At 38.5% G+C, this 126,537-nt stretch overlaps 2 protein-coding genes, 1 long non-coding RNA gene and 1 pseudogene across 3 annotated transcripts; 3 read left to right on the forward strand and 1 right to left on the reverse strand.

Annotated features, from left to right (window-relative positions):
- Positions 1-44,689: 44,689 nt before the first annotated feature.
- On the reverse strand, positions 44,690-45,478 carry LOC149184149 (uncharacterized). Its single transcript, XM_089415240.1, has one exon. The coding sequence runs from the start codon at positions 45,476-45,478 to the stop codon at positions 44,690-44,692; it is 789 nt and encodes a 262-aa protein (XP_089271366.1).
- A 19,287-nt stretch (positions 45,479-64,765) lies between these two features.
- LOC149184150 (DEAD-box ATP-dependent RNA helicase 15 pseudogene) lies at positions 64,766-76,820 on the forward strand (annotated as a pseudogene).
- A 9,548-nt stretch (positions 76,821-86,368) lies between these two features.
- LOC149184151 (uncharacterized) lies at positions 86,369-88,553 on the forward strand. The gene is made up of 3 exons (XR_016257753.1): positions 86,369-86,558; positions 86,732-86,814; positions 87,924-88,553. It is a non-coding gene; the product is annotated as an uncharacterized LOC149184151 (long non-coding RNA).
- A 5,250-nt stretch (positions 88,554-93,803) lies between these two features.
- Positions 93,804-120,044, forward strand: LOC149184152 (altered inheritance of mitochondria protein 32-like). Its single transcript, XM_089415241.1, has 5 exons — positions 93,804-93,942; positions 118,420-118,505; positions 119,112-119,417; positions 119,631-119,714; positions 119,855-120,044. The coding sequence occupies exons 2-5, from the start codon at positions 118,492-118,494 to the stop codon at positions 120,042-120,044; spliced, it is 594 nt and encodes a 197-aa protein (XP_089271367.1). The 5' UTR covers positions 93,804-93,942; positions 118,420-118,491.
- The last annotated feature ends 6,493 nt before the right edge of the window (positions 120,045-126,537 follow it).

Consider the following 126,537-nt stretch of genomic DNA (forward strand, 5'->3'; position numbering starts at 1 on the left):
CAGACTCCTTTTATTTTTGCAATTCTGCTGTTTGAGGGTGCTCAGTGGGAAGCAATTTCAGTCTTTTCTTCAATGCAGCGATATCATCCTCTTTCTTTTTCATAAGGGCCCTCACACCCTTAGGATCCTTAGGATCATGTCCTAAGTCCACAATGATGTCCTCCAGTGTTTTAATCCCGTTGTCTTTGGCCGTGGAGGAAATTCTCTCCAAATCTAGCTGAGTGTTGGTGTTTTTCAGCGATTCTTTCAATTCATGGGCCATTGTGGCCCTGTCTACCAGTGTGGCATAGACCATTTCCCCCGTTTTCTTATGCAGCTCTATCTGATCCATGGGGTGAATGTCTTTTGCCATAACTTCTAGCTTTGTTTTTACAAAATCTGCAGCTGAGTGAGGCTGCGGTACCTTGGGTTTGAAATGGCTGAGGATTATCTTTTCCTCTTGGATATCATATACTGACATCAGCCTCTCTTGTTTAGTTGGTGTTGCTTTGAGGAATTGTTTGTATACCTCCACTCTCAACAGCTCATTTTGTGCCTTTATCTCTTTGAAGGAAGCCTTGGTGCTGGAAGGCTTCTTGCTCTGCTGAGTGGAGGAGGACACCTCCATGCCAAGCTGTACTCCTTGCTCTTGTTGAAAAGAGCTTGTGGCTGTCTGCTGACTGTCTCCTCTTTCTTTCCTTGGGCTCTCAAGGATTTCCTCGCTAGTTTCTTCTATGACCGGAGAATCAACCCTTTGTCTTTTGGCTTCGGGTTGGTGAGAGGACCCACTAGCAGGTGTGGACTCTTCTCGGTCCCGTTTCTTGCCCCTTTCCTCATGTGCAGGGGTCTGCAAGGTAGGCACTGTTGGTGCCTCTGTTTGTGGTGGAGGGGTTTGCTCTTGCTGCTACCCAATTGAGGAGGCAGGCTTTTCTTTCACTACTTCTTCTTCAGCACCCATTATTCCCTTGCCCTTTTCTGTGCCTAATGCTGATGTAGATGGCCCCTGGGTGACTGGTGTCGTTGCAGCAGTGGAGGTATCTTCTCCAATTGGATGCGGCTGCTTGAAAATTACCTGCTGCACAGAATCTAAGTCAAGAGTTTTTTCCAAATCCTTGACATTTCTTTCCATTATTTCTTCTTGAGTTAGTTCCTCAATTAATGTGCCTTGCAACCATTCTTGTTGGTTGGCATACTACTCAATTTGTGGAATTTTACAGTGCTTATACCCTAGCAGCCTGTACTTGACTCTTCTAGCACTGATGAAGCCTTCAGGGTCATAAGGGACCCACCAAAAGCTTCTTGATAGCTTGTATTTATCTTTGAGAATTTGATCAGCCTCTTGCCAACCCTCTTTCTTATTCATGATAAAGGGGCCCAGGTGGTCTTTGAACTTGAGATGGGCTTTCTTCTTGGCACTATGAAAGTGGGTGATGTCAGAGTTAATAAGCTGCCTATAGTACTCCAAGGCAAACAGTCTCATTGGCACATATCTTGGGAGCCTATATGGACAGAGCTCACAGCCATAGATTCTGATGACTGTATGGTTTTGGTATAGGTACCAATCACCTATTTTATAGTTCTTGGACAACTGCAGAGTTTTCTGGATTTCAAATGACAGTCTGGGAGGAGGGGATCTCATCAATAGGCAAGAGACCGGGTAGACAAATTGGTCAATAAATTCACAGTATGAATATGGTGAATCTTGGACTTGGTGGAAAACTGATGACCAAAAGATGACAAACCTCCTTTCTCCCCTAGAATCTAGCTTCTTGATAGGGCATTGAAAGGCCTCGGACTGATAATACATGAACAAGTGGTAGATATATGATGAATATTTGAACACACCCTCCCTATCCACTTTCAAGAGTTGGTCATGTATTTTGTTAGCTATAAACTTGGCAAAGTTATATTTGTAGGCGGGAGGTTGGCCTGGGCTGTAAGCAGCTAATAACACCAGCACTGTCTCATCAACGTGCTCACTGGTTTTGTAGCCCAACACATAGGAAATCATGTCAACCAGGAGTTGGCCTACATCAGTGAAATGGACATGCAAGAAAGGAGGTGGCCCTGTAGGCTGGTGGTCAGCTCTCATAAATGTCTTGGTGACCTTCTCAATGTCAGCAGTGGAAAGTTTGGCGCCTGCATCCAGTAGATAGTTCATGGAGAAGGGAAACAGCAGTTGAGTCTGCTTGAAGTTGAGCATTTGGTTGATGGAGTCAGGATTGATGTGGAAGAGTATGCTCCCAGATGGAGACTTGACAGTTCTCTGAGTTGGATCATAATTCTCAGCACATAAGCGGATGATTTCTGGAAAAATGTTAACAGATGGGAGCAAATAGTAAGGCAGATTGGATTCCCATATTCCATATGTGTCATTGTTGCTTAGATAGCTGTCTCTCAATTGGCGAAAGGTCTGTAAATGGTTCCTATCACCCACAAGGTCTTGGATGAGGTAATCTCTGTCAGCCAGAGGCATGGCTTCAAGCTCCTTGTTTGGTGGATTTATGGGAGCAACACTAAGAGATGATGGTGCAGCCATTGTATAGCCTTCAGGTGTTATCTTTAGAATGCAGCTTCTGAGTGCAACAGTGTGAATATAATAGCTTGTAAGGCTTTTAGAAGTAAGGTGGCAGACTGAATGTAGATGAGGCCAGATATATCTTTAAAAAGGAGCAACTTGGATGAGTAGACTTGACTCTGATTTGCTCTGGTGAATTCACAGGAATTATGGGCAGTGAGGGCAAATTGGAGAGGGGAGCAGGATTATAGTCTGGTGGAAAATATAGTCTTTCAATCATACATTCGGCAAAAGGGAACAATGTCAGGCGAGCGTGAGAGTTTAGCTTGTGTTTAAGCCTAAAACAACTGTGCAATGTTGAAAACTTGACAACAAGGTGCCTTAGATCTTTGAAGGTTACTCCTTAACAGGTGAACATTATTAATTTAGGAGTTCTTTAGGCAATTTAGTAGCAAATTCGCAGAGCATGGGAAGAACACGGCAAACGGGCAGGTTTCGGCAAATACCTGGTTTGGCCAATGCCGAGGGTCGTTGAATTGATGAACAGATGAAGAATGCTGTTGAACTCGTGAGTGGCAGCGTCCGCAGCTTTTGAATTCAAAATCTGGGGGCAATTTTGGCGTAAACGGGCAAAACAGCTCCCTCTCCTTTCCAACGAAAATGACCAAAAACGGTCGATTTCCGTGCTTATAACGATAAATTTGGTGCATATGACTTTTTGGCACTTTTCCGCGATGACGTCAGCATGACGTCATCAGCGGGCCCCAGGTACGGATGGTGACGTGGATGCTGAGTTGGATGCCAGCGTGGCGGGACACGGTGGAGGCATGCGGAGGTGGCAAGACGGCATGGAGGGCGACGTGGCGCAGTGGCGGGGGCCTTGGACATGACGTCACCGTGACATGGGGCTGACGCGACAGGGGTGGCGGATTGTGGGAGGGCGGTTTCCGGTTTCCCCGCACCGCCTTTGGGGAAAGGTGGTATTGGGGAGAGGGGCTCCGAACAACCCCAGTGGCCGCCGCGTGTCCTGCGTACGGGAGCAAAACCACCCGCTCCCCGGACGCTAAACCACGGCACATCCACCGCCCAGATTACCCGCCCACCTTTGGATTGGGGGCGGCGGAAGATCAACGGCTGGCGGGTGCCCCAACCCGGTGTGCAAGTTTGGGTTGGGACCCGCCTGGTAATTAAATAACATTTAAGTGCTACGGGTTCAAAAACTTTGGTTTTGGAGGGTTTAATGGGTTTTAAATGGATAAGGGTTAATATGACGGGGTTCAACAAACATTTAAACATTGGGTTTGACCGCGGGGGGTGGGTTTTCAAAGGTTTTTCGGGTGAATAGTGGGTAAGGATTTAGTTGTAGGCTATTAATCTAACCAGGGGTTAGATTAATTCCAAAGTAAGGGTTGACTAGAGTCCCTGATGGACTAATGTCTCCCATGAGAATGCTACTTAGCTATAATGCTAAAAGGGGGGGAATATTTACATATTTTTTTTTTGGGTTTTTTGCATAGAATGCTATAATAGTAGGGGGAGGGGGACACTTAGGGAGCTATATAGTAAGTTTAGAAATTAATATGGATTTGGGATGTGAAAGAGGAACTGAAAGCTAAGTTTAATGAGTAAACTTAGATTTAGAAGCAGATGAGAGTGAAGAATGATTTTACACAAGAAATGTGGCTTCTTTTCGGAGAAGGAGGTCACAACTTGACATGAAATTCACAAATGAGAAATGTAAGGAGGACTGTTTAGGCAGATCCTACAGTCCTCAAGGGGATGTTAGTAAGAAAACTTTTGAAGGGAATGAGGGAAGTTAGTGATGGTTTGGTAGTTTGCCAACTAGGCCATTGCTCTTGCCTTTCTCCTATTGGTGAGATCAGATATGATTTTCATATATAATGTGTTTAGATCTTGTTTTCTATAACCTTCAACTGCCTACCCTGCCTAATATGCCTAACATTCTTTCTTCTTTTAGATGGGTGCACTTAGCCTTGCAAACCCTGATAATCCTCTTTTCTTTTTGCTGCCCTCCTATCTAAGTCTACCCTTATGTCTTCCAAGGGCCCAGATGAAGCAGTTGGGCTCCTTCCCTTCTCTATCCACCTAGTCATCTGCCAAGCTTGAACTGTTTGAGCAGGTACTTCCTCTCTAGTCTAGAACAGGCAATTTAAAACATGGTATGGCCCAGCTTGAACTGTTGGACCACCCATCAAGAAAGCAGTGGCATTTTAGCGTAGCCACTTTCATGGTCTTTACTTGGGGTTCATTTCATTTATTTTTCGTTTTGACGAGTTCATTTTCTTGCCTTTTGATTATTCTTTTAAGGCATACCCTCTTTACATTTTTTAACTGTCTGTTTCTTTCACAAAAATGGAACCTTAGTACCATGGAAGATGAACATTTTTGGCACTTCCACTGTCAATCATGAAAAATGAAAACCTATTGGTATAGGAGGCTAACAGTGGCTCCACTTGGGGATGGCTTTTCCAGATGAAAAGCCAAGAACAGCAGGTCAGATTGCCTTATTTCTCCATTCTTGCTGCAGTCTGAATTTTCCTGTTGTTGGAGACTATTGATCTGGATCTTAGATACTTGTATGAAGTACCCACTGAGCTGATTTGCTGTGAAATTACAGCTCTGTTTTTTACCTGTTTCTCTGAGTTTCTCCTCATCACCTTGATAGTTCCCAAGTGTTTTTTCCTTGCTTTCCAATGATAGGATCAAAACATATTCCAAAAAATGGTGCAGTACCCTGATCTTTCTCAAAATCTGCTCCACTTGGTGCTTTATTTATCTGCTGTAAATGAAAATACTGGAAATACAAATATTTATGTACAATACATGACTATGCAGTGTTTGATCAAAGGGGGTCAAAATAATGCTTGAGCATCCTCCCATTGACTGGGCCTTCCTCAATGTTTGAGCCATCCAAACTCTTTAGAAAATAGGTGTTATTACCTTGTACAACATAAATGACATAAGGCCCCTTCCATAAGAAATCAAATTTACCATGTTTCCCTTTGTCCTCCCTCCTGGAATCCCATCTCAGTACTTTGTTTCCTAAAAAGAAGTCTTCAGCTTTGGTTCTTTTGTCAAATATTCTTTTGAGCTTTTCTTGCAGTACTTGGGTTCTTTGATAGACTTCCTCTCTCGTTTGTTGTAGGTGAACTGTCTGATTGATCCTTCTTTGAATGTCATTGGGCTCAGCTTGTATTTCTTGCAGCAACTTGATTACAGGAATGCCTAAAGATGAAGGAAACCTTGCTTCCATTCCATAAACTAGTTCATATGGACTTGTGCCAATGGATCTCTTGGTGGTCAGTCTGTCTGCCCACAGTGCATTCATCAACTTCTTATGCCAATTCTTTTTATTTTCCTGCAAAACTTTCTTGATGATGTTGATGAGGCTTTTATTAGAAGACTCAGCTAGGCCATTACCTTGAGGATAATAGGCAGTGGAATGACCTAAGGTCATATGATATTTGTGACAAAAGTTGATCATTTTTTTGGATTTGAAAGCAGTAGCATTGTCTGTAATAATTTTATCTGGACAACCAAACCTGGACAAGATGTTGGTTTCTATAAATTGTATAATAATGGAGTCATTGGCTTGCCTACAAGGGATGGCTTCTATCCATTTGGTAAAATAGTCTGTAGCAGTCAGAATCCACCTATGCTGGCTAGAGGATGGAGGGTGAATTTCACCAATAAAGTCTAAACCCCATTGCTGGAATGGTCTCTCAGTTGAAACTAGTTTGAGTGGTAAAGGCAGCAGCTTTCTCTTGCCCTAAAAAATTTGGCATTTGTGACAAGACATTACAAATTTCTTTACATCAGTAAACAAGGAGGGCCAATAAAATCCAGCCCTTAGGATTTTATCAGTTGTGGATTTCCAGTATAAATGTCCTCCACAGTCACCTGCATGAAATTCTTTGAGAACATTGTCAGTCTCATCCATCGTTAAGCAATTGAGTAAGATCCCTTCATGATTTCTCCAAAACAAAAAATTGTCAATAATACAAAATTTTGATGCTTTCATTTTCAAGAACCTTTTCTTAGTTCTGGACAACCCTGGAGGAGCTTGCAGGTGTAACAATACAAAACATATATCAGTATACCAGGGGGATTGCATAAAGGCTTGGTTGATCTGTGGAGTCGCCATCTCCTGTTCATTGTCCAGTTCATTAATGTCAAGGGCTTGGAAATTGGTTTCAGCCATCAGCTTGGCTAGACCTTGTCCTTTTATCAGTTTGGTAGGCTTGATTTCCATGTCATACTCTAAGGTTTTGGCAATCCATTTACCCCTCCTACCTTCAATTCCTTCTTGGGTCAAAATGTCCTTCACTGCTGCATTTGGGACATAGGAAATGATGTGGGAGTAGAGGATATAGATTCTAAAGTCTTTGATTGCTTTTACCAATGCATAGGCTTGTTTTTCCATAATCTGATATTTCAAAGGGGCATCTCTAAGAGCTCTGCTAAAGAATGCAATAGGTTTTTCACAGCCTTGGTCATCTTTTTGTAGCAGAACAACAGCAATTGTATGCTCAGATGCAAAAGAAAAAATGATGAAATCTTTATCAAATCTAGGGCTTGTTAGGACTGGTGTGTTTGTCAATGCTCTTTTAATATCCTCAAAGGCTTGTCTAGCTTCCATGGTCCATTTGACCTTGGAGTCCTTCTTCAGCATGTTGTTTAACAGTCTTGTGAGCTCAGCCAAATTGGGAATGAACCTTCTCAAGAAGTTGATTTTTCCTAGAAAGCTTTGTAGTTCTTTGATGTTTCTTGGATGTGGTACTTGTAGGATAGCTTGAATTCTGTCTGGGTCAATCCTAATACCATCTTTTGAGATTATATGCCCCAGGAGTTTACCTTCCTCTAGCCCAAACAGTGATTTCTTTGGGTTCAAAGATATGCCATATTTTCTACAAATTGTGAAAACCTGCCTCAAGTGTTCTAAGTGTTCTTGGTCTGATTTTGAGAAGGCAGTAAGATCATCCAGGTAGACCACTAGAAAATCACGAATTTCCTTGGCGAAGGCTATATCCATTTCTCTTTGGAAGGTGGCCCCTGCATTCTTAAGCCCAAAAGGCATTTTGACATATTTGAAACTTCCCCAAGGTGTTGTGAAGGCAGTTTTGTCTTGATCATCCGGGTGCACTAGAATCTGATTGAATCCTGAGAAACCATCTAATAATGAGATCCTAGAGGCTCCCACTACCCTTTGCAGGATATGATCCATTTTTGGTAAGGGGTAATGGTCTTTGAGAGAGACTTTGTTCAAATTTCTTAGGTCAACACACAGTCTGATTTCTCCTGTCTTTTTCCTAGTAGGCACTAGGTTTGAAATCCATTCTGAGAATCTGATTGGAGCAATGATTCCTGCTTGATACATACGTTTCACCTCTTTTTCAATGAGGGGAAGGAGGACCGGATTGACTCTCCTAAGCTTCTGTTTGAAAGGCTTTTGGTTTTCTTTTAAAGGTATAGTATGCTGGATGACTGAGGTATCATAAGATTTGAGGTCCTCATAGCTCCAGGCAAAGACATCTTGGAATTCTTTAAACAACTCAATGTATTTCAATTTCTGATCAGGTGGTAATGCTTTAGATAATTTTATCATTTTGGGATTTTCTGTAGTTCCAATGTTACAATCTTCGATTTCAGCATTCAGTGGTTGCATTTTTGGTTTTCTTGAGATATCATTTGAATCAAACAGATCCTCCAAAGGGGTTAAACCTGTGGGCAGAAAATTATCTTTTAGCTCAATTACCTCTGCTTCTGTTTCAGCCAGTTCATCTCCATCTAGCTGTTTCAACTCCTGTATAGTTTCCTTGTTAAAGGTGGTAGGATGCAAAACTAGATTAGCTGTTTCAGCTGATATTTTCTGTGTAATTGTGTATGCCTGTGGTTGATCATCTCTAGTGATTGAGTCAATGTTAATGCCAGAGAATTCCTCTTTTAGCGTGAGGAAGTTGTTTATCTGAGTGTCACTCTCAAAGACTTGCCAGTTTTTTATGTTGTCCGGAACTGCAGGTCTATGTTTGATTTCAGCAGTAAAAGTATGATTGGGTTTAAAAGGCAGTGTTATGAAACCAGCTCAAGAAAAGATAGAAAAGATAGATCAACTCCTTAGAATTCAGCCTCTTCGAGGGGGCAACCTCCTTTACATTACATAAATGAACAATTCTTGGATGATACAAATGACAAAACCTCCTTTCTATATAGGAGTCTAAGGAGTCACAATATAATCCAGCCGACCTAACAATAATAATATAAAGCCACAAAAATAACAATAGAGGGATTCTATGGGGCACAGAAATAACAATATGGGGGTAATAGGGGCACAACAATATAAATAAGGGGTATAACTACAATAGTAATGGGGTAATCACTAGTATTATAGGGACCCAACATGCCCCTCTCCTTCAAAAAAGTGTTGTCCTCAACGCTTGAGTAGTTCTGGATACTTCTGCATAAAATTCTCATCCTCCCATGTGGAATCTTCAGCGGATAAGTTCTTCCACTTGATAAGATACTCTGAAATTGATCGATTTCGTAGCTGTCGAGTTCTTGTTTCTGTGACTGCTTTCGGTTCCAATATAATTTTTCCTTCCTCGTCAAGTTCTGGCAATATTGTTTGAATTGGGAGCTTGTCACCTATAACCTTCTTTAAACATGAAACATGGAAAACTGGGTGCAATCGAGAAGCTGCAGGAAGCTCCAATTTGTATGCCATAGTACCAATCTTTTGCAACACCTTGTACGGACCATAATACTTTGGTGATAATTTATTATCCTTCTTAGCTTGCTTTAGGGACATTTGCTTATATGGTTGTAGCCGTAGGAATACCCAATCACCTACATCAAAACTTCTTTCACTGCGATGTTGATCTGCCTGTTGTTTCATTCTATTTTGTGCCAACACGAGGTTATCCTTTAAGAGTTGGAGGACTTGTTGTTGATGTTCGATGTGATGTTCCACTGCCTGAACCTTAGAATTTTCTCTTAAATATGATGTGATGGATGGTGGTTGATACCCATAAAGTGCCATAAATGGGGTCATTTTTGTTGCTGTATGGAAGGAAGTGTTATACCACCATTCAGCCAGAGGCAACCATTTGACCCATTGTGTCTGTTTATCAGATACAAAGCAACGAAGATATCCTTCCAAACATTTGTTTACTATCTCAGTTTGCCCATCAGATTGAGGATGATAAGATGAGCTATGAGCTAACTGAGTACCAAGACAAGAAAATAATTCTGTCCAAAAATTTCCAGTGAAAATGGGATCTCTGTCACTTACAATAATCTTTGGGTTTCCATGTAGCTTTTGAACTGTTTCCATAAATGCAGTAGAAACTGTACTGGCTTTAAATGGATGTGATAATGCACAAAAGTGTGCATACTTGGTAAGTCTGTCAACTACCACCATGATGACACTCTTTCCCTCAGACTTGGGTAAACCTGTGATAAAATCCATTGAAACCTCCTCCCAACGTTGGCTTGGAATGGATAAAGGTTGTAATAGACCCGTGTCTTAATTGTTTCAACTTTATTTTGTTGGCAAACCAAACATTCCGCCACAAACTTTTGAATATCTGATTTAAGGCCATCCCAAAAAAATTCCTTCTTAACCCTGTGGTAAGTTTTTAAAAATCCTGAGTGCCCTCCTAAGGGAGAAGTGTGCAATTCCATAAGAATCTTTTGTTTTAGCTGGGAATTCTTACAGAGGTATAAGCGATCTTTGTACCATAACGAATCATTTTGCCAGCTAAATGTATCAGAAGTACTGGAATCTTGTTGTAGCTTTCGAATAAGTGCCCACACTTCTTCGTCATTCTTCCATTCCTCCCTTGCTTCGTTTATCCAATCTGGTTGGATAATAGAAATGGCACACAACAATGCTTCCACATCCTCATCCTTTCTTGAGAGTGCATCTGCCACCACATTTTGCTTCCCTTTTTTGTAGATGATTTCAAAGTCATAACCCAACATCTTTGTGACCCACTTTTGTTGCTCTTCAGAGGATAATCTTTGTTCTAAAAAGTATTTAAGGCTATCATGATCCGTTTTTACCTTGAAGTGTCTTCCCATTAGGTAGGGTCGCCATTTCTTAAGTGCATGGAGTATTGCCAACATTTCCTTCTCATAAATAGCTTTGCTTAAAAACTTTCCCTTGATTGGACGACTTTCAAAAGCAATGGGTCTTTCATCTTGCATTAGAACAGCACCAATTCCATTTCCTGAAGCATCACATTCCACAATAAAGGTTTTTGTGAAGTCCGGTGTAGCTAAGACCGGTGCTTGGCACATTGCCTCTTTAAGATGTTCAAAGGCCTTTGTTGCTTCCGGAGTCCATGAAAATGAATCTTTCTTCAATAATGTTGTTAGAGGTGCTGCTATTCTCCCATAATTCTTAACAAACTTGCGATAATACCCTGTCAACCCAAGAAATCCTCGCAGATGCTTTATGGATGTGGGGATTTTCCATTCCTTAATGGCTTTAATTTTGCTAGGGTCTACCTTAACTCCTTCATGAGATACAATATGACCCAAATATTCCACCTCCTGGACTCCAAAGAAACATTTGGATCTTTTTGCATATAATTGTTTCTCCTCCAATAGTTGTAGCACCCTGTCAACATGTTCAACATGATCCTTCCAAGACTTGCTGTAGATTAGTATATCATCAAAAAATACTAACACAAATTTTCTAAGGAATGGTTTGAAAATTGAATTCATCAAACCTTGAAATGTTGAAGGTGCATTGGTAAGGCCAAAAGGCATGACCAAAAATTCATAATGACCCTCATGAGTTCTAAATGCCGTTTTCGGAATGTCTTCAATCTTCATTCTGATTTGATGATATCCCGAACGAAGATCCAACTTGGTGAAGTAAATTGATCCATGCAATTCATCCAGTAATTCATCAATGACAGGAATGGGGAACTTATCTTTAATAGTGAGCTTGTTGAGCTCCCTATAATCCGGACACATGCGCCATGATCCATCCTTCTTGTGCACCAATACTACTGGAGCTGAGAAAGAACTTTGACTCGGTTGAATTATACCAGCCTCTAGCATTTCTGCAACCATACGTTCAATTTCACTTTTTTGGACATAGGGATATCTGTACGGCCTGATGTTTGGAGGAACACTTCCTGGAATCAGATGAATAGCATGATCATGATCACGCATAGGTGGGAGACCTTTGGGAGTCTCAAATACCTTGGAATGATTGTCCAGGACTTTTTGGAGATCTGGAGAAATAGATGATTCCAATGTGGAAACATCTAGCGAACATAATTGTGCAATTACACCTCTTTGCTCCTTTTTTAGAAGCTTTGTCATGCCATTAGAGCTGATTATCTTTCCTGGTTTCCCTGCAATACCCCTTAATTCAACTTCCTTTCCTTCCGTAGAAAATTTGATGAAAAGTTCTTGAAAATTAAAAGCTATTGTACCCAAGGATTGTAGCCATTGGACTCCTAGTACAACATCAGCACCTCCCATTGGAATGGAAAGCATTGGGCTAGTCAATACATATTCTCCCATGGATAGCTTGATATTATGGCACTTTCCAGAGCAATTTATTGTTCCTCCATTTGCAATCATCACTTGACACTCTGGTGCTGGATATAGGAAGCAATTCAATTCTTTTGCTACCCTACAATGAATAAAATTGTGGGTGCTTCCTGAATCAATCAACACTATTACCTTTTTCTTCTTGATTTGTCCTTCTATCTTGATGGTTTGAGGAGTGGTAATTCCCGCCAATGCATTACAAGATATGGTCGGATTTATTTGTTCTTCATCTAGGCTTTGTTCCTGGAGTATATCTTCTTCTTTTGACCTTTCTTGCTCCTTTTCTTCTTCCTCTTCACAATCTATGTAGAATAATTTCTTCTCAGCACACTTATGACCTTTAGTGTATTTGCTATCACAACTGTAACAAAGCCCTTTTGCTCTTTTTTCTTCCAATTGTTGTGGTGTCAACCTTATAGGTTGTGGAAGACTAGGGGCAACAACACTTCCGTCTTTATAGTTGTGAGTGGTATGCTTCCTGGTTGCCATAATTTTGCTTTCCATTTTTCTTGCTAACCTGAATGCCTTCTCTAATGAATCAGGTTCCCAAAGGCGAACATCATGTTGGATATTATCCTTTAAAGACCCTATGAACACATCAATCCTATGCTCCTCTGGAATATCTTTTACCCTTATGTTCAATTTTTGGAACTCCTCAATGTGCTCCATTATTGAACCCTTTTGTTTGAGACTTATCAATTGGCTAAAAAAAGTGTTGCTTTTTGTATCTTCATAATGTGCTATCAATTCTTCCGTAAAAATTGCCCAAGTGATAAATTGTTTACGAGAGCAAAGCCATTGATACCATACAAACTGATTTGGTTCCAAATATACAGTTGCCATACGTACCTTTTGTGTGTTTTGCACATTATTGAGATCGAAGAATTGCTCCATCTGTAATATCCATGTGGCGGGATCCTTGCCATCAAACTTCCTCATATCGATTTTTGGAATATGGTGATTCTTCGATCCAACATTAGAGTCTATGGAATCATGATTAACATTTCTTTTGTTCTCATCATGAGTTTCCTTTACTACCTTTTCACCATTAGTGACCCTTTCTTGTAGCAACTTCTTCAATTCTTCCATGTCTGTCTTCATATCTATCTTCAAATCTACCATGTCTCTCTTCAAATCTGTCTTCGAATCATCCATCTTAGCTTCCATGCCCTTTATCTTAGATTCCACGCCATTTATCTTAGATTCCATGCCATTTATCTTAGCTTCTGTTAGCTTTTGTGAGCGTGACATTTGTTGCACTTGTTCTTGTAATTTTGATATATCATGTAGCATTTCTTCCTCTTCTTCATGAGTCATGCTAGAGCTTTCAGGTTCCTTACTAGGTGTTTGCATTTTCTTTCCTCGGGGCATCAGTTACCGATAATAATGCTTTACTATGCCCTTTGAATTCCGTTAAACCAAGCTTACACAAAAATTAAAAAAAAAAACTACACACCTTTTTTCACTTTATAGAAGCCTGATATTGAATCTGATGTATCTCTGTAATTTCGGATCATCCAGTTCTGAAATTGCTACCTGTAGTAGCCTTCTGCTTCCTCTTTCCAATGCCACAAGTCTGAGCCAAATTGGATTCTCCAAGGAAGAGTTATGTGAAATCTCCCACAGTGACTTGTTTTTAGACTGGTTCAGTAGAGCGAACTTGTACGACGTGCCACGAGTCACTGTTTCAACCTTTGAATCTGAAACACACACAAGAAACTACAGTCCGTCCTCTTTCTGTACCTTCTTACGAAATTTCAATCCGATCCCCAGAGAGAAAGTTATGACGATTTTCCCCAGGTCACCTGTTTTGAATGTAATTCAGGAGTCTGCAAAAAGACCAACTTCCTCAGATCATATCTCCGCAAATATCGCGCGAAAAGCTCTGAAATTCGGACCCAAGGTTCAGCGTAATTTCTTCTCAAATGGGTTTTTTTTTCGACTTCTGAAACGTCACAGAAAAAAAAGTTATAGCGAAAATGCCACGATGACCTGTTTGGAGCAGCGAAACCCTAGAATCCAAAGCTCTGATACCAAATGTTATGAAACCAGCTCAAGAAAAGATAGAAAAGATAGATCAACGCCTTAGAATTCAGCCTCTTCGAGGGGGCAACCTCCTTTACATTACATAAATGAACAATTCTTGGATGATACAAATGACAAAACCTCCTTTCTATATAGGAGTCTAAGGAGTCACAATATAATCCAGCCGACCTAACAATAATAATATAAAGCCACAAAAATAACAATAGAGGGATTCTATGGGGCACAGAAATAACAATATGGGGGTAATAGGGGCACAACGATATAAATAAGGGGTATAACTACAATAGTAATGGGGTAATCACTAGTATTATAGGGACCCAACAGGCAGCTTGCAAGTGCTGGCAAAGGTTGCCAAGCTATGAGCATGTAGATTGAGTTCTCTAGAAATTTTAGTCAACTGTGATTGTGAGAAGGTATCAAGTACCCGTATAGCTGCTCCTTTATAAGCTCTTAACCTTAGATCATTCGTGATAAAGTTTCCTTTCATCTGTTGTATGATCAGATCTGAATCTCCTAAGATTGAAACTTTGGTTGCACCCAAATTTTTTATGAGTTTCAGACCTAACAAAAGGGCCTCATATTCAGCCATATTGTTTGTGCATCGAAAGTTTAACCTGTATGCATGACCCTCAGCCTGGTCATTGTGCATATTGTGGATCCAGACTCCTGCCCCAGCTCCTAACTTGTTTACAGAACCATCAAATTCTAGGTACCATAAGGTTTCATGATCAAGATTTGGATTGAGATCTTTAGAAAGTTGGATCATGGGCAGGTTGGTTTCTTGCAAGTCACTTGATACATCATGTTCCTTTGTTTTATCAGCTATACCCACAGTCCTTTGGTCTTTGGAAGCACATTGCTCATCCAACTCCTCTGTCTCTGCTGCCATTAATAGTTGAGAATAAGCTTTGTTGCAGATGTCGGCATTGTAGAGAATAAATGAATCCATGTCAGAGTGTATTGAATAGATTGGGAAGTTTTGGGGCTTCTCTTGACTGCTTACCACATATTTCATTAATGTTTCGCGATATAATCTCTTTGGCTGTCCAAAGACTGAAATGGTTGCATAAGACATATCTAATTGCAATGATCCTTGGAGTTTGGCCCCCCAGGATCTGGACAAGAGCATACCATACTTAGGAGGTATGTCAGCTACTACTACATCCATCAAAATTGTTTTGGTTAGGTACTGGACCAGGGAGACACATAAGTCTTTAATCAATCCTAAGCACCTGACTTGGCTTGAATCAAAAGAGAATAGATCTTTATAAGGTCTTGTGATGTCTAAGTCGAGTTTTTCCATTACAGATTTGGGCATTAAGTTGTGTGAGGCCCCGGAATCAAACATTGCATTATGTAGGACCTTATCATGAATGTTTAAACTGACATAGAAGGGTGGAACCCCTCCATTTTCTGTTTTTCCATTAACCTCAGGGCCAAACAATAACTCTGGTTGATCATCTAGGACATTCACAGCATCTTTATTGTCTGATACTTGGAGTGACTTGTTAATCTATTGTCTATATACTTGATGTTTGGCCAATTCTGAAAGACGGACTGATATCTTCAGCTTACTTATTTATGTTTCCAAGTTAAAAGGCTTTTCTATTTGAATCTTGGCATTAAGTGCAGCAGATTTTTCCCTTTCAGCTGGGTTGTCAGTGGTCTTTTGTTCATAGTTGGCTTGATTTTGAATGAAACTGGTACCATGTTTGTTTCCTGGGGTGGTATCTGCCCTTGCCTTTGAAGGATGGGGTGGAGCTGGCTGGTTTTCAGAGGGCTGTTGTTCTGAGATATCCTCCACAGTGACTTCTGTGGTATGTGGGTTTGAGCTGCCAGCTGATTCTGGAAGAACAGTCTTGTCATTGGTCTTTTTTGGCTGCTTACTGTCCCTTGGTTTAAGAGGTTCAGGTACATCTATAGTTCTACTCCTTAGTTTATACTGTTTATGTACCTCATAGACTGTTGCATCATAACCTTCTCTAAAATCAAATGATTCTCCTGACTTAATGTGAAATTGATTGTCATTATAAACCTCCTGATCTTCTTGTGTTAAAAAGACCTGATGTTCACTGTCTAAACCCATTAGGTTGATGTGAGGCTCCTCAGTTGGTTCATTAGATGTTGAAGCCTCAGCATAATTTTCTTGGAAAGGAGGTCTAATGTGCTGATCAGGATCAGTCCTCCCAACATTAGGATTTTGATTTTTTCTAAAATTTGGGTTTCTAACATTGCTTGGTTGACCTTCCCATGATGATTTTCTTTCTATGGTTTCCACCCTGTCCCCAAGTTTGTCCATACCTTTGATGATTGCATCCAGCTTTTGCTCAAATGATGAGGGTTCTTCCTTAAAAGTGGTTCTTCTTTCAGTTCTTGCTCGGTTTCTTTTAGCAATCAGATTTGCCTCTACACTTACAACTATGTTTTGCATGTCTGCCAGGGTTGCAGGGGCTCTTTCCCTTAATTGATATGCCATATCAGCATCAAACCCATCCGGAAATTTGATTAAAGCTAGATCAGGTGGAGGTCTAAGATTTTGAGGAATGGCATTATAGACAGTGTTGAATCTAGTGCAATAGTCCAAGACAGTTTCTTGTGGGCCTCTCCTTATGGTGTCATATTCAGATAGAATGTGTAGAGTGTTAGCGTTTGAAATTTCACCTCAGGCTGAGAAAGGCAAATCTCAAAGCTACATCAAACCATTTAGCCTCGTAGCTAGCCCTATGGGGCAGGAGAAGGCTCTCTCTGGTCTCTCTCGGAAAATCTTCAATTAGGGAGTTGACCAACAAGGTAACACTGCTATTAGGCTAGTAAACTAATCAGAAAGATTGATTTTGGGGTTTTTGGGTTTTTGGTGGCAAATTGAGGAGAGGGCAATTTTGGCTGCGGGGATGGGACACAGTTTCTGCAGAGGAGTCTTTGGGGCGAGGTAGGAGACCGTGCTGATGCCTATGACTGAAATGAATGGTCAAGAGTGAAAGAGAGAAAGCTAAAGAGAGCAAACAATGAATTTGAATTCTCTTTAGACAGTAGAAAACATCAAAATTAAACAAACTTAAAAGCAGAGCATGGCAAGCATGAATTCTTACTTTATCACCTCATTTGTTTAATATGCAGAAGTATAGAAGGAAAATGAAACACATAACAAAGCTTAAAATGACTGAAGAAACACACCATCAACACATGAGTCCACAAGAATCCCAAAGATGACTGCAAAACACTGGTCTTCCTTGCCAAATATTGCAGAGATACAAGAGATAATACAATGAGCTGCTGCTCCCTCAAGAGTCCAACCATGAAAATGAGCAAAAGAGTGCATAATATAGATGATCTAACCTCTTTCCCCACCTCTAGGGGTCGAGCTCCCCTTCCTAGGAGCTGTTTGAACAACCTCTAAACTAAGCACTACAAAATAGGCAGTCAAAACAACTTGCCTCTAAAAACTTGGAAACCAGTTCATACAGTCAATTTTCCCCTTTTACATGAGAGAAACTTCTAGAAGAGTAAAACAAAGGTAAAAGTATCCAAAAAGTGCCACAAGTACAGTCAAAAGGACCACCATCGACCTCAGAAAGTCAAACTGGAGCTAAACTGCAAATTCTGGGCTGAACTGGTCAAATCTGACACAAATTCCTCAACGGGTCGCGCACATCATCCTCAACGGGTCGTGCACTTTGGAGCCCTGTTTGGAGGCCTTCCCAGTGTCAGAATGAGGTGCAGGATAGCTCGTTGGAAATGTCTCTGAGTCTACTTTCCATGAAAACCGGAATGTTTGGATTTGGAGGTGATTTACCCAGTCAAAAGTCAATTCTCCCAAGACTGCTTTTGCAGCTCAAAAAAGGGGCAGAAAGTCAAAATTTGGCTGTATTTTGACCTTTTGGAGGCCCAAAACTCCATGAAAACTCAAATCCATCCATAGGAATGTGTAAATTTGCATGAAAAATCTAGCAATGTTGAGTTTTTGCAAAACGGAGCTACGATGAGAAAGGGTCTCACCGGGGTGAGACCCGTTGAGAAGCCAAAACCTGTAAATTTCCCAAAAATGCCAAAAATGAGCCAAAACTTCCAAAAAAATTTGTGCTTGGTGCTGTGAAGAGGCTAGTGGGTGTCGTGATCCTTGAGGGATGCCTCAGCCAAGATACAGAGGGGTTTTGTCTTCTTCTTCCGCCTAAGAGCCTCGGACAACCTCCTTTGGAACATTTTCATTTTTGCCTTGCAAACATGCATCCTTGCCCAATAACATATGATGACCGCCCATTCCACTCTTATGAGGCCTCCTCTGTTCCTCAATCTCTGTAGATGATGAATGGTCATCACTTTGCTCATAAGTTTCGGTATCTGACATGGTTTTGGAGCAAAGTGGACAAACTGAAGGACAAATTGAACTGCTACCTCTGCCTGCAAAAGTACTGAACTCTATGCTGTTTCAAGGGGAAAAAACATGAGGGGAATGTTAGGGGAGGGAACTTCTTAACAAGGAATGGGAAAATATGAAAATAAAAGGGAATTGCAAGGGAAACTTTACAAATTGTCATGCATATAGGAACATATTTTAACATTGGGAAATCATTTGCAAAGAACATCTCATATGGGACAAAAACATGTATGATAATGAACATGGAAGGGGCATACATGTATCAATAGGGACATAGGGACACCATACACCAAATTTACTTATAGGAATTCATGTATGTCATAAGGCAGATTTTTGTTTTTAAGGAGTACATGTACATTGTTTTAACATAGAGGGAAGGTTTTCATGTACAAGGGGATGTCAAGGGTATGTAGGGGTTATGTACATGACTCTAGATATACAGCAACATTTATCTTCACATGACTCTTTTCTTTATTTGCAAATGTATCTTTTCTTTTTGTTCTATTTTTGCATGTGTATGGTAGAGGGAATTAGGGTTTTGTGTGCTTGGGAGAGGGGTAGGGTTTATAGCTTAGGGATGGGGGAAAAAGTCAACATTTTATGTACAAATAATATGGGACAGAGATGAAAGCATGACTGTGAATGAAAGAGGAAAAGAGGGAAGGGACCAAGTGGGACAAAATCACTTGAAACAGTCACAAAATCCTCAGCCAATTGAACAAATTTGAAGTGGAATGAAGGAATTTGATTGAAGTTTGATGGCAGATAGTTGAACGGATCGCGCAGGCTCCCCAACGTGTCGTGCGCAGCCCAACGGGTCGCGCCCGTTATAATTTTACACTGCCGGGGTGCGCTGGACGGGTCGCGCACCTGTAAACTGCCCGAAACCGTTGCAATTTCGCCTCCTTCGCCTATCACTCTCTCACAATCTCTCTTGCAAGATTGAAATGCACAACGAGAGTGAAAGGAGGGAATATTACCTTTTATAATCTCATTTGAAAAAATTTCATCCATAAACCCACTTTATAAAGTCTATTTTGACATTTTTTTAAAACACTGATTTTCTTGGTTTCCTTTATCCTGAAGTTGACTTTTTGAGTGCTTTGACCTGATTCTTTTTGCAGGTAGATCATCTGAAGGACTGTGGCAAGGGGACCAGGGTTGTTGCTGCCTTTTTGAAAACTTTTTTTGGAAATTTATTCTTTTTTTTACAAAATTTATCATGACCTTGGCTTTAAAAACAGAGTTTTTAAATCCAAGGTTAGAAATGAACTGTACATGATGAAAATATCAAAGAAACATGTTTACCATCCTCCCTCTGGCTTGCTGGTCACTCAAGGACTTTCAGAGACATAACCTTGCAGAGACAAATGACCAAAACCCTAGACCTAGAATTTTGACACTAAGACCAAACAAGAGCAGCTTGAAAAACTCAATGACTAATAGGACCTGATCCAGCAAAGCCAAGAGGGGTGTGAATAGACCAGCTCCTCCATCAGGGTTATGGCATGCCTAACGGGATGCAAATTTGACACTGATGAGACACCTACTAATGCAAATGCAAAGAGCTTTGATCACTGATGGAGGGCTTTCAAGACCGACACTAACATTGGCTCCAATGGGGATGGTAGCTCCTTGGAGGTACCAAGAACCTCAGACCTCTAGGAGAGCAGACCAGTGCCTTACAATCATTGGGCAATGGAGTCATTATTTTCGGCAAACGACACAATACTTTGACTCATTTATTGACTGAAACTTGACTGAAAACTTGACTCAAACTGACTCGATGACAAATTGAAATAATGGAAAAACTTGCTCAACAAACCAAACACAAATGACTCATGACTTGACTTAAAACAAGACTTACAAAGCTTATGAAGGGCAGCAGTCCATCAAGATTTGAAATCATGATGACAACCACCTGTGTTTCTTACGAGACAATATACATCAAACTATATCAAAATGCCAATGCAACCAATCAAGCAGATGCCTTCTTGATTGATTCTCCTGATCAGATCTTCTGGTCAACAATGAATACTGGTAACTGGGCATCCAAAAACATAGCTGACCATGATCTCCTTCATCACTAAACACTGCAATAAACACTATCACTACTGGCTGCAACAAACTTGCTAGAGGATCGTGAAAAACATGAAGATTTGCCACTGCCACCTCCTGCTGAAAGAACAAGGTATCCTTTGCTTCAAATTCTGATCTGCCTTCATCATGTGCTTCGGAAAGAGTATGTTCTTGAATGAAGATGTCATCTTGCTTTTCATGAACTGACTGTATTACCTCCTCATGCAGGCTCTGTTCTGATGGCATGAGAACATTTGGATCAAAAGCTTTGTCTATGGTCTCAACAACAAAACCCTCCTTTTCAGAAAAGGAAGAAGGTTCGCCATCATCTTCTTGACCATGTGCACACTGCATTTCTACATTAACTTGAGCTGGAACAAGACCTCTCAAAAGTAGATCTATCTCATCTTCAGATAGAGGAGATAATACCTTTTGTTTTCTTCTGTTGAAACAGTAATTATCTTGTTGTTCATGAACATCTGAATCCAAAACTCTATCTATGATCTCAACAACAGAGCTCTCTTTGATGGGTTGCATGCTGCTGTCTTCTGTGGGCAGATCTGAAACAAGCTCTTCTTTTTCATCATCTTCCACCATATGACCATCTTCAGCTTGCTGATCTTGATTCTGCTGCAAAATTTCCTGATCATCTTGATGGGTATCCACTAGATTCTCTTCATGTTGCTGAATTGGATGTTCATACAATGCTTCCATGATCTCTTCATCCATGAAATTATCATCTTCATAAAACTTCTCAAGGCTTTCAATAAAACTATAAGTATGCTTGCAACAGTCTTGAACCAAATTTAATGATGGATAAGATGCCTTATATCGTTCAATGAACATAGCATGAAAATCCTTTAAACAATAAATACAAGCAGGCGACAAACCTTCATACCATGATTGGGCTTTACCTTCCAAAGTGGCCAAGACTATCTTCATCAAGCAATCTTCAGGAAAATCGACCTTCAACTTGCGAATATGCATGTGAAATCTAACTAGATGTAAAGCAGCATCCTTCTTACCATCATCATATGTAGGCAGATTCCTTGACCAATCTACCTTCGGAATTTTATTCGGAAAACCTGGAATGTGATCTCGGCTCAAGGGAGCATATCTTCTTGTGATCCGATCCATCTTGAAAATCTCAAAGCTACTGATCTCTCTGCAGTGAAGTCACCATGAAGCATAGGTTGCTGGATTCTTCAGTGAAAGGAGTCGCCAAGTGAATGATTTCAGCCTTGTCAGTGTTTGATCGTTGTCCACTATCAACAATCAGATCTGAATGTGATACATGTACTGGGGTAAAATGCAAATGAAGTGATGTATTCACAAGCTCACGGAGATTGACTGAAGCAGTGTTTATCTACTAACGCTGATGTAAAACAAGAGCTTTTTCGAAGGCTACCTGGCGTAACTTCAGGCTTCGTCTAAGACTTATGAAATAACACGTTAATGAGCAAAGGTTTAGATGTTCTCCCTAGTATGGTCGCCAGTATGTTAGCGTTTGAAATTTCACCTCAGGCTGAGAAAGGCAAATCTCAAAGCTACATCAAACCATTTAGCCTCGTAGCTAGCCCTACGGGGCAGGAGAAGGCTCTCTCCGGTCTCTCTCGGAAAATCTTCAATTAGGGAGATGACCAACAAGGTAACACTGATATTAGGCTAGTAAACTGATCAGAAAGATTGATTTTGGGGTTTTTGGGTTTTTGGTGGCAAATTGAGGAGAGGGCAATTTTGGCTGCGGGGATGGGACACAGTTTCTGCAGGGGAGTCTTTGGGGCGAGGTAGGAGACCGTGCTGATGTCTTTGACTGAAATGAATGGTCAGGAGTGAAAGAGAGAAAGCTAAAGAGAGCAAACAATGAATTTGAATTCTCTTTAGACAGTAGAAAACATCAAAATTAAACAAACTTAAAAGCAGAGCATGGCAAGCATGAATTCTTACTTTATCACTTCATTTGTTTAATATGCAGAAGTATAGAAGGAAAATGAAACACATAACAAAGCTTACAATGACTGAAGATACACACCATCAACACATGAGTCCACAAGAATCCCAAAGATGACTGCAAAACCCTGGTCTTCCTTGCCAAAAATTGCAGAGATACAAGAGATAATACAATGAGCTACTGCTCTCTCAAGAGTCCAACCATTAAAATGAGCAAAAGAGTGCATAATATAGATGATCTAACCTCTTTCCCCACCTCTAGGGGTCGAGCTCCCCTTCCTAGGAGCTGTTTGAACAACCTCTAAACTAAGCACTAAAAAATAGGCAGTCAAAACAACTTGCCTCTAAAAACTTGGAAACCAGTTCATACAGTCAATTTTACCCTTTTACATGAGAGAAACTTCTAGAAGGGTAAAACAAAGGTAAAAGTATCCAAAAAGTGCCACAAGTATATTCAAAAGGACCACCATCGACCTCAGAAAGTCAAACTAGAGCTAAACTGCAAATTCTGGGCTGAACTGGTCAAATCTAACACAAATTCCTCAACGGGTCGCGCACATCATCCTCAATGGGTCGCGCACTTTGGAGCCCTGTTTGGAGGCCTTCCCGGTGTCAGAATGAGGTGCAGGATAGCTCGTTGGAAAGGACTCTCAGTCTACTTTCCAACCCAACTGGAATTTTTGTATTTGGAGGTCATTTGCCCAGTAAAAAGTCAATTCGCCCAAGACTACTTCTGCAGCTCAAAAAGGGGCAGAAAGTCAAAATTTAGTTGTATTTTGACCTTTTGGAGGCCCAAAACTCCATGAAAACTCAAATCCATCCATAGGCATGTGTAACTTTGCATGAAAAATCTAGCAATGTTGAGTTTTCGCAAAACGGAGCTACGATGACAAAGGGTCTCACCGGGGTGAGACCCGTTGAGAAGCCAAAACCTGTAAATTTCCCAAAAATGCCAAAAATGAGCCAAAACTTCCAAAAATTTTGTGCTTGGTGCTGTGAAGAGGCTAGTGGGTGTCGTGATCCTTGAGGGATGCCTCAGCCAAGATACGGAGGGGGTTGATCTTCTTCTTCCGCCTAAGAGCCTCGGACAACCTCCTTTGGAACATTTTCATTTTTGCCTTGCAAACATGCATCCTCGCCCAATAACCTATGATGACCGCCCTTTCCACTCTTATGAGGCTTCCTCTGTTCCTCAATCTCTGTAGATGATGAATGGTCATCACTTTTCTCATAAGTTTCGGTATCTGACATGGTTTTGGAGCAAAGTGGACAAACTGAAGGACAAATTGAACTGCTGCCTCTGCCTGCAAAAGTACTGAACTCTATGCTGTTTCAAGGGGAAAAAACATGAGGGGAATGTTAGGGGAGGGAACTTCTTAACAAGGAATGGGAATATATGAAAATAACAGGGAATTTCAAGGGAAACTTTACAAATTGTCATGCATATAGGAACACATTTTAACATTGGGAAATCATTTGCAAAGAACATCTCATATGGGACAAAAACATGTATGATAATGAACATGGAAGGGGCATACATGTATCAATAGGGACATAGGGACACCATACACCAAATTTACTTATAGGAATTCATGTGTGTCATAAGGCAGATTTTTGTTTTTAAGGAGTACATGTACATTGTTTTAACATAGAGGGAAGGTTTTCATGTACAAGGGGATGTCAAGGGTATGTAGGGGTTATGTACATGACTCTAGATATACAGCAACATTTATCTTCACATGACTCTTTCCTTTATTTGCAAATGTATCTTTTCTTTTTGTTCTATTTTTGCATGTGTATGGTAGAGGGAATTAGGGTTTTGTGTGCTTGGGAGAGGGGTAGGGTTTATAGCTTAGGGATGGGGAAAAAGTCAACATTTTATGTACAAATAATATGGGACAGAGATGAAAGCATGACTATGAATGAAAGAGGAAAAGAGGGAAGGGACCAAGTGGAACAAAATCACTTGAAACAGTCACAAAATCCTCAGCCGATTAAACAAATTTGAAGTGGAATGAAGGAATTTGATTGAAGTTTGATGGCAGACAGTTGAACGGGTCACGCAGGCTCCCCAACGGGTCGCGCGCAGCCCAACGGGTCGCGCCCGTTATAATTTTACACTGCCGGGGTGCGCTGGACGGGTCGTGCACCTGTAAACTGCCCGAAACCGTTGCAATTTCGCCTCCTTCGCCTATCACTCTCTCACAATCTCTCTTGCAAGCTTGAAATGCACAATGAGAGTGAAAGGAGGGAATATTACCTTTTATAATCTCATTTGAAAAAATTTCATCCATAAACCCACTTTATAAAGTCTATTTTGACATTTTTTTAAAACACTGATTTTCTTGGTTTCCTTTATCCTGAAGTTGACTTTTTGAGTGCTTTGACCTGATTCTTTTTGCAGGTAGATCATCTGAAGGACTGTGGCAAGGGGACCAGGGTTGTTGCTACCTTTTTGAAAACATTTTTTGGAAATTTATTATTTTTTTTACAAAATTTATCATGACCTTGGCTTTAAAAACAGAGTTTTTAAATCCAAGGTTAGAAATGAACTGTACATGATGAAAATATCAAAGAAACATGTTTACCATCCTCCCTCTGGCTTGTTGGTCACTCAAGGACTTTCAGAGACATGACCTTGCAGAGACAAATGACCAAAACCCTAGACCTAGAATTTTGACACTAAGACCAAACAAGAGCAGCTTGAAAAACTCAATGACTAATAGGACCTGATCCAGCAAAGCCAAGAGGGGTGTGAATAGACCAGCTCCTCCATCAGGGTTATGGCATGCCTAACGGGATGCAAATTTGACACTGATGAGACACCTACTAATGCAAATGCAAAGAGCTATGATCACTGATGGAGGGCTTTCAAGACCGACACTAACATAGAGGATCCTTTTTATTTTCCCATATGTTCAGGAAGGACTGATAAAGAGCGCCTGAGTCAGGTATAGAATTTGCAGCAAGTGCTCTGAACCAAGTTCTTACTTCACCTGTTAAAATTTGTACAAAAATTTTCATTCTCACATCATCATCATCTATCTCATAATTTTCAAAGTAATCTTTTATTTTCTTGGTATGCTGCAAGGCAGTGTATGTATTGGTTCCATCAAAATAGGTGATCTTACTTTGGTAGTCCTGAGGCATAGCCCCATGATTACCAGGTAGCTGAAGGGGGGCATAACGATTAGCCATATTTGCAGGGATCAACGGGACAACAGGTAGAAGGGGAACAACTGGGACAACAATAGCAGTTTGTGTATTAAGTGGAGGTGTGAATAGTGTATTTTGGGAAGTGGATGAGGAAGAGGGGGAAGACTGGGTTATATGGGGATGAACTGATGGTTTGACCGGTGTTGGGATATAACTCTGTTGAACTGCCTCAGGGCTGGACACAGCAGATTCTTCTGGTTCTTTTTGGTTCCTAAGAGTCTTGGGAATCAAATTAGGATTGTCGAAAACAGGTGGAGGATTTGGGTCAGGGTTTGACCTGGTATGCCTAGTTCTCTTTTTAGGAGCCAGCTTCTGAACTTGTTTTTGGTATTTTTGAGAATATTTTTAGAATTGTTAAGGAACTGCTCAAGTTTTTGGAACCACTATCTAAAGCAGACAGCAGTTGAAAAATTCGTTCTGTCCCCAGTGGAGTCGCCAATTATGTTAACACTCAGGTTGTTCCCTTTGACTCCTAAGGGAATACGGCCGAGGTAACCACTAACCAATCTTTGGGTTACAGGTCCTAGCCTACTTGTAACCAGAGAGGGCTCTCTCTTTATGATCTAACTTTGTTTATATGATGTTTTAGGCTAGCTATGATGCACAAGGTTTTGTTTGAATTTGCTGGATGATGATTTCAGTCAGAACTAATATATTTTGCAGGGTGATCTAGGCCATTGGGCATGGAGTCAGTGATGTTTGATTGCTCGAGATGTCTGTGTTGAAACAACAGTCATGCTACAGAGCCAAATAAGTGTCTAGGGAACAATTCTTTAAATCTGTTTTTGGATGGGATGGAATCAGGGCGTGAAAGGCAACTAAGGATCTTTCAGTAAGCTGATATGGGGAATAGTGGGAACATTACTTAGGAGCATTGAAGAATTCCTGTATAACATTCATATTTATAGAACTGATAAAAACATGAGCAATTAAGAATTCATGTCCATGATTAATTCTGAAGAAGACATTTTCAAAAACAGAGATTGAGCACAAGGTGTAATCAAACATTTCCTGTACTCTTCTTTTTCTCTATTGATAGACTGGTGAAACATGCATATGATTCAAACAAACATAAGAAGATAAAACATAGTTTAAGAAAACTTATTGTTCCATTAGACAGCACAGGAATTCTGTAACAGCACGCAGAGCATCATTGAGACATCAAGCATTCAGGAGATAATGAGCTTTTCCAGCCTTTTGTATTAGACCTTCTGAAAATATACAATATATTGTCTTAGAGAGAAAATCACCAACCCCAAATACATTGCCAGGGGAGGTATATATACAAAATTTAGATCAGAAAATATCTAGTTGGTGAATTAATGGCTCATAAATACTGTGCCAACTCCTGGAGAATTGCAGCTGAGAGAATAAATGCTGTAATAACTGCTTAGTGTATTAGTTGTCCAAAACTGTCAGAGAATTTTGACTTTGTGACCCATTGAGTCGGCTGGAGCCGTATTGCCCAAAATCTGCGCATTTCCTTTGTCTTGGCTTGCTGTCGTGGCATTTACGCTGAGTCATCTTTTTTGGCCGCTTTGCATGCTGTCCTGATTCTGTTCTTTGACTTTGGTTGAGCTGAAGCTGACTAGGACTGACTAAACTGAGATTACTGAGGCAAAATTTGCAGCATTGCCTGCCACCAATCTTCCTTGGGCAGTTGGTGTCTTCGTATTTTTATCAAGGTTTCATCTGCCTCTGTATACCTATAAAAATTTGGTGGGACCTCAAATAAGTGATTAATCTCATGCTCAATGTAAAATAGATTTTCAAGCTTGTCATAGAGGCTCTGCCCTGTTGGAGGTCCTGTTTCTTCAGAAGTACTGGCGGATGCTGTGATCTGATTTTCAATAAAATTTGTCATCCTGGTAGCATATTGCTCACGGGGGAGCAGTCTTCCCGTGCTGGTCAGTAGGCTGGGCAATCCCTTGTCTTGCAGTGCTCCCATTTTGAGCTTGTATTCATCCACCTCAGCCTGCATTTCATGACATTTTCTCTCTACAGTTTGTACAAAATTTCTGAGGGTCAGCACCTTTTTAGCTGTGAGGACAGCATCTGTTCTGTTGATGATGTTCAGGGCTGCCAGCTCCTCCTTGGTCTGATTGTTAAGGAAATTTATCATCCTGTTGGCCTGCTCAGGCCTGTTCCCTAGTGCTGTTCTGGCTTTCTGGCTCTCAATTTGTGCTTGGCCAATTAATTCCATCTGTTCATGCACTGTTTTGATTGACTTCCATTGTCTGGTAAGGGAGTGGTCAATCCGGGCCCACAAAATCCTTTTTATTTCTGCCAGAGTATTTTCAAGTTTCAGTTCTTTCTCTAAGGCCTTTATTTTGTCTTTGAGGGCCTTAATCTCTCTGGTCTGCTCTGCTACAGTCATCTTTGATTTGTCATACTTAGCTTCCAGCTCTGCCAATTTCTCCTTGGCTTGTTTGATCTCGGTCGCCTGAAGCTCCAGCTCTTTGATAACTTTTGTCAATTCATCCATGTTTAAGCTGGACTCAGGAGCTGTTGTTGTTGCTGCTGCCGCCTCTGTCGTTGCTGTAGCCGTTGCAGGGGTTACTGCTGCCTCTGTAGTTGTGGCAGTGGTTGAGGTAGTCTGAGGAGGTTGGGAGGTTGATTCTCCCTATTTGTCTAGCAGTGCCCCTTCTAGCTCCTTCTCCAGATCAATAACTCTTTGATTCAGCTGCATTATTAGGTCCAATTGATCTTCAGACTCCTTTTCTTTTTGCAATTCTGCTGTTTGAGGGTGCTCAGTGGGAAGCAATTTCAGTCTTTTCTTCAATGCAGCGATATCATCCTCTTTCTTTTTCATAAGGGCCCTCACACCCTTAGGATCCTTAGGATCATGTCCTAAGTCCACAATGATGTCCTCCAGTGTTTTGATCCTATTGTCTTTGGCCGTGGAGGACATTCTCTCCAAATCTAGCTGAGTGTTGGTGTTTTTCAGCGATTCTTTCAATTCATGGGCCATTGTGGCCCTGTCTACCAGTGTGGCATAGACCATTTCCCCCATTTGCTTATGCAGCTCTATCTGATCCATGGGGTGAATGTCTTTTGCCATAACTTCTAGCTTTGTTTTTAAAAAATCTGCAGCTGAGTGAGGCTGCGTACCTTGGGTTTGAAATGGCTGAGGATTATCTTTTCCTCTTGGATATCATATACTGACATCAGCCTCTCTTGTTTAGTTGGTGTTGCCTTGAGGAATTGTTTGTATACCTCCACTCTCAACAGCTCATTTTGTGCCTTTATCTCTTTGAAGGAAGCCTTGGTGCTGGAAGGCTTCTTGCTCTGCTGAGTGGAGGAGGACACCTCCATGCCAAGCTGTACTCCTTGCTCTTGTTGAAAAGAGCTTGTGGCTGTCTGCTGACTGTCTCCTCTTTCTTTCCTTGGGCTCTCAAGGATTTCCTCGCTGATTTCTTCTATGACCGGAGAATCAACCCTTTGTCTTTTGGCTTCGGGTTGGTGAGAGGATCCACTAGCAGGTGTGGACTCTTCTCGGTCCCGTTTCTTGCCCCTTTCCTCATGTGCAGGGGTCTGCAAGGCAGGCACTGTTGGTGCCTCTGTTTGTGGTGGAGGGGTTTGCTCTTGCTGCTGCCCAATTGAGGAGGCAGGCTTTTCTTTCACTACTTCTTCTTCAGCACCCATTATTCCCTTGCCCTTTTCTGTGCCTGATGCTGATGTAGATGGCCCCTGGGTGACTGGTGTCGTTGCAGCAGTGGAGGTACCTTCTCCAATTGGATGCGGCTGCTTGAAAATTACCTGCTGCACAGAATCTAAGTCAAGAGTTTTTTCCAAATCCTTGACATTTATTTCCATTATTTCTTCTTGAGTTAGTTCCTCAATTAATGTGCCTTGCAACCATTCTTGTTGGTTGGCATACTTCTCAATTTGTGGAATTTTACAGTGCTTATACCCTAGCAGCCTGTACTTGACTCTTCTAGCACTGATGAAGCCTTCAGGGTCATAAGGGACCCACCAGAAGCTTCTTGATAGCTTGTATTTATCTTTGAGAATTTGATCAGCCTCTTGCCAACCCTCTTTCTTATTCATGATAAAGGGGCCCAGGTGGTATTTGAACTTGAGATGGGCTTTCTTCTTGGCACTATGAAAGTGGGTGAGGTCAAAGTTAATAAGCTGCCTATAGTACTCCAGGGCAAACAGTCTCATTGGTACATATCTTGGGAGCCTATATGGACAGACCTCACAGCCATAGATTCTGATGACTGTATGATTTTGGTATAGGTACCAATCACCTATTTTATAGTTCTTGGACAACTGCAAAGTTTTCTGGATTTCAAATGACAGTCTCGGAGGAGGGAATCTCATCAATAGGCAAGAGACCGGGTAGACAAATTGGTCAATAAATTCACAGTATGAATATGGTGAATCTTGGACTTGGTGGAAAACTGATGACCAGAAGATGACAGACCTCCTTTCTCCCCTAGAATCCAGCTTCTTGATAGGGCATTGAAAGGCCTCGGACTGATAATACATGAACAAGTGGTAGATATATGATGAATATTTGAACACACCCTCCCTATCCACTTTCAAGAGTTGGTCATGTATTTTGTTAGCTATAAACTTGGAAAAGTTATATTTGTAGGCGGGAGGTTGGCCTGGGCTGTAAGCAGCTAATAACACCAGCACTGTCTCATCAACGTGCTCACTGGTTTTGTAGCCCAACACATAGGAAATCATGTCAACCAGGAGTTGGCCTACATCAGTGAAATGGACATGCAAGAAAGGAGGTGGCCCTGTAGGCTGGCGGTCAGCTCTCATAAATGTCTTGGTGACCTTCTCAATGTCAGTAGTGGAAATTTTGGCGCCTGCATCCAGTAGATAGTTCATGGAGAAGGGAAACAGTAGCTGAGTCTGCTTGAAGTTGAGCATTTGGTTGATGGAGTCAGGATTGATGTGGAAGAGTATGCTCCCAGATGGAGACTTGATAGTTCTTTGAGTTGGATCATAATTCTCAGCACATAAGCGGATGATTTCTGGAAAAATGTTAACAGATGGGAGGAAATAGTAAGGCAGATTGGATTCCCATATCCCATATGTGTCATTGTTGCTTAGATAGTTGTCTCTCAATTGGCGGAAGGTCTGTAAATGGTTCCTGTCACCCACAAGGTCTTGGATGAGGTAATCTCTGTTAGCCAGAGGCATGGCTTCAAGCTCCTTGCTTGGTGGATTTATGGGAGCAACACTGAAAGCTGATGGTTCAGCCATTGTATAGCCTTCAGGTGTTATCTTTAGAATGCAGCTTCTGAGTGTAACAGTGTGAATATAATAGCTTGTAAGGCTTTTAGAAGTCAGGTGGCAGACTGAATGCAGATGAGGCCAGATATATCTTTAAAAAGGAGCAACTTGGATGAGTAGACTTGACTCTGATTTGCTCTGGTGAATTCACAGGAATTATGGGCAGTGAGGGAAAATTAGAGAGGGGAGCAGGATTATAGTCTGGTGAAAAATATAGTCTTTCAATCATACATTCGGCAAAAGGGAACAATGTCGAGCGAGCGTGAGAGTTTAGCTTGTGTTTAAGCCTAAAACAACTGTGCAATGTTGAAAACTTGACAACAGGGTGCCTTAGATCTTTGAAGGTTACTCCTTAACAGGTGAACATTATTAATTTAGGAGTTCTTTAGGCAATTTAGTAGCAAATTCGCTGAGCATGGGAAGAACACGGCAAACGGGCAGGTTTAGGCAAATACCTGGTTTGGCCAATGCCGAGGGTCGTTGAATTGATGAACAGACGAAGAATGCTATTGAACTGGTGAGTGGCAACGTCCGCAGCGTTTGAATTCGAAATCTGGGGGCAATTTTGGCGTAAACGGGCAAAATAGCTCCCTCTCCTTTCCAACGAAAATGACCAAAAATGGTCGATTTCCGTGCTTATAACGATAAATTTGGCGCTTTTATGCAATGACGTCAGCATGACGTCATTAGCGGGCCCCGGGTATGGATGGTGACGTGGATGCTGAGTTGGATGCCAGCGTGGCGGGACACGGTGGAGGCATGCGGAGGTGGCAAGACGGCGTGGAGGGCGACGTGGCGCGGTGGCGGGGGCCTTGGACATGACGTCACCGTGACATGGGGCTGAGGGGCTCCGAACAACCCCAGTGGCCGCCGCGTGTCCTGCGTACGGGAGCAAAACCACCCGCTCCCCGGACGCTAAACCACGGCACATCCACCGCCCAGATTACCTGCCCACCTTTGGATTGGGGGCGGCGGAAGATCAACGGCTGGCGGGTGCCCCGACCCGGCGTGCAAGTTTGGGTTGGGACCCGCCTGATAATTAAATAACATTTAAATGCTGCGGGTTCAAAAACTTTGGTTTTGGAGGGTTTAATGGGTTTTAAATGGATAAGGGTTAATACGACGGGGTTCAACAAACATTTAAACATTGGGTTTGACCGTGGGGGGTGGGTTTTCAAAGGTTTTTCGGGTGAATAGTGGGTAAGGATTTAGTTGTAGCCTATTAATCTAACCAGGGGTTAGATTAATTCCCAAGTAAGGGTTGACTAGAGTCCCTGATGGACTAATATCTCCCATGAGAATGCTACTTAGCTATAATGCTAAAAGGGGGGGAATATTTACATATTTTTTGGGTTTTTTGCATAGAATGCTATAATAGTAGGGGGAGGGGGGCACTTAGGGAGCTATATAGTAAGTTTAGAAATTAATATGGATTTGGGATGTGAAAGAGGAACTGAAAGCTAAGTTTAATGAGTAAACTTAGATTTAGAAACAGATGAGAGTGAAGAATGATTTTACACAAGAAATGTGGCTTCTTTTCGAAGAAGGAGGTCACAACTTGACCTGAAATTCACAAATGAGAAATGTAAGGAGGACTGTTTAGGCAGATCCTACAGTCCTCAAGGGGATGTTAGTAAGAAAACTTTTGAAGGGAATGAGGGAAGTTAGTGATGGTTTGGTAGTTTGCCAACTAGGCCATTGCTCTTGCCTTTCTCCTATTGGTGAGATCAGATATGATTTTCATATATCATGTGTTTAGATCTTGTTTTCTGCAACCTTCAACTGCCTACCCTGCCTAATATGCCTAACATTCTTTCTTCTTTTAGATGGGTGCAGTTAGCCTGCAAACCCTGATAATCCTCTTTTCGTTTTGCTGCCCTCCTATCTAAGTCTACCCTTATGTCTTCCAAGGGCCCAGATTAAGCAGTTGGGCTCCTTCCTTTCTCTATCCACCTAGTCATCTGCCAAGCTTGAACTGTTTGAGCAGGTACTTCCTCTCTAGTCTAGAACAGGCAATTTAAAACATGGTATGGCCCAGCTTGAACTGTTGGACCACCCATCAAGAAAGCAGTGGCATTTTAGCTTAGCCACTTTCATGGTCTTTATTTGGGGTTCATTTCATTTATTTTTCCTTTTGACCAGTTCATTTTCTTGCCTTTTGATTATTCTTTTAAGGCATACCCTCTTTACATTTTTTAACTGTCTGTTTCTTTCAAAAAAATGGAACCTTAGTACCATGGAAGATGAACATTTTTGGCACTTCCACTATCAATCATGAAAAATGAAAAACTTTTGGTATAGGAGGCTAACAGTAGGTGTCATTAAACACCGAGGACGGTGTTCCCCCGAGGGGGAGGGTTCTGTAACAATGTTGGTTAAAAATTAATGTAAAAGTATATAAGACCAAGATGATGGGACACATATTCCAAGCTGAATGGTGGGGAAAACATCCTAGTGGGTGTTCATTCAATTTATTATGGCTAAGGAAATTGGCAAAGGAAATGGATAAGGATTTGGAGAGGCAAAATGGCATTTTGGCACATTTATTTATGAAAATAATAGAAATTAGGAGAAAAGGGAGGTGAAAGGTCACAGGTTGCATCTGAGGAGGAAATTGAAGGAAAAGAACAGAAAGTGAAGAAAATAAAGGCCACATTGATAAAAAGGCTTTTGAGGATCAGTGAGCAAGCTTGGTCAGTTAAATTTTGGAGCTCTTTCTCTCTCTTTATTCTCTCTCTCTCTCGTACTCTTGGACACTTAAAGTTTTCTTGGAGCACTCACGGAGGGTATAGTGAACATGGATTTTTGGAGCAAGAAGGCAAAGGAAGAGCAGGAAAGCGCAAGAGGACATCAAGATCGGCAGCTACAACGGGTTTGCTTGCAGGTACCAAGTTGCATGTATGTTTTCCTCACTAGTTTTGGCATGCATGGCACATGCATGTGGTTTCTTGGCTATGAGTTGTCATTGGCACAGAGGATTCCCTGGATTGATAGTTTTTTTGCCTAGCCTTGCCATTTCCTAGATAACCATGGTGTTGTGGGTTCATTTCTTTGTTTTTCTTGTTGGTTCTCATGTTTCCTTTAGCTTGGGTTGAGTTATTAGTTCCTGGAGCCTTGGTTGGAAAAATGCTCTAGAAGTCCTTTAACAACTTGTGTTGAGTTACTAGTCCTGGAAGCCTTCGTTGGAAAAATGCTTTGGAAGCCCTGTAATAGCTTGGGTTGAGTTACTAGTCCTGGAAGCCTTGGTTGGACAAATGCTCTAGAAGCCCTTGGTGGGTTGAGTTACTAGTCCTAGAATTCTTGGTTGGACAAACGCTCTGGAATCCTAACGACAGTTGTGGGTTGAGTTACTAGTCCTGGAATCCTTAGTTGGACAAATGCTCTGGAAGGTTGGCGGTAGCTGTGGGTTGAGTTACTAGTCCTAGAAGCCAGTTTGGAACAAACGCTATGGAGCCTTGTAAGGCTTGGGTAGAGACCAATCTGATGATGGTTTTCTGATGTCCAACCGTGAGGTGGAATCACTGTTTGATGGGTTGAGGTGGTTTGGCCTCCGGAAGCCCTAGATGGTTTTGGGTTGATGTGTTTTACGAGATCCCACATTCATGATTGGAATATGGCACGGGGGTGAATGGTTGAAGAGAGATTTTGGCTGTCATTCTACGGTCAAGTGGAACGTGGTAGTCCCATACCAGGTTGGCTTTTGCATCATTAATATGAGGCTATTTCTCCTTGTTATCTCATGAGAAATATATTGGTTTATATGTGGATTATAGGGCTAATGCATCCTTGGTATTTCTGTTGTTCTTATGTTGGTTATGATCATGTATTATGACAGTGGCTATGTATGGGTCCCTTCATGTTTTTACTTGTATATGAATGAACAATGTATCTATGGCCTAATGGATGAAACAACAGCTAAAGTGACAAGGAAACAGTGCCTCATAGTGAATCTCAGATAAGTATGAGACCCTTATGCCCATAACTGTTATTTACACCTGTAGATTACATATTCGTGATATGTTTGACGAAATGCCTATCATGGCTAGTATGGGTCCAGTGAAGATCTTAATCAAGTAATTGCATTAGTACTATTATTTCCATGTTATCTTATTGTTCTAAAGGTGTCATTTAATTCTGGGTAGTGACCTGGGCTCTGGGCCTGAAAATGTGGCTTAAATCTGAGGGATGTTGGCACAAAACTTAGTAAAATAGTCCCTAGACGCTGGCTTGCAAGCCTGTGAGAGTGTCCAGAGGTCCCTGGATGCTAGCATGTCCATAGCATCAGAGCGTCCAGAGGTCAAGTGGTCCAAAAGCTCAATGGGACCCATGGGATGGTTAGCAAAAAGGTTGGATTGGTTCTTGAGGGTTCCAATCCTGATGTTGTATGTATGTATGGTGTGTTTTCGTCAGTTGCACTTCCTTCACATGACTTAGGAGGTCGAATCATATCATAGTGGCCTCTCATTGCATGTTTACCCCAACTTACTGTTTTCTTTGGTAGATGTGAGAGGAGAGTGTTACAGAGTTTATACAGGCATATAATGATGTGTTCCAAGAACCTAGAGAGTTACCATACAGGAGTTAATTGGAGCACGAGATCCAGCTATTGTTGGACCCCCCATTGCTAAACATTGGGTTGTATAGGTAGTATGTCATCGAAGTAAGTGAGGTAAAGAAAAAATTGTAGTAACTACTTGTACAAGGTGTCATTTGACCAAGTACATCACCATGTTCATCACCCATTCTAATTATGAAAAATAAGGATGGGACTTGGCAGATGTGTATTGATTACAGGGCGTTGAACAAAATCACACTTAAGAACGAGTACCCCCTAGCCAAGATATATGATCTGTTGGATCAATATTAGCAAGGAAAATACTTCACTGAGCTAGACTTAAAGTTTAGATCTCACCAATTTCGAGTCAAAGAAGAAGATACCTAGAAAACCACCTTCAAAACTAGGTAAGGTTTGCATGAGTGGTTAGTAATTCCATTTTTCCTATGCAATGAACCAACTACATTTATGTTCATGTAGTTGACAGGTTCAGATAGGTGTGTGTTTTGATGCCCTTTGAAAAGACCATCAATGGGAAAAAAGCAACAAACTTGCTCTCTGGACAAGTTTGGGTGCACTTTGGGATACCTAGGAGTATTATTTTACACGGGGACAAGAGATTTCTTAGTGCATTTTGGACTACATTATGGGAGAAGATGGACAAGAAGTTGAAGAGGTCTACAACATTCCATCCTCAGACGGACGAGAAAACAAAAGTAATCAACAGGACTTTGGTACAACTTTTGAGGGGCTATAATTAGAAGCACTTGAAGACCTAGGATGAAAATAGGCATGTGTACAACACTCTTCTAACATAACAATTCACACTTCTACTGGTAAGTCCCTATTTCAAACTTGTTTTAGATATTTTTTACCTTCACCTTTGGATATTACATATGAGCAACAAGGAGGAGTGAGGGAGGATCTTATAGGGGATTCCTTGAGGGTTGAAAATTTTGTTGAGAATATCAGGCATATCCATATACAAGTATAAGAGACATTGCAAAAGTCATAGGAAAAATACAAGGCCAGAGATGATCAACACAAAAGAGAGTAGTCATTCAAAGTGGGAGACATAGTATGGTTACAATTGAACCAGGAGAGGCTACAAGGTCCTAGCTACAAAATCAAGGCTTTACGATATGGTCCTTTTGAGATACTGGAACAGGTGGGAGACAATGCCTATAGACTCAATCTACCCCCATAAATGTGCATTTACTCAGTTGTGAATGTGGATAATTTGAAGCTCTATGAGCCTTCCATGTTGGATCAAGAAGAAGAACATGTCCTACATTCAGTGGATGATTTGACACCAGATGCTCAAGTAGAGTTGACATAAGATATTATTTTGCAAAAGATATCTAGAACTATAAGATAGGGCAGCATGAGATTTGGCATATTGGGTTGAAAGGAAAACTTGCAAGCAAATCTAAATGGTATACTCGAGAAAAGGTGGAGGAAAAATTTATTCACCTCAATCAATAGAAGCTTTTAGGGTCCAAAAGCCTCCCAAAATGGGGAGGTGTGATCCAGATTGGATCATTATATTGTTTTTCATCCATGTTGATGCTTTTAGAGTGGAAAAAGTGGAGGAATCAACTCATAGGATGATTTTTATCAATGAGACCCAGTTTGGAAAATCAAGGTCTCGAACCTTTCAAGAGCATTTTGAGGCATCAAACAACATTTTTGGGGGTAAAATTTTGTTGCTTTAGTGTAGCACCTTTTTATCATATTCTATGTAATAACCCTTGGTTGATTTTCCATGTAAATAAAACAAGACCAAGGTCATGGGACAAGCATTCCAAGATGAATGGTGGGAAAACACTATAGTGCGCATCATTTGTTTATTAATGGCTATAGAAATTAGCAAAGGCATTAGCAAAGGCAAAGAGACAATAAATGACAATTAATAAAGGAAAATAGGAGAAAAGGAAGGTGAAGAGACACAAATATGCATGCAAGGGAAATTAGAGAGAAAATGAAGGAAAATAGGAAAGGAAGAGTCTAGACATTAATGATAAAAAGGCATTAAAGAAATAGTTCACAACATTTGATCAGTTTTCAAATTTTCTCAGTTGTAGCTTTGGCTTAGCTTTTGGGGATCAACTCTTCCACACTCTTGCATACTCAGAGCATGCTTGGAGCATTCTAGCATTCTCTTGGACTTGGAGAGGACAAGCAATCAAACAAATAAAATCATGGGAAGTGAAAGGAAAGGTTTGATCAATAGCTACAACTGGTGGATATGCAGGTTGCATGTGTGGTTTCCTTACTGAGTTTTGGATGCATGGTACATGCATGTGGTTCTATGGTTATGTTGATGTCATTTTCATGGGATTTGCATGGATTGACAGTGGTTTCATCCTTGCCTTGTCATTTCCTAGATAATCGTGATGTAGTGGGTTCTCTGTTTGGATTTTGGATTGGTTCTCAAGTTCCGTAGTGGTTGTGGGTTGGGAGAGAATCTTTGGAGCCCTGGAACAACTTGGAGTCCCTAAAGGTTGTGGGTTGAGATGGTAGTTCTTTGTAGCCTTGTAACAACTTGGATTCCCTGGAGGTTTTGGGTTAAGATAGTAATCCCTAGGGCCCTAGATAGCTCGAGAAGAGAGCAATCTGGTTGGTATTTGTGATTTATGGACTGGTTGGGTGAAATCATTGTGATTGAGGGTTGAGGTGGTGTGGCCTCTGGAAGCCCTGATTAGTTTTATTTTGGTTGAACCCATATGATCCCACATTCATACTTGGAATATGGCATAGGTGTGATTGGATGAAAGAGAGATTTGGTTCAACCCAATCTATGATTGGGTGGTACGTGGAAGTCCCTGACTTGGTTGACATCTGCATATGTCAATATGAGTTATTTTCTTGTTGTGATCTATGAACACATGTATTGGTTATTATGTTGATCTTATGGTTGATTTGTCATGGATTCTATTCTGGTTATATGTTGGTTATATGCATGGTTATGTGATGTGCTCTTATTATGGATCTTGTTCATGATTGGATAAGTTATTGAATGGTTAATGTATGCATGGGCTAACAAGTCTTGATGCAGCTAGCTTGAGAGGGCTTTGAGCCTTCTTGGTGATTCTTTGTTGAAATTCATAAGTTTATGATCAAATATGCATTCATGACTTGTAACTACTATGTTTACCATATGTTTGACGAAATGTTCTCATATATTTGGGACGTTTCAAGCAAGATATAGTCTTAGTATTCATTATACATACTTGTTATCATCTAAGGTTTGATTCTGGAAAGTCCTCGAGAGTTTTGGGCAGTGGCTTGTAGGCTAGCCTTAACAAAGTGGTGCAGATCTGGAAATCAGACCCTCTGAATTGGAAAGTTGCGGTAATAACCACATGGAGCAAGGCTCATGCATGCGGTTGGAGCCTTTCAAGCGCATGCACAATGTGCAATGCCTGCATTTGGGATGTCAACCCTGAGAAATGAAAGTTCCAGCTCAGGGATTGATCATAGAGGTGGTTTTTAGACACCTGGGTGATCTTGTCTCCCTAAGGGGTGTCAATATGTTTCCAATTATTAGGCCCCACTTCTATAACTGGAACTTGGAGGTCACGTCCAATCATAGTGACACTCAACTCATGTTTACCCTAGGAGTGTTTGTAAAAGTAGGTAAATGTGGGATGAGGTATTACATTCTATACATAAAGACCTTTCCAAGGGTGTAAAAATTCCCTCAATCAGTGTATGTATGCAAAATTTATGCCACTTAGAAGTTGACCTTCCTGTTTTCACTACCATAATTCGTTAGAATGACATGTCATCCCCCATTATTCATGGAAAATGGGCTAGCCACGTGATTATGATGAAGAAGACTATAGAAGAGTCCATATTGTAACTTTGGTTAAGAGTTGAGAAAGTCAAACCTAACCACTAATAGGCTATTAGACTATGTTATAACTGAGCCACTAGGAGGAAAAATGGTTCCATTCTTTCCAAGTGCATTTGTTCCATATATGAGCAAAAATATCTAAGAGGGATAGGAGATAGAGCACATAGAGAGGAATTGTGCGTTGTAGTAGCCCACATGCCATACTTACTTGTAGTCACAATCATTTTCCATTTAGAGAAAGAGAGTAGAGTGACCATACCTTCCAACTGGTTTTTCTCCCAAAAGGGTTTCCTAGGTCATATCTTCTGTCAAATTGTGGTTTATGAATTTTTATGTTGTTTTTTTTTTTTTTTTAACAAGAATGGTTATGGTGTTTCATTATTTGCTTGGCCAATGGCCAAAAATTTGGTTACAAAATGAGGAGCACTTTCCAGCATGCCGTTCTGCCAGGAGGGGATTGGCTTTTGCTCTTATCCTCTTCCTCTTTTTACAATTTTCAAAATAGACTTTGAATGCTAATTGTCCTAGATGAAAAATGCAGACAAACTGATTTAATAGTAAACAATGAAACATATCTTTTCATGGAATAGGAGTCCACAGAACATCCTTGTTTCTGAGAACGGTTCCAGCTTCTAGATGGACTGCAATATTTGCTTGGGTGTCTGTTGCTTTTTTATTTGCTCTTAGAACATGAAAATATGACAAGCGAAGCGATTTTGAAATTCTTTTGATTCTGGAAAGAAGCCTGGCTAGATGCAGATCGGAAGGGTTGGAGTTGGTCACCACAGCTCTTATAATAACTTGGGAGTCTCCGAGAATGTTTTCTTCCCGAATTCCCAGCTCCTTGAGGAAGATTACCCCTTGCAAGAGGGCAAGAGCCTCGGCTTGCATGCTTGATGTATGTCCAAGCCCCCAGGCAAAGTTATGAGAAGAAATGTTGTCCGGCATGATAATGTGACCACCCACCCCAGCTTTCCCTGGATTCCCTTTAGATGCTCCGTAAAAAAAAGAGATGGAATTAATTGCTTGGACAACCATTCCTGGAATTCGATCTCATTTTTCCTGATTTGCCAAACTTCAAGTTCTGGAGGTGGGCTTCTTGGTTTATGGAAGCTAATCTTGAAGGCCGTTCCCAGCTCTCTGTCATGTTGACTGAGGTTTGAATCGTCATCTATGCCTTCCAACCACTCACTTAATTGGCACTTCACTGAATTAGCTACTATTCTGTGATCATGAGCTTTGTCTCGAAAAATCCTCCTGTTCCTTTCTAACCAAACCTGCCAACTAGTGAATTTTGGCAAAGCACTCCATGCTGCTCTGATCTTTTTGTTCTTTGGTTGAACACCTAGGTATCTGGCCATCCAACCTGCAAACAGCTCTTGAACTGAAGTGGGGAAATTGAGTTCGAGATTCCAATTGTCCAGCAGATCCTGCCAGACAGATTTTGTGAAATTACATTCGATCATTATATGGAGAGCGGTTTCAGAATTTGACTTACAAAGAACACATCTGGATGGTCCCTTAAATCCTCTGTTTTGAAGTCTGTCCTCGGTAAGAATTTTTTGATGGCTAAGAATCCAGCAAAAATGATCGATTTTTGGAATAGACGGAAAGTTCCATATCCCTGCCCAGGGAGGTGGGTTGGGAGGGACGTTTGGGCACTCTAAGAACTTAAGTAACCCTGTTTGACTGTATAACCAGAGCAACTGTTTTCCCAGCCTCTTGCGTCCTTTCTTTTGGCGTGGAGGGGAGCCAATCCATGGAGATGGGCTTTGAGAGCCGTCCATTCATTTTCCAGATCGTTGGGCACTGGTAACCGGTTTCAGCCCGTCCAGTAATTCTCTGTCCAATCCGACAGATCCCACAACGTATGTATGTGCGCTGCCTCCATCCAATTTCTGAGCGCTATGAAATTTCCCGCGTCTTCCAAAGGGGGTCGATTCATGATTTTGTCCTTCCAAACCTGAATTTTCTTACCGTTACCAGGAACCTAATGGGCATAATTGTTTATCATCGGCGCGATTTTGTTAAGGAGAATGTTGAAGTCCATTTTGGGTGAGTCTTTGGGGTGGTCTAAACACCAGAGCCTTGGGCCTCTAAAGTACTTCTTCCATAGCGCAATCTGAGCCCAGCTAGGATTAGGAGCGATTATTTTCCATGCTAGTTTGGCTCCCATAGCAAGATTTTTGGCATTCAGATCTTTGAGATTTAATCCTCCTTCGAGGTATGGTTTTGTGACTATTTCCCAACTGATTAGAGAGAATTTTTTGTCATTGTGCTTGCCTCCTTTCCAAAAAAAGCTCCTGATTAATTCATCCATCCTTTTTATAGTTCCCACTGGTGCCAGAAGGACCGCAAATCTGAAGATCGGAAGGCTGTTGACAACTGCTTTGACGAGCACAGCTTTGCCAGCGATGTTAAACCAAGAGGAACCCCAGGAATGCATCTTTGATTTGAATTTATCTATGAGAGAAGTCAAGTCTTTGCTTGCCACTCTCTTGTTGAAGACTGGCAGCCTAAGATACTTGAAAGAGGACCAACTAATGGAGGCAGAAAATCCCAAACATCTAGCTGTGGAGGATGCAGTGGAAGCAGGAGTATTCCAACAAAAAATCTGACATTTCCCCTTGTTTAGCTCACTGCCTGAGATTTTGCAGAAGTCATCCAAAACTGCTTTGAAGTTGATAGCTGATTGAGGAGTTGCAGCTCCTAGAAGAAGGGTATCGTCAGCGAAAAGTGCATGATTGATGCACTTCACCCCTCCTGCAATGCACAACCCGTTGATAGCATGATCTTGCTGCTTTTTATTCAGATAGAAACTAAGAACAGAGGCTTGAATGACGAAAAGGAGAGGTGAAAGAGGGCACCCCTGCCTCAGTCCTCTAGAGGCTTTGAAAAATTCAGCGGCCCTTCCATTCACTAGAGGAGCAATCCAGGGCTCCGTAATACAGGCTTTTATCCACTTTATAAAGCCTTGCCCGAATCCCATTTTAAGCATTACATCAAACAAAAATTTATGATTAACACGATCAAAGGCATTCGATAGGTCGAGTTTGATGACCATACCTCTTTCCTTACGATGCTGGCTGGAATGGATTGCCTCCTGGACCAGCACGAAATTGTCCACTAGCTGTCTGCCTTTGATGAATCCCCCTTGATTGTCCGGAATGATTTTGGGGAGGAATCTTTTCAGCCTGTTTGCTATCACTTTGGTGATCACTTTGTACCCGATGTTGCATAGTGAAATTGGGCGGAATCTGCTGAAGGTGTTTGCCCCTTTTTCCTTAGGGATAAGGGCTAGAAATGCCGAATTTGTGCAGCCTCCAATCTTCTGACAGTTCTGTGATTTCTGGATCATTTTGAGGAATTCCTTCTCAATAATCTGCCAACAAGTTTGTAAGAATCTTGGGGTGAAACTGTCCGGGCCCGGGGCTTTATCCGGGTCCATGGCGAATAGAGCCTCCTTGACTTCTTTAAGCGTGATTATGCTTTCTAGAGCCTGATTGATTTTGGATGAGATGATCTTAGGAACAGCATCTAAGAGGCTGAGATTTTGGTCTGCTTTGATGTCTTCTCTGTACAGATTCTCGAAATGCTCAGAGGCTGCTTTTTTTATGCTAGCAAAGTCCCTTAAAACATTGCTTTCTTCTTTTATTTCTTTAATAGAGTTCCGACCTTTCCTAGCTTGAGCTTGCTTGTGAAAAAAGGAGGTATTCCTGTCTCCGGCTTTAAGCCAAAGACTTCTAGATTTGAGTCTCCAGTACTCTTCTTCGGCCAGGCATGCTTTGTGGAAGTTTTGCTGAAGCTTGGCCTCCTTTTCCAGATCTTCATTTGAAATATCAGCTGTTTCAAATTGAAGGTGATGCCGTTCCAGATCTGATTGAGTTTTTTTCCTTTCCTCAGCTGGGTTGGGCAAGGTCCTGGCCCATTTTTTTAGCATGGCTTTCACTCTTCTGAGTTTTTCTTCCCACACAAAGAAGGCAGAGCCCTTGACTGGGTTTTTCCAGCAGTCTCTGACCTTATCCATGAAGTCTGCCTCCTTGATCCAGAGAGAGCAGAATCTGAATGGAATAGGCCCCAGATCCTGAGAAGTCAGCAATTCCAGACTGATAGGCTTGTGGTCTGATGTACTGCTGTGCAGGATGCGCGATCTAGCTTCTAACCCAATGAGTAGGAAGGAACTTTGAACCAAGAAGCGGTCCAATCTTGCCGCTATATGTCCTGGCCCAGCCCTTTTGTTTGACCATGTGAACTTGCCAATGGTAGGCTTGATATCGATCAGATCCCAGTCTTGCATGAGATCCTCTACTGTTTCTCTTGCTGGGTCTCTGACAATACTGCCTCCTCTCTTTTCTGATGGCAGGAGGGTGAGGTTGAAATCTCCTGCAATGATGATGTTCTCCAAGTCTTCCCGGTCTGCCAAATTTTTGATGGAGTCCCAACATAATTTCTTTTCACCTGCATTATTTGGAGCATATACATTGACTAGACTCATAATTGCTTTAGATTCTAAGTGTTGCAACTTTAACAATATCCAATGAGTATTTAGGGTTTTAGAGATGAGGGAGAACTTATGTGGATTCCAGAGCGACCCAAGTCCTCCTGAAGCTCCCCGAGCCGAAGTTGCATGCGCACCATCTTTTTTCCAAAACTTTCTACTTGCTTGGAGGAAGGATGATTCCTCCATCTTAGTCTCCTAGATGAGGAGGATGTCCGGGGATTCCTGCCTTATCAAACTTCTCATCACCTCTTCCTTGGCTTTGGATCCCATACCCCTACAGTTCCAGGAGACAATCTTCATTACTTATTTTTGTTGTGGGGAGCTCCTTTGGAGCTCTGGATTGGGGCCTTCTTCGTCTTCGGAGTTTTTGCGAGGAGTTTCTCTAGCGTAGGCTGGCTACCCTGGAGCTTGTCTTTGTATGTTTTTTGTTCCCTTTTTTCTTTGGTTGACATTCGACCTCTTGTAGATCTTCTGGGGGTGGATTGCGATTCCCCTATTTCCCCTTCTTCCTCCGACTCATCGGATTCTTGGGTTTCCTCCTTGTCTTCAGATGTCTTTCCTTTGGGAATCTCTGGCTCACTTTTAGATTTGGTCGGGGAGACTTCTTTCGGGGTTTCTGTATCCTAGGAAATTATGGTTTCTGATCCCAGGATCTCATATCTATTTCCTTGACTTTCCATGGGCATCTTCTGAGCAGGCGTTGTTTGGGGTGTTCTGGTGCTAGCATTTGCGGCCTTCCTGGAGGTAGTTCTGGATCTCTTCGCCTAATTCCATCCTTCCTCTTTCCCTTTATCTTCAGCCCCTTTGGACGGGCAGTCTCTAGCGAAATGTCCATAGACTTGGCACTTCCGACATTTGAACGGCAGCTGCTCATAGTCTAGTTTTTGAATATGTGTCCACGGGCCCACCCTTATTTTGATAGCTTCAGGAAGACCAACCTCCAGATCCACCTCCACGCAAATTCTGGTGCAGTCATACTGGTCTCTATTGTTGGCCCTGTCAATGAATTTCCCGAGGGTGTTCCCGATGTGCTTCAGGGAATCCCAGTTCCAGCAATGGACCGGAAGATTGGGGAGTCTTACCCATACTGGGACTGCTGAAGGCACGTCCATTGCCGGGTCGAAATCTGGCGTCCATTTGTTCAGGTACAGCCCTTGAGGCCCCATGAAATAGGGTCCATTTCTGAATATGAGATCCTTGTCTTCTTTTTCTGAGAATTCAAAAAGAAAGTATCCTCTTCCGAGAAAGTAAGATGTTACCTTGCCCTGGATCAACGGAGCCCAGTTTCTGGAGACCCAGTTCTCTGTTGATTTAGGAGAGGGCCAGAGACCTGTAAACTGACCCACTAAGGCACGTTCCGACAGCGAAAGGGCTACTTGGATTGGACCTTCGGGCGGAAGGGCGATCTCAGGGATATCATCGAGTCTTTTGACGAACTTAGCGGCTTCCACTGCTTTCTTCTTGGGGAGCGAGGCCAACAAGGATCTGAAGGCCTCAGCTGCAGAGGATGGAGGAGGGGAGGAAGATCCCGGGGGAGGGTCCGGATCTTCCATGAAGATCCAGCTCTAACCGCAGCTGGAAAAAGAGGGAGAAGGGCGGGCAAACGCAGGGCGAAAGGAGCACCCACGCTCAGCAACCAAGGAAGGGACGAGGCCACAGGGCGGATCCGCAGGAGCGGACCACGCGGAACAGAGCCGAGCGCAGCAGCTCAGGCTTCCCGTCGCGCAGCGTTCAGTTCGCTCAGTCCAGCCCATGAATTTTTATGTTGTTATTCTATATTTTTTTCATAATTTTAATTTGCATGCATATGCAACTAGTAATAATATATACATTTAAGCCCTGAGGGTTAGCTTAGTTGGTCAAGTCCCTGTTGTTAAAGCGCCCTTGCTACTGAGAGGTCGCGGGTTCAATTATCTCGACACTCACGGGGTCTGGCTCAGTGGTTGAGCCGATAGTAAGTTATCCTTTCAAGTAGATTTACATGGTACAAATATTTAGTGGACATTGTGGTCACCGATCTCCAGGGACTGTGAACCAAACAAACAAACAAAAAATTAATAATAATAATAATAAATAAATAAAATTACAGATCTATAAATTTAAAGAGAAATAAAACCTTAATAGTGTAGATTTCATATTTTTAAATATAGTTTTATGAGATCTGTTGCGATGAACTGTCCAGTGGAATATCCACAACAATTTATGGATAAATCAAGGTGGATAAGTAGGAGAAAGAAATGAGTTATCATAGGCAGTAAGTGGAAAAGCTTCCAAGAATGACGAGTAGCCTGAATTTAAGCTTAAATGATACAAATGTCCGAACCAGAATGAGCCCATTGAGTTGGGAAAGCATATTGTAATGTGAGATTATATCATTAATTAGTAGTTCATGTATTGTAGGTTTTGCTATATATTGGGGCTCTATTGGTTGGTGCCCCCATCCCTCCCGGCCATCCCCTCTCCTCGCGGGATGTGAGAATAATGGTCCTCTTGAGAGGCCAGTTTGAATAGAAAAAAATAAACTGAAAAACTAAAGTAAATGACTAATATAATTCATGATGTGTCTATTGCGACCCATACACAAATTTTGATCTAATACAAAAATTCTCATTACCATGAAAAAAAACATTATACACCAAAGCTTCCCAAAACAAGCTACATAGTAGCAAGTACCTACCACCTAGTTTAAATATAACTAAATTAAAGTAACAAAACTATGAAGATTTGGCAAAATGGAAGCCCATACAAGTGCATGCATAAACATGAAACCAAAACTAGAGGAAGAAGAGGTAAAATTAGAAAACAAGAGATTAGAAAAAAAGGGAGCTATAATTAATTATACAGAGTCTAAATCTACAATAATGTCCTATATTCTGTATAAGATTATAAATAAATATTTAGGAATATTATTTTATAACTTTAAAAAGCATCCTTTAGAAGTCATGGTCAATAAAAAAAAATTGTCATTTAATGACCAAAATAAGTCATGAACGACAATTTCACTATCAAATTCTACCCTTCATGGAGATTTTAATTTGACTTATGAAATGGACAATATCTATCCACCATGTAAAGCTTTTACTCATAAAGTTAAATAGTTTTACATTCAATTTGAACTCTTTTTGAATGAATGGTTATAGAACAAGTTATGCAATTTGTAAATTTTAAAGATTTTGATAGCAATTTGTTAATTATTTTCCCTTTATAAATATGCCCTATTTTATGAATTTTATTTTAAATACAAATTTTTGATTTTTTTCATAATATTTAAATTAACTAACACAAATAAAGTTTGTTCAAAGTTGGACTATACTAAAGTGCTTTGTTTATTATTATCTTAAGGTTTTATATTGCTATGATCCCACATAGATGAAGCATTTCACATAGATGAAGACTCATAAATGAATTTTAATGTTATTGTCCATTTTTATCCATGTTATGTTTTACACATGGTTTGTCTGCAACCTTTATTTTAATATCAATTTTTTTTTTCTAAATTTGGGATTGTGACTATTGTCCAACATACTCATCATATTTCATATATATTTATTTATTTTAACAAATTTCGTGAATTGAAAAGTTTAATATAGGGAGATGTGTAATTTAGTGCATGATCAATATGAAATTGATGCGTGTTACTCTTAAAATAAAGTAAACCCATTTTCTAAATAGAAAAGAAATGTTAAAATAAAAAATAACCTATTTTTTAAATGGACAAGCAATGTTAACTAATTCATGTGGATACCAACTTCATATATATATATCTATATATAGAAAAAATGTTAAAATAAAATATTTTAAAGTTGTATATAATAAAATATTCAGTGGTTTATACTTAAAATTATATTAATAACAAAATTATATTAATGTTAAAATGTCTAGATATACATGTTATGTAAATATTTTAATGTCAACTATGTATATATTATATATTGTTTTTAAAAAATATGTATATATCATAATAATAATAATAATAATAATCATTTTTAAGGTCACAGCCAAGCCAGACACCAAATTGGTGTATGAGACCCCCTTGTTTGTGGGACAAAGGACCCACCTCCCCGCAGCGATTTGACTGCTAAGTCTACGAAGGCATACATACTCTACCCCCCTCTAGTTTTGAACCTGTGACCTCTTAGGAGGAAACACATGCTCTTAACCATTAGGCCCACTCAAGCTGTATAAAGCTATTGAAAAAAATAACTTTTTATGGTTAAAACTTTTGAAATGGTATGGGTATTTTACAATTCAGTGATTTTTTAGGTATATGTTTTTATCAAAATCCAACAAAAAAAATTTGGACTTACAAGTTTAAGTTGCACTCTATATAGCATTCAAAAATACAATTTAAACAAAGAAAAATTAAACATTGTATTTTGCACTCTAAAAGAAGTTTTCACCTAAAGAAATTTGATCCCTCTTGACTTCTGTTAGATCCAAACTTAGATGGATCTAGGTTGGTTTTAGTCAAAAGAAAACTAATAACAGATAAACGAAAAACTAAATATATAAGTATAATAATATCATATCAAATAACAAAACAATATAAAGTCAAAAACTAATATAAATCAATAAACAAACTTATTACTATATTTTGCAAAAAAAAATAATAATAATTATGTCGTAAGGCGTTCCTTTGGGAAAAATTGTTGTCTTGGCTATGCTCCGCTTAATTTGATGTTAGACGATTCAAATGCCTTCAACCATTGGATCCACCACCTATCTGACTAACTAATTAACTAACTAAAAATTGTATTGGCATCTCCCTCTCAAATCTCTCTTTCGGCGTCATAGCTCAACTGGGCACACGTATATCAATGCACGAGCGAGAGAATAGTTAATAACGATCAGCCAATTAACACTGAAAGCAACAAGACTGTTGTTTATTACAAATCAGTTGCAATTTACATAAGAGTATCGGTCTATATTTGGTAGTGTGTGTTATTACAAGTTTCAATCGCCAAAATTTCGTGGGTGTCTGTGTCCTACCAAAGAAGAAGAGGAGTGTTTCGAGGTCATAATTTGTTTCCCTCCTCCCTTCCTGGAGTTCAAGTTCATGCTCTTGGGTGTGGTATATTTTGATCTATCTCTATAAGGGGAAATCATGGATTTATCAAATTCGGCATCCACATCCAATGCTCAAACGCAACACGACATTGACAATTGGATCTCCAATAAGTTATTTTTCCTCGCATACGATGACTGAGGGGAATCATAGCCTCTTAGTATTGAAACCCTCGTTCATTGATTCCACAATTAGAACATAATTCGAATTGCAGATTAGAGTGTGGATCCATCGTGATTGCACGACAAGGGGTTCTGGTGGGGAAATTGAATATGTGAAAGGGGATTCTAAGCATCCGCCTTGGTTCCTTCTGTTTTAAGTAGATTGTATACTAGTAACATGTGGTTGCAATTATGAAATTATCGCTACAATATAAATTCACAGTTGTATCCCAACGTTTGCCATATTGCATGTCAATAAGAAATTTCTGGTGTTTTTATTTCGTCATAAATGATTTATTTTAGAGATCTTCATCAATCCAATTTTAAATTAAAGGTTTGCATTCAATTATTGCTATCTGAAGAGATTGCAATCAAAAAATTTGAAAGACAAATCTCAACATGAGGATGTTTCAAGAAGAGAAGAAAAGATACTTGTTATAACACATAGAAACCAAGTTTGAAAGTTAAATTCAAATTCGTTGATATGAACCTCCGAAGTGAATCCAGTCCAAATTTAAATTTAACGTGATTATTCAATAATTGTTATATTAAGGGAATTGTTATCTCAAGGGATTATAGATAAAACTCAACAAGAGGATGTTTCAAGAGGTCTAAAAAATACCTGTTAAAACCAGTTCGAATTTGAATTCATATGGAAAAAAATTCCAATAAAAAGTAAGTTTGTTTTTTTTTGTTTTTTTGTTTTTTTTTTTCTTCGGAAAGAAAAAATTTCATGATTTATATTAAGAGAATATAAAAGTCGTGATATATAGGAGGACAAAATGCCTTACGCGTAGATGTTCAGAAATCAGATAGTGTCATAGGATCATAGGATCAAAACCGCATAAATGACTAAAAAATCAAAGCATTAAGCGCATAGCGCCACATGATCTCCAGGGGAGAAATCCCGCAAAAGCATGATAAAAACAGATCTGGATACAACAAAATACATATGATGCCAAGACAGAAATTAATCCACAGAAGGCATATAGTCCAAAATTTTGATCAAGATTGATCCCCTTGTTCAATACTAAATGATAGCCATTAAATGTGTATTCATATTTTTAAATTTAAACATTTTTATTATTTGGTGCAGTTTTTTATTAATTGGCTAAGTAATTTCTAATTCATCGAATTTACAAGGAAGAATAGCTTGAAGAATGGCTCACATATAATATATTATTTTACAACCATTGACTCACTTGATACAATGGGGTTTATCTCCTTCCTAACTAACTTATATAAGTTATGCATTGGGATTTTTATTATTGAGTGTTGCTTATTCTAATATATCTTTGTTATATATATATATATATATATAATCAACATTGTTTTAGATTTAATATTTTTATAAAAATTCAATATCATGACTTTTTTTTTATTACAAAGATAGAATGCAATTAAACTTCCCAATCCAATCATCCAACTAAGTATCTTACCAACTTTCCAATCAACCCACTAAACATCATTACCAACTTCCCTTGTTTTAGTTTAAATTGCAAAGTTTTCCATCAAACAAAACTAGTAGTTGTTGCCAAATTTATCCTTATCCTCATTGTTACTAAAATCTTCACCTTATGATTTAGTTATTATCATATGTTGGCGACTATGATGGGGTTGTTCACGTGGAAATTCATACAGTACAGGAACAAAGGCAAACTCAAAGTAGCAATATATTGTCTGCGTATGGCCAAAAGAAGCGTGGAAACCCTTAAATTATGGAAGCTCTATTTGTTGCCCTTCTTCCCAATTGCCCCATTCCCCGTACCTCGCTCAATTTGCACACAAAAATGCCTATTTAATAATTTCTCATGATGTCACCGTTAAGTGAAGTTGAAGTTCTCTACATGGGATATTTGGTCTCTATAAGGCTCTTAACACAAAACACAAAAGCTATATACGTAATATGTGCACATAATATAGAAGCAAAGATTCTGAGGATAGGTATCCCTAGATGTTCTTTTACTAGAATTTGGAACTACTAATGAAACAAGAATACTGAAAACACTACCAAATTTGGAAATAAGAACTCACTGCAATCACTACATTATACATTCTTAACATAACATTCCAATTTGAATTCACATGGCAAAAAATTCCAATGAAAAGTTAGCTAGCATACATCTTAAATTTATTGATTCCGTTGTTCAATACTACTAAATGTTGGCCATTAAATTTGTATTCAGATTTTGATTGATTGATTGACTAGGCAAACTTCTAAATCATCAAATTTTCTAGGGCATGGAAAACACTAGACAGCTAGAAAAAGGGCTCACATATAATTTATTATTTTATTGTCACTAACTCACTTGATACAATGTGGTTGATCTCCTTCCTAACTAATTTATTTAAGTCATCATTGCCTTGGGATTTTTAATTATTTAGTGTTAATTATTCTAATATATCTTTGTTATTTTAATTATTTACAATAATAAGATATAAATAATATATATATATATATATATATATATATATATATATATATAAAATCAACATTGTTTTAGTTTTAAGATTTTTATAAAAAATCAATATATCATGCTTTTTATTTATTTATTAAAAAATTATAATTCAATTAAACTCCCCCATCCAATCAACCAACTAAGCATCTTGCCAACTTTTCAATCTAACCAACTAAACATCTTTAAATTGAGAAAAAATATATATCTATATGTGAAGTTGCTAAAAATTCTTTGTATACCTATTGGTTTCAAATAAAAATTCGTTATTTTATTGATATAAATAAAAAGCAAGGACAAAGTATACTTCAAAGTCATCAAACTTCCTGCTCAAAATTTCTGTTTTATAAATCTTGTTTTATCCATGGAAATTCAAGAATGTTGCCATTTATCCTTTCTAAATGGTATTCTTCTGCGTAGTAATCTTGTCTCTTACCTAAGTTGCATTCTTTGGGAAATGTACATAGCTCCAAAATTCAAAACAACCAGTATTCAAATAAAATGAATAAATAAGCATAAAACCCTTAAATTTATTTTCCCGTGTCTTTGCTACTCTTCCCTAGTGTGCCCAAAACGTGGAATAATTAGGTTGCATGAGAAGACATGCGTTGATCCATATTTTTTTCCAGCCAAGACGTGAAAGGCACTGTGAAGAAACATGTTGTCAATGGCTTGACACTTGGTGGATTTTTTGTGATTTGGTGAACTAAAATTGTCAATGCTTACAACATTCCTCTGCTATTATATTTATTAGTGGTTAATTCTATTTGCGTTTAACTTGTGTTATATAAAAGTGATTGATTATTTTTCAAGAAACAATGCTATCTTGCAGAAGTCATTATATGTTGTTGATTCACTTTTTAATGGTGGATTATGGGAATCATTAAAATTTTGAAACCTCTCTCGTACATATTTGCAAAGATGCTCCATGGAGGTTTGGATACCATTTTGTTGTAATCTTTAACATAACATCATGCTTTGTTTTTGTTTCCATGGCCAATTAAATATTGATAATGAATATGTCAATCATAAAATTTTAATATTGTTTTAGTGTAAATTGGTCCATTGTACATTGTACGGTGTTGAGTAGTTTGGTTGTTGATCATATATCAGAATTAAATAAATTGATTAGTTATTTGTAGGGTAGGTAAGTACATTGAAACATGTTCTGACACTATGGTTGTAATGTGCATTTTTCAAAACTTGAGAAAGAGTACCAAAAAAAATTGGACAGCCTAATGCTGATGAAACTACTTTGAAGATTTTTACTTAGGAAATTTGGGAATACCTTATAAAATCAATAATATACAATACGACACATGGATGCCCTATTGAAAATCTTTGAATCAATAATTTAATGGAAAACGTTCTCCTAAGTTATTATGCCCAACTAACAAGCTTACGAAGCTCACAGCACAAGTCGAAGAGTACACAAATTTAATCATGGAAGAGTTGGGTACAGACCATATGGACTATATTGAGGTCATCTTTGCTCCCTGCAAAATTTAAATTTCAAACAAATTTATCTATTTTTGTTTTTTTCTTGCAGACAACTTTGTATCTATAATTTCTACTCAATTTTATCAAGAAACTGAAAATATTGTGTATAAAACTCTGGTGAATCTAACCGAGGCTTTAAATTTCATATTACCTTTCAACTAAGTCAACTAAAAGCTCTTCTGCAAGGCTTGACTTATGGTAAAGATGGCCATCCAAGCTATAATCAAAGCTTAAGACAATAGATATTACCAGTTCCAATCAAGAAGAATCCCATAAAGAGAACAATCCAAAATGTGAAATATCTATTGGACAAAAAATGGCATAGGGCCTAGGTTATTGTCATATGACTGGTGACTATGTTGGGGTTGTTCACGTGGAAATTCATACAATATTGTTTTAATATAAATTGGTCCATCACACGGTGTTGAGTAGCTTGGTCGTTGATCATATATCAGAATGAAAGAAATTGATTAGTTATTTGCAAGCTAGGTAAGTACACTGAAACATGTACTCACATTGTGGTTGTATTGTGCATTTGTCATGACTTGAGAAAGAGTACCAAAAAAATTTGGAAAGGCTGGCATTGATGAAACATCCTTTTTTTACATTAAATAATTTCACTCAAGAAATTTGGGAATATCTTATAAAATTAGCAATATACACTATGACACATGGATGGCTTACTAAAAATCTCTGAATCAATAATTCAATGGAAACCGATCTCCTAGGTTATTATGCCCAAATAGCAAGCTTACGAAGCTCATAGAATAAGTTGAAGAGAACACAAAATTAATCATGGAAGAGTTGGGTCCATACCATATGGGCTACATTGAGGTCATCTTTGCTCCTTGGAAAATTTCATTTTCAAACGTTTTTTTCATAGATGACTTCATATCTATAATTTCTACTCAATTTTATCAAGAAACTAAAAGTCTTGTTTTTTAAAACTCTGATGAATCTGACCGAGGCTTTAAATTTCATATTGCTTTTCAATTAAGTCAACTAAAATATCTTTTGCAAGGCTTGACTTATGGTAAGGAAGGCCATCCAAACTATAGTCAAAGTTCAAGCCAATAGATATTATCGGTTCCAATAAGGAAGAATCCCATACAAAGAGCAATCCAAAACGTGAGATATCTATTGGACAAAAATTGGCATAGGGCCTAGGTTATTGTCATATGGCTAGCAACTATGCTGGGGTTATTCACATGCAAATTCATACAATACAGGAACATAGGCATATTCAGAGTAGCGAGATAATGTTTGTGTATGGCTAAAGGAAGTGTGAAAACCCTTAAATTGTGAAATCTTTATTGGTTGTCCTTCTTCCCAATTTTCCCATTCCCCATACCTCACTCAATTTGCACATAGAAATGGCTATTCAATAATTTCTCATGATGCCATTGTTAAGTTAAGTTGAAGTTCTCTACAAGGGATGTTTGGTCTCTATTGGGCTCTTAACACATAACACAAAAGCTATATACATAATCCATGCACATAACATAGAAGGAAAGATTCTCAAGCTATGTATCCCTAGGCGTTCTTTTACTAGAGTTTGGAACTACTAATGAAAGGAGAGTATTGAAAACAATACATAATTTGTAAATAAGAACTCACTACAATCACCATAGCATATATTCTTAAAAAGACATTTCACTCTAATGCTAAACATTTATATTCAAGAGCTTGTGAGTGTCTCAAGTTTGCGCTTCTAATTCTAACTAGTAAGTTATTCTTGAATTCTATTGTCAAAACACATCGTGAAGGTGCCAATAACAAATTACCACCAGTGCTCTGTTTCAACCAAATCAATTCTATTGTGAGCACAATTTGTGAATTGGCCAATAAAAAATTACCATCAGTTCTCTGTTTTAGCGAAATCAATTTTTTGCTTGGAGGCCAAATATTTAGAATGTACTAAATGAATGACGTGTTATAATAATCTAATTATGAGTGATTCCAAAGAAATTGAATTTTGTTGTACAAATCACAGAATCACAATGCATAAAGCAAGTTTTTTTTGTATAGAGTTCTCTAAAGAGCTTGAGGACAATTTTTAGTGACTGCAAGTAAAAGTCATTTTGGATGACAAGTTTTTCATATTCTTATTTCTAGTGATGCATTTCAGCAATTTCACCTAAGCCTCTCTACATTTCAACAATTTCACATTGGCCTATCTAAACCTCCACCATGAAGAAATTTTTTTAGTTGCAAATCTGTGGCCACTAAAATAGCAATAATATAAAAATTCACTAGGTATTCTATGTGATAATATAACATCTTCATCTCTAAAATATATATGACCTTCACCATGAAAAAATACAATGAAAGTTTTTAGCTAGATGATGTTGACAATATATGTTATGCAATGGTGTTATGCTTCATGTTAATGCAAACCATCGGAAGTCACATGTTTACCTTGTCATCAATTATGTACAAATAATTTAAAATTCAATATGTTCATAGTGCATTACAAATAATTTAAAAGTCAATATGTTCATAGTGCATTACCATAATCATAAAAATATATAAATAGGAAATTAACTCTAAACCATTTGTTTAAGAAGAGAAGAAGCTAACTCATAAATGAGAATGGAAAATAAATAGAAAGGACTATAAAAGGACTTGAGTCCCCTTGGCATCCTCACTACAAATAGCATCGCTCTCCAATTTGCGATAAGGATATTGTTTGATTCTTACTCATAATTTTGTATCATATGCAATATTTTTTAATTTACGCCTTAGTATCACAAAAGGAGAAAAATGGGCATAAATCAATACTATTGTTAGAAGATAGGATAGCATGCACTCATGTAATAAAAAAGGAAAGAGAAAAAATAGAGCTAGCTGTTGTGAAATGGATATTCCAACTCTAATTAATTCTTATGAGATCTTTCAGTAGTTTAGCAAAAAATGCAAGATAAAAGAAAGAACATGAATAAGAATCAATGGGATGGAAAATATGAGTTGTTGTTGAGAATGAACAAAGAATGATAAATGATGCTTTATACATAACTTCCACACCATGAGTTACCTATGAGCATTCTGAATATGGTTAGTTTTGGGAAGTGTAGTCCATTAAAATTGAATAGTATAGGCCAATCAATACTCATCAAACATAGTATTTAACTACTCTCCTCTCCTTGACAACCTCATATTGACCATGTTTAGGCTAGTCAATGCTCACCATATGCAAAAGAATTATTGGTAAGTTTTCTCTTCATCTTGGCAAACTCACATTTTGACAAACTACTGGATAGTCATTGCTCACTATACACATAAGAAGTCTTCACAAGAACTCTCCTAGTATGCCAATGACCATTTGTATTTTTTTTATATTGCAAGTGTCCTAATCCTCATCTGAACTAAATGCTCGTAGATTCTAAATTTATTTTGACCTCATATTTTCATTTGATGTGAAATACAACTTCCAACAATATTGATACTCTGGAGTGTAGGTGTGGTTAAACACTTTATAAGATAAGGGGAATAGATTTATCATGGAAGATTATGTCAATCAATCCATTCAATTATTATTTATAGGATCTTTTGTTCATAAAAATAGTCTCATATACAGGTTATCCATGTAATTGCTATTATTTATGCCAACATGTTATGGAATATTATTTTAAGGTTTATTGTTTTTAATTTTAAAAAAAGATTGAGGGAAACAAGTCTTCATTTATGTAAGAATTACTATTTATATTGCATAACATATCATATCTCTCTTTATCTATGCTCTTTTTCCACATGCTACTGACTTACGACATTTCCTTTGCAACATTTGTCGCAATTGCTAGTTTGTATATCTAACTAAATATTTAATACTATTTACATTAAAATATGCACTTTAAGATCCTCTAAAATCCACTTTAAAGCTTTGTATCTTAAATTACATACAAAAAATTACATTACATGTCAAATTTAATTCTATGCTCTTTATATTCTAGTGTACTCTCCAACATATCACATAATCAAATATTTATTATTGAACAATATATATCTACAAAAAATAATTATCAATTTAAAAAATAATTTAAAATAATATAAACTATTTTTTATTTACTCCATTTTTCAATTTTTCAAAATTTTAAAAGTCAAATCTAATTTGATACTTTATATCTCAGAATGTACAATACTGTTACTCCTCGAATAAATGCTTTGTAACACAATGTTCATTCTATACAGAGTGAATACATTTCTCAAGTTCAAAAAATATTAAAATAATCCAAATCTAACTCAAAATTTATGAATATGTCAAGCTATCTTTGGTATACACCATTCATAGTCAACGAGTTGCTTGTTTACACGTTTACAAAAATCGCAGTAACAAGGACACTACAAAAAGATTTGTTGCGTGAGGATTTCATTTTGCATGTCCTAGACCAGTCAAGAAGACACGAACTAATGCTTCTGAGCATCGCTTCTCCATCTCTGTTGGTTCTAGCGTGGAGATACGGGAGGAGCAGAGCTTAGAGGAAAGTTTTATATAATGTTATTTTTCAAACCATTTGGGTTCATTGTACATAGAAATTAATGATATAGTACACTAAAGTCAATTTTTGCCATCATTATACAAAAAAAAGTAAGACATTTTAACCAATAATATTTGAGATAACTGAAAATAAATCATATTTAAAAATAATAAATTCTATTTCATAATATTAAATTTTGAATAGATTTTAAATTTGTTTAGTCAAAGAAAAACTAATAACAAGTCAATGAAAAACCAAATATATTATATCTTAACGACAAATATAATAACTTTTTTTATTAAAAAAAACTTTTCATCCCTTAACTAAAATCTCAAATATATTTTTTCTATAAAACCAAGATTTAAAAATAAAAATATTATAAAATCTCAATCACAACCAACCAAATAAAAAACTATCTGCCGCCCAACATTACTTGAGTGCCAAGCAACATCTGTATCACAAGTAGGTTAGGCTTTCTACTCTTTATTTTCCACAAACTCTATCAATCACCATCTATATTATTATAATCCATGGATCTTGGAGCTGTTCTCACCCTAATGCATGACTCGACCATGTAGTTTGCATTTTTTATTATTAAATATTGAAGTAATACTTCACGAAGTTTACCTTGTAATAAATATGCAAAGTAGTAATATTGACTTTCAAATGTAGTGATTGATACTTATAAAGCTTTATTTATATATATTGAAAGCCTAGTGTCATTTTCTTTTGATTTTGGTGTGTTAAATAATATATTTTTTCAAGTATTTTAGAATAGTTATGAAATATAGGAAGATATAGTTGAATGTGTAAAATATATATGATTATATCTTATTTTATTTTAAAGTGAGAAAATCTATTATAGTTTAGTTGTCAAACTAGTAGTGAAGACAATTGTTTTTAGTTGTAATTCGTGAATGCAAGCTAACTTATTACCATTATTAAAAAAAAACTACATCACTTTACACACTTAATAAAAAATATTTTTTTATTTCTTTATTATTAATAAAATTTAATAAAATTATTTCACCATTAATTTATAAAATAAATATTAAAAATAAATAAATAAATTATACAATAAAAGATAAATACAAAAATAAAAAATAAATTTATTTGAATAAGAAATCTCTTTTTTTTATAATATAATAAATATATAAGACGATTTTAAAATTATGCTATCTTTATATATAGAAAAAGATGAGGCAAAAGGTATAATTATATTTAAAGAATTTAGTCAACACTACTAATATACCCATAAAAATATAAAAACAATATTTAAATTTCTCTTCTTAATTAAAATAAGTATAAAACTATAAAAATATAAAGACAATGTTTAAATTTCTTTTCTTAATTAAAATAAATATTTATTTTATAATAATCCACAATTTAAATTTTTATTTATTTTAAAAAAATAACATATCCATACACAATATATAAAAAGGTTCAATCTCAATTTATATTACATGAAAGTAATTGTATGACCAATGTTTTTTTAACTATAAACTCTATCAAATGTGCTTGGACTACACAATTACACTTTAAGAAGTGTTCACATGTCATGAAAATTATTTAACACTTACATGTAATCCACACTCTTTACGGAGGGTTTGAAAAATAACATTTAATATTAATATGAATTTGATCACCTCACAACTTGTGTTATGGTATATTTTCTTAGACTCTTATATAAAAAAAATTGGAAGAAACTATGATCATAAAGTCAAAAACACATCTTATTTGTATTCTAGTTTATCATATTTGTGAATCATGAGATTGCATTGATTTTTTATTTTTATTTTAGTATTTTTCTTAACTTAAAAATGTAATATTGGAAATAGTTCGACATATTAGATTATATGAAGTATGGATATTTTAAGTGATCTATTTTATAGGTGAGGTAAATTTTTGAAGAGAAAAATATGAATTACAATAACTTTACAAAATATATTGTTAAAATTATTACATATTAAATTTTGATAGTATATTTTTATTAATGTTTCTAAGAATTTGAATCTTCATATTATACTTTTATTAATGTTTTTAAGAATTTGAATCTTGGTTGATGATTAACACATCAATATTTTCATCATTGAAGCATTATTAATTGGAAAACTTTTTTTTGGCTAAGTTATAGTAATTGAAAGGTATTTATTATGGTAAAATGTTGGATGTGATACTTCATTCTCCATCATTGGTGGCTGTGAGGACTCTTCTCTCCTCACCATTATGAGACGGTTCCTCTACAAGTTAACCCTATTGTTGCCTCCATCTCTCATGATTGCTTGTCGTCTTACTCATCATTCTCCTCGAGCTTGTGACCTACTGGCTCTTGTGTTATCTCTCATGTTATCCCTCCTTCTTTCTCTCTCGATATTTCCTCCTCACCCTCTTCCTTGTCAGACTATTTGCTTTCAACATCCTGAACCTCTCCCTCTTTGTAGTTGATCAGGGAAAATGATCCCTTTGTGACTCCTATGCCTGCTGAAAGGGATCCTCCTCCTTATCCTTTCATTGTTACAGGTGGTTCAAACCCTGTTGTTGTCGATTTATCCATCATCTACCCCGCTTCATGCGATGTCTCTTTTAGATGTGACACTTCGTTCTCCATTTTTGGTGGCTTTGTGGTTGGCCCAGTGTCTTCGAACCCCTACTCTTCTCCCTTTGCGGTTTTTGTCAGTTCTAACTCTTGTCCCCTCAATCCCATCATCGATTGCAATGTGTCACCTCACATTTTCTCTTGCTTGACTACCTCCTCCCTGCATTCTGATTCCCTAGACTTGGTATCCTCTAATCTAGTTCCAATTTCTTCTCCTTATTTTTATTTGTTTTCACCCTCCTTCATGAGTGTAACCCCTCCCACTGTTGCTAGCACCCCACATTTGTCATTTCTCCCTTTACCGTCCCCTATAACCCTAATTGGTGATCATGCTTTTTCTCCTTCATCTAATGATAAAGTAGTTAATCTCTCTAGTTTTGTTCTAGATAGATGTGTTTGTAATATTTTAGAAAAATGATTAAATTTCGCCATTTCTCCCAAAAGAATCCCTATTGAGGATATCATGTGCTATATGGAATTTTGTATCAAAGATTTACTAGACAACACTAAAGAAGTTAAAGATTGCAATGTTATCCTTAGAAGGGCTAAATTTCCTAAGAGCAATATTAATAGACTTGAGTCGATTCCTTGAGGGCTCTCAATAATAACTCTGACATTATCATCCTTAAAGCTTATAGAGGTGGAGTTGTTGTTGTCTTAAAGAAAGCTGATTACGATAACAAATGCTAGACCACCTTAACAATAGTGGGAGTTATAAGACACTTAACAAGAATCCTCTTAAGAGGATCTCCAAAAAAATCGCTAATAATATCAAGTCTCATAATGCCCTTAACCATATTAGTAAGAAGATGGTTGAGAGCAATCCCCTCACCCCAAGAATCTATGCCGTCCCTAAGATTTATAATGAGGGGGTACCTTTGAGACCCATCGTTAATACTATAGGTGGGCCCATTTATCTTCTTACTAAGCATTTGGTTCAAAAGCTTAAAATTCTTGTGGGCCTCACTAGCTCCTTTGTTAAGGATTCTTATTCATTTATCAATGATATTAAAGACATCAAGCTTCCTCCCTCTAATATTTTACTGAGCTTTGATGTCATTTTTCTTTCATGAAAATCCCCACTAATAAGACCTTTGATATTATTAATCGTATATCAAATGCTAACAAAGCTAAGTTAGTCGAGATGTGCCTAGATTCCACTTTCTTTAGTTTTTCAGGTGAATTCTATGAGCAAACTTGTGGGGTTGCCATGAGCTCTCCTCTCTCCCCTGTAGTGGCAATTATTTTCATGGAGGTCTTTGAGACCAAGGCCTTGACCTCTTCACCATTTTGTCTGAATCTATGGAAAAGGTTTTTTGACGATACTTTTATTATTTGGCACCATCGTCATGATAAGTTATGATTATTCAAGCAACATCTTAATGATCAGTCTGACTTTATCAAGTTTACTATGGAGATCAAGGTTAATGACAACTTTCCATTCTTGAATGTCCTTATCTCCAAGAATAACAATGGTTCCATTTCGCACCAAGTGTTTTCTAAAAAGTATCACATTGAACAATACTTCATGCAGAGTCCCATCATTATTTGACCCAAAATTTTGGTGTGTTGAACACCTTATCCATCTGTGCACCAAACATTTATAATGAGAACCACCTTAATGAGGAAAGGGACCACCTCCTTGAAGTTTTTGTGAAAAATGGTTATAAGAAACACCAACGCATCAAGGCCTTCTAAAAATCTAGCAAGGGTACTAGATTGAAGAATGGCTTTAGTGGTCCTGTTTCTAGTGGTAAAGTTCCCTTTATCCAGGGAACCACATATAAGATTGCTCACATTTTAAGAAAGAATCATTTTTTTGCTACTTTCAAACCTTTGAGAACCATTCGTAGTATCCCAATGTTGATCTTACATAAATTACATAGAGTCGATCTTGTTCTTCATCTCTAGCTAAGCATGTGGAGAAAACCAAACACTAGATTTACATTGAAAACTACTAGGTCCTTGTCAAAATTGGGCACTGTCATCATAGGAAATTCAAAGAAGCCATTAGGATCGAAAAAAGTTCAAACAATCTAAATGGAGATAATGGTTAGAAAATTAGTAAAAACTAGATTCCCACCCTTACTCCAGGATTTGCTTCCTCCTAAAACCCTCCCTTTCTTTTTCTATTTCTTGATTTCATTTACTTTTATTAAAACTAATCATTTATTTTTGTTCTTTTATTTTTTTTTCCCTACCCCTCCTTTCTTCTTTATATTTTGTTTTTTTGGTTGATCCTAAAGTCTCCTTTTTTAGAATTACCCCATATTTTTTTTTAAATAAATAAATATATATATTATTTGATTTCTCCTTTTATTTTTCTTGCTAGTATTATTAATTTATATTTTTTCCTTGCTAGTATTATTAATTTATATTTTATTATTAATTTTCTTCTGAAGGCTTTTAATAAAATTATTCTTTATATTTTTCTTGCTAGTATTATTAATTTATATTTTATTATTAATTTTCTTGTGAAGCCTTTTAATAATATTATTCTTTATATTTCTTACTCGTATTATTAATTTATATCTTATTCTTAATTCTCTTTCGAAGCCTTTTAATAATATAATTCTTTATTCTTTATAATTTATGTTTAGTTATTTATATTAATATATTTATTAGTGGTTTGTCCCCTCCTTACCTTAATAGTATAATATTAAATTTTTACGTCGTAAGGCGTTCCTCTCTGAAATCAACTTTGCTCTCTGCCTACGTGTCATTACTTTGCACCATTAGATGATATGTTAGACGATTGAGCCATCTTGAGTCGTTGGATTATGTTGAGGTAGCTGCAACTCCTTAATTGCCTGAGCAGCGCATCGGCTTCGTCTCTTGGGTACTGTATCGACGACGGGGAAAAGATGCTGGTGTACGAGTATATGCCCCAGGGGGCGCTGAGTCTGCATTTGTTTGAATGGGCGGCGGCCGGGCTGAGGCCGCTAGAATGGAAACAGAGGCTTAGCATTGCCCTCGATGTCGCCCGCGGAGTTGAGTACCTGCACAGCCTTGCACAGACGAGCTTCATTCACAGAGATCTGAAGCCCTCTAATATCCTTCTGGGCGACGACATGAGGGCCAAGGTCTCAGATTTCGAGTTCAGTTCTTGAGAAGCACTGACCCACCTTGTAGTGTAAGGGTTGCCCTTTTGCATTTTACATATTTGCACTAAACGTGAATAGTTTGAATGTATCTGTCTATTTTTCTACTTTGAGTATCCAATCAGATAATGATATCAATACTTGAAAATTGTGGAAGACTATCTTCTGCGTTTGGTTTGTTTATTGTGTGTCCTTTGACTGTATCCAAGCTGCTGGTGGGGTGCAGCTTTCCTTGTACCTGCATTCATTCTGGAATGCAGCAGGATGAAAGACTGATGAGATATAAAAGTTTCAAGGAGGGGAATAAGAGGCTTCTGGTTGCAACTGATCTGGTAGGCAGGGGAATTGACATTGAAAGAGTTAATATTGTTATCCACTATGACATGCCTGAGTCTGCAGATACTTATTTGCACAGGGTTGGAAGGGCTGGACGGTTTGGCACAAAGGGTCTTGCAATTACCTTTGTTTTCTTCTGCTTCTTCATCAGAGGAGGATGTGCTGAAGCAGGTTCAAGAACGTTTTGCAGTTGATATCAAGGCACTCCCAGCACATATAGAAGCATCAACATACATGCCATCATAGCCATTGAAATCTGCTCTGGTGTCTGCAATAATTATCCTTCTCATTCATCTCAGTTTTGGCATTTCTGTTCATATGCCTTAACTTCATATGCCGGTTCTTCTACCAAATTTATTGCACTTATAAATTTAGAAGAACCTTTCCTCCTCTAACTTCAGTTAACAATTTTCTCTTCTACTTCTACTTGGGATATTTCTGCTTATTTTCAGGCCTTTACAAAGGCAAAGTCCTTAAATTAATGCCACCATTTCTGTTGCATTGTGGGTTGTAAAGTGCAGATAATCATGGACTATTTTGTTGAAAGTTTCTTTTAACACATTCTAATCTCATGTTGTGTAGTTTAGAGTTTAGAATCAAGCCTTGTCACAAAGTTTTGAAATCTATTAGTGCAATGCAACCCTCCAAGCGTCTACCATGGAGAAAGTTGAAAGCACTTGGCACTAATAGTTACAATCTTTGGTAGGGAACCACAGACTGCTAAGTCAGCTTTCATACAACTTATAGGTGGTTCTCTCAACTGTATTTTAAATATCACCCTATGAATTTGTCACCAATTGAAATGTAATAGTGACTACATGACATTTAATTAGTGTGTTTGATGCAGGGTTGGTGGAAAACATAACCAACATAGCCAGAAAAGGCAGTTCTCTCAAATGTACTTTAAACATCACCCTATGAAGTTGTCACCAATTTGAATGAGATGGGTTTGTTGAACCTTAATTTATATAATTTCTGAGAGTGCTTTGAGATACACATGGCTGGTTTTCTGCATCATTATTTCATCTTTTACAACAATAAAACCTCTTCTGCTATTTCATCATAAAGCTGCGCTTGTGCTTCATATTTTTAGTGAAAATGGCAACACAAGGAGTAGACAATGTGGAAGAGTTGAAGGAAGAGATTTATAATGAAGAGCTCCTGGACTATGAAGAAGAGGAATTGGACGCACAAGCATTGGAGGAACATTTTGCCACTGATGAAGCCTCCAAGAAAGGTTATGTGGGATTTCCTACTGAAGCCAGAGCTCCTTCGAGCAATTGTGGACTCTGGATTTGAACATCCCTCAGAAGTTCAGCACGAGTGCATTCCTCAGGCGATTCTGGGCATGGATGTACTCTGTCAGGCCAAATCTGGAATGGGGGAAAACATCAGTTTTTGTGCTTTCAACTCTGCAGCAGATCGAACCCATAGAAGGCCAAGTCTCTGCCCTAGTTTTGTGCCATACTAGAGAATTGGCATACCAGATATGCGATGAATTTGAGAGGTTTATCACTCATCTGAAAGAATTGAAGGTTGCTGTATTCTATGGCGGCCTGCCTATCAAAACTCACAAGGAAATATTAAAAAATGAATCCCCCCAAATAGTTGTTGGGACCCCTGGAAGGATTCTGGCATTGGCAAAAGACAAGGATCTCAGTCTGAGAAATATCAGGCATTTTATTCTGGATGAATGTGACAAAATGCTGGAATCTTTGGACATGAGGAGAGATGTACAAGCCATTTTCAAGATGACCCCTCATGACAAGCAGGTCATGATGTTTTCAACCACACTGAGCAAGGAAATCAGGCCTGTCTGCAAGAAATTCATGCAGGATCCTATGGAGATATATGTTGATGATGAGGCCAAGCTCACACTTCATGATCTAGTTCAGCACTATATAAAACTAGCTGAGGTAGAAAAGAACAGGAAGCTGATTGATTTGTTGGATGTCCTGGATTTCAACCAGGTGGTTATATTTGTGAAGAGTGTGAAAAGGGCTTCTGAGCTATCCAAGCTGCTGGTGGGGTGCAGCTTTCCTTGTACCTGCATTCATTCTGGAATGCAGCAGGATGAAAGACTGATGAGATACAAAAGTTTCAAGGAGGGGAATAAGAGGCTTCTGGTTGCAACTGATCTGGTAGGCAGGGGAATTGACATTGAAAGAGTTAATATTGTTATCAACTATGACATGCCTAAGTCTGCAGATACTTATTTGCACAGGGTTGGAAGGGCTGGACGGTTTGGCACAAAGGGTCTTGCAATTACCTTTGTTTCTTCTTCTTCTTCATCAGAGGAGGATGTGCTGAAGCAGGTTCAAGAACGTTTTGCAGTTGATATCAAGGCACTCCCAGCACATATAGAAGCATCAACATACATGCCATCATGGCCATTGAAATCTGCTCTGGTGTCTGCAATAATTATCCTTCTCATTCATCTCAGTTTTGGCATGGTCTGGTTTTGTTTTCTGTTCATAAAAACACAGCAGATTCATAAAATTGAAAGGAACAATGGCCATCAAGGCATTTGTAGACAGACCATCACAATTTCAGTCTTATCCACGACTAAGACATATTTGGTTTTTCTATGAGAGCCATGCGTGTTTTCTTCTATTTGTCCTAATTATACAAAAACCCATGTTTTGAGCTACAAATTTTACAACAAATTTGGATTTAGTGCGATTAAAAAGAAATCGATGGGAAAAATGATCATATTATGGAGTCATCAATGTCTATAATGGTCAAAATTGAAGATATATGCTTGGAATATCCCCAAAATTTACAATAAAATCTTTGAAATATGCACGTCAAGGAGCTTCCTTCTCACTAGTTATTTTGAGTGGAGCTTCAACCAATCTTGCACCCTTGCAAGGAATGTTCAGTTAGATTTTGGATGAAAGTAGTCATGTTATTCCACAGAAGCATGCTGTGGATATTGCTAAAGGAAACATTACAATGGTTGGATTACAAGAGGTTTCAAAACCTTGAATTTTACCTTTGCGATGTCTTTAGTTTTGTAATGTCATCTAAAAGTATAATGAAGGAAAGTATCCCTCATTCTTCTTATATTGGGCACTCCACAGATCAACATGGATTAGAAGCCACCTCTTAAACCATGGTCTACTGAATTAATATTGAATGTGCAGGAAAGAGCAATTGATGCTTCTAGACATGCTATGCTGATAACGAAAATGAGCATGGAAACAAACATTGGAGATATTGACAAAACTGGTTGATTGGTAGAGGAACTTGTAATGCTTGAAAAATCGGCTCAGCTTACTCCGGAGGCCACCTATTATCGAAATCTTAATGACTTAGCATTTGTTATGTAAAAAATTATCGAAATCTTAATGACTTAGCATTTGTTATGTAAAAATATAAACTATATTTTTTTAGATACATTGCAAGTTGCAGCAACATTAACGGCTTTCGATTTCAAATTCTCTATCTACTATTGCTGGGCAGCAATCTAGAGAAAACTTTGTACCCCAACATCCAGTATGTTCGGAACCTGTTCGGATCAGACACTGATGTATCCAAGGTAATGTTAGTGTTTTCTCTTTATTTTCTATTTTTGAAAGGCATTTTGTTTATTCATTTTTTTCTTCAATGATTCTTTATATGTCACAATTCTTCTCGATTATTAGTTTCTGACTTGAGGTAAGATATTATGCCTGAAAGTCACTGTTGCACAAGTCACTTTTCATCTTTTTAAAAAAACCTTCTAATTGTGATTATGTTCTTTTAGGTTTTAGTCTCTAAAGTTCTTCCATTGGATCCTTTATTCAACCTTCAAGTTGGCTCTCTGATCTGCAGTACATATTTTTTATTTATTTCATGAGTGCGCTGTAAATCCGTGGTTAACATTGTGTTTCAAACGAATGGGCAGAAATAAGATGTAATATGGTGGCATTTACAATAATCTTGTATGCATAAACAATTTGACAGAAAACAGGCTTCATACAGATCCATCCTACAACAGCTCTAATAATATTTTGGACATTTTGTTGACTGCTGGATTTTAAGCCAGAATATTACTGGAGTTTGACTGTTTTGACCCATTCAGCCTCTAATAAATTCTCCCATCACTGAAGAAAGGAAACCCTTCGGAAGGCTGGTTTCCCACATGCATGGATGGTATATTTAACCTTTAGACATGCTAGACCCATTGGCATTGGCATAGGCAATAGACTAGTGCACCTTACCTCACCTCTAAGGGGATTCAGATTTCTCAAGTGAGATTCAGACTTAGATTCAAACTTGACACCTAGTGGTATGGAGCTCATGAACCGTAACCCCAACTCTCATGGTTGCAATAGAACCGACAACCTGATTAAGAGACGTGTTTCTTATACCATCCTTATATGAATCTGCATTATTGAAGTGAAGTTAAACAGCCTTATGAATCTGCATTATTGAAGTAAAGTACATAGCTTGAATAAATAGGAACAATTTTTTGTACCATACTTGTCCTCATTCCTGCCCTTTGTATAGCTCTATGAGAGAAAAAGAATCCCAACTTCGCATGATCACAGTAAAGCCCACAACCTGAATAAAAGACCTGTTTCTTGTACCGTTCTTTCATAAATCTGCATTATTGCAGTAAAGCCCACAACTTGAAAAAAGTGCATATTTCTTGTACCATCCGTGCCCTCATTCCTTTTTATTTTATTGTTGGATCTGTAAGTAAAAAGGAACCCCAACTCCACATTACTGCAGTAAAGCCCACAACTTGAATAAAAGACCCGCTTCTTGTACCATTCGTCCTTAATTATCTCTTGTTTTTTGATGCATGGTGAGTTGTAAACCTCAACTCTGCATTATTGCAGTAAAGCCCACAGCCTGAATAACTTAATAAGACACCTGTTTCTTGTACCATTTATGTCTTCATTTCTCTCATTTTTAGATTTATGAAACCCAACTCCACATGATCTCGGTAGGGTTCACAAACTGAATAAGAGATTGTTTCTTACACCACCATTGTCACTTAACATGTGGTCATGGTCATCAAACTCAACTAAATAATACACAAGATCAAGGCTTTATGCCTCCAGGGTTTGAATGTGGGTCATTATTGTGGGTCATTATTGTGGCTACGAGGGTTGCTTCTTATTGGTTCAGTTCTTGAGATGCACTGACCCACCTTGTAGTGTAAGGGTTGCCCTTTTGCATTTTACATATTTGCACTAAACGTGAATAGTTTGAATGTATCTGTCTATTTTTCTACTTTGAGTATCCAATCAGATAATGATATCAATACTTGAAAATTGTGGAAGACTATCTTCTGCGTTTGGTTTGTTTATTGTGTGTCCTTTGACTGTATTTGGAATTTGTGAACAAATATATTGTGCATTGGCTCCAACGAGTAGAGCTTTGACGAAATAATGTCACTGATGTTCATTAATTTCAGTTTGTATATTCAAATTTCAGACAACTTACATGCCACATAGTTTCAAATTCAAGATTTTCCTTCTTTCGAATCTTGTTTCATTGAAGATGTTTGTTTGTTATTTTATATTATATTGAACAAAAATAAATGCTAATTTTTTTTAATGGTTAAAAAATCAAGGCCAGTATGTATTTATATTAATTTATTTTCACGACTTTTTTTGGTATTTTTTCTGAATAGCAAGTGTTTTTTTTTTCCTTTGTCAATCTATGCACAGATTTCTCCCACCTGGAACAGTGTACACAGTTATCCCACCCTAAACTGCAATAACATGTGTGTGCAGCTATTTACAAATTAGCAATGGAATTAAGAATTCTGGCAAATTCATGGAATTTGATTTAGAAATATAAAAAATTATTAGAAATATTTAAAAATGGTATTAGAGAGTTGATTTTTATCTACTATTACACAAATCTGCACCCTCTAGCACAAAATCCTTACAAGGCACTGAGCTTAAGTGTAACATGGAAGAGTTGTCATTATCACCTAGAGATATACTTCCTTTCTGTTAAGTTTAGCCGAACTGAACTTCTATACGTATGCAAAGTGTGAAATGTATATGGTTTATAACATATCATCCGTGAACAAAATATTTATCAGGCCAGAAACTGGTTTTGGTGTGCAAGTCCCTGGCTAATGTCATAGTATCCTTCCTCACTTTGTTACTAACATTGTAAACGGTTTCAGTGCCATGCCACATGGGCGATCTTTGGTTTTTGGCTGTTTTCTATGTGATATTTCAGGTGATCTTACTCCAGTGGCATAACTGGATGTCCCTATTTTGGGATTATTGTGTGTATCTTAACATTACTGTTGGGATTATTTTTCTGAAGAATTTTCAACTTCAAAAGAAGTCAAAATGGCACAAGTATTTTTTGTTTTGGGAATTCTCCAACATTTGTACCTCACTCTGCTGCAGTGGGATTATATTAGAATATCTGAAAACAAATATCTAAACATTTTAATACTCACAATAAATTCCATTGTAGACCTTGATGCTCTCCCTGTGTTTTATACATTATCCTATGGTAAAATGTCTATTAAGTATCTAATAGAAATGCGAGGAAGGAATTACCGAGAGAAGTTGCAAGTGGGTTAATGTAATGGTTAGAAATTCACAAATTGCCTGTGGAGCTCCCAAGTCACCATGACATCATGGTTGCTGAAGGAGCACATAGTTACATTTGAGCATTTTTCTTTACTGACTCAGACTCAAAATCAGACATATTAGAGCACGGTTCTTACAGTTTCTCTACTAATTACAGCAACCATCGCTTTGGTAGTGGACTGCCTGCCCCTTCTCCTGCTTATCAGTCTTCTTTTATACATTAGGTAGGTACGGTGCTTATCTTACGTGGTCAAGCAAGTTGTGAAATGTATATGATTTATAACATATCATCCATGAACAAAAGATTTATCGGGCCAGACACTGGTTTTGGGTTTTGGTGTGCAAGTCCCTAGCTAATGTCATAGTCTCAATAGTCACTGTTAGACACGTCAGCATTCACACTGGCTTTGACACCTTCAAACCTTACTATACTTCAATTCGTTCTATTATTATAATAAAGTATTATTGTTTGTACTATTCAATTTTTCCTGGTAAAAATAGTACTGGAGTACATTCCATACATTGCAATTTCATACTGACCTCCCATCATGGTGTTGTCCTTTCAACCTAAATATGGAGGAGATTAAGCCCTTTCATTGCTTCCACCGACAGTGTGTGAAACCATCTAATTTCGACCTAACTCAACATAAATCTCAGGGCCATATCTGCACTTCACGTGTATTGCTTGTACTACCAGAGTTCGGTTCCTTTCTCCTTCTCTATCAATCTCATTTCAATATATTATAAATTACAGACATTCACTGACGCAGTTTCAGAAAGGGTTTCCCCTGCATATTGGGCTCACATGAATAAATGAGACAGAGCAGGCTCGACTGGGGTGACCTTGCAACACATTCACAGGACTAATGGAGAGATCAAGAGTTTAGAGTAATGTGGATGTGTTCCCAGGTTGCCCCAATCGAAACCTCCTCTGCTACTGCTGCTTTAATGGTGTCCTCCACTTCTCTTCACTTCTTATCTCACAGCCAATATACCCAAAGGTAAGGACAGATACTATAACTGCAAGCAAGAAAGAAACAGAATCTACAACAAGCAACAATTTTTAACAGTCTCTTTCGTTTGTTTGTGATTCGTGCAGTCTCCCCTCTCTTTGATAGCAGTGCTTTGTTTTCAGGTGAGCGAATGTTGTTTATAGGGGCAACCATGGGCATTTTTATATATATCGGGAATCTGGAAGATAACAGCAAGGTTAATGGTTTGAACTTGCTCTTATTTTTAGGATTGCAAGATATTTTTAGATTCTAATAGTTTTTAAATGTGATTTTTTGGAAAGTTTTCTTATTAAATTTGTCTAAAATCTGCTAGGGATTCATTGAAATCACAAGCTGTCTAGGTGAACTCTTCACAAAGAAAGTGCCCCAGAGATTTTTGAGGGTGCTGAATCTATATATGCAATTAAAAAACCAGTTTAAACAACACAAATCAAGATTTGGCCACAAATTGTTTCACTAGGAAACTCCAAAAAATCTCATTTAAAGACATTGGCTCTACCTATCTGTTATGTAGAATCTGCATTTAATAACGACCTTGGCCCTCATTTCTAAAAATATTCTTGTTTCTTTGATTGAGAAAATTGTATGTCACAACTGGCATAATTCAAGTGTAGTAAGTTGTTTGTTACTGAATCCTTCTATGCTATCAAAATCTACAAATACAATTACAGCCAAATTATTTGTTTACTTTCATGATCTCGCAGAAATCAGGATGCAATATATGTTTATTGCTGAATCCAGCTATACCATCACAATCTACAGTTTTAATCAAATTGTTTGTTTGTTCCATGAAATTGTATATGAAACCCACAGTGCATAATCAGGGTGAAGTAGATATTTGTTACTGAGTCCATCAGTGCCAATCAGGCTCTACAATTCCAATCCATTTAATCATAAATTTCAACAAAAATTGGTCCACCATGTATGTGGATCAATCATTAGTTAGTAACCCTACTCCTCAGGAGCCAACGTGCTTTCAAGGGTTGCAGTTTAATGCACATGCTACATAGGAGATAGGTGCTGCCACGGTGTTCAGCCATGGGATGTTCAGCTCACAACTTACTTTCTCTGCCAACGGGCCATGGTGCTTTGTAATGGTACATTGATGCTTGAAGGCCTCATTCAATCAAATATGCAGGGAAATATGGAAGGAGGAGTGGCAGCAATCTGACTATCTGAGTTCGAGTACTAAAATTGAAAAAATCTCGAAATTAGTCTTTCTCCGAAGAATTTTCAACTTCAAAAGAAGTCAAAATGGCACAAGTATTTTTTGTTTTAGGAATTCTCCAACATTTGTACCTCACTCTGCTGCAGTGGGATTATATTAGAATATCTGAAAACAAATATCTAAACATTTTAATACTCACAATAAATTCCATTGTAGACCTTGATGTTCTCCCTGTGTTTTAGACATTATCCTATGTTAAAATGTCTATTAAGTATCTAATAGAGATGCGAGGAAAGAATTACCGAGAGAAGTTGCAAGTGGGTTAATGTAATGGTTAGAAATTCACAAATTGCCTGTGGAGCTCCCAAGTCACCATGACATCATGGTTGCTGAAGGAGCACATAGTTACATTTGAGCATTTTTCTTTACTGACTCAGACTCAAAATCAGACATATTAGAGCACGGTTCTTACAATTCCTCTACTAATTACAGCAACCATCACTTTGGCAGTGGACTGCCTGCCCCTCCTCCTGCTTATCAGTCTTCTTTTATACATTAGGTAGGTACGGTGCTTATCTTACCGTGGTCAAGCAAGTTGTGAAATGTATATGATTTATAACATATCATCAATGAACAAAAGATTTATCGGGCCAGAAACTGGTTTTGGGTTTTGGTGTGCAAGTCCTTGGCTAATGTCATAGTCTCAATAGTCACTGTTAGACATGTCAACATTCACACTGGCTTTGACACCTTCAAACCTTACTATACTTCAATTCGTTCTATTATTATAATAAATTATTATTGTTTGTACTATTCAATTTTTTCTGGTAAAAATAGTACTGGACTACATTCCATACATTGCAATTTCATACTGACCTCCCATAGTGGCAACTGTCCTTTCAACCTAAATATGGAGGAGATTAAGCCCTTTCATTGCTTCCACCGACAGTGTATGAAACCATCTAATTTCGACCTAACTCAACATAAATCTCAGGGCCATATCTGCACTTCACGTGTACTACTTGTACTACCAGATTTTGGTTCCTTTCTCCTTCTCTATCAATCTCATTTCAATAAATTATAAATTACAGACATTCATTGATGCAGTTTCAGAAAGGGTTTCCCCTGCATATTGGGTCACATGAATAAATGAGACAGAGTAGACTCGACTGGGGTGACCTTGCAACACATTCACAGGACTAATGGAGACATCAAGAGTTTAGAGTAATGTGGACGTGTTCCCAGGTCGCCCCAGTCGAAACCTCCTCTGCTACTGCTGCTTTAATGGTTTCCTCCGCTTCTCTTCACTTCTTATCTCACAGCCAATATACTCAAAGGTAAGGACAGATACTATAACTGCAAGCAAGAAAGAAACAGAATCTGCAACAAGCAACAATGTTTAACAGTCTCTTTCGTTTGTTTGTGATTCGTGCAGTCTCCCCTCTCTTTGATAGCAGTGCTTTGTTTTCAGGTGAGCAAATGTTGTTTATAGGGGCAACCATGGGCATTTTTATATATATCAGGAATCTGGCAGATAACAACAAGGTTAATGGTTTGAACTTGCTCTTATTTTTAGGATTGCAAGATATTTTTAGATTCTAATAGTTTTTAAATGTGATTTTTTGGAAAGTTTTCTTATTAAATTTGTCTAAAATCTACTGGGGATTCATTGAAATCACAAGCTCTCGAGGTGAACTCTTCACAAAGAAAGTGCCCCAAAGATTTTTGAGGGTGCTGAATCTATATATGCAATTAAAAAACCAGTTTAAACAACACAAATCAAGATTTGGCCACAAATTTTTTCACTAGGAAATTCCAAAAAATCTCATTTAAAGACATTGGCTCTACCTATCTATTATGTAGAATCTGCATTTAATAGCGACCTTGGCCCTCATTTCTAAAAATATTCTTGTTTCTTTGATTAAGAAAATTGTATGTCACAACTGGCATAATTCAAGTGCAGTAAGTTGTTTGTTACTGAATCCTTCTATGCTATCAAAATCTACAAATACAATTACAGCCAAATTATTTGTTTACTTTCATGATCTTGCAGAAATTAGGATGCAGTATATGTTTTTTGTTGAATCCAGCCATACCATCACAATCTACAGTTTTAATCAAATTGTTTGTTTGTTCCATGAAATTGTATATGAAACCCATAGTGCATAATCAGGGTGAAGTAGATATTTGTTATTGAGCCCATCAGTGCCAATCAAGCTCTACAATTTCAATCCATTTAATCATAAATTTCAAGAAAAATTGGTCCACCATGTATGTGGATCAATCATTAGTCAGTAACCTTACTCCTCAGGAGCCAACGTGCTTTCAAGGGTTGCAGTTTAATGCACATGCTACATAGGAGATAGGTGTTGCCACGGTGTTCAGCCATGGGATGTTCAGCTCACAACTTAATTTCTCTGCCAACGGGCCATGGTGCCTTGTAATGGTACATTGATGCTTGAAGGCCTCATTCAATCAAATCTGCAGGGAAATATGGAAGGAGGAGTGGCAGCAATCTGACTATCTGAGTTCGAGTCCTAAAATTGAAAAAATCTCGATTGTTTTAGGAATTCTCCAACAATTGTTACTCACTCTGCTACAGTGGGATCATATTAGAATATGTGAAAACAAATATCTAAACATTTTAATTCCTTTGAATAGTGAAAGTATCTATCTTATCAATCTTCTTTGGCCCTGTTATGGCATAAAAAATATAAAATCTATTTTGGTTCATGGACCATCTTCAGCTTTTGATTGTGACCTATGTCATGTTATAGGGTATGTTTCCAAAATGGCATGTCCCTTTGTTGAAATTCCATTCCATATTAGTATTCTTCTGTCTTATCTTTAGCTTTAATCTTGTGACATCTAATTATTGCTTTTTGACAGTCATGGTTACTCTTCAGTTTTCTTTGAACCCAAGAAAGAACAGAGTAAAGTTTCTTATTCCTTTGAATAGTGATAGTAACTTTCTTGGAACTTTCTCAATAGTCACTGTAAGGGAGGAGGAATATAATTGCTTTTCAAACAAGTTCCTGGGTTGATGTGATAGCCTCCTTGCACAAAATTCCTTTGTGCAGTCCCATCATTGCTTTGAGTGTTCTCAAACATTTCCAAAAATCATTTTATACAATTGGTTTATAAAGGCTTTGCCTTTACAAAAATCTAGCAAACCTTCTTAGGCCTTTCGTCCCTCCACCATAGTCTGATATGAGGTTTAGGTCTCTTTTAGGGCTTGACCCTTTTCAGACTGCAAGTTGGCCTTTTCAATTTTGTTTTAATCCCATCCACCTGGCTAAGCATTAAACTTCCTTTGTGCAGTGCCATCATTGCTCTGAGTGGTCTCAAACATTTCCAAAAACCATTTTATGCAAAAACTATTTTATGACCCGGATGCGGGTGTTTTCAAAGAGCATTAATGGGCTCACTTAGAAACGCCAGCGCAAGGACCAGCCAGGTGATGAATTGGGCCCGGATCCAGGCTCACTGCAGTCGAAATCTGACCAGCATGCAGATGGAAATAAATGGCCCATCAGGCCGAGATATGGATACAGTAGATATCAGAATGGTGCCTTCGGTTCCCATTGTTCGTCCCCCGATTCGTAGCTATTGTCCGCTGCAGGCAAAACTCGCAAGTAGCAGAACAACTACATGAAAACGTTGTTGGCACCTTAGTTGCATCGATTTTGGAAATGGCCACCATTTCTCCCACTCCATGCTTTGCCCTGTAAATCCTGCTCAGAGGCCCTATTTCTGTAATCAATCCCCCTCCCCAACTGAATATCCCGTTGATCTGCTCTCAGTCCTCACCAGGATGGTAAGGCATTGAATGAGGAGTCGATTTGGAGGTTCTTGGGGAGGCAGGGCGAGACCTCATACTGCGCAGAGCTCGGCTCCCCCTTCCCCTCCTCAGGACCAGGAAGATGAGCCTCAACCCAGACCTCAGCTCAGACACTATTCCTACGCGCGCAGTAGGCGGGGGCGTGGGATGGAGTCAATGGATCCGCTCAGAAATTTTGGGCTCCATTCTGTTATTTCCCAGCAGAGTCCTGGCTCTGCCTCTCACACTACCCATTTCAGGCTCCATAGCCGTCTAAATAAACCTACTATCACTGCCAAGGTGACTGTTGTCTTCACTGAAGAAGAAATGTTGGACAGTAATCAAGTGACAAGCTCTAAGGAGCATTCTCAGGGGATGAGAGCCCAGGATATGAGAGGAGTCAGGAGAAAAATTCAAAGGATGATAGCCAGGGAATCAGGCATAGCAGAATGCATGGTGACAATGAGCATGTAGACGACTTTCAACGGGCGGGTGGCTGCTCTGCAGTCGTGGCTTTAACGGTGGGGTGTGCTGGCAGATCAAGAGGCACCCAGCGGATGGAGGGGCCTACAGGCGATGCTGAGAAGAGCGATGTGGAGAAAAAGGAAGACGATTGGGAACAGTATGTGTGTCCCGTGGTCAAGTAAACTCCAGAGGAGTAGCAAAACAACTGATGCCCTCTGGCAAATGCAGCCACCCATGAACCAAATCGGCCTCAGGCAGATCACGGTTTGGTCCAGTCGCTTGATATTTTTGCGTATGTTTAGCAGTTCAGTAGTTTTGTTGGTTTGTTGTCATGTCCAGTGTTGCTGAGTTGCACCTTTTCTCTGTGTCACAAGGTCGTATTATGGTGTCTGTTGATGTCAGTTCAGGGTTATATGGTAACTGTTTTGCAATTTCATGCTGGTTTCCCCAATCTGGGGCAGTATCAACTGTTTCGATGAAAGCTAGAAACAGAGTTTGAGGCGGGGCCTCGGTGTAATTATATTTTTGCCTTTTTTGATTGAATTAGTCTTACTTAGAAAAAAAAACTGTTTTATGCATCCTATTTACTTTTCCAGCTATTGTATGATTGTTGCTATGGTCCGAAATTAATTTCTACATTAATTAAATTCAATAACTGATTTGTTTGATTGAGATCATAAGGGAAAGAATCACTTAGGGCTAGAATTTTCTACAATTGGAACAATGCACAATGGGTTCATTATTGAACAATTAGAAGCTAAAATGCAAGAAATTTCACAATGGATTCATGATTGAAACCATTAACTTAAAACAAACATGTTATTTTTTAATCACCTTGTCAATTTCGAATAGTCACAACTATGGAGCAATTTTAAGGTAACCTTTCATGAGGTGAATGCTCAATTTGAAAGAAGTTTCAACTTAGAATAGGGTTGGTTATGCCGATATTAGTCAAGAGTGTCAATTTTATAAATTGAGAAAGAGCCAAAGCGGACATGCTATTGCCAAATCTCCTTGCTCATGTAGAAAGGGAGTGGCATTACATGTGACAACTCCTTAGTTACCTCAAATATCATTTCTCAACTTTTACCTACATTGTATTTTTAATTAGTAGCATGTCGGATAACCTTTGAAGGAAAAAATCAATTATAATTGAATTGTGGAATGGTAATATTCAAACCTTCAAGTGAGCAGCTGCTTTCTTTTTGTCGATGAAGACACCTGTGGGTTCAACCACATACTCATTTGTTGACACAAATATAAGTTCCACGCCTATACAACATACTAAGTACCAGGCGGGTAAGCTGTTCAGAGCTTTTAGATGTTCCAGAATGGTGCCAAAGGTGAAGTTATTTGGCTTAAAAACACTCTCCTCATTTCACCAAAAACATTTAGGGCCTCATGGCATTACCCAACGCAGGCCTTGACAATGGTGCCAAAGCTAAAGTTGTTTGGCTTAGAAACACTCTCCTCATTTGACCAAAAACATTTAGGGCCTCATGGCATTACCTATTCTGTGCATATCATCAAATTACGGAACCTGAAACAATTGCACAACATCTCTCCACCATTATGTACAACATCGTTTTCTCTGGAAACAATAATACTCATGCAAAACCCAAATTCCACAATACGAATTTTCCCAATACAAAACCCACAACATAGCTCTGGTGTTGCTACTGCCCAATACCCTAAAAAATGTATACATTATTTGGCATTAACTGCATTTTGAAATTTAGTATTTAAACATTAGCCGATGATGATAGTAATTGTTGCTAAGCTTGAATAAATCTCTGTTTATAGTTATGACAAACTTTATCGGTCAGCTGGTTTAACCTTGTATGTCTAGCTAAGCCAACTTCAACTCAGTTTGGTGATTCTACAACTAGACCTTAGTTGATATCAACTCCACTACACATTTTTACATCAACTCAACCAAAGCTAACATGAACTTGGCTCATTCAGTGGACTCAATCAACAAAGACTTTAAGTAACGGGAAACTCAATCATCATGGCTTATCTGATTGTTTCTAACATGTGTAGGTTTCTGAAATTGTTAATTTACGGTTTTAACTATGTTTCAAAAAGAATAATCATATAGAAGTTGTTGTAATAAATATCTTTTTTATTATGTTTACGAGCTTAGATAACCACTCATTTAGAAACAAATTGAACATGCTTCTTGCCCTTTCTCCACAGCCATTTAATCTAACAAGTTGGAAATACCATTTTATACTTTAATATTTATTATTTTTGTTTTATTATTATTACTTGAATTTCTTCTTAACAAGTGGTTGTGTTTCTTTTCCTTTTAGTGAAAGTATGGGCTCCAATGTTGGCTCTCTTATTATGGAGTATAATTCATCTTTGAGAATTTTTCAATTATTAAATTAGGTTAGTCAATTGCTTAAACTATTAAATTTATTTCAAAAAGTTTTTGTTACTTTATAGGTTAGACACTGGCTTGAAATATTAAACTTATTTCAAAAAAAATTTGTTACTTTATAGATAAGGCGTAGATTTCTTGGCTCTGTGATGAAAATAATGAAGGGAAAATACATGTTAATCTGTTACTTGTGCTCTTTGATGGAAGTTTTGTAATGCATGATTGAAAAATACATGGTGAGAGAAAAATGCATATTATGCTAACTAAGGAATTTTTTTCGCTTGTCAAACTTACAGTATTGAATTTAACACACTAACACTTTACAACAATGAACTAACAATATTCATGATGAAAATAGCAATATGGAAGATTTATCTGCATAATTAAAAAGACAATATGGGGGATTCCAATCACGTTCCAAGGCATTTTTTAAAATGTGGATGTGACAAAAGGTTGTTGTGGAAGGTGTTGTTTGTATATGGGAAATTTCTTGATCATTGTGTATAATCCTAATGTTGATAGATATGTCTACTAACTGGTTTCAGTTAATGGGGCATTGATTTGAGCGTTCAATGTATTTTTATTCTTTATCAAAGTATTCTTTTGTTGTATTTGTGTTCTTCAATTTATGCCTTACGGCGTTTCCTTTGCAACATCTGATGCAAATGCTAGTTAATATATTTTGAATTACTATAATATAACAATAATATAGATAAGACTTAATATAAGTTAGTAATATATATATATATATATATATATATATATATATATATATATATATATATATATATATATATATATATATATATATATATATTACATATAACTATAATATTATATTAATATTTGTATTATATATATATATATATATGGCTAAGAGTTGTCTTTTTTGGATGTAAGGAAACAAGTTAATAACCCAAGACTTTGAGGCATTTAGCAAGAGCGAAAATCTACCCCCTTACGAACCATTAGTGAGTAATTCTAAGCGGTGTGGTTTTCCTTGAATAATGAGTGAGCTTGAATTCACGGATAACAACTAGTGATGGTTGTACCACTACTGATTTGACAACTGAGTTATGATAAATTTTCCCACTGTTTTATATATATATATATATATATATATATATATATATATATATCCCTTTCAATTTTATAAAGTCTTAAGTTTTTATTGATTGGTTTTCTTTATTTATATGGTTTTATTTAATATATTTTTTGATTTGATTTTTTTGAATACTTATGACCTAACATTTGTCAGTGGATTCTTTATCTTCTTTTCTTCTTCTTCTTCTTTGAAATTTTCACCTAACACATCTCAATTTTTTTTTTCACTGAGACTAGATCAAATTTTTCATTAGTGTCCCGCTGATGAGTCACACATGCTGGCTTAAAACGTCGACTCAAAAATACATTATGATAGATTTAGAAGAATCATATCAAAATTGATCCAAGATATGTATAATACTATTACATTGAAATGAACTTAATGACTTAAGATTTGCATGATACTAAATGTTAAAATTGCCTAAGACTCACACCCATCCTCAAATGCTTATTTGTGTATCTAGAGAACTTGAAGGTGAACCTTGGTAGATCCCTTGACACACCATCATCTTTATTTTTAAAACAAGATCACTTTTACTAGTTGTAAAGATTTTCATCTTGTGTTAAGTGTAATTTTTCTATTAAACTTTGCTTGTTGGAATCTAAAGCCAACTCTTGATCCTTACAAGTGGTATAACTTAACGATAAAACACATAACTAGAAAGGAGAAAGTATTAATTTTTGTAGCATCGGATGTGTTCTAGCCTTGAAATTTTGTGGAGAGGCTATAATACATGAGATATCCAAAACCCATAAATCGTTTTTGGAAATGACATCTAGAAGTGACTTAATTAGATTATTAACCAATTTTTTAATGTTTCCCAAGTTTAAGCTTAGGTGGAAAACTAGTTAATTAATCAATAGTAACTAAGTCAAGGTGAGAATCATCTAGAAACTCACACGGATCAACTCCAAGATGATCCTAGACATCGACTATGTTTTTATCTTGGTCATTGGTGCTCCAACCGAGGATTATAAGAGGAGATCGATGTGGTGATGGAGAAGACATTTTGAGTAGTTCGATTTCTAGAGTAGCAATAGTTAGTTGCTGGAGAGAGAGCTAGTGAGATCAAAGCAGTGAGAGAGGGGCAAAGACAGTGAAGCTGGAGGAAGGTTTCCAGATCAAGCGAGTGCATTTGTAGAGAGGCAAGAGAGCCACATAGAGGTTGATGTTAGGGCAATCCAGTAGCCTCTAGAGGCAAAGTCAATTTGCTGGGAGAGATTGACGTTTTCAGTTCTAGAGGCCGAGAAGGAGTCCCAAAGTGCTAGATAACCATCTTTCTGGTCAACAGAAGGCAAAATGACTTCATTAGAGACCAGTCCAAGGCTAGACGTCCATCCAACTATGTAGAGTAGCGTAGAGGCTCAGAGTGCCGAAATTTTGAAGGCAAGTTGTGTCGGGAGATTACCTGTGGGGTGATGAAAATTCCTCTCCAAATTTTTGCCAGTATTTCTCTATAGGATTGCCAGTTTTGGCATCCATTTGTACTCATATTTTTTCACTACTTCATAATAATAAAACCCTCAGTTGTTGCACCGATTTTCCCAAGTTAGGTTTTTTCCGAGGTCTTTTGTCAAAAAAAATTGTGTTATTTTATGTGTGTGCTGACATTTCTTCCAGCGTTTATTCTTCCAAAATTTTATTTGTGTAGGTTTCAATGTGATTTATTTAGTATTTGTTGTAGCAAACAGTAAATAATTTGTTAAATTAAATTAATAATTAGGAGAATAATTTCTAATTGTTGCAATAGGATTCCCATTTGAAATTTTCACATGGTATCAGAGCGAGGTTGATCAGTGGGAGAGCTCAGAGGCGAAGAAAGAAGGAATTTCGTTGTTCAGTGTGAGCAACAGATCGAAATTCCCAGGGGTAACACAATCACTTTTCCAAGAGGCTGAGTTACTTGAGGAGATTCAATTTTTCTAAGTGAGGGACGGAAAAATTCGATCTCTCTAGATTTAGTGATTCCAAAGGCAGAGGGAGCAACTCAGTATTTTCGTGGAGTAGATCTCTAGCTGGACACAATGGTTTTTGTAGCAGTTTGCCAGAGTAGAGCCAATGTCGGGTGGGAGGAAGAAGAGGCACACACAAAGGGAAAATTTTCCTTAGGGAACTTCTAGTCTCAAGAAGTTCGATTTTTCCTTGTAGATCAATAGTTGTTGTGAGCAGATCTTCTCAATCCAAAAGGGAGTGTGAATAACAAAGCAATAATTGAGAAGAAGGAAGAAGGAGGTTTTCAACATTTTTGTTGAGATGGCCACTGCTCGGCTTTGTGATCAGGACAGGTTGGATGGAACTTCCAATTATGTCATCTGGAAGGCAAGGATGTCCTTCCTTCTAGATGAGTTTGGCCTGAAAACCTATATTGATGCAATGGTGCTAGTTCCCACATATGTAGATAAGCTAAAAGAATACAAGTAGGATATGGCATGGGCTAAGAGGTTGATCCTAGACGAAGTTAGGGATCATATTGTCTCACATATAATGGGCAAAGGAACGACCAAAGAGATGTGGGAGACCCTCTCCATGCTATACTAGGGTACTTTCGAGCAACAGAAGATGTACTTAGAGAAGAAGCTGAGATACATAAGGATGCAGAAAGGGGAAGGCATAGACCCCTTCCACACAAGGGTTCAGGAGGTTTGGGACCAATTGTCAGTTTGTGGGGCAACGCCTCAACCCACAGAGCTAGTGTGATTGGCATTCAATAGTGTCTCAAAGGAGTGGCAAGTATTTGTCCAAAGTATCTTGGGTAGAGATACCTTGTCAAGGTGGGACACGATGTGGGTAGATTTGCAGCAGGAGGAGTTGAGACAATCTCTATTAAAGAGCTTCATCAGTGGCAACAACAACAGATAGAAGTAGGTGAACAAGGAGGAGAATGTGGCCCTCGCATCTAAGGGTCCCAGTCAGGGATAAGGGGAGCAAAGGGAGAAGAAGAAGGACCTGTTAAAGGCCAAGTGCTTTGGATGTGGTAAGCTTGATCACTACAATACCCGTGTGTCATCTCAAGAAGAAGAACAGGGAGGAGAAGCAAGCAGCTTCAACAGAGATCGATAGGCTTTCCTCCAAGCTAGAGGAAGACTTCGCCATGTTTACTGACATACCTCTAGGAGTGAGGTGGGGTGACTTGATGTTGTAGCCCCAGAGAAATACAAATGGGCAAGGTCCTTGAGGATTCCAACTCACAGATCATTACTTGGCTACAAGGGGCCCACAATATTCAGTAACAGGATGGATCAATGACAGTTGATGCAGTGAGATGCCAAAATGATAGTTGCAGAGACTAGTAACAGTTAGATGCTAGGGAGTGCAATACAGTGTTGGCAGCAGTGCAGTTGACACAGTGCAGAGTCAACAACAAAGCAAATTCTTCAATGGGAGTGAAAATACTAGCAACAATCGGAGACTCGAGTGACAGATGAATTACACTGATCATAATTGATTGAACATTTAGGATGTTTTTCAGTTGCAGATGTTGTAGTTGCAGCAACAACAGATGAGAGGGAGTTGCAGTCCAGTAGTGTTGGCTACAGTATGGCATTTTCAATAGCAACATATATACAAGGTATATCAGAGTTGTGCAATGGTTGGTGGGCAGTATGGCCATACATCAACAACGTGACAGGAGATGATGCAGAGATAGGGTGTTGTTGTAGGGGGTACAATAGCATTAGAACACATTCCTCTCTAAGAGAGAGTATTAGTTTTTGTAGCATCAGATGTCTTCTGGCCTTGAAATTTTGGGGAGAGGCTAGAATACATGAGATATCCCAAACCCATAAATCGTTTCTGTAAATTCCACCTAAAAGTGACTTCATTATATTATTAACTAATTTTTTAATGTTTCCTAAGTCTAAACTTAGGAAAACTGGTTAATTAATCAATGTTAATTAAGTCAAGGCGAGAATCATCTAGAAACTCACACGGATTGACTCCAAGATGATCCTAGACATCGATTATGTTTTAATATTGGTTGTTGGTGCTCCAACAGAGGATGATAAGAGGAGATTAATGTGGTAATGGAGAAGACATTTTGAACAGTTTGATTTCATGAGCAAATCTATTTCCACAGTAGCAACAGTTAGTTGCCAGAGAGAGAGCTAGTGAGATTGAAGCAGTGAGAGAGGGGCAAAGACAATGAAGTTGGAGGAAGGTTTCTAGATCCAGTGAGTGCATTTGCAAAGAGGCAATAGAGCCACAGAGAGGTTGACACTAGGGCAACACAATAACCTCTAGAGATAAAGTCGATTTGCTGGGAGAGATTGAATTTTTCAGTTCTAGAGGTCGGGAAGGAGTCCCATAGTGCTGGAGAAGCATCTTTCTAGTCAACAGAAGGTAGAACGATTTCATCAGAGTCCAGTCCAAGGCTAGATGTCCATCCAACTAAGCAGAGCAGTGCAAAGGCTTAGAGGGCTGAAATTCTGAAGGCAAGTTGTGTCGGGAGATTGGCTGTAGGGTGAGGAAAATTCCACTCCATATTTTTGTCAATATTTCTTTGTAGAATTACTAGTTTTGGCATTCAATTGTACTCATATTATTTCACTGCTTCACAATAATAAAGCCCTCAGCTGTTGCACCGGTTTTCCCAGGTTGGGTTTTTCTGGGGACTTTTGTCAAAAAATAATTGTGTTATTTTTATGTGTGTGCTAGCATTTCTTCCAACATTTATTCTTCTGTAGTTTTATTTGTGTAGGTTGCAGTGTGATTTATTTAGTATTTGCTATAGCAAACAGTAAATAAATGATTAAAATAAATTAACAACTTGGAGAATAATTTCAAGTTGTTGCAATAGTATTCCAGTTTGGAATTTTCACAAAAAGATGTCATGATTTGATTACAACATGTAAATAAAAAAACAAGTTAAAAAAAAAATTGGTTTGATTATAAGCACAAAAGCATGAATGTAATAAAATAAAATAAATTAAAATATACACAAAGCAATTTAGAATGTAACTATGTTTATGTTACCATGTAATGTTCTATAAAATTTTATGTGAAAGAGGATAAGAGAAAGAAAAATGCCATGTTTTTGGTGGCATGCTTAATATTGCGCACATCATACAAAGGACTACATTTAGTTGCAAGAATCCCTATTTTTTTGGTAGAGTTGATTTAGTTTTCTCAATGTTGGCAACCGTTCATCCCTTAGCATAACATGTGTTATAATTGGCATGTACTTGTTGATGTATTGGTGGGTTATTTTAAATGATATTGGATACATACAATATATTGAAGCGTATTGAAAGGTGCGAGGACACATATTTGAGTTATGCACATAAGTTGAAGTATGTTGAATGTTGTGTAGGTAGGTTATTAGGGCACACACATGCACAATGTTGAAATGTGTACACATATGATAGAAGTTGACATACATAGCTTTAATTTAACACTCTAAATATTGTGGAATGAAGTATTCACCCTTAATGACCTTTTAGTGTCTTGCTAAAAGTGTTTATTCCTAAATACTTGATAGTGCCTTTCAAAGGTACCCATGACAATGTTTCAATTCCTTATTGGTAGGAATATAATGAGCATGAGAGGGGGTACAACGATGGATATATACTATCAATGATGGAGGTTACGAGGGAGATTGTGCCTTGGACCTTATGATAGGCACTGCATGCATTAGTGTTGGGTGTAAGAATTGCCTTGTTTCGAGAAAATTGACATGAAAATTATTGTTTTTTGAAAATTAAAAAACTACATATTATATACCCATTATTATATTGAAATTGGTATGAAAATTATTACTTTTCGAAAATTAAAAAACTACATATCATATACCCATTATTATATTGAGCCATCTAATATTATAACAAATTTTCCTTTAATTATCAATTTAATAACACAAAGTTAAAGTTCCATTAATAATAACTATGAATTAAAATTCCATCCATCCATAAATATAATCAAAATTATAAATATTAATAATTTAAATTAATTCAAAATTTAATAACACCCTTATTCCATCCATTATAAAAAAAATTAAATCATTAATTAAACTTTCATTATAGTTAATTAGGCCGATAGGCCTTCCTTTGAAACAGACTTTCGTCGTCCTTTTGTCCCTGTGATTGACACGTGTTTTCCATATTCAGCGAGCATCTATACAGAGAAAGAGCTTCCGTTTGACATATGTGCGCACCGCCGGACTTCGAGAAGAGTCAGTTTGAATTAGGTATAGAATTTATTGCTGGATAATGCGTTGTGCTCCAGCTGTGATGCAAAACGTTTCATTTCCGAGAACCGCGAAATCAGATGGATGGTTTTGAAGGCAGGGAAAGAATGGCTGCTAAATCCGAAGAATGGCTCGATGCGCATGGGATGCCCGCTCCATATGAAAAAGCTACCAGAGCGCTTATTGACCCTTTGAAAGGGAGGATCTCAGAACATGCTCTTATTTACGCTGATCTTCTTCTCTACTCTGTATTGTATTTGCTTCGCTACTTTCTTGCACATATTTTTTTGGTTCGGTGCCTTTGCTTGGTTTATTTCATGTCCATATTTTTAAGTCAATAATATTGTCACAGTGGATTGGGAAGTAAGGGGTTCATAATTATGCTTTCCATATTTTGATGTATTCCCAAACATGGTGGCAGGGACCAACCCACGTTCTCATCACGACTGAGTCTTTGCGATTTGTTTCTGAGCATCCTGGAACTCTGCCGCAATGGTTAGCTAGGTAGGTTTTGTTCAATCTTGGATGCTGTTTAGCAGTTAAACCAGGTAGGTTTTGTTCAATGTTGGATGTTGTTTAACAGTTAAGCAGGTAGGTTTTGTTCAATGTTGGATGTTGTTTTTGAAAAAGAGAGTGGGGACCGAGATTGCAGTGTTTGCTTCAGAAAAAAAGGCGTTGTCTTCAGCTTGCTTGGTACGGATAGAGTGTAGAATGTGGGATGATTGTGAATGAATGTACTGCTGTTCTACTGTTTAGTCAGTGATTTTGGGTTACGGAATGAATATGGGTTTGCGTGTTTTGTGTTTTTGGAGTAATGCTGTTAGGACCTCATGAAATGTATTTGGGATTTTCCTGGTTTTTCTTCAATGCCGGTGGATTAGAGCCTGGTAAAGCTGGGATTATGCATGGGGGACTTTTCGGTTCAGTGGAGAGAAATGCAGAGTTAGGTTTGTAACATCTTCAAAGCTGAGAGAATGAGAGTAAATGCGTTTTCTTAGTTCGGGCCTGTTGTTGAGATGAATTTTTGACGTGGGTTTTCGCTTTTCTTGATCGATTTCTGTCAAATATAATGCCTGCTATTTATGAGAGATGAAAGATGCTGCTTGTTTGTGATGCATCGTGATATGGTTTTGTTGAGTATCGGGGTTACACAAACACATTTACTTGAGGTTTTGATTTTTGGAGAAATGGAAGATTTTTATTTCTGTTAAATTTTTGAACTTGGAATTCCATAAATTTTTCCCTTTTTACATGTCCTTGTAAATCGTTGAGAAGTAAATTTATAGAAACATCTTCAATGAAGCTTTGTAATAGTTCAAATACTCCTTGAGAAAGAACTCCATAAGGTTTCTGTAATATCTTGAATTCTGTGAGACTCTGTTTTATGTTGAACTCTCTGGGACTCTGTTTTTGGTTGTTTGACTTACAGTTGTATCTATTTATTTTCTATAAATTTTCTTGTCAAAATCTTGAATCAACTGAAGTAATTCTAGCTTCTTTTTTCTCGGGAGAAACATCTTCATTGAAGCTTTGGAACAGTTCAGAATTCTTGTGAGCAAGAACTCCATAAGATTCCTGTAATAGGTGGACTGAATTGTTTGTTCTTGTTGCAGTTTCCTGTGGGACGGATCCACTGTCTGTTGAAGTCTCGAGTATCTGCAAATGGAAGGGTGGGAGCAACTGGAGCTGTTTATTCTGCAATCATTCTGGAGTATCTCACTGCAGAGGTTTTAGAACTTGCAGGAAATGCCAGTAAAGATCTCAAGGTTAAGCATATCACCCCAAGGCATTTGCAGCTCGCTATTAGAGGAGACGAAGAACTTGATACTTTGATCAAAGGTACCATAGCAGGTGGAGGTGTCATCCCTCACATCCACAAGTCACTTATTAACAAATCCACAAAAAAAGATTAGTTCTTTGTGTGGGGATTGTGTCAAGCGTTTTATTTATTGTAGGATGTGGGCTGAAATGTTTAGCTCAACGGAGTGCTGGGATCAGTACATGTGGATTTAGGAGTGCACTATATAGCTCAACGGAGTGTTGGGATCAGTACATGTGGATTTAGGAGTGCACTATATTCTTCTCCTGTTGTTTTGGTATATATGTTTGTTTTGAACCTACTGTAACTAGTGTGATATGAATAGCCATTTGAACTGCAGAAATTGACTTGATACTAATAACCAATTGATCTGCAGAAATTGACGTAATATTAATAGCCAATTGATCTGCAGAAATTGACTTGATATTAATAGCCACTTGATCTGCATAAATTGACTTGATTAAAGTGCCAAACTTCAAAAACAGTTTGATGCCCACATGCAGTTAATACAGAATGTATTTTGAAAACTAGGATTTAACTTTGTAGTGCTTGAATCATCATTTCATGTTGGTTTTCATCTGTTGGTAGCTAGATACGTTTCTCTTACAATTAGATTGTTCTAAGTTATACCTAAATTTCTTTATGGAGTACATACTTTCCCCCAAAAGTTCACAATTAATTGGAAACCAAAATTATAGAACTTTTTTTCTCATGTTTTGCATTGGCATTTCCAGATATGTTAGACTTTCTGGATTTTGCCTTCAAACACATGTTCTCAGTACTCTATGAAAGGTTTTTATATGGTATTGGTACCTCTCTGCTTATTGTCATGCTTTCCTGTAAAATGTCTTCTTGTTCTTTTGTTCTTTTCTATGTTCTGCAGACTTACCGGAAAGCTAAAGCTGAACCACTGTTTTTAAGTCATAAAGCACAACTTATTCCTTTTAATTGCTTCTGGGCAAGTAAGTTGTGATGCTGGATTGATCAACCTCTGTGAAACTTCCTGCCTCGTAGATAGCACTGTTGGGCAGTGGAGGAATTACATTGTAAAGGTAGAGGAGACAACAACTGATAATCCCCTGAACCAATATAAAGCCAAGTCTCTGTTCAGCCAGAAGGAAAGATTATTGCAGACGTTCATTGTTGAACATTGGAATTAGTGTAGGAAAGAAAAACACTACTAGAAAAGAATATAGAATGCATGAATGAACTGGGTAACCTTCCCCTTGAACCTGCAAATTATTTGACCAAAATCGGTCTTCGCTATTGTTTTGATGTTGTTTATTTGATTAGCATTTTTTAATCATTAAAGATTCTCCAATTGCGGAGCATTGATGATTTCGGAGCATTGATGATTTTGGTTGTTTGATTCCCATTTCTTAATTATTAAAAATTAGTCCAATTGGAGAGGACCGCTCACTTCCCACGTATTTGAATGAGATTTTCATACACAGGAAAACTTGCATTTTTATGAAGTATATTTATACCAAGAATGAGATTTTGATACACATGAAAACTTGGATTTTTATCAAGTATATTTATACCAAGAAAACTTTTAACTTTCGCATGTGTGCTTCAAAATATCCATTAAGATCTCACATTTGTTTCCAAATGTGATGTGTGTTTCAGATCTCACATTTGTTTCCAAATGTGATGTGTGTTTCAAAGATGTGTGCTTCAAAATATCCATTAAGATTTCACATTTGGAAACCAATGTACGAATGGGTTCTTTGTCCAATTTAAAAAACCTTTAGAATTTTTCTAATTTAAAAAACATCCATTAACTTCTCACTCTCACAGTCGGAAACCAAAACCAATGTACAAATGCGGTCCTTGTCCAATTTAAAAAACAACCTATCGGTATGTTTTGCACTTTTTGGAGCAAGGGCAATTGCAAGCAATAATTAGTCATGCCGGTTTACCCTTTGTTGCTGATTACATCTGTCAATGTTACCTATCGGTATGTTTTGCACTTTTTGGAGCAAGGGCAATTGCAAGCAATAATTAGTCATGCCGGTTTACCCTTTGTTGCTGATTACATCTGTCAATGTCATTGTGTTACATCTCTCAGTTCATCGTGTACCTTAAACAATCAATTATTATAATATAATGGATTAATTTGAATTAAAATTTACAATTTTATATTTATTTTATTTGATTTGATGAAAAAAAACATTTTTATAACTTATAATTATAATGGATTAATTTCAATTAAAATTTACAATTTTATATGTAAATTTTAATTTATTATATTTGATGGAAAAAAAAAACATTTTTATTACTTATAATTATAATGAGTTAATTTCAATTAAAAATTACAATTTTATATTTATTATATTGATAAAAAACACATTTTTTAAATAAAATTATAAATTAATATATAATTATAAAAATAAATATCATATAATTCAATATAAAAAATTAAATTTCTTAAAAAATAATATATTTAAATTAATTTGAAATATACATTATTATATATAATACTAACATAATAATAATATCTAAAAATATATTATAAAAATATAATAACATTTATTATATTCAAACATTTAATTTTTTTTTATTTTTTTAATGGATAGTTCAACTTATGATTTTCAATTTAAAATTAAAGATTTTAATTTCATACAATGAAATGCAAATGTTTGAGTTCATGTTTTATTGATGATGATGGTTAAGGTCCACTGAAACCAAACTTTCCATAAAACTTTCCATTACACACCTCGCAAATGCCAATGAGGATGTTAGACTTTAAGCTTCTCAATATTATTGAAGTGAGGCTTCTGTGATCCATAATAGTTGTAATAAGAACTTCGGCGTAAATCAAAGGTCTTTCTACATGTGATTTACGCCGAAGTTCTTATTACAACTTCTCAATATTGTCAACTAACATCTCCCATGCCACATCTTATCTATAAAGCATGGCCGGCTAATTATTCTATGTTTTTCATTTGATTTGGTTGTGTTGCTGGGTTTTTTTTGAAGTAAGATGTTTAAGAAAAGTAGGGTTTCTTTTTAGCTTATTTTTTTATTTTATTTAACATGTCTCTAAAATTAGATTCTTATTTTTATACAGTTTATTAAAAAAAATTATTTAAATTTAAAAATATATAAATGATTAATATTAATATTAATATTTTCTTTTCTTTTCTTTATTTATAAATATTAATATAAAAAAAATAATTTGATATATCAATTCGAATAGTTAAATATTATAAATTATAAATAAAATCTTCCACTGTTTAGCAAGTTCTTTTCCCTGTGCTGAAATTTTTTAATGTTGACATTTCCAATGTTTGATTTATTATTAAAAAATAATTTTAATTTGGGTGAAAAAAATGTGTTCCTATTATCTTAAAATTTCCACTGCTTATGATTTAATTGCATGTTTATGATGAACGGTTGATTTACGAATGGTTATACATGTTAATATGGTTTACTTAATTGAAGAAGTATTGAATTAAGTATATTGATGATAAAGGCGTAGTCCATAAACGCTTACTTAGTTAAAAGTGGGTGTTCGGTGGTGCCGCACCCCGCCCAAAAGAAAAAAAAAAATTAGGGGCGTGACAGGTGGTATCAGAGCTCGGTCGGAGCTGGTGAGCAATTGCTCGTGACAGGTGAAGACAAGGTATGGAGAACAACCAAGGGCTTGTAACCTTGAAGATTTGTGGCAAAGATGTTCAAGCGTTGGCAAAGACAGGTGGTCCTTATAACCTTATATCGGCACGGTTTATAGAGGAAGTGGGGCTGATATCTTTTATGGAGCACTGGGAGATAACCTCGTGGAATTTGGCAATAGGCATGATACGAGATGTACCCGTGCAGTTGGAAAGATGTAGAGGTCAGCTAGACTTCGTAGTGATCAATACAGATGGCATTGATGTAATGCTTGGACGAGATGGGCTTCTTCAGATCAGTGAGGCAATAGATGAGGTTGCAGAACAAGAAGAGGAATTCATGGTGACCGAAGATGTTGAAGACTTAACTATGATGGAGGTTAGACTTGAAGATGATCAAGCTAAGCCTGAATCATGCAGCTTGTGGACATGGACCGATGAAGACACTCTTATGGAAGGACCATGTGATATGGTGGAGGCCGAACTTGAATTTAATCAATTTGAACCAAGGTCATACAGTTTGGCAACATGGAAGGACACTCACATGGAAGAACCACATGAGGATGAGGACCCGATGGAGGTAGAACTTGAAGGTGATCAAGTTGAACCAGGATCGTTCAGCTTATCGACATGTGTGGGTGAGGTTAGTCATATGGAGGAGCCTCATATTGATAAAGTAAGTATGGATACTTGTGTTTCATTTGGGCATTTGGTAGATCGATCATGTGTAGGAGATGGCAAGATCAGCTTGCCTAAACATGGAGACATATTACCATGGATGACTATGATGGAGCCTTGTATGAAGATGCAAGGGTTGTTACCTGCTGAAGGACTTGTTGAGGATGCTTGCTACCTTGAGATGGAAGGTGCAAGACCCCCAGACAAGGGTGGAACTTGATGATCGTTGCGGATGAGAGAGTCATGCTTTAGCCACATGGCTAAGTGCCTGGCATGACTCATGGACAGATTGAAGGGCACACCCTTGGGTGGACTTCTCATGACCGAAACCAAAAGGTAGTCTTGGTGAACCTTTGGTGGAGGAGCTATGGAGAAGGGACTCGTGATGATATGATGGTTGGTGACCGAGTTCACTAAACCGATGACTGATTACATAGGGACATTGTGGCTTTGAGGACATCATAAATGGTGGACTTAGAGGTCTGATGCATTGAGGAACTGAGGTCAGATGACTTTGATGTAGTATGGGATGCATACTTCCAAGGTACATGCATGGGATCATGGCTTGGAAGAGTGACTTGATGCGGAGGACCGATGAGACACTTTGAGGTGATGGGGTCACGATGGTGATGACTTGATGGAGACAGGCCTTGTATATGTTGCAGTGATGGTTGCCTTATATGGAGGGGTCTACATCATGGTCGATGCAGTCTTGGTGGAGAGCTACTAAGATGGTGTGTTGTCGGGGACGACAACGTTTTCGGGTGGAGGAGAATGTAACGCCCTGGAGTCTCGGGCAGGCATGCACGACGACGAGTTGATGTGCGACTGGGCGAAACATCCTTATACAACATAACTGCGCAGGATTGTATAAGTGATGGGGCGCTTAGTCAATAACGTAGAAGTTGTATGCATGCCGGGTTTCGGTTTAATGAATTCAGGCAGTAGTTAAAACATATGAGCGTGCAGATTTACGGTAAAGTGGAGAGCTTTGTATGTACGACAGGCTGCCGGGTTCTATCAAAAAAAGATTAGGTGTTGGCTGCAGATTTGTCCAGCAACACACCTTGAATGTATATTGTATTATTTGAAAAGGTTCAATAATATATCGTTGGGCGAACTCGGTTGGGAGTTGCCCCTCCCGTATTATGCATGTGCAATTGTTATGGATGTGATTTAATTGCATGTTTATGATGAACGGTTGATTTATGAATGGTTATACATGTTAATATGGTTTACTTAATTGAAGAAGTATTGAAATTAAGTATATTGATGATAAAGGCGTATTCCATAAATGGTTACTTAGTTAAAAGTGGGCGTTCGGTGGTGCCGCACCCCGCCCAAAAGAAAAAAAAAAGATTGGGGGCATGACACGTCCAGTTCTACGCGAGGCACGTCTTTCTCTGCTACAAGAATCCCGAGAGCTGGCCGCCTCAGGTGGAGGCCGCTTAGTTTGATCGCTTGCCCAGGCTCCTCGCTGCTGCGCTCAAAGCTCGCAAGAATGAGACTCCAAGAAAGGTTTGCTTCCTTTAATATTTCTTGTATGGATTTATGGAATCTGTTAACAACTTGATTAGCTAGGGTTCTGGTGGCTAGCTGCTGGAACTAAATCAGAGGATTCGTGCTTAACTTTGATATTTTCCATGACACGGCATGCAATCTAAATTTTAGGTAACTGTGTGAAATAAGATATATATTAGGGCACGCGAGCTAAAATTTTAGTGGAATCTTCATAAGAAGATATTGTTAGCACACGGATGCTAAATTTTCAGTTAAATATATAGAATAAGATGCTTATTAGGGCAAATTTTTCTATAAATGTGTAAAATAAAAGGCTATAGGGGTATGCAACCCGACATTTTAGCATCTTCAAAATAAGATATTACACGAGTATGCAAGATAAATTTTAGCTAAACTTTCAAAGTAAAACGACAATTTTTTTTCAATACACTGGAAAGGTCTTTTAAGCAAAAGATTATTATATTAACTTCTTTTTCTTTATAGATACAGCAGTAAACATGGATGGTGAGAGATTTCTTCCATTCATCAGTTTCTAGGGATACAGTATAAAATTAGGGAAACATACGTAGCATGCTCCCAGGTACTGCAATCACCTTCAAGCTTTAAAAAATAGAACAGTTTCCTTACAATCCATTAAAACCCAAACAAAACAATACAACAAGTTTACATATGTTCATGATGGCATATTATCATCTCGTTGGAGGTCAACGGTGGTGTTCTGGTTGTCTTACAAATGATCCTCTTGACTTTTTTTTGTTCTTAATGGGGAGATTCTTCGAAAATAAAACTTCGGGGTTAGCTGCACGTAGGTTAACCGTGTTGACATTACAAACTACACTTTGGTTCATCATTAGGTGTGGGGAGATTCTTTATTCATTGGAGCTGTTTGTATAGGAGGAGCATGAATTTTGCCAATAATGTATTCCAGATGACTGGTGTATTTTTATTTTCTCCCTATCAAGTGAGCCGAGCCTTAACCTACATGTAGTCTTGGTATTGAGAGCTCAAACTTCCTCCCTATTTTCATTTAGTTGGAGATTAACTACATAATCTAGTTGAAGGCATAGTTGTTAAAATTGGCAACTAGGGCCAAATTTCACTTTGGGACAACTCATTTGATGGAGATGATGATTGCATTGGAGTTCCAAGATTGATATAAAGATCATCTCATTCAAATAAGCAACAGTGTGATTTTGAATTTATGACCACACATGTGCAAATTGTTTAGGTCGGCCTCAGCTAAATGTAGGCTCAAGAAGCCCAATGGATGTGTCTCTTCACCCACAACGAAGTGTATAAATAGAAGAGACCTCACACCTCATTTAGACATCATTCACTCACACATTTCTTGTCTCTTCATTAGATTGGTTCATACATCACCCCTCTCCCACACATGTGGTAAGGAGGACGATTTTATGGGCAAAAAATTACAGGCTGAATTTCAGAATTCAGGTGCAGGTTTGACCAGTGTTGATCAAGGGGCATTTCATTGAATTTGACTTTGGTTTTTTGGGTCAAAGGTTTGATTTTCTCAAGCCGCATTGCTGGGCACAAAAATTGAGGAATTTTGCATTGGTTGACTTGTGTTAACTGCTGTTTGACCACATAAAATTACAAAAGTCTTTTCTCGTTTGACTGAGTTTGATCAAGTTGTTTTGGGCTGAATTTATACTCCTGATCATGCTGAGGTTGACCAAGGAAGATCGAGCTTCTTCAAGGAAGGATTGTTGTTGTTTTGACCAGCGTTGACTTTCTGGTTAGGGTTGAAGTTTGACTGCAGTTAACTGTAGAATTTGACAAGGCTGATTTGACTTTGTATCGGGCTAGTCTAGTTGACTTTTGTACTCTCTCTCTACTGACTATTGAATAATAATAAGAAGATTTGATCATAGGGTTTGCCCCCATTGGGGTTTTCCTTGGCGTCCACCAAATCTAATGTTCTCCTGTCTTGGCTTGTCTTCTACATTTGTTTTTATGTTCTATCTACATTTATTTTCAACGTGATTAATGGTTGATGTGATTGCTACTGGAAATAATTAGATATTGTTATTGGGTTGCTAAAGAACATTGAAGTATATTGTGCGAAGCATAGAACATACCATTGTTATCTAAAAATAAGATGGTTTCAGAGCTCAGGTGAAGACAAAGGCCAAGCAAGAGTAAGAAAAAAAGTCATTAAGGGAAAACTGTTGGACAAGAATTTGGAGCTAGCCTCAGTGACTGCTACATCATACTTCAAGTTCGAGGACAAGCTTAAGGACAAATCCGACTATGATGCATGGAAGATGTCTCTGGATTTGACTTTGGAAGAGAATGATGCTATGGACTATGTCAAAGGAAGAGTGGTGCCTCCTTCAAATGCACCCGCTGCTGCAAAAATAAAGTATAAGAAAGGTGAGGTCAAAGAAACGAGAATATTGTTGATTCTATTCACAAGCCTTGATTGCCTATAATTTTGATTGGGAAACATCGAAGGAGATGTATGACAAGTTGGTTGAGATGTTCAAAGTAAACAATGCAAATCAAGTCCTCTTTCTCAAGAACAAGTTGAAAGACATCAAGATGCATAGGGAGAGTCCATTCAATCCTACTTCATGAGGATTACCGAAATCAAGAATGATCTCCTATCTATTGGAGAAGTTGCCGGCGACAGGCAGCTCACTCTTATTGCACTTGGAGGTCTTACAAGAGAATGGGATGTGTTTAACACCACCATCCTAGACAATGACATGATTCTGGGCTTTGATGAATTATTGGCTAGATGCACTCAAGAAATAAGGATGATGGAAAGAGATAAGCCCTCAAATGGAAATAATCCTACTACTTTCTCTATCCATGCTAAAAGGAAGATGTCCAAAAAGACAAGGTCAAGGGTTTAAGTCGGGATTCAAAGAAGGAAGAAAAGGAAGATGCTTCAATTGCAACAGGTTTGACCACTATGCTAAAGAGTGTCCTCACAAGAAGGATACTCCAATGGATGATGACAACAACAACCACAACAACTACAAAGGTAATGGCAATCAAAGGAACAACAATTTCAACAACAAAGGAAAGAGGAATGCTCCTGTTGCTCGATATGGAAATGGTCGTCTTCCCAAAAGATCAAGAAACTCCAGGCATGAGGAAACTAATGTTGTAGAGAAGCAGAAATAATTTTATCTTATTTCTGCCCTCACAACTGCCTCTCCTCCATATAAATTGGATCATTGGTTCATTTATAGTGGTGCCTCAAGGCCCTCTCAAACTTGGATGTCATGATGATGACAGATGGATTGGCAGGTGGAATTCTCCCTAGTTGAGAGGGAGTGTTAAAATTGGCAACTAGGGACAAATTCCACCTTGGGACAACTCATTTGATGGAGATGATCACTGCATTGGATTCTTCTTTTTGAGAGGTCCAAGATTGATATAAAGATCATTTCATTCAGATAAGCAAAAGTGTGATTTTGAATTTATGACCTCACATGTGCAAATTGTTCGGGTCGACCTAAGCTAAATGTAGGCTCAAGAAGCCCAATTGATGTGTCTCTTCACCCACAACAAAGTGTATAAATAGAAAAGACCTCACACCTCATTTGGACATCATTCACTTACACATTTCTACAACGCCACACACTCCTGAGCAGAATGGTGTGGCTGAAAGGAAGAATCACTCTATTGTAGAAGCAGTTCGTGCCATGCTTCATGATCAAGGCCTTCCGAAGTTCCTATGGGTTGAAGCTGCAAATACTGCCGTGTATGTTCAAAACTAATGCCCTCATCAAGCATTGCACTCCAAGACTCCTGAAGAAATGTTCACTGGTAAGAAACCCGATGTCTCTCATTTTAGAATTTTTGCAAGTCCTGTATATTTTTATGTGCTGAAAGAGAAAAGAAGCAAATTGGGTGCATCTGGTAAGAAAGGAATCTTTGTGGGCTATAGTGAAAATTCTAAGGAATATAGAATTTATGTGGTTGGTCAAAAGGAAGTTGAGATAAGTCATGATGTCACCTTCAACGAAGATACGTGTTAAAATTGGAAACTAGGGCCAAACTCCATGCAGGTCACCTCATTTATGGCAGCTGATATTTTTCCGAGATTCCTCATGTCCAGAGGTGTAGGATTGATCTAAAGATCATCCGATTCCGACAAGTATTTATGGAGATATGAATTTATTTGTATTTACTTGAAAAATTGTCAAGGTCGGCCAACAGTTAAATGTGTGGCACACATGCCCAATGAATCATATAAATGCAAGAGAGGTTGATTCATTTTCTCATCATCTCATCTCACTCATTCTTCTCTCTCTCTCCTTAGCTTGGGGTTATACAAGGAGCAACTCACATGTGGGAAGAAGGAGGATGTATTAGGGCAAGGAGGACGCTGAAAGGAGGATGCAGAAGCTACTAAACGTATCTTTGACCTGCGTTGACCAACCGTTGACTCATCAAGGGTGCGGTTTTGGTGTGGTTGCCTCTCCTAGGAAAGCCACAGATTTTGGCACAAAAATCGAGGCAATCTGTCCACAGGTTTGACCAACGTTGATTGCCCTACTTTTGGTCAGCGGGTTGACTTCGGTCAAAAACATTTTGATTGTGTTTTTGGGGCTGTTCAAGCGCTGTTTATCTAGGTTGTTCGAGGGCTAATTGACTGGAAATTGACCAAGCATATTGGAGGTCAATTTCAACTCGTTTGACCAAGTTTGACTTTGTTGATCTAGGGTTTGCTGTTGCTGATATAAAATTACAGAATTATGATTATGTACTATTTCTCTCTTCTGAACTATTGAAGATAAAAAAATATTTGATCAAAGGGTTTCCTCGCATTGGGGTTTGTCCCTGGCTAGCTGCCACATCCTGTGTCTCTTGTCTTGGCTTGTTTTCTGTTGATCGTTTAATGTTCTATCTGCACTTTACTTAATGTATATGTGATTGCTAATCTGTGGCTAATAAGAAAAAAAGAAGTAAACTGCTCTAAGCATAGAACATACCATAATTTAGTAATATGACCCTCGGGAAGATCAACAACCTTCCTATTCTAAGGAAGGACAAAGAAGTTGACACCGGAAATCAGGGTGCAAAAGAAGACGAAACGATGCCTGATGTTGATGAATCTATGGATCCTATTGATCCTACTCCTCATGAGCCGTCCTCCAAAAGGAGACCCTCACGGCTTAGGGAGACTCTTGAAGATGCCGAGAGACACATTGCACCAAGGGGGACTTTCTGTGAAAGCAAGAAGCTGAACATGTATGAAGGATATTTGACCGCCATGAACACTATCATTCAAAACGAGCCTTCATCATTCGAAGAAGCCATGAAACATCAAGTATGGAAGGATGCTATGAATGAAGAATACGAGTCAATTATGAAGAACGATGTCTAGGATGTGGTCCCTAGACCCCGAGACAAATCGGTTGTCACCTCTAAGTGGCTCTACCAAATCAAACATGGAGTTGATGGAAGTGCAAACCCTCTCATTCACAAATGTAAGAGGGAGTTGGCTTCTGAATTTGAGATGGACCTGGGATCGATGCACTATTTCCTAGGGTTGGAGGTCTGGCCAAAGCCAGGTGAAATTTTCTTCTCTCAAGGAAAATACGTTGTGAAGATATTGGAAATATTTGGGATGGTGGACTGCAAGCCTGTGACTGTTGGAAATAATACTGAGAGGGGGGGGGGGGGTGAATCAGTATTATCAAGTCAAATGTTTTCTTTTTCAAACCCAGATCATATACGCTACTTCAATTAGATAAAACTGCGTATATACGCAACTACAAAGGAGACCCGCGTATGCAATGCAAACTTATAATTTATTTTATCTTACTGATGTTGATCATCAATCTGTGTATTAGGATCAAATAAACAGTAACCAGAAACAGTAAAACAGATCTGAAGACAATCACACACACAAGAACACAAGATATAAGGTGTGGAAACTCAATGTGGGTGAAAACTACCTGCTGCAATTCGTCTCTCTCTTCTTTTAATTAGAAACTTCTTTTTACAATGTATTGGTGCAGTCCTTTACTAGTACGCAGGCTGCAACCTGCAGAGAGCTACAACCCTCTCTCATTCTCCAGCTTCTCCTGGAAGGGAGCTACAACCCCCTTAGCTCTTGCACTAGCCAAGATACTAGTACGTAGGTGCTGGTCTACAGAAGGCTACAACCTTCTCTTTCTTCCAGGGATCACGTTTCATAAATTTTCAGACTGGATCCACATCAATCAAACATCAAGAATTTCTGCATCAATCAATCACCTCTTCACCAATCAAAGCTGAATCAAAATAAACACTTCTCTGACAGCTGTACCCAGAACACAGTAACTGTAACCACACACCAATTCTGAACCCAGAACACTGCAGCAATAAACAGAAGCAGCTAGATCACAACTCAAAACATATACGCTACTTCAATAACCTGAAACCTGCGTGCATACGCTCCTGCGTTTGGAGAAACCTGCATATATGTTGTTTTCATTCACTGAACCAATGTGTATACGCACCTTCGCTTCACTGAACCTGCGTACAGATCTATAAAAGATAATTCACTCTTTCAAATATTCAGACACTGATTAACCCAGATTATCAGATTTATAGATCAAGCATGCGCCACATATAATAGATCAAAATCATGCAAAGATATTATCATTCAAGCCAAAAGATTATGACCCATCAATAGAACTTTGCGCTAAGGTTCCTCCTTATTCAGATCCAGATCTGCGCCATAACCCCAATCACCAATATTTCAGATCTAGCACTTATATTCAATTAATTCAGATTGTCCTTTGCCAAATGATCTCCTTCCTCTTTTATAGTCTTAGGCCTTTCACAATACCACGGTCCAAGACCACAATACCTTGGACCCAATACTTGGGGTCAACACTTCTGACGAGATACCATGGTCCAAAACCATAGTTTCAAATACCAAGGACTAACTACCACGGACCAAAAGTAAGTTCTCCAACATATACACGCTTTTCCTTGCATGAAAGTGCGTGTATACGCATACGCGCTTTTGTAATGCCTAACCCGCGTGTATGCGCACATTTGTCTAGGTGAACCTGCGTATATATCTTTTTATTCATTCTGAAAGCCTGAACTGGGATCTGGACCTGAGATCTGTCACCAAAGAGAGTTGCCATCAAGGACAACACCTGTGCCATAGCTCCAAACTTGTGCCATAATGCCAACAGTGACTAGTCCGATGGAACTTAACTTTAAGAAGTTATGTGGTAGTGTTGTTGGACCTGAATTGGGAAATGCTTTTGAGTATCGTCAACTCATAGGAGCATTGATGTTCTTGGTGAACTCTTGTCTGGACATATGTTTTGCAGTTAACACATTGAACCAATATATGGTTGAGCCTCATCATATACATTGAATTGGTGACCTTCCACCTGATTCCTAGGAGAAGAAACCCTATTGTCAGACTCGACCAATGAAGCAATAGTTCCCCCCACCCCGCAATGAAGGAGTCCATATCCAAAAAGAGAGGTAACACATAATCATCTTCCTTCCCAACTCCCAAACCCAAGATCAAATAGTAGGAATATCATTTATGGGTCCCAATTGAACATAGCCAAAGGATATGGAATCTTCTCATTCTTGTAACTCATCCTATGATCCTTTATTCAAAAGAGGAGGAGAATTCATAGATGACTTGGAGTAGACGTGCTCTTTCTCCACAGGAGATAAATCCTCTGTAGTAGCGATCACAAAAGTTGAAAAACGCAGGTGTTGTGATAACATCTTGCTAAATTTGTATCCATAGATGGAGACTCGAGCATAGGTGGAATAGAGATATGCCCAAGCAACATATCATTGTTCTCACAACAAGACCTAATGACCTTATCTGAAATCCTCGAGTGTTCAACAAGATCCCTAAGATCACCACCCTCCACTTCTCTAGGAGGAGAAATAGTTTTAGGATGTACCATCAAAGCACCTCGACCCAATAGATGCTCTCCAATTTTTTTCCAAACTCTATTTTGGTATGATTTTTCACATTCTCTGAGAATGTGTCCATAATGGTGGCATGTATTCCAGAATTTGGGTATGACTTGAGTTTCCCATTACAAGTTCCATATACTAAAAAACCTAGACTAATGTCAATTTCAACAAGGAAGATAGAGTTCAAGTGGTCATTATGACCTCTTTGCGAGGATGAATTTACCTAGATTATCCTTGATCTCCTTAACTAAGTTGTCCGACCAATATTTTGCTGGCAAAGTAGGCAGTTTATCCTGTAACAAAGAGGTAGACTTAAATTCTTCCATATCATTGAAACAAGGGTATCTTGAGTGATAGATAGTTTTGATATAATAGATAATTTCTCTTCACCTCAAGTGTGTCATCGTTTGACCAAAATATAAACCCTTTCCAGTGTTTAGCAAACATGTAAAAATTGGCCCTTAACCCAACAACGACACACACTCCACTTGAAGGTAGTCATTAATTCAACCCATGGCAACCCTATGGTAGAGAAAGCTTTCCATTAGAGAAACCCTATCTGTTGCACCTTAACATCTTCTCACACTACATCTTCAAACATCCACCTCGAGACTTAATCACCTTCCTCTTGCGTTTCCTCCAACGCTTGACAAATTGAAGACTCTCATATTTGCTAAAGTTGTCCTCTAACAGTCTTGACCCAACAAGATTGACCCCACCTTCACCATCTCTCGGCTCCAAATCATGGTAGAAGGTGCTAGAATCTGAATTATAGAATATAGAAATGAACCCCATGGAGTTTAACATATACAATAGTTTTTTCCACAATTAGTAAAGGTGTTGCTTGAACGCTCATTAATTCTCTAGTGTACAAATCGTCCACATAAACATCAACAAGAGCTCTTGCTTGAGAAATTGCTGCATACGAATGTACCTTGCTTGAAAGGGCTTCAAATTTGATATCAGCATGCACTGTGCCCACTTTATCCAAGTTTTTTTGATAAGTTAAAACCTTAGGGATCATGGCCCGATGGACCTCGAGTGTGGTTATCTTAGGGACATACAAAATGAACGAGAACCAAATATGTCAGCGACAAACGAGGAATCATCATAGTCCACGAGTTACAAATCTTGTTCCATGCTTATGCCCTTAACCAAATCCTAGCAAAACACTCGTCGTCGACAATATGTTTCCAACGTTGGTTCCTTTTGTTTTTAACAATAATAGCACATAAGAGTAATTGTCAAGCATTTATGCGTCTGTGAAAATATCTCATATATGGGGAAAAAGCTACTGTAGATTTAGTTGCATTTGAACCAATTTATTTTGTTTACATAAATATTTGTGGCTAAGGTAAAGGTAGATCCATTTCCGGATTAAGTTGGTTTGGTTCCATCACCATCAATAGGAAGTGAATCGAGTAATGTATCTAGTTCCATAACCATGACCATATCGATATTGGGACTCAATGGATTTTGTTCTAGGGCTATTATCATATATTTGAGATATCTTATTATGTATAGTAAAATTGAGGTGTGGGCATGCGATTTCTCCATTGATGGTGGTGGTTTGGGCAACTTATAGAAGGGATTTTGTCAATTATCTGATTCCATTGTGCATTCGCATTATGATTATTGTTTTGGTGAGTTGGGCATAGTGTACCATGTACCTTGTGACCATTTTCATAACTCTTCAAACAATGTGTTTCAACAAATTTGAAGGAATGTAGTTGTAGGAGTGGACCTTAGAGATGCACAAAATTTTCGAGAGTACAAGGTAAACCGTAAAAAATAAATAGTTTTTCAACAAACTCCCTTTAAAAAAATGAATTTACATGTAAATTTGGTTGTGATATTATGTGGAAATGAGATGTTCACTATTCAATAGAATTTGGTGGATGAATTTTTTCACCTCTAAATCAAATTTACCGAAATTTGAACTTCATCATGCAAAGTAACTGAACTTAATGACTTAAGATGCAGCTTGGATTCTAGTGGTTGCTTTTGCTCATCAAAAGGGATACTTTGAAAACTATCAATACTTAAAATCTTCTCATGTGGCTTTGTTTCAAGTACGTTGTAGAACCCTAATTGAGCATTTTACCCAGAGAACTCCCTTACTTTTACCATTTAATGCCAGATTGGGTCTAAATCCCTAAATTTGTCAATTGATTAGATGGCAGAGTTTAATGAGTATAATTTTGACAATTAACCAGACAGAAGAACTCGAATTGGAATTTAAAAATTTAAATGTAGAAGAATACCTGGAAATCTGTTTGGAGACGTTTCTTGTTACTATAGCTCTCTCTCCTGCTACCAAACCGACTTTTTTTCCTCCCAGCCTATCTAGGATCAACCTATGCAGTTCCTAGATCCAGAAGACTTCTCTGCGGTGGGCTCTAGTTTGGTCCTCTTCTCCTTGGGTATATAGGAGTATGTAATGCATCCAAAGATATGAAGATGACCAATATCAGGCTTCTTCCCAGAGAAAGCCTCCTCCGGAGTCATGTGCCCCAAGGCACGATGCGGACTCCTGGCCTGCAACACAGCTGTTTACTTGCAGAACAGGAGTCCGCATCGTGCCTTGGGGCACATGACTCCGGAGGAGGCTTTCTCTGGGAAGAAGCCTGATATTGGTCATCTTCATATCTTTGGATGCATTACATACTCCTATATACCCAAGGAGAAGAGGACCAAACTAGAGCCCACCGCAGATAAGGGTATCTTTTTGGGCTACAGTGAGACCTCAAAGGCCTTTCGGATTTACATTCCTGCACAGAGGAGAGTTGTTGTCAGACGGGATGTGAAGTTCGAGGAGGACAGGGCCTTTAGGAGGTCACGGGAGTTAGAGTATCTGGATCAGCCAGACCCTCAGCAGCAGTTGAGTCAGTCGCAGGGATCCAGTGGGCAGGGATCAGGAGGATCCGGAGGTACATCTATGAGGATGTCAGGTCCGTCAGTGAGCAGTGGCTCATCGAGCCAGAGGGGTGGTGCTCCGGGCAGCATGCAGAGCAGTTCACTAGGGAGTCCACTAATGGACAGTTCACACGGTACCTCAGCTTCTACAGGTTCAGGTGCAGGCAGGAGGATAGCAGACAGACAGTCAGGAGTTCAGGCTACTGATGATGATGAGGAGGAGGAGTTTCATTCTCCGGTGGAAGAAGTGCGCTCAGGGAAGAGGAAGCGCAAGTGGCTTCAGGACACCTTGAGAGATGCCACATCTGTTGCTGAGCCGAAGAGGCCGGTCAGAGAGAGTAGACCACCTGAGAGGTTTTGTAGCTATATGGCGATGGTTACCAGCATCTTTGACTCTGAGCCTTCTAGCTATGAGGAGGCAGCTAGCCAGCAGGTCTGGAGAGAGGCCATGCAGGAGGAGTATTCTTCTATCATGAAGAATGATGTTTGGGAGGTGGTGCCGAGGCCTGAGGGCAAATCCGTGGTTACTTCCAGATGACTTTACAAGGTAAAGCATGCTGCAGATGGCAGCATTGAGAAATTCAAAGCGAGGTTTGTGGCTAGAGGGTTCTCCCAGGTAGAGGGAGTTGATTATGAGGAGACCTTCGCTCCTGTGGCTCGATATACTTCGATCCGCTCCATTATATCGATAGCAGCAGAGATGGGTTGGAAGATCCACCAGATGGATGTGAAGACCGCATTTCTCAATGGCTTCATACAGGAGGAGGTGTACATTGAGCAGCCACAGGGCTTTGAGGTGCATGGGAAGGAGTCCCATGTGTGCAGACTGAAGAAGGCCCTTTATGGCCTGAAGCAAGCTCCCAGAGCTTGGTACTCCAGGATAGATACATATTTGCAGGGGATGGGTTTCACAAGAGTGAGGGAGATCTGAACCTTTACTTTATTGTGATTGGTGAGGAGCCTCTCATTCTGGTGTTGTATGTGGATGAATTGATCATTACAGGTGCAAAGAGACTCATAGAGAACTGCAAGAGAGATCTTGCGGCGGAGTTTGAGATGAAGGACATCAGTTTGATGCATTACTTTTTGGGTTTGGAGGTGTGGCAGGAGGAGGGGCATTTCTTCCTGGGGCAGGGGAAGTATATTGTGGACATCCTTAGCAGATTCCACATGGAGGATTGTAGACCCATGTCGACACCGATGATCACCAACTGGAAGAAGCTTCATGCTTCGGATTCCGAGTTGGTGGATCCCACATTGTACAGGCAGCTGATTGGTTCCTTGATGTATTTGGTCAACACTAGACCAGATATCTGTTTTGCAGTCAACACGATGAGTCAGTTTATGTGTGAGCCTAGGAAGGTTCACTGGGTGGCTGCAAAACACATTTTGCGGTACTTGCAGGGGACAGTGGATTATGGTCTGGACTACAGGCAGGGAGATGGAGTGAGATTGGCAGGATACACTGATTCTGATTGGGCGGGTTGTGCTTCTGATAGGAAGAGCACTTCAGGGTTCTGTTTTGGGTTGGGTTCAGCAGTAGTGTCATGGTTCAGTCGGAAGCAGCAGTCAGTAGCACTGAGTTCAGCGGAAGCAGAGTATATGACAGCCAGTCTAGCTAGTTGTGAGGCTATCTGGCTTCGCAAGATGTTGTTTGGCTTATTTGGTCAGCCGTTGAGACCTTCAGTGATTTACTGTGATAATCAGAGTTGCATTAAACTCACGGAGAATCCAGTATTTCATGACAGGTCAAAGCATATCGGGGTCAGATATCATTTCATCAGAGACTATGTTCAGAAGGGAGTTGTGAAGCTTGAGTATATTTCCACTGATGAGCAGGTTGCAGATATCCTTACCAAAGCCTTACTACGGGGCAAGCATGTCTACTTCAGGGACAAGATGGGTGTGGTGAGGAACACCTTCCTCGGTAAGAGGGAGTGTTGAAATTTGGTACCGGAGGACAAGTGGTTCCCTTAGGATTTGATCTTTGGCCTAGGGAAAAGTGTCCAAAAGAATTTAATTTTTCTCCTAAAGTGACTTTATAATTTTATAAAGTTAAATCTAATTTAAAAGTGACTTTAAGTGATAAAGTTACTAAGTCTAATTTTAAGTAACTTTTATAAAGTCAATGAAAAATTAGAAAGGAAAAGTGACTTTGGAAATAAATGACTAAGTGGGTCTTTATTAAAGTGGGGTGAATTAAAAAATAGAAAGTGAGATTTAAATGAGCATTTAATCTCAGCCATTGATCTAAATCTATTTCAGCCATTGGATTTAGAGATCACCCAAAAGTCACTTGGATCACCCAAAAGTCACTTGGAGTTATATTAAAGGAGGAAAAGGAGGAAAAGGTCATTCATTCTTTCATGAGCAGATTGGGAGAAGGAGAGCAAGAGAGCAAGAGAGATTTCTGAGCAGGGAGGAGAAGGAGACAGCAGCTTGGCACACATTCCAAGGCAGCAGTTGAGCAGATTTGTACAGCTGATTCAGCACATAGTGAAAGGCAGATTTTTGCACAAAAATAGAGGAGCAGTTTGCTGATTTTTCTGCACAAAAAACGGAGGCCGTACAACATTTATTGTTGTCCTGTTTGCTGTAATTTCCAAATTGTTGTGAGGCACGGGAAAGGAGATAAGTTGTAAATTTGCTTGCTGATTTTTTGCTGAATAATTCTCACTGTAAAAAGGAAATTTTCAGAAATAAAGAAGAGCTCTCAAACTGGTTTTCCCCAAGAGTTGTAGGGGGTTTTTCCAGGGTCAAGTTGACCAAAAATATCAGTGTTTTAATGTGTTTTAATGGCTATTTTTGATTGCTGATTTTTAATTCTGCAATTTCCAGCATTCTGAAAAATTTCCAGAATTTGTGTTTTCAGCAATATTTTTTTTTTTTCAGTCTGTTAAATGTATGGTTATGGGAATAGGCATTTAACTACATGGGAGAAATAAGGAGAAACTGAAAACCAGGGTGGGAAAACAGAAATTTCTACAAGGTCTTTTGGCCCCCGTCCCCAAAACCCCAAGAACAATTACTTAGGTATCAAATTTCTTTGCACAAATTCGCTCTCTCCTCCTATTTATTGCTCCCCTCTATAACCTCCTTTGTCTTCGCTTCCGTGGCTTCGAATTCCCCCCCACCCTTTAAATGCCTAGACGCCCTCCTTATTTTCCCAAAATCTCACCGCCCTTCCATATAATATTATCAAAATTTTCAAACGGTCGCCGCCCTCGCTATAATTTGTAATAGAGTACTCACCCTTTGTTAAGGTTCTTTGAGATTTTACATCATGCTCACCTTTGATTGTTTAATATATATATATATATATATATATATATATATATATATATATATATATTATAGGTTCTTTTAGTTTGCAAAATATATATGTATGTTATAATGTCTTATTCATAGTTTGTATGTTATGGTTAATATATATATTATAATTTCTTACTTTTGGTTTGTATAACAATTAATATATTATAATCCTTTTGTATATTATATATTGTACTTCCCTTGCTATTTTGTATGATACATTGACTTTACCCTTTTATTTTGTATAATTATATATATTACGATGGTAGTACATATTTTAAGTTTCCCAATATATATATATATATATATATATATATATATATATATATATATATATATATATTGAGAGTTAGGTATCCACTTAGGACTTTCAATAATTAATTCATTTGACCTTTACATGGAAATTTTCATAATAAGTTAGTATATATACTAGCGCAGTGCATGCGATGCATGCATATGTAGCTATCATATGCATGCTAATAGTCATATTCTATCCATAATCTAAGATGGGGCATTACATATGTAGAATGGTTGCAATCTATGACCCATATCCTTGTGAGAAAGCAACAATATGTGCCATAACATCTCTTCCCTCTAGGTAACCTACTCATAATCCTTATGGGGTTTAGGTAGAGGCTTTTAGACTTCTCTGATACATGTCACACAAGGATTGCTTTGAAGATGAGAAGCATTCATGGCAAAATGAATTTTGTGCACATGCAATTTTTGGGCACATAAGAATGACAAAGGTAGACATTGGTTGCACTTGCTTAGGATCCCTTTCAGACAACTTTGGGTTAGCTCCCATTGACTTCAGATAGAGATAGAGCACCATAAACGTTAACGCATGATTTGGTAGGATTTGCTAGGTGTGCCACTTTCGAGAGTTGGAGACAGAGATGCACCTCTTTTTTTGATGTCCCCTATGCTAGGAGATTAGAGGACGCTATAACTACCTCTATAGGGACTCAGGAGGCTCCCTCTCCACTTTCTTTTGGTACCACGGTTAGATTTGCTTAGACCTCTTCATTAGGGACGTTTTTATTTTGAGCCACAAATCTCAACCCCTGCATGCAATGGCATGCCCTGATGACCAGACTGATTACTTCATACTTTCTTGTGGATCCATTAGATCAAAGCAACAAATGATAGGCAAAGTTCTAGGGTGCACCTGATAGTAGGATGATGAGACCTAGGGTTTCTCCTTAGTCTCCCTCTTTAGGAGACCACTCAATATTATTGAGATCGGTTCTGAGATGTCAGAACATACATTAAGCCAAATGTTGGAGCATTGGAGATATTAGCTCTAGATGGATTTAGAGTAGAGCACAACTTGCTCTTCAGACTACCTCCTAGTTCCAGAGGAGCAACCAAAGATCTATTTAGAATTTCCTTCTTTCAACCTCGGTTGTTAGGAGTAGGCAACCATGCTCCTTGATGGTTCGAGAAGGCTCGAACAGTGAGCTAGTGCCTAGTTCTCCCCCCTTGCGCTCAACCTTCATGCTCAAGAGACCTTGACATCATGACCCCCATTGTTCGATCTCTCTCTATCTCTCTCTTGATGGGTTCTTGTGTTGGGTTTTCCACCTTTCCAGTCTTGGACAAGCTTAGTGTTTTAAATCTTTGTACCTTCGTCATAGTTTTATACATATATATAGGTTTCTTTCCTTGTATTATTTTGGCAATTTGTAGGAGTTTCCATGGCACTCCTACATTGTTTTCATACTAGTTGTACTCTTCAGCCCCCATTGATCTACTTTTGTGGTCATTTGTTGGACATTAATACAATTATCTTATCTTTTCTTATTGATGATATGTTCTCTGCTAGGTTCACTCAAACTCCAAATGTTCAATGCGTCAACTTTATTTGGGAGTCAAATGACTTGCATCTCTTCTTCATTATAATTGAGGCCATCTAGAGCATCAAGGGAGTTCCAACTTACAATAGGTTTGTATAATAGAAACCGTGAATCTGAATTTATTGGTTGTGGTCAAGCAACAACTATGGATAACACGCTCCACAATTTCCATCACCTTGTTGAGATGGTCCAAAAACCCATTGAATCATTGGCTTCCTCGCCAAAGCAATGTGAGGTCTAGAAGGGTTGGCTAACCTCACATTCTTTTCAGCTGGTGTCTTTTGTGTCCTCCCTAGTTGTTTGTGGCATAAACATTAGTAATTTGAAATCAGATCCCCTTGTCTCGAACTAGAAAGGCTAAGGGTACTTGATGATCAACCTTCCATAATTGCTATCTTTCTAGGGAATTCAGGTCACACCATGTTGCGTGGCCATCTAAGAAGCTCTTGGGGTTTTCTTCTTCACGTCTTGTTTGTTTCGAAAGAGCTATTGCTTGTTTTATTGTTTAATTAATGTACTTAAATTTCTTTTCTTTTCCTTAGAGCCTAACTTTCTACAGTTCCATGATAGGGCCTTCATACTTGGGGTTTGTTTTTGGTGGCTTCTTCCAAGATTGAGGCCCAGGGGGGTTGTTTCCCCATTGCCTTATTTCTGTTGTGTTGTGATGTCTTGCTTCCTTTTTGGATTTTCGATCACAAGTTGAGCTGGGTTCTTTTGATTTTTGGTTTGAAAGTTGGCATGAAGTGTATTTTGGGTTGCTGCTTTTATTCATCAAGGGGGCTTGAGGATCAAGACCCAAGGGGGAGACGACTGTTTCTTATGTGGGGAATCTCACAAAGCCATTGTTGCAATATCATCGTGAAGATTTTCCTGATTGGAAGGATCTGATTTTTGTTCTTTTTAGAAGTACAATGGATGCTTAATCTCATTTTTTGGATTCTCTAGGTTTTGGTTGATTAACACAATGTTCGGTAATAACACGTCCCTTTGGGTGGGGTGTGCGGCCCACATGTTTCCCACACTCTAGGGGTGGGGGGACAGTTGGAGAAATGTTTCCCCACAACCCCTTTGGGGGAAACTTGGGGAAATGCATGGGTAAATGTTTCCCCAGTGTGTGAGGATGCATTTCCGCAAAAGGGGGGGACCTTTGAGTGCCCCCTTCCCCCAAGGGGGGATGCTTGGGCCTCACCTCAGAATTTTTTGTCTGTCAACCCATGAAGATAGAATGTCTTCTCTAACTTACCTTTTGTATCCTTTTAATTAAATTTTTAACGTTACCATTAATTCTTTTAGGATGTTTGAGAGTTGGTTCCAACCTCATTAAAGTTCATATGGAGAAAGTAGAACTTCACATCCCATTTAGTATTCACAAGCTTAACAATTACAAGGATTTGAGGATTGGCAAGATTATAGCATTTCCACTGGATTGCACAATGATGAATTGTTTTGTTTTTTCTTTTTGTAATTTAGGCCTTCATATCTTATTGAGCAAAATTATATACAAAAAATTATATTTTTGGTTTGCCACTAGGGAAACTGTACCAGAAATATAAAAGCATATCAGATGTTTTAAAAGAGGAGCTCCTAAAACAAAATAAAGCATAACTAGATAGCTAAGCCCATAAGTGAGAGTAACTATAATTACAGGAAAACTATAAATACTATGTGCAGAGCTAGGAAAGCTGTGCTGAGTTCCTAAGAACAAAAAATTGAAGATTGACTTCATTTTTTACTGTTGGGAGACTCCACTTGGATAGGATCTGGGGCCAGGTCCTCCTCCTCTCTACTGTGAAGGTCGAAGTTGGCCAATATTTTGGCAAACTTGTTGAGCTTGTGGTCCATCTTGTTGACCTGTTGTTGTAGGGTGTCCACTGTCAAGACTCAACACAAAAGAGGATTCTTCTTTAGCCTCATTTCTCTTGACAAGAACCTTGCGCATAATGGTCTTTAGCTGCCAATATAAGTCCACGGTTTACATATATTAAGTGTGCCTGGTGCAAGTGTTGCCAGTGTCAGGAACCCACTGGCCAACATCTTCCTCCACCTGAATGGTCGAAGGAAATCATCTTGCTAATTTGAGCTTTTTGCTCAGCATTCTTCATCTCATCCTGGACTGAAAGGGGAGTTAGGAAACTATATCTCGGTGCAATTGCTTCCATGCTCGCCTGAGCATGCTTTCGAGGGTGAGGAGCTCTGCTTCCAAAGCTTTGATAATGAGCGGCAACCCTGCGAGACATGTTGGTAGCAGTGATAGATACTCGGTAGCTGTAGGGGCCACAAGAGGGAGTGCGATTTGCAACATTGCAGAGCAGAGAGGGAGAGTAGAGAGAGCTGAGGAAGGTTGATGATATGAAAGGAGCTAGGAGGGTGTTATTGAAATTTGACGCAGGATACAGAGTTGAGAGATAGATAGACCAGAGGGACACCAAAGCTGGAAAGGGGAAGAAGAAAATCGGCAAGGGAGTATAAGAATTATTGAGGTGGTGAGAAAGACCAACACAGAGTTGCAACAGAATTGTTCTCAACTCTGCTGGATAGAGCGAAAAACCTGGGGTGGGGAAATGGAAACCGCAACAATGAAACTCAAATGAGACAAAGAAACATTATAAAACTCACAAGGGGAGGGAGATGTCACAATGAAGGTAGATATAAAGACTCCATGGCAGTGTACATGAACCAATGACTAAATTGCCTGAGCAGGATAGCCACCGGACAACCCATAATTGAAGTGTAATGAGTGACTATAGCAGGTGCGTTCATGATGAGGTGATGTTGTTGGAGCGGGTGATGGCCATTTCTGCGATGAATTAACTTAGGAGTACTTACCTTTGTCCGCATAATGAATGTTTGACGACAGTTGGAGGGAAGACAAGGCATATGGCCTTTAAGCATCTGAGTTGGTTGTGGTGATCACCCCACGTGGGGAATGGGATGAATTGTTATTGTTGGGATTTTATTATTATTATTATTTTATAATTTTAGAGACTGGCACCCCTATGCTATGGACCTCGATGTCCCCTTATCCCCCCTGAATTTTCCTAAAATTGGTGTTGCTCCCACATGCCCCCCTTGTTCCTCTTTTTGCACCTAGGCTTCCTTTGTCCTGGAAACTTGGTGGAACATAGATTAATGATGATGGAGGGGCATCCAAAGTTCTGTGAGCGGGAATTTTTCCCTACTTTTTGACCGGATTTGGAAGTGAGGGGTTTCTTTAGAGTTGGGCTCTGTATTAGTGGGTGTGGAGTCCATAATATTAAGTTTATTTTGACACGACGTTGGGTGCAGAGTAGTTTACTTTGTTGTGGTTGTCCTTGATTCTGCATTGCATTCCTCTCAGTTGAGAATTGAGTGAAGTTTTAGGGTTTCCTTATTGTTTTTTTCCTTGAGTAGCCTGCCCTAATTTTAGTGGGCATTCTATTGCAAAAAGCCCATATTCATGGCAGTCTTTACATTTAAATAGAATTTTCTCATAATCTAACTTCTGAAGATGGGTCCTCTTATCTATGTGTAGTTCTATCAATTCTGGAAGCCCTTGCTCTATAGTTCACATTGATCAAAAATACAAGCACAAGCATATGTACTGGCAATAGGCTAGGTTTTGTCCAAGTATTTCCCTATAGAGTTTGCAGTTGCCTCTAAGGTTTCAGATTCCCAGATGATGGAGGTGCTGCCCAAATGGGGATTGTTGTTGGGACTTACTCATTTGGGTCAAAATACAGAGATTACCTATTGAGATAAAGACCACAGGGGCTCATAAACCATGGTCTAATGCAAAATACACCGCCCTAGTTGCTCTTTAGCTGAAAATGAGAGGCAGAAACAACCTCTTCCACAAAAATAGAAGCAGACTTCAGTTTTTAGCTGGGGAGTTCAATGCTTCTGAACCCTACACCTCCATGGTTTCGGTGTTGGGTTGGGCCCCTGTAAATCTTAAATTTTCCAATAGCACTTGCCCTACCTAGAGTAAAACTTTCTTCTTTAGAGCATCTGGAGAAACCTTGAGTTTTGGCATTTCTTCAATATTTATATAAACCTTGACTAGGTTGGATGCGAAGCCTGGGCCCTCTTTGCTGTGGCTGTAGCAAGTTTTTACAAAGCAAGGAGTGGATTGGGACAGTGAACCACCCCATATCCCGGGGGAAACCATGAATGGAGATTAAATCAGTAGTAAGCTCAGAAGATATCCAAGTTGAAGTACATCAACATATTGATTTCTCTGAAATAAGATGTTATCAGGATGTGCAAGCTAAAATTTTAGCTCAATATTTAGGGTTTAAAATAAGATGTTATTATGGTATGCAAGCTAAAATTTTTGCTAAATCAGAGACTGAGATCTTATTAGGGAGCTAAAATTTAAAGTTGACATGCCCAAAAGACATGCACAAGTTAAATTTTAGCTAAAGTCAAAGTTAAATTTTTGCTAAATCAGAAACTGCAATCTAAAATTTAGTTAAATATATAAACTAAGATGCTATTGGCACTGTGGATGAGCAGACAAATAAACAGTTTATGATAGTTCTAAGTTTACATATGAACAAATTGAGTCAAGTGGTGATCAGTTGTATCTGATTTTGTTATGAATAAAATATATATAGATAATATAAATATAAATAATGGTGATAATTGTAACAATGATTAGTAAATTAGTAAATTAGTACTGAAGAGGTATGTCTAAATGGGACATCACCTTCCATGAAGAGGCACCTGCCTAGGGTATATAAGTAGGCCCTCACTCTCATTTGTAACATCATTCTTATTCTTACTTTTAATATATATTCATGTATCTCAATGGAGATCCTTATATTCCAAGTCTTCTGGAGTATTTAACTTGAAGCACAAACTATGTTCATTCTATTTGGTATTAGAGCAGTGCGACCCTCTGGCCGCTCAACCATTGCACAGAGCCAGTCTGATCCAGCCTTTGGCTATCAACCTATTGTCAACCTTGTTTCCGTCGTGATTCAAGCTACATAATTTTGGAGATTCTCCATTTCAGCATAGGGCCTTGGCCATTTAACAAAAAAAAAGTTAAAAAAGAAGAGAAAAACAAAGGATTATACATACATATATATATATATATATATATATATATATATATATATATATATATATATATATATATATATATATATATATATATATATATATATAATATATATATATATATATATATATATATATATTCATAAAAAAGAGGAAGTAAAATTTGATTTAAAAAAATACATTAAAAAAAATAAAAGAATAAAAGAATCATATCTAAAAAAATTACATTAAAAAAATCAAAGAATCATTTCTAAAAAAAAAAAAAAATTATATGAAAAATTAAATATATAAAAAAAGTGGTGGTACCTGGTTGACTCCTGACCACCAACACACTGCTTTGACCACACCACAGTCACCAGAGAGCCATAGCTCTGCTACTCAGAATTCGAACTTAACATTGGACAACCGTCGGAGCACTGCCGCTACAACTGGTTTGCTCCCCATTCTGCGGATGCCCAAGTCGCAAGTCTGTAGCCATTCGATGTAGTCCCAGACACCACCACGTCGCTACCCTTCGAGCCGCCTTTTGGCCCTCGAGCTACATTTCACCGTCGCCAACAGTCGCTGTAGCCTTCGACCCACTGCTTCACCACCCAATTCATTGCTATCAGATCCCTGCTCCACAAATTCTTCCATATCAGAGTCATTTCCACTCTGCAATGCCGCTGCAGTTGCTGCCATTGACCAGAGCAATCTGCGTGCATCCATTGAAGATCACTAACTACTCCACCACCAAATGCTCTAGCCACCACCTTGTAAGTGCTTGTCTGGTCGTGTAGATCCACTCGCAAGTCTGTAGCCATTCGACGTAGTCCCAGACACCACCACATTGCTACCCTTTGAGCCGCCTTTTGGCCCTCGAGCTACATTTCACTGTTGCCAACAGTGGCTGTAGCCTTCGACCCACTGCCATCGCCACCCTATTCACTGCTATCAGATCCCTGCTCCACGAATTCTTCCATGTCACAGCCACTTCCACTCTGCAACGCCGCTGCAATTGCTGCCATCGACCAGAGCAATCTGCGTGCATCCATCGAAGATCATTGATTGCGCCACCACCAAACGCTCCAGCCACCACCTTGCAAGTGTGCTTGTCTGGTCGTGCAGATCCACCCTAACGTTTTTCAACAACAAAACAACCGTTGTATTGACGTTTGTTTATCTGCACTAGCCACACCATACATCCATTTATTTATTTATTTTGTTTCGTATAGACATAAATCATCACAGCTACTATACAAGTCAACCGTGCATTTTTTTAGACGCCCTACAATCAATTAATCGATTATCGGGCCATACAGTGCATAAGTTGAATACATTAAAGGCATAAAGTGACATTCATTAAAGGTTGTGACGTTTGACCATTCACATTAGATGTCTTGGCTTGGTAATACTTTATGAAGAGGGGGTTAATGAAAGTTAAGAATTTTTGGTAATAAAAGGAAGTTCCATCTGAAAAGAGAAAAGATTTAATTCCATTTATATTTATTGAAAGTACAAGCTAATAAATGGATTATAAAAAGTCAATTGAAAATAAATGAGCATTTTTATTAAAAAGTGAAACAAATATAATAACTCTTTATAAAGAGAGAATAATATAAGGTGGGAATATAAGTGGGAAGAAAGAGCATAAAAATAACTTTTAGTGGTGAAAGCAAGTAAAATTGAAGAAAAGAAAGCAATCAATATGAGTTCCACAAAACAATCATTATTTTGGACTAAATGTTCGTTTTGTATAACATACATTGAATATCCATGGATTCATAAAAATTGCGAAATATGTTGTCCAACATGTTGAAAATTATTTTATGCAGAAGAATGTCAAGATGATGTCCTGATGCAAATGATAGAACGAGAGGAAAAACTTGCCAAACTGGAACAAAAAATTAATAGAAAAGGAAGAGGAAATTTTGCATCTAAGGGACCATAGCCAAAAATTACTTGTGAAGGTCAAGAAATTCAAGGAAAGAAAGAAAAAATTAGAAGAAGAAAATGAATGCGTTGAGAAGAAATTCAACGAGATTCGATCAGAGAAAGAAGAAAATTTGCGCTTAAAAGACATGAATCAAAGGTTATTAAAACAAATCAGAGATCTAAAAGATGAAAAGCTTAAAAGTCAAAATGTTGAAAATAAAGTTGATGAATCAGAAACCAAAGAATTTTTACGTCTGAGAAACCATAATCAAAGTCTACTTAATCAAAGTCTACTAAGTCAAATTAAGAAATTCAAGGATGATAAGAAATCATTAAAAGACAAGTTAGAACAACTTACTCACAAAGAGGTATCAAAATCTCCAGTCATAACAGTCCAAGTGAAAGATAAGGGAATGAACACTGATTCAGTCAATATCACAACTCAAGAAGAGGATATACCAATTGAAGTGAAGATGTACTCAGAAAGTTGCATTTCAAACATCAGAGATTTCAAGTGAAGATTATATAACTACATTAGTGCCCAAAATAAATCAGGAAATCACCACACACGTGTTAATGGAAGGTCAAATAAGATTAGCTCCTTATCTACATCTGAATCACAAGAATAAACATCACAATCAATCTACGAATCTGTATCACTCAGAACAAGAACCACAAACTTATCTTCCGAAGACTACTAATGTCAGTACAATTTAGTCTTGTGATAACAATTCACACGAAGTATCCAGTAACCACAAGATTGTCCCTTCTCAGTATGGCAATTTTATTTATCACTCCAAAGGTCATATCAACTTGTATCGACAAAGATGACAGTCCCAAGACGAGAATACATTCGAAACATAAAAAGAGATCAAACCTTTTCATCAACAAAGCTTTGAGGACAAAGCTTTATGAAGAGGAAGACAATGATATGAATAAAATATATATAAATAGTATAAATATAAATAATGATGATAATTGTAATAATGATTAGTTAATTAGTACTGAAGAGGTATGTCTAAATGGGACATTATCTTCCATGAAGAGGCACCTGCCTAGGGTATATAAGCAGACCCTCACTCTCATTTGTAACATCATTCTTATTCTTACTTTTAATATATATTCTTGTATTTCAATGGGGATCTTTACATTCCATGTCTTCTGGAGTATTTAACTTGAAGAACGAACCTTGTTCGTTCCAGTTTTATTACACAACAGGATTTTTCTTGTTCGGAGTAAAAATGTAGTGAAACTAGGTTTAGTCCAAAGGTTTTACAAAGTGGTAACTGGTTCCAGATTCGTGAAGTCAGGCATCACAATCCACATGTGGGCAGGGTCTCTTTATTTTATCTAATTAGCTTTTGTTGGTTGGTACCTGATCATAAAAGTTATTTGTTTCATGATACTTTTAGTCACTCTTTGATTGAAGTTATCTATGTTTACATTTTTTACATGGCCATTAGTGGTTAATTGTCTCACTGTCAATACTTTGTTGGAGCAGACACGCTTTACAATATGCGAGGGGCGGGATGGAACAGAGACTTCAAACGGAGATGTTTTGATATTTCCAGATATGATCAGATACAAGTAAGTTATATGCTCCACTTTTCATTTTTATTGTTTTTGGACTTAAGTTTCTAGGAGTTTTGAGCATGCTCTTATGTAAAATTTGGTTATTGCAGCTTTTCAACTTATTGGTTATGCTATTTCAGTGTTGCTTGCATGATAGTTAAAAATTAAAGGTGAACAGAGACTTGAATCAGCTATTGAGGTTGGAATGCATAACAGATTAGGGTGCTTCTGGTAGTTACCTGGTGTGTCAGGACTTGGAACTAATCTACTCGTAGCTGTATTAGTATGTCTTTTGGTCAAAACTCACTAATTCATTTTTTATGGCACTATAAATTAGAGTTTCTGGGTTACAACACTTGTTGTTTTCTATAGATTGTGTTTTTATTTTTATTTTGGGCAAATCATTATAGCTTAAACTCAGATTGTTGTCACCTTTATTAAGTACAATTCACTCTATCATCAGTCTGTGTGAAGTTGCTTTTACACATTTCAAGTGAATGGTAATGAAATGTCCAGCATCTTTGTCTTTTAAAGCAACAATTGAGGTTGAGATTTAAGTACTTAAGTCTTACACTCTTCTCTTCTATATATTTTAATGAATCACTGGTTTTACTGATGCAGTGGGTTGACACACTTTGATGTTGATACCTTTGTGGAAGAGGTGATTGTCAAAGATACAGAATGGCTTTCAGGAAATCCTGAAATACTCACTGGATCACATATCTTTGTATGTTCACATACTAGTCGAGATCGAAGGTGTGGTGTTTGTGGACCTGCTCTTATCAAGAGATTAAAAGAAGAAATAGAATCTCGAGGCCTTAAAGGTCATGTAGCTGTGAGTCCATGCTCACACGTTGGTGGTCACAAATATGCTGGGAACCTTATAATATATGGTCCAAATGCTGATGGTGAAGTTACTGGTCACTGGTGAGATGTCTCTTTTAGTCATCTCAATCTCTGTGGTTAAAAATTGTTTTAATTTTTTTGCATTACTGTCTTACTCATGGAGTGCAGTTTCCCTTGAATAGCATTTTTATTATTTCGCTACATCTCTGCACTAGTTGTTTGGACTTATAATTGTACTTGAAGTTTACAGTGTATGGAATTGATTGGAATCATGAACATTTGTCCACTTTTCAGGTATGGCTATGTTACTCCAGATGACGTGCCAATTCTCCTAGATCAGCACATTGGAAAGGGGGAAATAGTAGATCGACTTTGGAGGTCTGCCTTTTGGCTTCTTGCCCCATGGCTCCTTTCTTTTGATAATAACTTTCTAAATATTTTTTTGAACTCTACATATATCTATAAAGTGGGAAATGATAGGAATGTTTTGAGTCCGTTGTTCTGAACGTCTTTCTAAGAGTACACAAGCATGCAGAATTTAGCACTCTATCGCATAATATTTCTGTTCCGCCAGTGGCCAATTTTCCCGTGTTTGCAATGTTTTTCGAGTATAAGTCAAAATGCATCGCATCAGCGGTTATCGTATCGGCGGGTCGCAAGTCGGCATTTCGCTATCGTCAAAACCAAAGGGGCAGGGCCTTCACTTAAGACATGCATGCGACCCGATGGGTCGGACCTGATGGCGATATAAAGGATTTTTTATAAAATTTCAGGTCCGCGCGGGGGCCATTTTCAATGTATTTTGTGTGTTTTCAATGTATAAAGGAAATACAAAGGAAGCCTTGGTGAGTGCCGATAGCGATGAAGCCCGGTCCCGAAAGGGTCCGGGAAGTGAAATTTATATATTTTCAGGTCCGTCAAAAGCAAATTCTTCATGTTTTTCAGTGTTTTTATGTATTTCCAAGTATAAAGAAAAGCAAAGGATTGGAGGTATTGGCCCATATCACATTGGCCCAAATCGCTTCGGCATATCGCAATCGAGGAAACCAAGGGTGCTCAACATTTTCATATATGTGCTGATGCGATGAGACCCGGACCCGATGGGTTTCCGGAACAAAATTATTTAATATTTCAAGTCCGAGAGGAGGCATTTTTCATGATTTTGCAGCGTTTTTACATGTATTTGCAAATATAAGGAAACAGGGGATCGGCCCGGCTAAGATATGCGATTGTGACCCAAATGGCGGACCCGATAGATGATTGAACCATGCTTGAGGACTTTTAAAGTCCAAATGAAGCAGTGATGGGCAGGAATGAGTAGTTTGGCGGCGTTTCACTGTTTATAACCAAAACAGTCATGCTGAGTTGTTTTAATGTTCAACGACTACAATTAACCAACAGTATGGCCGAGAAGGAAACAGGACACCGCCGATCACTTCAGAACATTCAATGGTTATGGGTTTCATTGATATCTCACACCACCTGCCCAAGGAGGACTGCAGAGCACCAGAGAGGGTCAAATCCATCTCCAAACACAGTCAGATTTGTATCAGAGGCCCATTTCTAAGTGTAAATGTCATTGGTGACCATTTATGATCCCTCCACGCATTGTTTAGCAGAGATATTTTGTAATGTAACACCATATATACCCAGAACAAAGATGAATCAGGTTGATGAGTGTTTGATGAATGATAGTGTGTTGTAGCCTTTAACTTCTGGAGACTGTAAATACTATGAGACCTACAACTTCTGGTCTTGATTTCCAACTAATACAAGCTTCTTTTGTTGTCATTTGCTCACTTCTCACTTCTTCTATGTTCCAGGTTGTGCCTACTTGCAATTAGTTGATGTGCTGTAAATGTTTAACATCAGAGGGGCTGTCATCCTGCCTTTGTGTTTTAATTTAGTGGTTCATCAAAATTGTTTGCAGATTGTTGTTGTGTTAACGGGAAAAGTGTCTATTCAGAACGACCCTATCCCACTAAGGTGTGACAGTGACCTTAGAAACAAACAGAGAAAACTACTTTTGTATTCTTCTTTATGAACTATAAACAAAGAGAAATAGGATGAACCAACCTGTGTCTTGCGCTAGTCCTTTGATCCAATCTCTCTCCTCTTTGACAGCTTCCAGCTACCTGCTCCCTTACTTGCCCAGCTTCACCAAGTACCTGCAAGATCACAGAAGAAGGAAAATATACAAAGACATGGGTTTATATTCATAAAAAGCTTAGGATCAGATTTAAGCTAAACATACAAATGTAACAAACATCAATGATACACAAGCATGTAGGAGAAACTCAAATAGTTTTATTGATATAAAAAGAAGATCCAGGAGGAGTTACAACCGATGATTCCTGATCCAGCATCAACCTCCCAGCAAAGAAGCCCCTCTTCACCTCCAACAAAGCATAAATCACCCAATACTCTGATATCTATCTCAAAACCAACAACAATTCTCTGCAATGTACAAAATTCCAGCCTCCGGATCTCTGGGATGAGGGATCCATATATAGATGTATGCAAGGAGTATGAGTCAGCTTATGATTTGACTAGTGTCTTCTCTCTGTCAGTTCTTGCTTCCACTTGGAGACTGAGAACCTCTTACTCATCCTTGGTCGAATTCAGTGAGGCAAGTGTCATTGGAGAAGATTCTGGAAGCTTCCATTGTCTCTCCACCTCGTGGAATGACTCTGCCACTTGTCATTTCCCGCTCAACGCACCCTGGTAGTGCATTTAGGTGCGTTGCAACGCACCTAGCTAGTGGACTTGGGTGCTATGCAACACACTTGGCTAGTGGAGCAGCTGAAATGATCCTGATTTGACTGATTCTGAGCAGTTTCTGGTGGAGAACTTCTGGGAGAAGCTGTAATTTGTTGACCTTGTTCCTTTAGGAGTTAGAACAACACTTTTAGGGACTTAGGAGCCCTTGGTTTATGGACATTTCATGCTTAGAGCTGTAAGGCACAAAAATGTCTATAACAGTTGCCCCCTAAAGTATGAGGTCGTTTATCGGGTGAAATGCTTTATTAGGAGGATCCGAAGTTCTTTCAATGCTGGGAGGAGACCTGTAATAAGATACAATACAATACATTATCTTCATACTGTTTTCATGATCTAGCTGAGGCGGGCATTCCCATACTCAGCTTTATAAATTCATTTTCATGTACATAGGACAGACAATCGTCTGATGGTAGACTGATGATTCTGATAGAGCCATCATCCTTTTGGTAGGATGATTATCTGTGCTGCAATGTTGTACATTTCAATGTCTTTATTTTCCTGAATATATATCGCAACCCGGATGGATGAAACTAGATCCGAGGTCTTCAATCTCGTCTGATCTTCACTCGAAGTACAAGTCGATCCATGTGAGAAATGTTTTGAAGTCGAACATGGAAAGACATTGCTTGATTACCAGTCAATGATGTAAACTGTTAACAAGCGCGAGAGGAATCACCGATAATGATAATGACCCTCAAGGTACTGCAGTACAATTCACGTGGTGTGAATAAAGGACTTGGCGTCGAACACCACGCAAAATCTTTCGGTCGAAGGTCATTGATGTATACCTGTCGCCGGAAGTGAGAAACTTGCCATTGAGGCATGCAAGCTTCAAAGTACTGAATGGGGTGTTCCTAGATCAACTTCTTGGATAATGAGCTGGTGTCGACAAGAAGCGATCCGTCAAAGGAGGGCCTTAATGAATCCCACATCAATGACACGGAACGGAGCAAATGATTTTGATGGAAGTGAAAACGATCTGATGATATATGGTTTAGGATGGCGGTCATGAAAGAATGAAGTATAATGTATGGTAGTGGATGGGACACAGGTGACTTCTCTGGATGACTTCTCTTGAACATGTCAGCGACACTTATGTGATGGATTGGTAGCATTTACCCCAAATGTGGATGGTATGGCGTGACCATGGTGATGTGACCGGTGAATGAAACAACCCAACCCGACTCGGGCACGGAGTGGAAGTGTCATGTTCAAGAGCGACTTGCTACCAATAAAGATTCTTTGAGTTTTCTTCCCAATTTTTCCCCAGTCATTGCTGACCAGTACCTCTTTATTTTTGTCAAGCTTGAGGAGGATAACATATGCTTGTTCTATAATTTTCCCTTCGGGCAAACCCATCGCTATGTTTTAACGAGCCTAGCGATAGTGAAACTCGTTCTCGTCTAAAGACAAGTTTGTCGCTATTAATCTTTTTAACGAGTCTAACGACAAAGATAACTCGGTCCTTTTCATTTTTAGAGAGTCTGAAAAGGTACGTAAAGGTAACTCCGAAATTCCTTTTTCGTCATCTAATCCCTTAAGTCCGAAAAAGTATAAAACAATACAGAAGGGATGAATTTTCGATACTTTTAACGAGCCGAACAAAACAAGCGCTCGATCTTTTTGTGCAATAATCCCTCAGGTCCAAAAAGATTAAAATCTAGAGGAGGGATAACACTTCCTGTCGCTTTAACGAGCTGGAAGGCCAAAACTTGGCAATCTTTTCATATTTTACGAGTCAGTTGAAAAGAGCTTAAAGAAGACTCGTCTTTTGAGGAACGAGTGATAAAATGGGTAGCAGCTGATTCCAGGTAAGGTTTGGAATTTTCCAATCACGGCAGTGTCACAAGGATGGCTAGTGAAATCACTCTTCGCAGCTGTTCCTCAAAATGGGTAAACAATCAAATGGAGGTGAATGATCGGCCAATGGAAAAGTGGAGGTGACGGTGCAAACACGACCAAGGCTTTAATGGCTGAAATGCTTCATTCACGGTGGTTATTTACCGGGGAATAGTTCATTTTTTAACGAGCTTAAACGCGGGTGGAAACATTTGCTCATGTCTTATGTTTATTTTTTAACGAGCATGAACTATGTGCTAAAACTACTCGATTAATCCAGTCATATGATAAGAATGTCTCACATAAAAACGACAACTTTTAGATTTTTGCCCCACATCCTTTCTTTATGCAAGTTAGGTGACGACTAATCCTACGAGTTTAAAGGGTTAGCCTACGGGTTTAAAGGGAGGACCTAAAAAATTAAAAAATAAATAGTCGCCCTTTGCTTGCACTCCAAAAGGTTTGCATGCCCCCAGGTATAAAATATGGTTTCAAGGTTACCCCTCAATTTGCAGACAAAACATTTGTTCTATCAGGAGAGGCCTACCTCTTACAGGTCACCCAAAGATTGCTCTATTCGCGGTGTAAACAAAACACTTCTTCGGCGATATCTACCGAGATAAACAATGGTGAGCGACGACGTCCGCCAACTCACATAACTTTGACAAGAGAATCTTATTCTAGAATAACCCCTCTTCCACCGACGGATGGGGTACAGACTAGTCATATTCTCCCGCGGAAACCTATCCTATACCCGAAGTTTTCCTGCCGAAGCAGACCAGGATGCATGCCCCCTGGGTTTTAGTCATATCCCTCCGAATTACTCGCGCTCATCGGGAGGACGGACTGGGGATTGAGACATTTCTTGCATGAAGAGACCATTTAGGGATGGTATATGACTATTTGCTATGCATGATCCGGGAAATGAAAGCTGGTCCACGAGCTTGACCACTCTTCCCTCGTGCGGAAAACACATTACTCTAAAGAGTGAGGAGACGATGGCTCCCATGCAATAAATATAGTCTCGTCCAAGGAGTAGGTTATAATCCAAGGGTCCTTGAACTACCATGACGTTCATGCGAACTGTCTTCCCTCTCAATGTTATGGGCACATCGGGAAGGATCCCTAAAGGTCGACTGGTTCCTTTATCAAAGCCTGTCAGATTTCTCATCTCAGGCGAAAGCGATGGCGAACCAAGCGCTTTCCAAGCAATAGAGGAAAGGATACTCACAGAAGCCCCCTCATCTATTATGGTACCAGCCATGACCATTCTATATATTTGAACGATAATTCGGAATGGTATGCTTGCTGGCAAACGGGGTCTGCCTAGTTGATTCCAGTCGAAGGAGACAACTAGGTTGCTTGGAGGTGGGACCGAGTAGACGGCCGGGTATGGCTCTGACGAACTTCCTTCCTGCGGTAAAGGAATGGGTAGATTTCCCCCATGTTCTTCGGAGTCTGTGTTGATGAAGAGAATTTGGACGGTGTCATCCTTGTTCTCTTCAGTGACTGTATCATCCGAAGATAAAACCTCTGAAGGCAAGACCGGGTCAACTGCCGCCTCGACCTTTTGACTTTCGTCTGGTATGGATTCAGTTGGTTTATCTTCAATGATAGGCGCTTCAGCCGACCACTTGAGCGGGCCAGCTGGATTCTCAACTAGTGACGGACTCGGCAAGAGCTTTTTATATCCAGGAGGGAGTCGTAACGGTGAAACCGGACGATCATCCAAAACTCTTTTAGCTTCGTCTAAGAAGGGACAATGGTGGAGGGCATGATCGCCTTCGCACAGTTTACAAGGAAATCTAGCTTTCCCTTTTTGTCCTGGGGCTTCACTTTCACTAGTTGACGGTGTGCTTTCAACATGATCACCAGAGGTTGATGACACCGGATTGTGCAAACGAGGAGACCAGTCCCTTAGTATCCGGGGGATGCAAGGACAATCTCTGTGAAAGTGGTCTCCTTTGCAAATGACGCATGGCGATTTAGGCCTGGTCGGTGCTGTGTGTGGATTTTCGTTAGACGACACTCGTTTTCCCACATTCGCCTTTGGCTCCTTCTTCTTCTTCTCTTTCTTCTTCTTTTCCTTCTTCTCCTTAGGAACTTGGCTTTTAGTTTTACCAGTTCCATCAAGCGAAGATGAAGGAGGAGAGGAAGAATTAGAGGAAGTAGAAGGTTGGTGGGCAACTCTGGACTCGTCTAATTGCTGATTCGATTGTTCAGGAATAGTGGTGTTCTGAACGACATTGGTTGAGAAGAGCCATACTGGCAAGCCAATTGTCAGTCCTGGAAGCGACAATGTGGCCATATGGGGCGCACCAACATCTCCCCAAGAGGAGAAGGGACTAGGATTTCCACCAAGGGGAATTCCTTGGTTGGTAGGCTCCATTTTCTCAACCCAAGATCAACGCAGGAAAAGGGTATGAATACTTCGTTTAAAATAAATTTTAACACGCTTTGACACAACTTGTTTTTCAGTTTTTAAGAGTCGAGAAAAAACAAAAGATGACTCTAGCTGAAGTGACAAGTGCTCAGATGGACCTTTTCCGTTAAGGAGTCTGAAAAGGAACGAAAGGGACTG

This window comes from Pinus tabuliformis, chromosome 3_2, assembly GCF_031772625.1.
Source record: "Pinus tabuliformis cultivar Carrire ecotype Pingquan chromosome 3_2, CPIR1, whole genome shotgun sequence".
NCBI classification, from domain to species: Eukaryota; Viridiplantae; Streptophyta; class Pinopsida; order Pinales; family Pinaceae; genus Pinus; species Pinus tabuliformis.

Excerpts from the sequence above, each read along its gene's own strand:
- LOC149184149 (XM_089415240.1), bottom strand. The coding sequence starts at position 45,478 with ATGGAAGATCCGGACCCTCCCCCGGGATCTTCCTCCCCTCCTCCATCC.
- LOC149184152 (XM_089415241.1), top strand. Across the intron at positions 119,418-119,630 it reads GGTGAAGTTACTGGTCACTG|GTATGGCTATGTTACTCCAG; the intron begins GTGAGATGTCTC and ends TCCACTTTTCAG. Across the intron at positions 119,715-119,854 it reads ATAGTAGATCGACTTTGGAG|AGTACACAAGCATGCAGAAT; the intron begins GTCTGCCTTTTG and ends CGTCTTTCTAAG.